This window comes from Lithobates pipiens, unplaced genomic scaffold, assembly GCF_037356315.1.
Source record: "Lithobates pipiens isolate NorthernLeopardFrog02 unplaced genomic scaffold, aLitPip1_a1.2 Scaffold_1, whole genome shotgun sequence".
NCBI lineage: Eukaryota > Metazoa > Chordata > Amphibia > Anura > Ranidae > Lithobates > Lithobates pipiens.
In genome coordinates, this window is record NW_027507685.1 from 44,292,651 (window position 1) to 44,436,829 (window position 144,179).

General features: G+C 42.5%; 2 protein-coding genes, 1 long non-coding RNA gene and 1 pseudogene across 3 annotated transcripts; all 4 read right to left on the reverse strand.

The window, feature by feature from the left end:
• Positions 1–20,634: 20,634 nt before the first annotated feature.
• On the reverse strand, positions 20,635–25,940 carry LOC143993517 (uncharacterized). Its single transcript, XR_013277466.1, has 2 exons — positions 23,400–25,940; positions 20,635–22,967 (listed from the first exon to the last, which is right to left on the reverse strand). It is a non-coding gene; the product is annotated as an uncharacterized LOC143993517 (long non-coding RNA).
• Positions 25,941–25,947: 7 nt separating this feature from the next.
• HTATSF1 (HIV-1 Tat specific factor 1) lies at positions 25,948–82,083 on the reverse strand. Its single transcript, XM_077490424.1, has 9 exons — positions 81,821–82,083; positions 73,742–73,943; positions 65,767–65,814; positions 65,511–65,665; positions 60,611–60,774; positions 55,540–55,636; positions 35,294–35,383; positions 30,623–30,760; positions 25,948–26,984 (listed from the first exon to the last, which is right to left on the reverse strand). The coding sequence occupies exons 1-9, from the start codon at positions 81,968–81,970 to the stop codon at positions 26,631–26,633; spliced, it is 1,398 nt and encodes a 465-aa protein (XP_077346550.1). The 5' UTR covers positions 81,971–82,083; the 3' UTR covers positions 25,948–26,630.
• A 22,545-nt stretch (positions 82,084–104,628) lies between these two features.
• On the reverse strand, positions 104,629–106,565 carry LOC143993794 (small ribosomal subunit protein uS3 pseudogene; annotated as a pseudogene).
• BRS3 (bombesin receptor subtype 3) lies at positions 104,629–134,820 on the reverse strand. Its single transcript, XM_077490426.1, has 3 exons — positions 134,199–134,820; positions 132,218–132,569; positions 104,629–109,962 (listed from the first exon to the last, which is right to left on the reverse strand). Exons 1-3 carry the CDS (start codon positions 134,642–134,644, stop codon positions 109,558–109,560), a joined length of 1,203 nt encoding a protein of 400 aa, XP_077346552.1. The 5' UTR covers positions 134,645–134,820; the 3' UTR covers positions 104,629–109,557.
• Positions 134,821–144,179: the final 9,359 nt, after the last annotated feature.

The following is a 144,179-nucleotide window of genomic DNA, read 5'->3' on the forward strand; positions in this document are numbered from 1 at the left end:
TACCCCAAGATATGGGCCTAGAGGCCGTCTCGGATTCCCTAGAGAGGTTTTCTGATCTCCCCTCAGAACAAATAATCTTCATTATGAAGCTTTTAGACTATGCGGCTACGCATAACTTTTTTTGGTTTGGAGGGGATTTTTTTCGCCAGATTAAAGGGGTCGCAATGGGGGCAAAATATGCCCCTAGTCTGGCGAATTTGTTCATGGCGAAATGGGAGGAGGATGTCGTCTATGCCCGTGTCAGGCCGCAGCTGACCTTTTGGGCCAGGTATATAGACGACATCCTCCTCCTATGGGACGGGAGTGAATCGGATCTCTCCCTGTTTATGAGTGAGCTTAACGCCAACACCAGGGGTATACACCTCACTTATGAAGCCAGTCTTACCAAAATAAATTTTTTAGACCTTACTATTACTATTAAAGGAGAACGTTTTATTACATCAACTTTCTTTAAAACCACCGATAGGAACTCCTTTATACCTACTACTAGTTGCCATCATCCATCTTGGCTCAAATCAGTACCTAGAAGCCAGCTCTTAAGATTGAGACGTAACTGTACAGAACAGGATGTTTTTATACAACAGGCCCGTGTTCTTACTCAGAGGTTCATTGATAAAGGTTATCCATCTGAACCCTTGACATGTCTGATAGATGAGATTAGTCAAGTTGAAAGATCCGATTTACTAAAGGAACGAGAAGGAGGTCGTCAAAACAATTTTCGTTACCCCTTCATCACCAATTATTCCTGCCAACACACTAGGATCAAACATATACTTAAAAAACATTGGCATATACTTAGGAACGACTCGGTATTGGGAACTATTTTGCCTGACAGACCCCAAGTAGTATATAGAGGCGTAACATCTTTGAGGGACAGGGTGGCCCCTAATGTTTTGGACCCACCCACTAATCGTCCACATTTTTTCTCAAACCTTACTGGGTACTATCAATGCAGGAAGTGCACGGTATGTAGCTTAAATGGCTGTCGGTCTAGGAGAAGTACTACCTTTAGATCTACGGTCACATCTAGGTCTTATACCATAGAACCTTTTATCACTTGCTGCTCAGAGGCAGTGGTCTACATGCTGGAGTGCCCTTGTGGCCTCCAGTATGTAGGGCGGACCAAACGTGCTTTACATGTACGTTTGAACGAACATATTGGGAATATCCGTAGAGGATATACCCAGCATTCGGTCTCCAAACACTACCTGTTGGCACACAATAGAGACCCTACCAACACAATCTTCATGGGAATTGACAAGTTCAATCCCCATTGGAGGGGAACCCATTTGGTAAGAAGCATTTCCAAGCTTGAAATGATGTGGATACACAGATTAAAAAGTTACGTCCCTCATGGTCTTAATATTGAAGTAGACGTAAATGCATTTATTGACAATTCTTGAATAATACATGATTGGTTGGAATGATTTATATAGCTTGGGCTTCCTGTGGTTGTTGTTGCTTTTTTAACTGTAAACTTGGTGTGAGTTCCATGAGTCCTCAATGAGGTTTTTTGCCTTTATTAATTTTTCTGTATTTGTGGTCTCACTACTTTTATTATTATTATTATTATTATATTATTATTTTATTATTTCATTGGATACCTTCTGATAAATATACTTTTCAATTGGTATTTGAAAGGAATTTTCTTGTAATTCCTTTCTTTCCTCAACGTATTTTTATGATAATTTTGCATTTTTATTTTATGGTTCTTAAAAAATTCTGGAGGGTTATAATTATGGGTTTGCCTCTGCGTAATGGTAGGGCAAATTTTTACCCTTTTCTCCTTATGCAAAATGGTGGACTGGGTGACAGTATGGGCATTCCAGTCCTCTTTCCCTCACCTAACATGGTGGATTGAGAGGACAACATGGAGCTCAGACCGAGGCTGTTTGTTTATGATTTTGTATATAGGCGGTGCGTCAGAACGCCGTCCCGCATCCCGTGAACACGTCCGTTTGAGACGAAACGCGCGTAGGGAGATAGGCGTTCTGACGTCTCCGCGTTCTACGCCCAACCAGGAAGTGCGGGCGGCACACGAGTCCGGCCGGCTCGTTTTTTATGTGATCGTTTTTTCTTTACGTATGTGAGTGTAAAATTTTTTTAAATTCTACTATATTAAACCAAGTGGTTTTACGCTATGCGAGTGTCTTTGATCTTTTATATATGATCCACGATACCCTCGTTTCCTGACTGGAGGCTTCGTACTGGAGATAGAGACAGCGTGGTGTCAGCAATCTATGACACCGTCGTTCCTCGATTGGAGCCTTCGTATTGGAGCCTTCGTATTGGAGATATAGATGGTGGGATGCCTGTGACGGTTCACCCAGAAACCCCTGTGCTGTTGCCTTATTGATCTCACTAACACTGGGATCTAAAGCTCTGGTAAGCGGCCCCTCTTCTCACTGGTGGAGGATTGTTTTGAATATTTTCTACATACACGCATTTGTGGATATTTTTTTCACCTTAATATCAAGTTTGAAGAATTAATAATAATATTTTTGGACTAAAAGTATTATTTTTTCCTTTATCACATATGAACTCTTTATGGTTTTTGAATATTATTTTTGTTAATATTATTCGTTTAGATTTAGCACACATTATTATTTTTGTTTCAATTTATATTAATTATTGTGGGTGTTTTCTATATTATTTATACTAATTTCATTTCAGATCTAGTATACACTTTATTCACTCTATGATGATATGATAGTACTCATATATACTATTTACTAATCACATTTTTGTTTATTTAATATTGTTTTTTATGCTTACTTTGTATAGGTTATGATTAGGTTTTAGGTGTTTGATTAATTTTTAATTTCTAATTTGTTTTTAGCGCAGCTCATTTTTGTTCACCTATTTAGTTTGATATCGGAGTATTACGATTAGGGTTGCTGCTTATAGGTTGCTTTCTTTTGTTGTTTGAGTAGCGCGGTTTACCCTTTGTACCGTGTTAGTGATTAAATACCACCAAAAGAAAGCTCTATTTGTGTGAAAAAAAGGAAAAACATTTCATATGGGTACAGTGTTGCATGACTGAGTAATTGTCATTCAAAGTGTGAGAGCACCAAAAGCTAAAATCGGTCTGGTTAGGAAGGGGGTTTAAGTGCTTAGTGGTCAAGTGGTTAAAGTTATACTAAAGGATTGTTTTTTTTTATTTTTTTTAAAATAACAAACATGTCATACTTACCTCCACTGTGCAGCTCGTTTTGCACAGAGTGGCCCCAAACATCCATTTCTGGAGTTCCTCTGCGGCTCTTGCAGCTCCTCCACACATTAGATAACCCCCTTAGAGAAGCGACCTCCCAAGGGGGTTACCTTGAGGGCGTGCTCCCGAGTCCAGCATTCGGCGTCGATAGAGGCCGAATGCAGGATTCGGTCCCACCCCCCAGTGTCCGCATCATTGGATTTGATTGACAGCAGCGGGAGCCAATGGCTGCGTGGCTATCAAGCTATCCAATCAAGAGCTGGGAACCCATGGAGAGAGGGACAGCAGGGACGTGCCGATGGAAATTTGGGGCTTCGGTAAGTAAAACCGGGGGCTAGGGGCCAGTGACTGCAAGGTGTTTTTTCACCTTAATGCATAGGATGCATTAAGGTGAAAAAACACAAGCCTTTACAACCCCTTTAAGGCCGTTCTGAAGGCAAAAGGGGGTTCAACCTGGAACTAGCAAGATGTACCTAATAAAATTGCCAGTGAGTGTATGTTCAGCAGTAGAGACAAAAATTGAGCAACAGTTGCCCGTGTAGCTTAGTCCATAGTACACCAATAGGCAGTGAAGGTTTTCATTTGGACAATGTTTGTTCCTCATGTCTGTACTTTGCATGTACTTCATTGTCAGGTGTCTCTGGGTAGAACCAGTTTACTCAAGAATGCAGTTATATCATTTGTTGGTTTGCCCTCAGCGAATTGTCCTTAACAGGGTTGTATGTTTGCACGTCAACATTCACATATTCACATCAAATTAAACTAAAGTAACACAACCCAAACTACATATGTGACTAAATGGACAGGGACTGAAAGATATAGCCGTTCTTGCCAGGAGCGCTGTAACATGATATGTAAATGCTTTTCTGAGAATATTCACTGTAAAACTATGTATTAAACAGAAAATCACACCAAACTCTATATTAAATATGGCAAAGGGCAATGGGCGCATTTTCATGCGTCTGTCTCTCATTATAGAACAGTGCACAGCTGTCAAATTAAAAAGATGGAAATTGTACTTTCAGTACACAGAGGGAAGCTCAAAACCCCCATTGAAGGAAAAATACTACAGACAACATTCAGATCCTACAACATGCAAAAATGTAAACCTTCAAAGAGAGAAGGGGAATTGACATGTTTCTTAAAGTTGCAGGCTCTAAAAGAAGTCATTGCGAGCCACGAAAAGAAAAAAATAAATAAAAAAATAACCATGCAGTCAGTGAAATCTTTATAGTCTAAATGTCCCTTCTGTTAGCTTTTTCCAGGTCTTTGACTCATTGGGTAGTGAAAGCAGGATCAGGATGACACCTCTAAAGCATCGACATTTAGGGCCTGGTACTACCCACGGAGTAATCTATGTTTTCGAAGCACATTTTGCGCAATTAACCACTTAAGGACTGAGCCTCTTTTTGAGATTTGTTGTTTACAAGTAAAAAATTTTTTTTTTTTGCTAGAAAATTACTTAGAACCCCCAAACATTATACATTTTTTTTTAACACCCTAGAGAATAAAATGGCGGTCATTGTAATACTTTCTGTCACACCGTATTTGCGCAGCGGGCTTACAAGCGCATTTTTTGAGAAAAAATACACTTTTTTAAATTAAAAAATAGGACAACAGTAAAGTTAGCCCAATTTTTTTATATATATTGTGAAAGATAATGTTACATTGAGTAAATTGATACCCAACATGTCAGGCTTCAAAATTGCGCCCGCTCGTGGAATGGCGACAAACTTTTACCCTTAAAAATCTCTATAGGTGACGTTTAAAAAATTCTACAGGTTGCATGTTTTTAGTTACAGAGGAGGTCTAGGGCTAGAATTATTGCTCCCACTCTACTACCAATCGCGGTGATAACTCACATGTGTGGTTTGAACACCTTTTTCATATGTGGGCGCTACTCACATATGCGTTCGCTTCTGCACGCAAGCTCGGCGGGAAGCTTTAAAAAAAAAAAAAATTCTTATTTATTTTACACAGTTCTTTAAAAAAAAAAAAAGTGTCACTTTTATTCCTATTACAAGGAATGTAAACATCACTTGTAATAGAAAAAAAAAGCAGGACCTCTTAAATATGAGATCTGGGGTCAAAAAGACCTCAGATCTCATATTTACACTAAAATCCAATAAAAAAAAAGGGCCTTTAAGAGCTATAGGCTGAAGTTACGTTTTGACGTCGCTTCCGACCAGCAATGGTATGGAGACAGGTGGGGGCCATCTTCCCCTCACTCATCTCCATACCCAGCATGGATCAACATCCGATTGCCTCCGGTAATCGGTGGAGGGCACCAGAGCGCGACGGCAGGCGGGCCCCTTTCCCGCCGCCGATAAAAGTGATCTCGCGGCAAATCCACCGCAGAGACCACTTTTATCCGAAACCGGACCGCTGGCCAAAAAAGAGGATACTCTTCAAACTTAGGATGCATATTGGCGTGCGGCGGTCCTGAAGTGGTTAAAATATGCAATTATATGTATTTTTGTGGGTTTTTTTTGTTTTTTTTGTCAATAACAATTTTATTTGGTAATCATCCAGATACATTTCAAGTGAAACGTTTGTTCAGTTTATACAGTAAACTCATACACTTTTTCTTTTTTTTAACATACTCAGTTGTAACCTTTGCTGAGTTCAGAGTTATTCTCAATCTGGTGATTCAGTATTAAACAGCATGTATCTGGTTATTTAGATAATTATTCAAGTAGTTATTAACCAAACAGTGCAATTTGTAACATTAGTTGGAGAGCAAGTGCTCCTAAAAGGGGGGAAGAAGGAAAGAGAAAAGAGTAGAAAAAAAGGGGGGGGGAGTAGACTGGGTGGTGGTCAGCTTGTGCCCGTATACGGATCTCTTTGTTCCTCTCGTAGGTGCCACAGCTCCCAGAGCACATTATATGCCTGCAGGCGGTCCTGCATCCTCGCTGTCATTTTCTCCATTAATTCTATGTCCCTTATTCTAGCATATAAAGCTCCTTCGGGTGAGGGGGGACTACGTTTCCAATTCAACGCCACCAAGCAGTGAGCCGCTGTAAGGAGGTGCCTGACTAATTTCCTTTGTGGGGCTTTCAATGGAGACAGTCCAAGCAGGAAAAACTTAGGAGTAATAGGGACTGTAAAGTAGGTACTCCTGCGCTAAACGGAATGAGTAAAAATATACTGAAGAGGAATAGATATAATATACTGAGAAAAGGTGCTGCACACACCGTAAGGACCAAACTCGTGTCCAAATGTGTGAGTAATCGAAAAGTAAGGGGTGGAAAGTCGAAGTCACGTGTGGTGTGACGTAACGCGTAGGATACCAGAGGCAATCTAGACACCGGAACAGACGCATAGGTACGAGCTCGGCGCTCGTTTTTACAGTGTACAGCTTACATAAAGAAAATGTGAGTTTTTTATTGTTCTATTTAAATAAACGCCAACATTTTTTGCAACATACTGCACCATGGTAGGCCTCTTTTTATCTTTTCTTTAACACATTGAGCATCTACCTGAGTGATTCAAGTTACTGACGCCCAGTGGAAAGACAAGGAAAGGACCCCCCCCCCCCTCCCCCTGGCTTTATTCCATAGGAACGCCTAGGAAAAGACCGATCCGAAGGGATCCATCCCCTTAAATCTTGCTACATGCTGTTTACCTTGCAGCAGTAAGGTAATCATTTATTTCAACCACGGGTGTCAGTGACACTGAAGACCCATTTCTTATCACTTAAAGGCACAGTATCACTGAATGTCAGGATAGCAGCACAAAGTGTTCTTGTGAAACACTTCCACATCTGCACTACTGTTGCACACTGGACCAAGAAACATATGTCCAATATTTGCACTAAGAGACTTGATGCACTCAGTTTACTTAAAGATTTCTATTCATTTATTTATATATTTTTTCTGTGTGTATATATATATATATATATATATATATATATATATATATATATATATATAAATGTTTGCGTATCTCTCCTTGATGAAATAAGTTACTGTATGAATTATTAACTTATTATATATCTTGCACAATTTTGAAATCACATACCACTTATTCACTTATATATTTTTATGCAATTTTTGCACATGTTGGATATACATTTTATATTTATTTTTAAGATTTTGCACATTAGGAATTTTAAGATGAACATCTATGTCCCTCTCTAACGTATTTATTTATTTATGATATTATTTGTGTATATGATATCTACACATTTGCACTTTATTTTGTTAAATCTATTGATGAATGCTCTCTAGTTATAATCACTAGCTAATAATTCCACATATAGAAAAATATATAATCTTGTACAAGGAGCGCAACACCACCCCTTACTTTTCGAGTAATAGGGACTGCCTTCTCCAGGAGACGTGTCAAGAGCTGTTGGACTGAAGTCCAAAAGGGGACTATCAGAGGGCATTCCCAGTAGATGTGGAACAGTGTTCCCCTAGCTCCCATGCATCGCCAGCAACGGTCTGAGGTAGACGGATAGATGTCATGAAGCACATCTGGGGTCATGTACCAAAAGTAAAACATTTTGTAAGTGTTTTCTTTGTAGAGCCTGCAGATCGAGCTCTTGGGCGCCTGGGTCCATATAATTCTCCACTGATCTATGGGTATCTCCTCACCTAAAGCTTTCCCACTTAAGCATGTAGGCATGCTTGCCAATTGTCGCAATAGATCGTCCCTTAAGAATTTTATATATGTCAGAGATCTGACCTTTGAGCTTTGAGCGGAACCTGCAAGGACTAGGTTTTCAAATGGGGTGGGTGAGGAGAATTGCAGGCTAGGCGCAAAGGTTAAAGCGTAGTGGCGGATTTGGAGGTACCCATAGAATGCTTGCTTCGGCAAGTCAAATTTGGTCTATAGTTCTGCGAAGGATTTCAATTTACATGTGCAGGGATCCACCAAACTACCATAGTGAAATAGGTCTCTCGTGGTCCAAGGGGAGGACATCTGGTGGGTCAGGCTATCTGGCATATCGGGGTTACATGCAAAGGAAGTCAGGAGAGAGCTCTCCAAGGTTAGATTGTTTTGTCGCACCAATCTGCGCCACAGCTTTCTGAGCTGTGCCATTGGGCCAAGCAGCCATGTGGGATCTACCTCCATGCTAGCACTCCGTAATAGACTGTTTGGGAGTATTGGGGCCAGCCATAGTTTCTCTATCTCAGTCCACTTATTGTAGGAGTGGAATGTGAACCAGGAGGAGATCGCCCTTAATTGTGCCCCCTGGTGATACCTAATAAGGTTGGGGAATGCCAGTCGCCTGTCCGTCCGGGCTGCTAGCATTACCGAGCGTGGGATCCTGTGTCATTTGTAATTCCAGGTGTACTGTAAACGTTCTGCTTGTAAGTCTTTAATTGGCCATTGGGGACAGGGATAGGTAGGGTTTGGAAAAGGTATAGTAATTTCAGGAGAATTGTCATCTTTACCGATGCCACCCGCCCTAGCAGAGAAATGTGGTGTTTTTGTTGTAGGAGGCCCCTGATATGTTAGAAAAGGGGGGATCGTTTTCCTGGAAGAGGGTAGAGTACCTCGGGGTGATATTAACCCCAAAGTATTTCAGGGCTTTGGTTTTCCAGCTGTAGGGGAAATCAAGTGGTCCACCTCTTCCTCTAGCATGTTTATGGGTAAGGCTTCTGATTTAGAAGTGTTTATTTTATACCCTGAAAAGGCTCCATAGCGTTCAAGTTCCGCATGGAGGACTGGTAGGGAGGTCCTGGGCTGGACTAGTGTGAGTATATAATTCGCAAATAGGGAGATTTTAAATTCCCTGTCCCTAACCGGCATACCCTTAATGTCCGGGTTTCGTCGGATAGTGGCTGCTAGGGGGTTCTACACATGCGAAAGTAGAGGCGAGAGGGGGCGCCCCTGCCTGGTACCATTCCACACTTGGAATGAGGCAGACAGAGCGAAGGGAGTTTTAACTTGGGAGGAGGGGCTCGAGTATAGGTGTTGGATGGCTCTATAGAAGGGACCCCGGAGTCCTATATAGCTAAGTGTGGCAAACATGAAGGGCCAGCCCAGGCGATCAAATTACTTTTCTGTGTCCAGGCTGAGTAACAGGGCCTGCTTGCCCTCCCTGTTCGCCACCTCCACCAGGCCTATTAACTTCCTGGTGTTGTCTCCTGCCTGACATAAGGGTACGAATCCCACCTGGTCTTTATGGATCAGCGAGGGCAGGACCGTGTTTAAATGGACTGAGAGTAGTTTAGTGAAAAATTTTAGGTCCGAATTAAGAAGGGTGATGGGTCTGTAATTGGCGCATAGGGAGGAATCCTTATCAGGTTTGAGGATGACCGTGATGAAGGAGCTCTGCATATCCCTAGGAATCGGGGTGTCATGTAGGAAGGTGTTAAATAGTTTGCACCTATGGGGAGCAGTTGAGGGAGAAATTCTTTGTAGTACTCATAAGGAAATCCATCAGGGCTTGGAGCCTTGTGATTGGGGAGAGCTTTGATGATTTGTTCTAATTCTTCCAGTGTGATTGGTGCGCTTAGGGAGTCCAGATCTGTGGTTTGAAACATCCCGCTGAATTCTAAGTATTGCTGTATGCGCATGGCTAGGTCCGGCGAGGGGGAATTGCTAGGGATGCCGAGATTATTGTAGAGGGTCTGATAGAATTTTGCAAAGGATTGGACTATGTCCTTCGGGTGTGAGACCAGGGTGCCTGTTCCATTCCTTATCTGGTGTGGGGTCGACTTCTGGGTGTTATCCCGTAGTTTCCTGGCTAGTAATGTATGGGCTTTATTGCCTTTGTCATAGAAGATCTGCTTCAGTTTGACTAATGCTTTCTCAACTTGGCCCAAGGGCAGGTCACCTAGTGTAGCCCTGAGGGATGTGATTTTTTTGAGGAGGGCTAAAGTGAGTTTGTTTTGTAGTTGTCTTTCATGCATTCTAAGCTCCTTCTCTGTGTGTATTTTCAGTTCGCACACATTCTTTTTCATGGCCGAGGAGAGGGCCAGGCAACTGCCCCTCATCACCGCGTTATGGGCTTCCCAAAGTATGGGAGTGGAGACCTCCCTTTTGTTGTTTTCTTCCAGGTAATTTTTAGTGTAGCGGTTAGTTTTTGAGGGGAGGTGTTGGAGCAAGAACGTGTTTAACTCCCAAATAAGGCTTGTGGGTATGGATGCCTAATTCTAGGGTAATCAACACCGGGGCATGATCTGACCACGAGATCGGTGGTAGTCACGCGGTCCCTGTCAGGTTCAGGGCGGTGTTATTAACAAAGATGTAGTCTATACGGGAGTGGGTTCGGTGTGGGGCTGAGTAGAAAGTATATTGTCAGTCGCCAGGGTTCAGTGCTCTCCACGCGTCAATAAGGGCATATCGCCTGGTGAGCTGGCGGAACAGCTGTGAATCTCTGAGTGCTCGAGCCGTGGGCGCTCTAGAGCCTGCCCCCTGGCGATCCGAGAGTGCCTTAGTGCATTAGATTAAAGTCCCCTCCCATCAGCAGCACCCCATGTTCCCTTCTAAATAGACGAGTTAAGACTTTATGCAGAAACCCAGTCTGCCTGACATTAGGAATATAGACCGTGCAGAATGTAATCTCCCTGTTCTGCCAAAGGCCCGAAGGATTAAAATGTGCCCCTGGGGGTCACTATAGAGAGATGAGTAAGAGAAAGGGGATCCTTGCTTCATTAGAATGGCCACCCCCGCTCGTTTATGTGGACCTGATGAGAGGTAAATCTGAGTATAGTATCTAGAGGCAAACGTAAAAGAGCCTCCTGTACTCAAGTGGGTCTCCTGGACCATGATAACCTCTGTTCCCGACTGCCTAAACTCCCTCAATGCCAGATGCCTTTTATGGTTAGAGTTCAGGCCGTGAACATTCAGTGAAAATATCTTAGCCATAGGGACCTGGGTGGGGGTATAAATACTCATCTGGTGTAGACTGAGATGTTCAGGACGGCCCTCGCCAGTGATGGTGGGCACCGCATGGGAGGATTTCCGGATGTGTCATTGACGAGCATAGTTAAGCCAGCTGACAACATTCCAAAGGGGGGGGGGGGTTAAGAAAAGTTAGAAAGAAGAGACAAATGGTTAGCAATGTAAAACCAAAGATATACATTAAAATCATCACAATCAGACCTATGCAAGCCTTTCGGCTCAGGTCAGAAAGGCTTCCCGTGAATCTCTCCGACCCAGCCATTACAGGGTGAGCCAGAGAAACCCAAGGGAACCCCAAAGTAAACCTGCAAAAAAATTAGGATGGGGTTTACTTGTAGCAGTTGGAGTAGTCTGGGCTTTTGCAGGGTAATCTAGGACAAGTCCAGGTACAGCTGGATTTGGTGTTCTCCGAGCATTACTTTGCGGGCGAGACGGGTCCGTCTCATAATGTCCTCCTTTAGGGGGAACGATGTAAGCTTGCAAATAATGTCACCGGGTTTAGCATTAGTGCCTTTGGGTTTCAGAGCCCGATGATTTCTGACCATTTCAATGGCGCTGGTGGGGGCTTCCCCGACCAGGTCGTTGAAAAGTGATTGTAACCTGGTCTGGATGTCCTCTGGGCCTTCCGCTTCTGGGACCCCCCGGACGCGAATATTATTTCTGTGTCCCCTGTTATCCAGGTCTTCTACATGACGCTGCATGTCTCTAAGGAGGGAGCGATGTTCCGATCCTTGGAGTTGTGTTCTGTGCACCGCAATTTTGGTTTCTTGGATTTCCTCCTCTGCCATTTCAACTCTATCCGCTAAGTGTTTAAGGCCCGACTGAAGGGTCTGGATCTCTGACCTGCAGGTGGACTTCACGTCCTCTATGAGTTGCTGGAAATCATCTTTGGTCGGCATTGCTTGAAGATAGGTATGCCACTGCGGGGATAGGGGGGGGGATAAAGGTCCTTTCTCTGTGCCTAGGGAATGCTGTCGGGTGGGTATTGGGGTTGTCGGCTGGGTCCCCAAGGGGGATTCGGAGATTGATGGCCGGTGGGGGGGTTCATCCCAGGGCTCATTCCAAGCCAGGCTTTGTGGGGGCTGTGGGGGGTTCCTGCTTGGAGAGTGCGGAGGGTGGGTGTGGACATTGCTCTGGCTGCTTTGGCATATGAGAGAGCTGATACCGCCTGTGGGCCCGGTAAGCAAGGGCCCAGTGTTCTGTGCTGTCCTCGTGCCCCCAGGGAGGGGAGGCCTGAAAGGGGGGTTTCGTTGGGGGTAAAAGTTCCCAGGTGTTCCTGCTCTGTGGGCGGGACCTGGCAGGGAAGGGAAATCCACCATGTCCCCTGTGGAGATCGGGGAGCTGCTGGGTGTTGTCAAGATGCCCGGGTCTGATGTGGTACACAGCAGCTGAGGAAAGACCGCAGAGCACTGGGTGTATGGTGAAGGCCTCTGTGGGAGTCCCAAGATGGTCACCGGGAGTGTCGGTGGTGAGGCCTCAGGTGTGTTTGTGGGCCTAAATTGGGGACTCACCGCTCCTGGGTCCCGGGATGGCTCCCCCTCATCCAGATGGTGCAGGTGCGGGCTATGGGGGTCCCGATGTTGCTCTAATGCCAGGACAGAGTGTGGATGGAGGTCCGTGGCCTGCCCTGTGCCCGTGGCCAGCGCCATCTTGGCCGTTTTGCACGGCGGGGTGTCCGGGTGTGTAAAGTAATCCCGGAGGTCCGAGGACACTTTGGGGGGAGGTTGTGAAGTACCCCGGGGTCTGGAGGAGCGGGTCGCCCTGGAGCCAGCCATTTTGCAGGAGTTTAAGTGCCTCGTCTAGGCTCTGGAGCTGAGGGCTGGTAGAGAGCTCTGAGTCTATGCTGCCATGCAGATGGGGTTCCGGGCACGCCTCCTGTATTTTTGTGTTTTAAGTACATGTTTTTTGTTCGCCTGTTTGCTCTAGGCTGTTTGCTATGGGGGAACTCATGGAGGCTCGCTCCCAAGCCAGGCTGTGTGTGTCTATAGAGACACACACACAGTGAGGCTCGGCCCCTCCCTGCGCCCTCCTTACAGGATTTGACTGACAGCAGCAGCAGCCAATGGCTCCCACTGCTTTCAGTCAAGCCTGTAAATGCAGGAAGAGAGAGAAAAGTAGGGCTGCGGGCGGGGGTAGCGCTGGATCGAGAGTGGTGTCAGGTTTAGGATGGGGAGAGGCACAGTCAAAGTTATTTTTAGCTTAATGCACAGAATGCTTTAAAGTGGTAGTAAACTCCCATACATTAATTTTACCTATAGGTACTGTAAATATCTTCTAAATCATGCACCATTTAGGAGATATTTACTGTACATGCAGCTGGTGACATCACTGGAGCATATGCTGTGAAGGAACGACCACCCGCGCCATTCCTTCAGAGTCCTGTGCCGTAAACAGCAGCTCCCGCATGCATGCATGGGAGTGACGTCATCGCGGCTCCACCCACCCACACAGCCGGAGTCCACAAACCCGTAAGGAAGATGCGTTAAGATGGAAGCCTTGTCAGCCGTGACAGCTCGCCGCTGAAAGGGCTTTGTTCTAAGGTAAATTTCACATAATGTGCTAGTATGTGATGCATACTAGCACATTATAACTTTGCCTTGCAGATTAAAAAAAAATTGCTTGTGGTTTATTACCGTATTAAGGTTAAAAAAAAAACTTCTGCCTTTAAAACCACCTTAAGAAAAGTACATGTAAGTGTGGGAAAAGGAGGGTTTTCAAGGTAGGATAAGACAAAGGAGTAGGTTGTTCGTGCAAATGATTTTAAAGCTCAATTCTACCATGTCAATAGATCTCCTACAACTGAAAGAAAATCAGCTTTTACTGCTAGAGTCAGCTGATCTCTAGTGCTGTCACTCATGGACTCACCCATACAACTATATCTCTGGGCTGATGGAAGCCCAGCAGGTACTTTTTTTCACCACTACTTTTCCTTTTGACTGGTTATTTAAAATAAATAATGCATAAGACATTTAGTACAACAAAATACTTTTCACCTCCTATACGGCCACTATACATAGTTGTCAACATTGTAAAAAAAAATGTATAGGGACACTTTTTTTGCCTGTAGATGGTCATATTATAATTAGGGGGCGGGGCATTAGTTTGCAGGCATGGCATAGTGGGGAAAGAAAAATGCAGCAAGCAAAGTGTGCTGCGGTGAAAAATGGGCACGGTTTAAGCAGAATATTGGGCAGGGCTTAACCACTTGCCGACCAGCCGCCATCATTATACTGCGGCAGGTCGGCACATTCCTGTGAACTGTCGTAACTGCCCTTTAAGTAGGGATAGCAGACGCGCTGCACTGTGGGGGTGCCAATGTGTGTGGCCAGCCATGCGCGATCGCGGCCATGAGAGCCAGAACAGGGACATGTTTGTGTAGACACAAAAATCCTTGTTCTGTGAGGAGAGGAGAGATTGATTGTGTGTTCCTATTAGCTAGGAACAACGATCTGTCATCTCCTCTAGTCAGTCCCATCCCCTACAGTTAGAACACACACGAGGGAACACAGTTAACCCCTTGATCGCCCCCTAGTGTTAACCCCTTCCCTGTCAGTGACATTTACACAGTAATCAGTGCATTTTTATAGCACTGATTGCTATACAATTGTGAATGTTCCCAAAAATGTGTCAAGAGTGTCTGATCTATCCGCCATAATGTCACAGACCCGATAAAAATCGCTTATCAACCGCTACTAGTAAAAAAAAAAAAAAAAAAATGCCATAAATCTGTTCCTATTTTGTAGATGCTATAACTTTTGCGCAAACCAATCAATATACGCTTATTGCAATTTTTATTACCAAACATGTGTAGAAAAATACATATCGCCCTAAACTGAGGGAAAATTGGGGATATTCATTATAGCAAAAAGTACAAAATATTATGTTTTTTTCAAAATTGTCGCTCTTTTTTTGTTTATAGTGCAAAAAAATAAAAACCACAGAGATGATAAAATACTACCAAAAGAAAGCTCTATTTATGGGAAAAAAAGGACGCCCATTTTATATGGTTACAGCATTGCGCGACCACGCAACTGTCTGTTAAAGTAACGCAGCGCAGTGTCCTTACATCAATGTCCCCAGCATCGGAGCCCCTCCTTGAATGAATGAATGAATGAAATACTTGTATAGCGCACAATGTGAACTGAATCGCCTTACATCTGTTGTCCCATTTTTTTTTTATTGGGCACATTTTATAGTAGAAAGTAAAAAATATTGTTTATTTTTTCAAAATTGTCGCACTTTTATGTTAATAGCGCAAAAATTTAAAACCAGAGAGGTAATCAAATACCACCAAAAGAAAGCTCTATTTGTGGGAAAAAAAATCAATTTAATTTGGGTGCAGCCTCGCCACAACCGCGCAATTGTCAGTTAAAGTAACACAGTGCCGTATCGCAAAAAATGGCCTGGTCAGGAAGGGGGTAAAACCTTTCGGGCTGAAGTGGTTAAAGCTGTATTTCAAGTAAAAATTAATGTATAGATGTTTCCTTATAATATACTGCCAGTCTGGTTACAACGAACACCTACCTCTACGCCACACATCTGTGTCATTATAGAAGAAGCTTTCTTTACTTCCCTCTATAAGAAGGTTGTAAACTATGTTCTCTTATTTTTGCACAATAGCAGATTAAAAATTTGAGAATGTTTTTTAAAACAGGAGAAAACTCTTTTATGCTTTCCGTTTTCTGCTGTACAATACAGACCTCACTGGCTTTTCCTGTCTTATCAATGCATTGTGATGTTCCATGGTAACAAGTCCTTCAAACACCTGTCAGCTTTGAGCACAACAGAGATCATTCATATGTAAAGTTTGCAGAGTCAGCTTCTAAAGGTTATACTGGAAGGAAAATCCTCCACGTGTTAACACACGAGCATGCTGTTGAAACCAGAGAATCTATTAGAAGTTATGTTAATACCACATGAATTTGTAAATAGAGCAATGAAATTATATGAGTGATTTTTAAGGAAATTTTTCACATGGACCCAAAGGTTTGTGTCTGTGATCCATGCCAAATTGCTAGTACTTAAAGAGGAGGGCCGGTTTTTTAAAAAAAAAAAAGTCAGCAGCTGCAAACACTGTAGCTGCTGACTGTTAATAAGCACACTTACCTGTCCAGGGCGCCCGCGATGTCGGCCGCCCGAGGCTGACCCGTCCCTCGGGTCCCGGCGCCGCTATTTTGGCTAAGGGAAACAAGCAGTGGAGCCTTACGGCTTCACTGCCCGTTTCCTACTGCGCATGCGCGAGTCGCGCAGCGCTTTGTGAATGGGGCGCGCTGTGTTCTGGGACACACAGTTCCTAGAACACAGTGCGACCCATTACCCAGAAGACGCCGCACGGAGGAGAGAAGATAGAAGGCAGATTAGGATGATGTGCCTAGCAACAGGCATTTCCGGTAAGTTAAAAAAAAAAAAAAAAAAGTTTTCATTTTTTTTTTCTGATTTTTTCAAATTTTTAAATGTCTTTTTTTTTTCAGGGTGGCCCTCCACTTTAAAGGGATATCAAAGGTTCTTAAAAAAAAAACAAAAAACAAAAAAAAACATACATATCATACATACCTGCTCTGTGTAATGGTTTTGCACAGAGCAGCCCTGATCCTCCTCTTCTCGGGTCCACCCATGGCGCTCCTGGAAGTACCACCACCCCCTTGTGTGGGCTCGCTCCCGAGTCCCATCCATAGACACAGACAGCTGGGCTTTGTCCTGCCCCTAGCTCCCTCATCATACAATTTGATTGACAGCAGCAGGAGCCAATAACTACCGCTGCTATGAATCTGCCCAGTGAGGAGGGAGAGAGCCTCTTCTCTCATGCACAGCAGTGGATCAATATTGAGCATAGGTATGTATGGGGGGGAAGGGGGGGGGGGACTTCTTAGACGCAGGTTTTTTACCTTGAGCCCTGGTTCACATTGGTGTGATTGGACATGTCAAATTGCATTGCCAAATCGGTAGCAATTGCTGGCAAAGGCACTGCCCAAATTGGTGCAGCGCTGCATCGTTTCCCAAAAATAGTTTCTGTACTACTTTTCTTGACTTCGGGGTGGAATTTCCATTGACATCTGTGCAGGAACCCCCACAGATGTATCTGAAATTGCTCACGAAGTCAGGACTGACATACGGGAATGAAATCATGCGAGTTCAGCTGAACTTGCAGGATTTCATTCTCGCTGTCAGTGTGAACCTAGGCTAATGCAGAGAATTAATTAAAATAAAAACCTTGAGACTTTAAAACCACTGCAAAACGTATATAAACCCTAATGCTGTGTACAGACGACTGGACTTTCCATCAGAATAAACCGACGGTCTTTCCGACCGAATAGACTTGCCTACACATGATCACAACAAAGTCTGTTCGTTTCAAACATGACGACGTACGATGGAACTAGAAAAGGAAGTTCAATAGCCAGTATCCAATAGCTGCCCTTGCATCGTATTTGGTCCGACGGAATAGCATAAAAACGGTTTTCCCGATAGGAACCGATTCCTTCGGAAAGATTTAAAACATGTTCTATTTCTAGGTCCGTCAGAATTTTTGAAGAAAAAAGTCAGATGAAGCCCACACACGATCGGAATATCTGAAGAAATGATTCCGCCTGACCTTTTCTGCTGGAAAGTCCGGTCGTGTGTACGTGGCATAATATTTAGCTACTCTTATTTGTGTTGGTCAGTTAAATATATCACCAAAAGTGTTTTCCCCCCCCCCCCCCCCCCTCTTTTTAAAAGGCCAAGTTCACCTTTCTTCCTAAATTCCAGCTCCCCTATTTACCAATATAGCATTCATTAATGCGCTTTTTTTGAAAAAATATCAAAGCTTTCCATTAAATCTACAGACCCTTACGTCACTTGTTCTCATCCAAGTTTCCAAACGTATCCAATGCTTCTGCTTTACTTCCTCGTCAGGCTTTAGGTCATGACACAGGAAGAAGTTAAGAAGCTGACCTCATTAGCACAGCACACACCCTGTATCATCCACCCTCCTATCTACCCACTCATTCTCAGCTGCACATTTTTTAAATGAAATGCAATCAATAAGGGATCACTCTTCTTATTAAATACACAATATACAATCAGATTGTATAGTGTATGGTTACCTTTATACACCTAAAATTATGTGTTGCACTTTTAGAGACATTCATTTTTAACGGCATATCAAACACAGAAGCAAATACACATTTTTCTATGTGAAAAAAAAACGGGTGGCAAATGCTGCAGAACGCACAGTAAAAAACATGCAACCCATAATAGGGGATAATCCAGCTCAATTGATATTGAATATGTATAGCTTGCTGAGAGCCCAGACGGTGGCGCAAATCACCGAAAGAGCCAGTTAGGTGGGAGGAGGATATTGGTCCCTTGGAAGGGTCAGACTGGGATGAGGTGTTGGAAAATACTAGGCATGTGTCACTTCGGCTGTCGGCCCGCCTGACTGGTGTATATAGTCCATAAATCATACTTAACCCCAGTAAGAATTGCTAAGTATCACTCCAATTACATCCCAGTGTGCCTCGGGTGTACTAGCCATGCTTGCACATTTTATCACCTTATATCTGGGATCCTCAAACTACGGCCCTCTAGCTGTTGTGAAACTACACATCCCATGAGGCATTGTAAAACTCTGACATTCACAGACATGACGGGAATTGTAGTTCCTAAACAACTGGAGGGCCGTAGTTTGAAGACCCATGCCTTATATGGTCATGTCCTAGGATTCAGGCATATTGGGCACAAATAATTACATTCCTGCACGATCACATGGGCTCACCCCTACAGTTGGACCCAAAAGTTTGTGTGTTGGGCCTACTTCCAGACACCACTATTGATAAATATCTGGCCACATTCAACGCTGTTTAGTGCAAGAAAGCTGGTGGCAAGACACTGGATGCGACCCGCTCCTCCTACAATTCAGGCTTGGATTATCGAAATTAATAATACGCTGCCCTACATAAAAGTGGTCTATAGGCACTGTGGATGACTAAATATAACAAAGTTTGGGACAGGTGGCTGGAAAATTTGGACACGTGTACAGAGTAAACTGCCACCGATAAAATACAAGTAGAGGGCCCAAATGTAGTGAACCTTGATGGAAAATGTGGCCTGAGTCCAGCCACTTCTGTTTAAGAAGGTCTGTGTTTCTAGGAAGAAGATGGCATATGCTCAATGGCACCACATGGGAAGGTGACGTTTTGCGGGGGGGGGGGGGGGGGGGGGTCGTAAACCACGGTGTCAAACTGTAACTGTGATGTTGTGGATGTACTAGTTACCCCTGTTGGCTCCAGAAGTACGTTGTAACTACCTTGTTTGTATCCTTGTACTCTTATTTCGAATAAACTTGTGTTTTAAAAAAAAAAAAAAAAAAAAAAATATTGAATCCTTAAAAAAATAAAAAATAAATAAATAAAAAAAACATGCAACCCACAAAATGCCAAAATGTAATCAACAGGCTGCCTTATACGTGTCTTTTGAAAAAAACGAGCCACAAATCGTGCACTCCCCACTATGCTAGATGTGAATGGGGCCTGAAAGTGTAATTGACAAACACAAGAACAATGAGGCTCCATTCACATCTGTACGTTTCCTTGCATTTCAGAAATGCGCTGCACCAATAATCACATTTAAAAATGCACCAAGCTCCGCTCTTAAAAAAAAAAAAAAAAAAAAAGTTCTGAAGCTTCTATGAGGCGAATACTGTGTGCAAGGCAGTCCATTCAGGTGACTAGGCTGCCCTACTTGTAATGAGTGAAAAAGCTCCAAAACGACTCCCCCCACCACCCCCCTCGCTTTAAAAAAAAAGCATGTGGGAATACGAGTTCATCCATGCAAAGATGCAACGTGGCTTGACCGCAGTGTGTCTCTGTCCACTATTACACTATGAAATCTGATTGTATATTGTGTATTTAGTGAGAAGGGTGATCACTGATTGATTGCATTTCATTTAAAAAATGTGCAGCTGGGAATGGGTGGGTAGGTAGGAGGGTGGATGATGCAGCGTGTGTGCTAATGAGGTCATCTGGTTAACTCCTTCCTCTGTAATGACTTAAAGCCTGACCAGGAAGTAAGGCAGAAGCAATGGATATGTTTGGCAACATGGATGAGGACAAGTAAAGTAAGTGGATGTAGATTTAATAGAAAGATTTGATTTTTTTTTTTTTTAAAGTACATTAATGCTATATTGGTACATAGGGGAGCTAGAATTTAGGAAAAAAAAAAAAAAAGGTGAACTTATCCTTTAAGAAGTGCAAAAAAACAACAATTTTAAACAGAATCCATCTGTCCTGACACTTGTACTGTGAAGTAATTAATTCTTGAGTATAACAAACTCAAAAGTTTAGATTTCAGTCAATTTCTAACAGTTTAGACTTTACCTTTTGGAGTACAATGGAGTCCTGGCAGCCTGCCAAGATTCTGTTATAATAGAAAATAACAGGAAAAAAAAACACCCAAGTTTTTCTGAGTTGTGAACATTGAAGATGACTTTCTCCTAATTCCTATAACCACAGTGGTGAATGTGTGCTTGCTCTCAAATTGTAAAATAGTCTGGGTGTTGGATCACATGAACACAACAAAACCTCTTTTTAAAGTGTAATAGAAACCATCCATTTTATTATTTTTCTTCAGCAAAACAAAATCCCTATACTATGCATCTGTAAAAGTGCCAATTTTAATTCTCATTACACAAAACTTACAATAAATACATGAAGATATCACTCTGTAGGTATTTACAATGTCGGGTTTACTTATTATTCATCAAGATTTCTTACACACTATGGTATTTATAGAATATAAAAATATTTATTCTCTATGAAAACATACATGTTGCAAACACACAATGGATGCAGCAACCAGTGACAACTGTTGTAGATGGATTACCAAATAATGCTGTTTATTGAGTAAAATGGGGAAAGGAGCAAAGCTAATGTGTAAAATTAGGTTACTCATAGCAATGCAGTTACAGTGGAAGTAAAAGGGGTAGGTATGTAAATATTTTTTGATCAGTAACTATTTAACCTTTCCAGGTGCCCCCCCGCGGAGATCAGAGCAATCTTGATAATGCTTGGTTCGTACAGATCTTCTCTTATTTAGGAGCTGGGTGTATAGTATGTTTTTTACAAAGCATTTGCAAAGCTTTTGGCAAGCTTTAGGCAGCTTTGTTGAAGCCTTTAAAGCCTCATTCAGCACTGGTTTAGCAAGGTTAAGTACAGATCATAATAGGAGTGCTGGCTGTCACTTTAAACAAGCTGCTAGTCAGCTTCAGCAGTACTTGAAATGTGTTGAAAATCTATTGAAGCCTGCAAACTGCTCTATTAACCTCCTCCATATAGGAACTAGAGCAAGACTACGCATGCTCAGAAACAAAAGAACACATAGAAAACGATTCAACACATTACATCACTTCTGAAGTTGTGTTCTGTCATACGAGAAATTTATAGTGAGTAACCTCTTCACTTTCGACAGGAGACTAGCATGCAACAAAAATTGGACCCACGGTCGTCCGAAAGTCTGATCGTGTGTACGAGGCTTAAGGCAAACCATACACTGCTTTATTCTCTCTTGTGCTACCACAGGCTGAATGAAAGTAAATCAAATCTATTCCCTCATCCATATGAACTGCTTAGATTGAAGCTTAGATCCTCTACTGGCTGCTTGAATAATTTTATCAGCTGATCATTTTTTACCCGGCTCAGTTGAATTTTAAAAACAAATTTTGTTGAGCCGGGTGATACTTGCAGCGCCACCCATCTCTATGCCCAGCATAAAAAAGGCGCTACAGAAGTTTAAATAACACCCTCCTCATATGAGATACTTCCCAACATTAATTTAATACAGAATAATTGTGAAGGGGTCAAACTGTGAGCTGCAAAAGAACCTATGCTGAAGGTGATAAATAAGGCGTGCAGATATAGAATAGCATTGGTACTACAGAAGTAAATAAAACCAGTCTGTGGCAATCTCTGCCATTGAGCAGAATGCAGTTTGATCCAGAAGTGGCTCGTCCTATGCTTTAGGGTGCATTTCCACTTGCAAATGCACCCTCAAGAACCCCAATGGGGGTGGGGGGTGCCCATGATTAACTGCGAGAGGTAGCCCCATTGAAAGCACTGGGAGGCTGCTGGCTCCTGCAGCTAATTGCACCCACTCACATGTAATCACTCATTCAACGACCACATGCAAGTGGATGCAGACTGCCTGCTGAGGTTCACGCATGTAATCACCGTGTGGGTGCATTAGCAAGTGTGAATGCACCCTAAAGCATAGCCTTGGATGAGGGTAAGCCACTTTTGGATCAAACTGCATTCTGTGCAATGGCAAAAATTCTCACAGACCACTATAATTTCTTGCTGTAGTGTAGAAGGGCTAACTTATCAAAGGAGAGGAGACAGGAGACTGTTCGCTTTGCAAAGTTAATCTTCTGGGTAGTAAATAAAATGAAGTTGTGTACCCTTTCATTACCCAGTTTATGCCCATGACTGGATGTCTAAAGCAGTGTTTCTCACCTCTAGTCCTCAAGGCGTACCAACAGGTCACGTTTTCAGGATTTCCCTTCAGATGAAATGGCTCTGGTAATTACTAAGGCAGTGAAAACTGATCAAATCACCTGTGCAAAATAGTGGAAATCCTGAAAACATGACCTGTTGGTGCACCTTGTGGACTGGAGTTGAGAAACACTGGTCTAAAGTGAACAGTTTCACCTTTTCACTAAGCTCTCGCTTTGCTACATAAACAGTCTATTTCTTTAGTAAAATATCTGCTTTTTTTTTTTTTTACTGCCCTGCTGGTTTTCGCAAAATCTTTTTGCATCTACTTCATCACGGAAAAGATAGGGCAGACATTTTACCCCCTTCAAAAAGGGAAGATATAGGCTATTTTATTCATACATGTAAAAAAGATTAGCTTGATTTAACCACTTAAAGTGGGGTACCCCCTAAAAAAAAAAAATTAAAAGTCAGCAGCTACAAATACTGCAGCTGCTGGCTTTTAATAATCGGACACTTACCTGCCCCAGGGTCCAGCGATGTGAGGGAACGAAGCCCCCCCCCCCCCTCGCTCCCCGCTCCGCTTGCGGCGCCGTCATGCATACTGCGGGCACCCACTGCGCATGCGCGAGCAGCGCAGGGCGCCGTGATACACCGTACAGTCACCTGGGACACATGACAGGTCCCAGGTGAATGTGCGGCGCGAGGGGAAGTGATGTCACCAGCCTGGGCAATGAAGAAGGCAGATTACGAGGGACCCCCTAGCAACCGGTATTTAGAGGTGAGTAAAAATTATTTTTTTTGCCAATTTTTTTTTTTTTACGAATTTTAAGCAGCTTTTAATTTTTTGGTGGCAACACCACTTTAAGCCCCGGACCATTTTGCTGGCCAAAGACCAGAGTACTTTTTGAGATTCGGCATTGCGTTGTTTTAATTGACAATTGCGCGGTCGTGCGACGTGGCTCCCAAACAAAATTGAGAGTTTTTCCCCCACAAATAGCGCTTTCTTTTGGTGGTATTTGATCACCTCTGCAGTTTTTATTTTTTTTGCTCTAAAAACAAAAAAAATAGCGACAATTTTGAGAAAAACAATTTTTTTTGCTTTTTGCTATGATAAATAAAACATTTTTTTCCTCAGTTTAGGCCGATACGTATCCTTCTACATATTTTTGGTTAAAAAAACAAAAAACAAAATTAGCAATAAGCTTTTATCTATTGGTTTGCTCAAAAGTTATAGTGTCTACAAAATAGGGGATAGTTTTATGGCATTTTTTTTTTTTTTACTAGTAATGTCGACGATCAGCGATTTTTATCGTAACTGCGACATTATGGAGGACATGTCGGACAATTTTGGCGCGATTCACATTTATACAGCGATCAGTGAGATTAAAATTGCATTGATTACTGTGTAAATGTGACTGGCAGTGAAGGGGTTAACACTAGGTGGCACTGTAGGGGTTAAGTGTGTCCTGGGGAGTGTTTCTAACTGTAGGGGGGATGGGCTATGTGTGACACATCACTGATCATAGCTCCCGCTCACAGGGAGCTATGATCAGTGACACTGTCACTAGGCAGAACGGGGAGATGCTTGTTTACATTAGCATCTCTCCGTTCTTCCACTCCGTGAGACGATCGCGGGTATTCCCACGGACATAGAGTCCGCATGACCAGACTCGCTGAGCTCCCGGGCCGGCGCACACGTGATGGCACGGCGGCAAATTCAAAGTGTCGTAGAGGTATGCCCATTTGACCAGCCATGCCATTCTGCAGACGTACATCGGCGTGCGCCGGTCGGGAAAGGGTTAAATATGCCTATGAGGGTTTGTAAGGTTTTACAAAACCTTATTTCTATGTATAAAAACTGTAATTATATAACTATATATGGAAATTTATACTTGCCCATTCCACACACAGGCTCCACTTCCTGGTGGGGTTGATTTACTAAAACCAGAGAGTACAAAATCTGGTGCCGCTGTGCATGGTAGCCAATCAGTTTCCAGGTTTTATTGTCAAAGCTCAACTGAACAAACTGAAGTTAGAAGCCTATTGGCTACTATGCACAGCTGCACCAGATTTTGCACTCTCTCGTTTTAGTAAATCAACCAAAATCACTGTGCTTTACTGCCTCTTCTCACAATACAGATCTATGTTGGCTTAAAACAATGTATTCACTTAGAGTCTTATTTCAACAGCTTAGCAGAGGAAAGCGCACACACACCTCTCACCCAACAAGGGCTACCTTTATCAGCTAATATATAGCCCACTGTATTAAATAGTATAAAATGAAAATGCACTATACTTTCCCTTTAAATGTGTTGACTATGCATGGTGGCCATTTGCACACCCACACAGACTCCCTATTGCATAAATGTAATGAGATGGGTAAAAGTTGGCTTCAGCTCCTGTTCTCCACCCATAGAGAACTCCTCAGATGCATTTCCCCCTTATCGGGGCTTAATCATAGAGACAGCTACAATTAAGCCCCAAAAAGAAAAAAATATCTCAGAGGAGTTCTCTACGGATGGAGAATAGGAGTTGAAGCCATCTTATACCATAAATGTAATGAAATGGGTAGAAGATGGCTTCAGCTCCTATTCTCCTTCCGTAGAGAACTCCTGACTTGTTTCTCCCTTTTTGGGGCTTAATTTTAGATGCCTCTATGATTAAGCCCTGAAAAGGGGGAAATGCATCTGAGGAGTTCTCTATGAGTGGAGAACAGGAGCTGAAGCCAACTTTTACCCATCTCATTACATTTATGGAACAGGGAGTGTGTGTGTGTGTGTGTGTGTGTGTGTGTGTGTGTGTGTGTGTGTTCACGCGCAGACGGCCACCATTTTGTTGAAGTCTACTGGATCATGACAAGCCAATTCTGTATGTCTTGCATGATTCTATTCACATGCTGAGCTGACTGACATGTTTGGAGGGGCATTTGAGTGGTACTATGTTCATTGTTTTGGGCTACATAAGTAAAATAAAATGTTTTCAATGTTTTCTGAAAAGCGTGTTGCATTTTCTGAAGTATGATCAGTTCCTCGAACAAAATGAATTTTTATAAAAAACATTTCCCATTCAATCAAAAAGTAAAAACACACATTTGTTTAAAAATTTTGTTATGAAACAAGCTTTTTTGTAGTTTGAATTAAAACATTTTATACATCTTACAGAACTAAAACACATAACACAATGCCTTTAACTGCCAGATCCAGCACTTGATAAAAAACAGTGCTCTCAAAAAAAACGAGTGCTGTAGAAAAATTAGAAAAAAAAAAAAAAAACACTAACAAGCTCAACCAGATTTTTGGGCTTTTGTAAAATACTCAAACTGTACAACTACTTGAGAAACTTGTTGCAAAGTCCTGCAGTTTACATTTACTTTTGTGTTATCGGAAGTTCAGACAAATACCAGAAATGGTTAGCACCATGACCATCAATCTCTTCCTCTCAATTTAATACTTTGAGTCAAAGAACGCCCAAGAACAAGTCTGCAAATTAGGAGCACTGTCATTTTCTGTATTGTACTAGGTCAGTGGTTCAAGTACAATAGCAAAGGGGGTGAAAAAAAAAAAGCCAGAATATATACTGCTACTACGGCAGGCTCACTGTAATCTAAGCACTCCAGACTTATGGAAATTGGTAAAATCAGAGCACAGAACATTTTGCCTCTAATCGGAAGTAAATGGCAAAAAGGGACATGGAATAGGATTGCTTGTCAAACATCACCTCCATTGTTCAATTTTCATTAAAGACTCTGTGGAGATCATCTCTTCCAGTAGAATCCTGACATTTCTCTTAAGAACAAGCATTTTTCACAAGTCTATGTTTTTCTATATAATCAGCAAGGGCTCATGCACATGGACACATTCAGGCATATACTGCAAGAATTCATCATATTTCCCTGCCCAGGATTCACAAGTGTTGGGGTATGGGCTTGTGACCATGACTGTATGCCAACAACTGTGACATTTGAATGCAAAATATGCAATTTTTATTTTTTTTGCAATGTACACCTGATTGTGTTTGTGTGCATGAGCCCTTATCTACACAGTAAATGACTGACAAATACACAGGGTAAGATAAAAAGAATGAATGTTTCCCTACAGATGCCCTTTCTCATCTTCTTCATCACTGCCACCAATGCTGCTGTCTGTAGATGCGGCATCGTCGCCAGCCTGTTCAGCCTCTGCATTTTCTGGCACATGGACACTGTCGTCTGTAGATGTTGCGTCGTCAGCAGCCTGTTCAGCTTCTGCGTTTCCTGGCAGATGGACACTGCTGTCTTTGCCGTGTGTAGGTTCTGATACAATGTCCTGCTTCTTTTCCAATTGTCCATTACTAGCGGGTAATGTTGTGCTGGCATTACTAGCATTCTCAGATTTTTTCAGGTCATCATCAAGAAATTTCTCCCATCCCTTGAGCCTCTCTTCTCTTTCTCGAGATGTCTCTTCAATCTGTAGAAGGAAGCATTCAGTAGATTACTTCAAAACTTTGCTCAGGTGGATAGTAGTACCTGATGATTATTAATGCAGGACCATGGGCAAAGTAAAAATTAAACGTATAGGGCAGTGTGGAAAAAGGCAAGGCACACACAGGAGGTTGCAGGTTTTACTAGATTTAGCCCCATTGGGGGGAAATGCACACTATTCCTAGCTTAGTTCTTTTCAATACGACGCCAAGTGGAAATGATATGGAATTACACATTTTTCCTCACATCTTTGAGAATGGAAGGTTGTGTCCCTTCCCTGTATAGCAAACTAAATTTCGCCTTCCACAATCCATGTATTTATATTACTTACAGCAACATGCTTGCAGGGCATAGGCCGGTGATGATAACTGGGTACAGTCACCTACCCCCATATATAACTACATGTCAGAGGTTGATATTTATAAAGGTTTTATATCCAGATGCTACTACCGTATTTTTCGGACTATAAGGCGCACCGGATTATAAGGCGCACTAGCAACGACCGGCTGATAAAATGGATATTTCCATATATAAGGCGCATCGGACTATAAGGCGCACGGTCGATTTTGTGAGAAAATTTAGGCTTTTACGTGCGCCTTATAGTCCGAAGGTTTACGTCAAGAGACCGGGTGGCTTTTTCCACGAATCTCCATCCCTATTGATCTGTGACTCCATGCGCGCCCATCTGACAGATACTGTTAAAGCCCAAGTGAGTGCTTGCCATCATTCCGGATGCATTAACCAAAGAACTCCAGCGATGTCAACAGGTCATATATAAGGCGCACCGGATTATAAGGCGCACGGTCGTTTTTGTAAGAAAATTTAGGCTTTTACGTGCGCCTTATAGTCCGAAAAATACGGTACATGCTTTTGACTATTTTTCTTAAAGACTTCCCCTTGAGAGGTGAGTGTAGATGGGAGCAGAACGCTGGAGCCTTTGAGGAGGAAAGGTGGGAGAAACGACTACAAGCGGTGCCGTCATGCACCCTAAATGTTACACAGCGACTATCGCAGCTGTATATTCTTCTCAGGGTCCACTATACATAGATATTCAAAATGGAATTGAGAGAGAACCCAACATGTACCAGGTGTGCTAGAGAACATGGAGATTTAATTCACCTCTTGTGTAGATGCCCCAAACTACCCCTTTATTGGAGGAGCGTCTTGGATACTCTGAATAGGGTAATTCAAGCCGTCATTCCTGCTGATCCCAAACCCTGTGTTTTGGGTATCATGGACGATCTTCAGGCAGAAGAGGTCATGAAACAGGCAATAGCAAGGGCCCTCTTTCAGGCACTTAAAATGATTCTTCGACACTGTGAGGCAAATGACCCATCCTTAAGCAAAGGAGTGGATTGCCCAAATGGGTGACACATTATGCTTAGAAAAGTCTTTCAACGTATCTGGTGGGGGGTGAGGCTGGTGATACTGTACTGATAGAATAAGCTTTGAGCATGTTGGATAATGGTATGGTTATATGAATATCTATATATATCGATCTCTCTATCGCCGTTTGTCTGTCCCATATTTTATTTCGCTTTCTGGAGACCCTCCTGTAGCTTCTTTTTTGCATTACCGGTTGACCATGCCAGTAGTTTTGTTATTTGTCCTACTTCCAAGCTAAGCAGAAAGTAGTAACAATTACAGTGGTTGAGGCAAGCCATATGAAACTGGCAGGTGTGCTCAAAACAGTCACCTTGTATTTATATGGCTAAAACTTTTTTTTTTTTTTTTCTGTTGGGAAAAACTGTTGCTCAATTCACAATGGCATTAGAGGGGTATAAAGGGGGGGTGGGGGTGGTTGCCAGGGCTCACAAAGCTTTCTGGTGCAGCAATTTTAACTCGGCATGTTGAGTTTGAAAGGCGGCACTGCTTCTCAGAGTTGCCCATTGAAGTAAAAACGTAGCTAAGGTGGTTGTATTGCAGTAGTAGTTCAGTGTAAAATCTGGTATATAATAAATCCTTGTGGGGGATAAAGATCAGGCATATGGAAGCAAAAGTATTACCCTCTGTGAGTCTGTAAACTGTCTGCCAACCATAGTCTGAAAAGTGATCCATTGCAGATAAACCAAAAGGCAGTACAGTCTATTACCTGTGTGTTAGCTGCTGTAATTAGGCTAATCGCACTCTCAGCTGCAATTGAAGAGACCAGCTCTAGCAGTTATGTAGAGAAGATTATGAATGGCAGGAAAAAAAAGAAGAAAAAAAATGCGATAAAAAAAAAAATTTGCCTTTTTCACAGCAGAGCTGAAGACAAGAGATCCATCATCCTAGGACACTAGTTGAAAACTGAAGCATGCTGGCAGTGGGAGAGGTTATCCTGTGCCAGCCTAAAGTTTTGTTTGCCATTGTGGAATCCTGCTGTAGGCAGCAGTATAATCCAATGTCCCTCACCTGATTAGAAAAAAAAAAAAAAAAAAAAAAATGAAATCTGGAATCCAGTAATGCCACTTCTTGTTGTGGGAGAACACACAGCTATTTGGACTGAATGGTGTCAGCCCTGCTCAGTCTCATTTTCTAAACTACTCAAACACTCCTATTCTCAGATTCCTACAACACAAAGGCTAATCATTATGTAGTCTATGATAAGAGCCAGAAAGGGAAAAGAGCCTCTGTGAAAAAAAACACAGGAAGTATACAGAGTGCTCAGAATAGCTCTGTTTTTACAAGGTCAGCGAGGTTTTTGTGCACTTATTAAACAGAATAAAATACTTCTAAATTCCTATTTAAAGTGCGAGTAAACTCCCATACATGAATTTTACCTATATAGGCAAGGCTACAATAATGGTGACCTATAGGTACTTTAAATATCTTCTAAACATGCACCATTTATGAGATATTTACTGTACATGCAGCCCGTGACAATCACCAGTGTATGCATTCTGAAGAAACAGCCACCCGGGCCGTTCCTTTGGTGTCCTGTGCCGTAAATGGTGGCTCCGGTTTGCATGCGCAGGAGTGACATGAACGCGGCTCCGATCACTTACACAACATGGAAAAAAGACTGGGTGAAATTGGAAGCCCTGTCAGCGGTGAAAGCGTGCCGCTGGAAGGGCTTCATTCTAAGGGAAGTTTCACATAATGTGCTAGTATGCGATGCATACTAGCACGATAACTCTGCCTTGCAGGTAAAAAAAAAAAAAATCTCTGGCGGTTTACTACCGCTTTAGCATGCGAAATGGGGAACAATAAGAGAAGTTCATGGTTGGAGTTTAAATACGCTTTAAATATGTTGTTAAGTCAGAAGTTTTTTTTTTGTATTAATGCATTCTATGCATTAGGATAAAAAGCCTTTTGTGTGCAGCAGCCCCCCCCCAATACTTACCTGGGCCCCATCACTGTCCAGCGATGTCCACGAGTATCTCAGCAGTCTCTCTCCCTCCTGATTGACTGAGACACAGCAGTGGTGCCATAGCCTTCCGCTGCCGTCAAAGTCAGTTAGCCAATCAGGGCACTCGACAGAAAGGAGAGGCCAGCAGCAAAGAAGAGGGACCTGAGAAGAGGAGGATCCAGACTGCTTTGTGCAAATCCACTGCAACAGAGCAGGTAAGTATAACATGTTTGTTATTTTTAAAGAAAAAACAAAAAAACAAGACTTTACAATCACTTTAAGTCCCAGATTACCTGATAATCTGTAACACCATCCCACGTTTCCACAAGGAGCTGCCGACCACCAAACCACCTTCCATTTAATGCCAGTGTGCAGGCATCACCTTCTTCTGCTTCTTTAAATGAGACTGATGCAACTCCATCGGGGTGCCTCTAAAGATAATAAAATAAGCAACTTTGCAATCATAGAGAAATAACTGGCAATGTAAAAATACATTTAAATGAAATATAGAGACCTTATTGAAAGCTAGTTTAAAAGGAAAAGTAAAACATTTGCAAAAGGTCAAAGCAGCCACAGAATGGCAGCAGATTTAACTAGGTTCCCAGTAGTAGACAAAGAGGAGAGGTTTAGAGAGCCAAAAGAGCAGACTTGTGACCCTTTGCCTCATTTATAATTAGGGCACTACTGTCTGCCCTTGTTATGAATTCCCAGACAGGATTTCTGTGACAGCCTGGTTGCAAACAGGATCAGAGGAGAAAAAAAAAACCCACAAACATCTTTAACCCCTGGCCCTCCAGCATTCCCAGTGCATTTTAGGACCTGGGAAAGACCAGTTTCCAAGTTGGCCACACCCTATGTTTGCTGAGCACGGCCATTTTGCTGGTTAGCCGCCGGACCTAGCTGGGCTGTATCCAGCCAGCATCATGTCCAGTCCTGGGGTCACTTCCTGCTTCAGTGATCAGCTGAACCCAGGGAGGACACTGTGGAGGGAGGGACCCCTCCCATTGTTATTGTACACAGATGTTTCCAATTTGTCCTACCCATGGGGAGGGGGCAGGATCCCAGGGACCTGATCACTACACATTTATAAAGGGCAACAAGCCAAGTAAAGCACATGCTTTTTATTTTATTTTCTCTCCCCTCCATTCTCTTCCCTTTCCCCTTTTTTTCAATTGTTTTTATACTGGCTCTGGTCCAACTTTTATAAAGGATTTCTTGAATAAAAAAAATTAAAAATTTTATTATATGTTGTCTGTGAACTACCTCTGGAGATTTAGTTAAAGCCCCCGTTGTTTTGTCTGAATTGGTATATTTATAATTCCCCACCTCTACTATTTGTACTGTTATTTTTGGTGAAAAAAAAAAAAAAGCATTTTTGTACTTTTCTGCACCAATCAGATTGGGTGTTCAGTTTTTCTATCCATTTTGTCATGTGTTTAAGGAATGTTTTAAACACATATACCTCACTTAAAAAAATTTCATCTGGCCATTTATTCAGGCTAGGCTATTGTTGAGGATCTTCTATAAAACAGGAAGAAAGGACAAAATTCCAGAGTCCGATTACTGGCCTTCAGTACCAAACAAATAATTTTTCATGGACTAGACTGACCCGACCTGTCCCACAACTACAGGATTGCGTTGCAGAGGTCTGGAGTAAAACTGGTCAAATGGGACACCCTTGAAGGAGGCTACTATAAAGACATAGGGCTTTCATGCAATAGCAGAGAGTTGGGACGACTCAGACTGGGGAGCTCAAATCTGATATTGCAGAGGTTGAAGTTTCTCCTGTGGGAAAAAACACCCTGGCCAGAGCAGAGTCTATGACCAGACTCAAATACTCTAGACGTGTTGGTTCCAGCAACGATTTTGGAAGGTTCATGATTCAGCAGAATTGCTGAGGTCTGGACAGTCAAAGCCATGAAGTCATACACAGCCTGCACCAACTGTTGCCTTTGCAGGAGGTCATGTAAGCATCCCATAATGAGGATGCAATGAGAGCACAGGAGGGCACAGGAGGGCTGGCACTGGAGTCAGCACCTTGGTGAACACTTGAGATGCAGAGACTAAAGGCTGAAGGGTAGGGCCACAAAATGGAGACATGCAAGTATGTGTACTTAATATCCTTAGATGACAGAAAGTCTTCTTATTGAAGGGAGTTGATGACAGATCTGCTGGATTCACTGCAAAATGTCTCAAATGAAGCGATTCGGAGTTTTAAGACACATAATGGGGCAACTGTCCCCTCCGGGCTTGGGAACAGTAAAAAGAGCCTTGGAATGATTCTGCCACAAGAATTGGGGCAATGACACCTTAAATCTAAAAGACCCGACAGGGCTTGATGAAGAACTGCTAATCTGCGCAGGTCACAGCAAGATTGAATGTGAAAAAACAAAGCAGAGATCAATACTCCACCTTGCAGCCCTTGGACACCACTCCTGCACCTAAGTGTCAGATGTAAGCTGCCCAAATGCCCACAAAAAAGGTAAACAAACATCCTGCCATTTTTGAAAAATGTGAATAAACCTTTATGCTGAAGTTTTGTCTAAGGACTTAGTGGATTTTAAACCCCAGACCTTGTGGGTGGACTGGAATGAAAGCTTGGGGGGGGGGGGGGGGGGCAGCAAGAACAAAGCTCTAGAGAGGGTCTCCGCCATTTTTTTGGTTGTATCTGTAAAGATAGGCGTATCCTCTACCGGGGTGATCAATTAGAGCTGTAACAGTAGCTTTGAATTTGAACAAAATGACAGAAGACTGCAACTTCTCAGAGGAAAGCTTGTCAAGTAAATACTGTGGATTGACTCAGAATTCTCAGAAGGCTCTGAGGCTGATCATTCAGAGGTTGCAGGCAGATCAGATACAGAATCTGTTGAGGAGGGTGCAGGAAAAAGCCTGTGGCTTATTCAGTCAAATCCAGTAAATAACCAGGTGATTTGGGCCATAAAGTCTTGCATGACTGTAGCAGAAATGACATCTGAAAAAGGCAGAGGAACCAACCACACATGACAGAGCCCAGGGAGGCTGCAAAGAGACTCTAGGATCAAAGGGTAAAATGATTCCAGGCTGCCGACACGGACCACATTAGTAGGCATGCTGCAAGAAATATCTAAACCAATATTATGAGTGTGAGCTGGGGGCACTGTCCCCCTGTATCTAGAATGAGACATAATGCGACCACATGGCAGTTAGCAATAGAACACAAAAAACGTGTAGCAGATGAGGGCAGGTGGGCAGAGGTGACCAGACAATGTAGGAGGGCAGCAGGAACAGACCGAAGATCAGGAGTTCCATATGGATCCTTGAAAGCAGGAGATTCATCTTTGACATTGTATAGCGAAAAACAAAGCATGGAGCCCCCATGCATCCATCAGCTGACATAATCACTCATACCGTTTTGAAGGGCAAACCAACAGGAATTGAGTTTGATACTAGCCTAATCCAGCAAGGTCCAGACACAGAACTCCAAAAGGCCAGGATGCAAACAAACAAAAAAAAAAAAGAGAGAAAAAAAGTATTGGAAAAAAAAATATGCAAGTAAAAATTGGGCACTCCTTTTCATTTCTTTCCTTTTACTAGTCTTTTAATCACAATTAAATCAAATTTTGGCTTCACACCTATGCATTGTGGTAAAGTGTGTTCTCCGGTGCATTACAACAATGAATGCTATTACATGGTACTATGTGTTTCTGGTACCATTACTTTACAATGGCTGCACTGCTTGGGTGTGCAATGAAAAATAGCCCATGTTGCATTTTTGATGCAGCACATACCAACACACTGTAACGCATTAAAATACATGTATTTTTAAAGAGAAGAGAGAAAAAAAACAAGCATTGCAATGTGTTTTAACAATGCACTGCATGCCAGCAAGCAAACACTGTACACAATAATGAATGCATGAAGATGGTTACCGAGATCCGCCTCGGGCAACACACTGTGGGGTTGATTTACTAAAGGCAAATCCACTCTGCACTCCAAGGGCACTTGGATGTGCAGTCACTGTAAATCTGAGGGGGAAGATCGGAAATCAGGGGAAGGTCTGCTGATTTTATCATCCAATCATGTAGATGCAAAAATGCTGCTTTATTTTCCTTGCATGTCCCCCTTGGATCTACAGCACCTGCACCTCCAAGAGCACTTGTAGTGCAAAGTGGATTTGCCTTTAGTAAATAAAACCCTATGTGCTTTTGGCCTAGCTACACTTAACAAAACATTAAAGAGTGACTGTTAATGCACTTTAAAGGCTCTGACTTACATTTTTTCTGACACCAATTTTTAGGGCAGCCTTTTTAACATCTGTATGTAAAATAATCTTTATGAGATGACTTTCTATACCAGCTGTTTTTTTGTAATGTGTCAGGTTTCATATCCATAAAAGGTACCCATATGACATAACCATTAAAAGCCTATCTCTAGTCAAGACTTTTTTTTCCCCCTGCTTTGGATTCAGTGGGGGAAGTTAGAACCAAAATAGATTTGGGTAGAGTTAGATTGAGGCCGCGTACACACGGGCTGACTGTTCGCCCAACTTTGTCCGCTGAACAGTGTTTGGGCGGACAGTCCGCTCGTGTGTGGGCTTTCAGCGGACAGTTTCAGCGGACAGTTGGACGGACAAGGTTTTTCGGAATTTCCGAAAAACTGTCCGCTGAAACCTTGTTTGAGCGAACAGTCCACCCGTGTGTAGGCTTGTTCGTCAAACAAAGTTGCGCGCATGCTCAGAAAGGATTTTCACGCCGAAAGCTATAATGCAGTGTATAGGACGTCGTATTTTTCGTCCCGTCGTACGTGCCGTTCACGTCATCGCGCACGGTTTCAGCAAACTGTTCGTCCGTCGTGTGTGGCCATGTCCGTCCATGCTAAGTTTGAGCGGACTGTTTGCCGAAACTATTGGACGGACAAAGTTGGGCGAACAGTCCGCGCGTGTGTACGCGGCCTTAGGGCTCGTAAATTATGTACAAAATTCTTACATCAAATATAAGGACTTTTTTCACTTGTCCAAACTTTTCACATTCTGATCGCAGATCTTCTCGAATTTCATTCAGAACCAGAGGATCCTCCTGCATAAAACAAAATGGGTTAAATATGCATTAATCAAAATAAAAAATTGAATCTGAAAACATTTCCTGCATTCTAAAACCTTTTTTCTAGATGGTAGTTTTGTAAAGCATTCCCACATAACAATGGCAAGTACGTTTTTTTGAGATGTATGAAAATATAAATCCAATTTATGGGAAAAACCTATGTTACTGTATACAATTATATCATTCTTAAAGTGAACCCGTGCCCAGACTATGAACATAAAAGTATTTAGATTTTCCTAAATCTGAAGTTTAGGTATGACTTTTGCATTGGACCATGTATGTATGCATGTATGTATGCATGTATGTACGCATGCATGCATGTGCCATACCTGACAAATCACTGTAGTAGGCCCCAGTACTACAGTGATCATCGCTAGTGTCCATGTCCATGCTTGCCCAGCACAGGCTCCATTCAGAGAGCACTTTGCATTTTCTCAGGGAATGCAAAGCACTCTCAGAAAATGGAGCAGTGCCACCATTCTTTTCCTTGTCTAATCAGAGAAAGCCTTGCATTTAATAAGAAAAATACAAGTCATTCTGGGAATGGCACCCATGCCAAACAAGCATATGACCCCCTGTGTTCATTATGCAACAGGGCAGGCATGGTATCCAGAAGCTAATGGCAATCACTGTAGTGATAGGGTCTACTACAGCAATTTCCGACTTCCATAGGGTTTGGTTTGGTATAGCACTTGCATACTTACATTGGTTCAGGTTGGACCAATGTAAATATGTAAAAAGCAATACCTAAACTTCAGCTTTAAGTAGCAAAAGAGCTTTAAAGTGATAAAAAAGCATTAAAGTGATAAAGTCTTTTTTTTTGGCTAAAAATAACAAAACATGTCATACTTACCTGCTCTGTGCAGTGGTTTTGTATAGAGTAGTCTGGAGGATCCTCTTCTCGGCCCCTCTTTGGCTCAGCTGACCCCTGCCCCTCGCGAGTGCCCCCACAGCAAGCAGCTTGCTATGGGAGGGGCACCTGAGCCACAGCTCAATGCATCCATTCTGAGCCCTGGCTAGGCCCCATCCCCTCTCATTGGCTGACTGACTGATTGGCAGCAGCGAGAGCCAATGGTCCTCCGCGGCTGTCTTAGCCAATGAGGAGGAGAGTCAAATCGCATGCCAAAATTGGCGGCTATTGCTATATAGCCAGCCTTTCTTCTATTTTTAGCTGGTCATCAAGTTCTCTTGTTTTCAATCACAAGGATGAGACAAACCATTTACTACTGGTAAGGGTTGTAATGATCAGCTTTTTTTTTTTGGTAACACTTTTAAACCAAAATGGAAAAAAAAAAAAAAAACAATGTTTTCTGTAATTGCTTATAAACTGTTAGCTGGAGTTTGGCTGCAATTTGTTACTGTATTTAAATCTGCAAGTAGACTGACAATACTTCTATCTGCTGTGCACATTTATCCAGAGAGTGGGCAATCTAATACTGGAGGTGTGTCACTGGGGCCAGATCAACAGGTAATGACAGAGGGAAAAGGCCCAAAAATAGAAAACAAACGCAGCCACCACATCTAAGGATTGGTAAGCTGTAATATATTACATTTTTGATTTTGGGTTTAATACTGCTTTAACCCATGGAAGATGGAGGGTCGAATGTTCTGGCGTATTGTTCAATTAGATATTTTGTGTGTCTAAATCAGCTCTTTAGAATCCAAAAGAGTAAGTTTAATGGAAGGTTGAAGACTTGCAGGGGTGCAAATCCTTGTATATGCCCATCAGCCTTACTGACACTTAAAGCTTCACAGTAATGTGGGCCAGACACATTCCCAAGCATCCGTAGTAATCAATAACATAATAACTGACTGACAGCAGTGAACATAATAGATTAGAATTAAATTAGAAACAATCACACATTGCTTAAAAGGAAGAAACACTCAAATATTTTAACAGTTACTGATCATCTGAAAGAACAAACAGTAGCAGCAGGCTGAGCACTGGAGGTTAAACCAGTCACCCAACCCACATTCCACAGGGTCGTAAAAATATACAGCAATCTGGTCTAACTGGTACCTGCATGTCCAGAAGTTCTATTTATTTGTCATCAAGCAAGGCATTTCTCTTTAATATAAGAGACAGGCAATGCCCCAGTTAATGCAGATTTCCAACGTTAACAGAGATAAATAGCAATGATTTTATGACATCACAATAAAAGCAGAACATTGCTGCTGCCTGCCAGAAAGTACCTGTAATAACGGCAAGTTTTCTTCATAAGACAAGAAAAGTATCTGGTCTTCCTCTAAACAAAGACTACAGTGATTTTTTGGTCCACGCTGAATGGCGACTTTGAAATTGTGCTACTTCACTTGAAGTACAATTTCAAAGCTGCAGGTGAGTGCGATTTCAGGTGCCCAACATCCTTCCAGCTTCATGCTCAAATGTATATGCAAGTCGCACCTGAAATCACAAAAAATAGCACAGGAACCCTTTTCAAATCGGTCCAGCACCACAAAGCTGGAGTCACACATGCTTGAACATTTCCATTGCAGACAATAGGGTTTGACTTGCCATTTGATTAGGAATGGTCAGATTGCATAACAAGTCGCACCAGTGTGAACAGGGGATATGACTTACATTATTAAAAACCTGCATAGAATTATTAGACCTACTGCATAAATAAACCGTGAAGATGACAGATTTGACTTAAAGTGGCGTTCCATCCAAAAATGGAACTTCTGCTTTAAGTGCAGGTCAACCCCTAACATGCCACACTTGGCATGTCATTTTTTTGGAGGAGCAGCGGGTACCCTGCTTTTACAGCACCTCTCTCCCCTCCCTCCCTGCAATCTTCTGGGACATGTCACAGGTCCCAGAAGATTGTCTGGTCATTCACAGCGTGCAGCTCGGCTCACCCATGCACAGTGCGCACCCGGCTGTGAAGCCACAGCAGGGCGCCCACAGAATTCCGGTGCCTCGGAGAGGAGGGGGAAGAGGAGCGGGGCTTCGTACGCCCGCATTGCTGGACCATAAGACAAGTGAGAGTGTCCGATTATTAAAAGTCAGCAGCTACACTTTTCTTTTTCATACATCAGAGTCAGGCTAATATTCATTACCTGCTGGGTTATACTTCATTAGGTGAATGGACACTGGTAGACCAAGGTACTTCAGACAGGAAGCGATCCCCAATATAACTCCTCCCATACAGGGAGTACTTTTTTTTTAACCAGCGTCTGCAAGGTAGATGGCTAGGTTTGTTTGAGCTCTCTGAGCTCCAGGTCTCTAGTCCCACAAACTGTTCCAAAAAAAAAAAAAGAAGAAGGGATTGACTGATCGGATCCATTTGACACAAGCTTTTATGCTAGGAAGACTCAAGATGATGCAAGGTTTTGCCTGTAACATGGCCCCGGGCGCTGGAACCTGCGGAGTGGAAATCGTGGCCACTATAGCGCTAAGCCATTTCCCGCAGGGTGCTGTACAGGTCCAAGGGAGTGGACCCCAAGCATGAAAGCATACCCAGTACATGAAGGGCCAAATGACAGGAACCCGCAGTGAAGGGTGAAGATTGGGCCCTTAGCTTCTATGTGGCCCTGCGCCTGGACGGGTAAGTGAAACCCCTTTATTAATTGTGGGGTGTCCCAGTGATCGTAACAATCAGTCAAGCTAGCTAAAGGCTGGACACCTGTGTGCGGTGACCATACGGGGGAGTTCTGAGCTAGCTGTGGGTCTTTGCAAAGCGTACCTTTTTTGCTTGTGTCTGGCTGTTTACCTGTATGCGCTGTAGCCTTTATCTGGGCGCAAGAAGATTTGCGCCGTACGCGAATAGTCACGCTTGCTCGCCAGAGCCACGCACATGCGTGTGCACACACGCATGGAACGTTCCAGCGCACACCAAGCTTACTTAAGTTGTGCAGGCCAAGCATGTGGTGCTTCCAGAAGGCAGCTGTGGGACACAGTTGTGGGACAAGCTCTGAACAGACACTTGCAGTGGTTCATGTTTCTTTACCCAGGTCACGCGAGTCACCAGGTGTTGGCTTGGCAGGCTAAAGCTGCTTAGCAAAATTGTTGCATAGGCGCTTGGTGAGCCCCATTAAAGGGTCTCCCTTCTAAGGTGTTTTAACTACACCCAAGTACTCTTTGTTTGCGGCATTGAATGTCTTCCAAAAGGAGGAGTGAGACTAACACCATAGGGAAGGGCACACCTATGTCATCAGTAGTTCCTGATGAACCTAGTCGTATCCCTAGTGTTGTATCCCCTGAAAGACCAGAGGCTCCCGGGGCAATATGAGCCACTGTGCCTATCTGGTATTGTTCCTACAGTCAATGCTGCTGCTTCACCCTTTATCACCAAGGATGAACTTTCCTCAGCCTTAGCCCGGTTAGAACACAGGATTGCTGGCACGGTTGCCTCCATCCCGCAGGATGGCAGGATGGCAGGAAGCGTGAGCGATCCTCCTCCCCAGAGTCTCCTAGTCTGGAGCAGGAATGGGTTTAGGGTGGGGAAGAGCTGAAAGAATGCATCCCACTGCATCTGGTGTGAATGGGCCCGACAGGTCATCTGTTTAACCACTTTTCCACTGGGCACTTAAACCCCCTTCCTAACCAGACCAATTTTCAACTTTCGGTGCTCTCACATTTTGAATGACAATTACTCAGTCATGCAACACTGTACCCATATGACATTTTTGTACTTTTTTTTCCCCCCCACAAATTTTTTATTTTTTTTGTGGTATTTGATCACCTCTGGGTTTTTTATCTTTTGTACTGTAACAGAAAAAAAGGCCAATAAATAAATAAAATGCATTTTTCTTTGTTTCTGTTATAAAATTTAGCAAATTGGTAATTTCTCTTCATAAACGTTTGACCAAAATTTATACTGCTGCATATCTTTGGTAAAAAAAATAACCCAAATTGGTGTATATTATTTGGTCTATGTGAAAGTTAGAGGCTACAATCTATGGTGCCAATCATTAAAAATTGATCACACCTGATGCACTGACAACCCATCTCATTTCTAGAGACCCTAACCAGCCAGGAAAGTACAAATACCCCCCAAATGCCCCTTTTTTGGAAAGTGGTCATTCCAAAAGTATTTAGTAAGAGGCATAGTGAGTTTTTTGAAGTTGTAATTTTTTCCCACAATTCTTTGTAAAAATTAATATTTTGTTTTTCTTCACACAAATAGGATTTTTTTTTTAGCTTAACTGTAAAATCCTTTTCTTGAAGTACATCACGGGACACAGATCAGCACAGTAATTACTACGTGGGTTATAGGCCACCTTCAGGTGATGGACACTGGCACACCCATACAGGTAGGGTGAGGACACAGCACCACCTTATCCTTAAGAATGATTAAGTATGGCTCTTTACAAGAAAAAGCTGCCAACTCTGGAACTCTTTTTTGCGGAAGTTACCGTAACCAAGAACACCAATTTCCCTGTCACAAGGATCAAGGGGAGTTGGCGCAAGGGCTCAAAAAAGGCTGACCTTGTAAAGCCGACAAAAGCACACTCAAATCCCACAAGCACAAGGGTGACCTAACTGGCGGATTTATACGCATTACCCCTTGTATAAAGGCCTGGACCAAGAATGTGAAGCAATCGGCCGAGATTTGACCCTTGATAGTACTTCATGACTAACTTAATTTCTACTCCTAATTATAGGAAGGCAAGAACTCATGACATACTTCTGAGGATGCCATCTTTTGTTTTCACACCAAGAAATGTAGGTCTTCCAGACCCTATAGTAAATGGTCCTAGAGGCTGGCTACCTTGCATTAATCAGCGTAGTTACTATGGAACCTGAAAGCCCCCTACACCTTAGAACGTGGGTTTTAATAGCCAAACCGTCACATTTAGCGCTTGTAAGGCAGGATGGAACACTGGCCACTGTAAAAGCAGGTCTGGCCGAGATGGAAGAGACCAAGGGTCCCCTTACTGCCATCTTTAAGATTCCTGCATACCAGGATCGGGAACAGAGGGGCGCCAGACTGAGTGCAGTATAAATCATATATTTAATAAAAACAAGCAGTAACTCACAGGTTAAAATTAGAGGAGTTCAGTATGTGGTGAAAAATCACCAGTCCTGGAGTCTCATAAATGTCTTCCCTTTGCAGCCAGGGGCACTGGTGTTATCTTACAGGGATCCAGAGAATGCCGGGAACCAGGAGGCAGGAAACAAGAAGCAGCTGGTCGTGACTTCACAGGAACAGGAAATGTGATTATTCACAGTGGCAAGGAATGGTAATGCATTTTCGAAGCTACAGCTTCTTCATCAGACCAGAATTGGTTGGCAAACCTGGCAGTCTTATATTACAGAGGAAATAGAAACAGAGAGATCTGATGGGCTGGCTTTTCTTAATTCATTTTTGTTACTCATAAAAATGTATTAGTTTTAAATCTGGAGGTATATTTATACATTTTATATTTATGTATTTAATCAATTAATGATTTGATCGATTTCTGCAAACGTCATAAACTTATCTTCCACTATTAATCAGCAAGCTTTTTTCATATTTACATTCACTTCCGTCTCCAACCATCTACCTCTTTAAATCTGTCTATTTGATTGACGGGCTGGCCAGCCCATCAGATCTCTCCGTTTCTATTTCCTCTGTAATATAAGACTGCCAGGTATGCCAGCCAATCATGGTCTGATGAAGAAGCTGTAGCTTCAAAATGCATTACTATTCCTTGCCACTGTGAATAATCACATTTTCTGTTCCTGTGAAGTCACGACCAGCTTCTTGTTTCCTGCCTCTTGGTTCCCAGCATTTTCTGGATCCCTGTAAGATCACACCAGTGCCCCAGGCTGCAAAAGGGAAGACATTTATGAGACTCCAGGACTAGCGATTTTCACCACATACTGAACTCATCTAATTTAACCTGTGAGTTACTACTTGTTTTTATTAAATATATGATTTATACTGCACTCAGTCTGGCGCCCCTCTGTTCCCATTTTTACACAGAGCTCATCACTTCACTCTAAGGGAGCTGCCTCCAGGTGCTAATCATACAAGATCTCGGATCATTTATGGACATTATGTTTTAAACAAATGTTTTAATATTATGTGTGCTTATTCACACACATTTTTTGTATACCTATATTCCAGTTGCTATATAATTTTATGTTATCACCATATCTAGCGCCGCTGTTCACCCCTGTTTTTACTGCATACCAGGATCTACTGGGCCACACCGGGCCAGTAGAATTACCAGCTTCCATTTCTCCTTGAGCCTGTCTAACAGTCACAGTAGCAGCTGAACTGGAGGGAATGCATAGATCAGTGAGAACTGATCCCAAGGAGTCATTGAAGCATCCAGCCACTAGGCGAGCAGATCCCTTGTCCTTGACACAAAGCTGTCCAACTTATTGTTGAACTTAGATGCTAATAGTTTATGTCCGGGGGTACCCCCTTTCTGGCATATGGCTAGAAAGACACTGGGATGTAAAGACCATTCTCCCGGGAACAACTGTTGGTGGCAAAACTCACCTGCCAATTCACCCCTGGGATAAGATTGCAGATAGGCAAGGAACATGTTCATCTGCCCAAGTCGGAACATGGCTCACCTCCCTCTGGGCTGTGAGTTTTTGGTGCCCCCTTTTTGGTGACTTAAATAGGCCACTGCTGTGGCATAGTTGGACTGTATCCTGACAGGACAATTCCGCAACCTGAATGTCCAGGCTATTAGAGCCAGATGTATTGCTCGAATCGCCAGGATGTTGATGTGCAAGGACTTTGCGGACTCTGACCATTTCCTTTGAACTGTGGTCTCTTTTAGGACTGTTTCCCAGCCCCATAGGCTGTCATCCGTTGTTACCACCTTCAAGGTAACCGGAATGAAGGATTTCCCTTCCTGAAAATCCCTGGTTATCAACCACCAACTGAGACTCAAGCGCACCCTTGGGGCCAGATTCACTGGATAATCCAAGGCTTAGGCCTTCCTGTTCCAAGCAGACAGAATACTGTATTGCACCAGTCTTGAAACTGGACATAGAGACCCACTTTGAACGAAGCCAGCATCTTCCCTAGCAACCTCATGCAAAGGCGAATGGAAGAACCCTTGCTCACTTTGACCACCTGGACCCACTTATAGCATTGATTTTACCTGGGGCAAAAATAATCCTTAATCATGGTAAGGATGATTTCTCTAGGTTGAGAATCCAGCCCAGATGTTCCAGATAACTGACTGTACTGGACACCCTTGGTTTAACCATGCCACCGACAGACGACCTGCTGCTGTAGGTCAAGGTATGCCATTACCGCTATACCCTGGCCTCAGTCTTGCTAGTACTGGGGCCAGAACTTTTGTAAATACCCAGGGAGCAGTGGCTAACCAGAAGGGCAAGGCCACGAACTGAAAGTGGCACTGTTCCACCACAAAAAGCAGAAATTTCTGATAAACTGGGAAAATTGACACATGTAGATAGGCATCTTTGATGCTTACTGATGCTAGAACTTCTCCCCCCGTAGGGTGGATGCGACTGACTCCATGCGATAAGAGCGGATGTTTCGGAAGCGATTCAGATCTTTGAGATTGAAAATGGGTCCGACATATCCAATCTGTTTCGGTACCGTGAAGAGATTTGGATAAAACCACATACCCTGCTTCTTCTGAGGGTTAATATTTAAGTAAACATGTATTAACATGCCTCATTATGCAACCATGAATCTTTAGGCAACCATGCAACTCTGCGTGATCAAACATCCTTGTGCAATCCAGCACCCTTGTGCGATTATGTAAACACCATGCATATCCATCCAAACATGCATTTTATGATCATGTTATGTGATCACTGCTGCTCCCTTGCTTAAGGGCTAGGTGTGGGGAAAGGAGATCTATTGCATTTCTTTCCACTCCAGGAAGAGAATGCGATTAAGCAGCTAACTTCTATGGTAATACAACCAAAGCCGAGGTCAAAACATCTTCAGTAACAAACAGGGGCTGGAGAATTGAAAACAGCTGCAACCAACAATCCCAATGGCTCACCCCGATCTCTCCAGGGAGGAAGGTACTGTGGAGGTATGACGACCTGCTGAGCTATAGTCCAGCAACGAATAGCTGCTATTAATGCTCAGCCTGATGTTGAGTAAATGTGTCCTGGTAACGCCTGTATGCACCAGTTTTACATGACCTTACTGCTCCTGTGTCCATTCAGCCAGCCAATTTCACTACCTATTACACTTGTGTGGCACTGTAGTGGCACTGCAGGCATAAATGTGTCACAGATGAAAACTAATGAGGCATTGATGAGCCGTGGACGGGGGTGGCTGAGCATAGAAGGCATGGCTGGATACCGGTATGGATGGCATGGCTGGATACCGGTATGGATGGCATAAATGGCTGAGGATGGATGGATGAGGCTGGAATGGGCACAGAGCAGCGCTATGGGCACTACAGATCCAGAACAGCACTGCTGCACCTGATCTTTCCCCCTCTCCTCTCACTCTATACCGATCAGTGCAGAGAGGTAAGAGATGAACATGCGCCGGCTTGTTTACAAGTGATCGCTCCGCTCCGTCGTTTGATGGAGCGCAATCACAAGGTAAAAGGCTGCTGTCATAGGCTTATACTATGATCCTGATGCGCCAGGGTCACGCTGAAGGGGGCACACGGGAGCGGGATTCTGGGAGGACGTTATAGTACACCCTCCCAGAGTTATCCAACCGCCCTGCAGCCGTCTTAAAAAAAACGGCCCCTAAATCTAAAGATATGGTCGTTAAAAATATAGTACATATTTTTAACGACCACCTCTCTGAAGTTAGGGGCTTTTTCATATATACAACTTGGTTTATTTGAGAGGGAGGTGCCTATATGACCATCTTTGAAAATTTCCCAATGCTTTTTTATAGTCTTCTCTACTGCTTTATGTTGAATGTTATAATCCGTCACTACAGTATAACCCATTGTCTTGCTAAAGAATGTTAAACCCATGTTCTGGGACATGAAAGGTTGTTATTGATGTGGTAGGTGTCACTGCTGTACAAAAGGTCCCCAAAAACAAAACAAAAGGAATTTACTAATCCCATTAATCAAAGAACATACGTTTCAGATGATGCGACACTAAAGAGGTAGTACAGAGGTAGGCAACCCCCGTCACTGGTTCTGCAAGCGGCACGCAAAGCCTCTTTTGCAGGCACTCGACTCCCTCCCCATCAGCAGAGCAGAGCAGGGAAGTGTCAGTGAGTGAATGCATTCCAATTTCAGAATTCCCCACACCAAGGGAGAGGCACTGTTTACAGGAGGAGGACTGTCACTGGCCACTGCTAAAGCCAATCACAGTCCTGCTAGCCCCGTCCACCATCTGGAGGAAGATGACTCGCTTGGTTGCTACCACCAGTCTCAGAAAGAAGGGATTTCACTGAGAAAAACAAAATCAGGTGACAGTTTGTGGAATTCCTGTTGAGTTTCTGGGAACTTTGTTGAAATCATTCCTGAAGCTTTGCATCACTTACTAGTGAACCCCGGCACTCTGTGTCCCTTTAAGCCACAGCCAGTATTCAGGGCAATGAAAATCACACCCAACTTTTCCTGTGGTGCAGAGCTCCGCACTTTTTCTCAGCTGTAGGAGCCCAATTTATAATCCTGCACTCAGGCTCACTGCTTTCAGAAAGTGCCTCTGACCTGGGCTCATTGCGCATCCATTCCAGGTGTTGTATGTGACATTACATACATCACATAGAAGCACGTGGGCTGGATGTGAGAGGTGGATTAGCAGGATGAGTGTGCCAGGACAGGTAGATGTGCCTCATCTCTGCTTCCTTTCACCACTCTGCATATTACACATGATAGATGAGAAGAGGCTGCAGCGGTGAGACAGATGTGCAGGGAGGTACAGTGGTGGAAAAGATGAGGAGGGGGGGGGGGGTTCAGCAGTGGGACAGAAGAGCAGGGGGGGTTCAGTGTTGGGGCAGAAAAGCAGGGGATAGAGCAGTGGGGCAGATGTGAAAGGAGGTGTATTGGTAGGGCAGATGAGCAGGGGGTACAGAGGTGGGGCAGATGTGCAGAGGGGTTCAGAGGATAAAGGAGGTACATCGGTGGAACACATGAGCGGGGGTTACAGTAGTGGGGCAAAAGAACAGGGGGAACAGATGTACAGGAGGTACAGTGGTGAGGCAGACAAGAAAGGGGGTTACAGTGGTGGAGCAGATAAGCAGATAAGTTCAGTGTTAGGACAGATGACAGGGGGGACGGGGGGGCAGTGATCTGAGGTGTGGAGTTGCAGGAAGTAGGGCTGATCTGAGGCGTGAGAGTGCAGGATGTTAATTCCTCACTACTAAAGTAGTTTACAGTATTTAAACAAAAACATTTTTCGTGATTGAGAGTGTGAAGTTGACTTTTTTTTTTATAAAATCGCCATGCTCAATTTCTTTGAAAACATTTTTCGGCACACTGTGCTCAAAAGGTTGCCTACCCCTGGGGTAGTATATGCCCTAAAAAAATCCATGTGAACTTTTATATTGACAGAACAAAAGGGGATTTAAAAGAACATATCTATGATATAGGCATAAAGGCCATCTTTCCTTACATTTAAAAAAAGTCCACAATAGATACTATAGCTTTCACATAGCACACCTGCAAAAGCATATAATTCATTGGAATTGATATAATATATATATATATATATATATATACACATATATACATATATACACACACATACACACATACATACATACATATACACACACACACACACACACACACATATATATACATACACACACACACACACACACACACACACACACACACATTTTTGCACACGTGATTTTACTGCAATTTGCATTTTTTTTGGGCAGATTAAAAATTTCTGCAAAAACGCATTAACCACTTCCCGACCAGCGCACGACGATGTACGTCGACAGAATGGCACGGGCAGGCATATTGGCGTACATGTACGTCCAATATTCGTTGCCCCCGTGCCATCGGGAGCGCGCCGCCGGCGGCGCGCTCCCGCGCTGGTCGGGACCCCCGTGAGTCCGGTCGCGGGACCCACGGACTTGATCGCCGCGGGCATCCCCGCGATCGTCTCACGGAGCGGCCGAATGGAGGAAATGCTGTATAAACAACATTTTTCTATTCTGCCTAGCAACTAGTGACGCTGATCTCTGCTCCATGTGATTGGAGCAGAGATCAGTGTACACTAAATGAAAGCCCAACCCCCCCACAGTTAGTAACACACCCCTAGGAACACTTAACCCCTACACTGCCACCCACTGGTTAACCCTTTCACTGCCAGTGTCATTTACACAGGAATCACTGCATTTATATAGCAGTGATTACTGTATAAATGACAATGGTCCCAAAAATGTGTCAAAAATGTCCGATGGGTCCCCCACAATGTCGCAGTCACAATAAAAATCGCAGATCGCCGCCATTACTAGTAAAAAAAATAAAAATAATAAAAAATTATTAATAAAAATGCTATAAAACTATCCCTATTTTGTAAACGCTATAACTTTTGCGCAAACCAATCAATAATCGCTTATTGCGATTTTTTTTACCAAAAATATGTAGAAGAATACGTATCGGCCTAAACTGAGGGAAAAAAATGTTTTTTTATATATTTTTGGGGGATATTTATTATTACAAAAAGTAAAAAATAATGCGTTTTTTTCAAAATTATCGCTCTATTTTTGTTTATAGCGCAAAAAATAAAAACCGCAGGGGTGATCAAATACCACCAAAAGAAAGCTCTATTTGTGGGAAAAAAAGGACGTTAATTTTGTTTGGGAGCCACGTCGCACGACCGCGCAATTGTCAGTTAAAGCGACGCAGTGCCGAATCGCAAAAAGTGGTCTGGTCTTTGACCAGCAAATTGGTCCGGTCTGAAAGTGGTTAAATGCTTTTCTGCAGCTTCTCCATTGAAGTATATTGAACCAATAAAAGCACCATTTTGTGTTAAAAGTCCCTGATGCTTTCAGATGTGAACGTGTCCCATAAGAAACCATGTAAATGAACTGTAGTGCATTTCTGCAAAAAGCACCAACAAACACAGATGTGAACCAGGCCTAAGACGTTTAGTAACATAATGGGGTTAAAAAAAGAACTAAAAATTAGCCCTTTATAGTAGAAAAAAAAGCAGATAATCACTATTGTAAGGGGTTAATATTTGTTACTGTAGAACAGCGAAAGTAATATTTACAGTAGCGATTATTTGCTCTTTTTGTACTATAAAGGGCTCATCTTAATTTTTTTTAACCCCGTTATGTTACTGGCCGATTAATCGATTATGAAATTAGTAATAGTTTAATTTCATTATATATATATATATATATATATATATATATATATATATATATATATATATATATATATATATATATATATATATATATATATATATATATATATATATATATATACACATATACACACACACACACACACACACATATATACACACACACACACACACACACACACACATACATATATATATATATATATATACACACACACACACACACACGTTCATAGGATACATTGTTTATTAAATAGATATATTGGTTTGCATATTTTTTTACATATAATGATTCATAGAAATCATTTAAAATTATCGCATGGTGTTAAACCACAATGCAGCAGCACTATTGGAGAAAATATTCAATTTAAGCCCACATACAGATTGAAAACGGGATTGATTGGTCTCATCAATCAGATATAGCACAAACATGGTCTATGGGAGAGGCAGGTAATAACATTTACATAGCACGCCTGCAAAAGCAAAAAAATCAGCTGGGTGCAGTGGATGTAGTATAAAGAGGAGCTAGCGTCTTGTCCGACTTTAGGAATCCCCTGATGAGTCATGGGACCCTGTGATGTAACGAGTCGGGGAGGGGCAGATTTGTTTGGCAAGACGTTTCTGCATCTTTTATGGAGAGTCATCGTTTTTTAGGACATACACTACATAAAATTGGTGCAGCTTTTAAATGAGAGTTCTATGACCATTTTTTAATAAATTGAATATTGTTTAAAATGAAAAACGAAACAAAGCACTATTTGGAGCTCTTTTTCTTTGATATGTATCGAGTCATAATGGAGGCACATCAATAGAGCAACGAGGAGGAAAGCATTATCTGTAAGTCCGGGGTGTCTAAAAAGCTTTATTTGACCAAAGTTAAGTGCGAGGTCACACTGAGGTGAGTGCATTTCTTATGGGGGAGCGATTGCTCGTCTCGCTGCTGCCCCCGCCGCCATCCTCTGTCAGGGAATCGGGAAATGAAGCATTGAGGCTTCACTGCCCGGTTCCCTACTGCGCATGCGCGAGTCATCTCTTCTGGTCCCCCGCTGTGTCCTGGGAACTGTGTGTTTCCCAGAACACAACGAGGGGGGGTGGGGGGTGTCTGCCCGGAAGTGGGTGCAGATACCTGGATTATCCAGGTAACTGCACCCCCCTCCCCCTTAAAGGTGCCGATTGTGGCACCGGAGGGGGGGAGGGATCAGATTAGCCGAACTTCCCCTTTAGGGTGAAGCACTGCTTTAAGAACGGGATTTATATTTTTATAAGAAAATACGTGATTGTATTATATTACTGTTTATTCACGTTATGATGGCACGCATATTGGCACAGGAAAATTTATAGACTAATGCCATGTACATACGACTGGACTTTGACAGCAAAGCTCCGACAGAACAAATCCGGACAATTCGATCGTGTGTGGGCTTCATCTGACCTTTTCTGTCGAAAAATCTGACGGACTTTACAAATAGAACACATTTCAAATCTTTCCGCCGGAACCAGTTCCTATCGAGAAAACCGCTAGTCTGTATGCAGGTCCAACAACGACGCAAGGGCAGCTACTGGCTATTGAACTTCCTTTTTCTAGTCTCGTCGAACGTCATCACATTAAACGATCAGACTTTGGTGTGATCACGTGTAGGCAAGTCTGCTTTAGCGGAACTCCATTGAAAAGTCCATCAGAGTTCATTCCGACAAAGTCCAGTCGTGTGTACGCGGCATAAATGGTTGGATACATTTATTAACACCAGTGCAGCATTGTTTTGAGTTTTATTTGCACATTTATATTGGGAGTGTGTTACTTGCATATATTACACAGATTGCATTCTAGTTGCTCGCAATACCACCCACTATATTTATAATTTTCTTTACTGTGCAGTGCAGAAAAATGCAGCATGCTGTACTTTTTTCTCTGCACCACAATATCATGAACTTTGCTCTTAAGATGACCTGGATTTTGGACTGTCTATGCAGTTGGAGCGCAGTCAAAAATGCAACCCCCACTGCATCTGGTGTGAATGGGCCCGACAGGTCATCTGTTTAAAGTTAACCGTGAATAATGTTTGGCTGGGTTTCTCCTATGGGTCACAGGACTGAAATTCGTTTTGCAATCCTGTGACCCGTTTTCAGCAGCGAGCAGACTGAAGTGCGTTCTTTGTTGACGTCACTGAAATCAGTCCAGGCACCGCGTCATCCTGACTCTGGGAGTCTGGATCCGCCAGGTGCCTGGACCGATAGCCCTCTCAACAAGCCACTGAGACGCTGGGACGGCCGCTCCCCACCCCTCCACAGCTCAGCGCTCTATTGAGCGTGGAGGTGCAGAGCCGGAGAGCTGCTGATTGACAGTCAGCCGCTTCTACTCAGGGAGCCGAGAGAACTGAGGCATCGGCAATGTTCGATTGCTCAGTACTCAGTGCAGAGATGCCAGGGGGTCGATGCTGCATACACCTAGGTAAATATAAAACTGCAATAACCCTAAAACCCATACTTCTTCTTTAACTGCAAAGATGACTGTAAAAAACAGGTGCCCCCAAGGAGCTGCCACAAAATCGCCCCACCATTATGGAAAGCATGACTCCAGCAGAAAATATTCAGCTTCAGCCCATCCCCCACTGCAAGCCAGTGTTCCTGCCTATTACACAGAAGGACCAATAGTAAAGTAAGGGAAGGAGGACAAAGCTCAACTTTTTTTGTGATGGTTGATATTTATGTAATAGATTCGGGGATCGAGGAGCATTTAAGACTCATCTAAAAAGGTAACTTAAAATTTAGAGTGCAATATATTTTTTCATGATAAAAAGCATGTGTGCCAATTTGTTTATAAATGTGTAACGGAGATTGGTATCTTTCAAGACAACACTCTGCAATTTGTCTGCTTTTTCCTCCAGTAGCATGCAGCTATCTTTGAGTGTTGAACTAAGATGCTGGCTAGGAAGACGCAGCCATGTAAATCCTGGTGCCTGGGAAGCTCTTAGCTGTGTTCACAAATATCTTACACAAAACTTAACCTGCTGCTGCCTCTAAGCTTGTGATTTACTACAAAGTTACAATGTTGCAGTTTGTTCACTGGAGGAGAGAAAACTGAGGAAATGTTTTCTGCCTGCAATAGACCCGATGACCTCCAGACAAGCGACTGTGGGTAGGTTGAGATGTTAAGGATTGCTTTTCAAATGATAAAAATATTTAAAAAACATATATACTAATGTTGCATGATATGACATGCCAGAAATGTATATGCAGACTTGAAAATTTACTGAAAGATCTAATTTAATGCAACTCCCTTGTTTCGCTTGAAAAAAATGTGAACAGAACCCCGCAATAGAAAACTGTGAATTCAAAACTCCTCAAAAGGCTTTCATCAAAGTCTAATGTTTTAAAGTCCTGGATGTGTCACATTGCTGCATTCCCACTATGCTGTGGTTCCTTCTGCAAACTTTGACATCTCTACTGAGGTTCGTATTGATGTAGGGATCAGACTAAGGAGCCTCCGGAGGTTGCAGGGCTAGAAGACAGGGGAGTGTGGACTCACTGCCTGCAGATACAGTTGTGCTCATAAGTTTACACACCCTGGCAGAATTTATGATTTCTTGGACATTCTTCAGAGAATATGAATGATAACACAAAAACTTTTTTTCACTCGTGGTTAGTGTTTGGCTGAAGCCATTTATTGTCGACTCTTTCTAAATCATAATGGCAACAGAAACTACACAAATGACCCCGATCAAAAGTTTACATTCCCCAATTCTTAATACTGTGTATTGCCCCCTTTATAATCAATGACAGCTTGATGTCTTTTGTGGTATTTGTGGATGAGGCTCTTTATCTTCTCAGATGGTAAAGCTTCCCATTCCTCTTGGGAAAAAGCCTCCAGTTCCTGTAAATTCTTGGGCTGGACATTTTGTTGAGATCTCCCCAGAAGACTGAGATGGCCACTCCAGAACCTTCACTTTATTCTGCTGTAGCCAATGACAGGTCAACTCGGCCTTGTGTTTTGGATCATTGTCATGTAGGAAAGTCCAAATATGACCCATGCGTAGCTTCCTGGCTGATGAATGCAAATGTTCCTCCAGTTTTTTGTGATAACATACTGCATTCATCTTGCCATCAATTTTGACCAAATTTCCTGTGCCTTTCTAGCTCATACAGCCCCAAAACATCAGCGATCCACCTCTGTGTTTCACAGTAGGAATGGTGTACCTTTCATCATAGGCCTTGTTGACTCCTCTCCAAATGTAGGGTTTATGGTTGTCGCCAAAAAGCTTTGGTCTCATCCAAATGACTGAAGGTCATAATTGATGTGTCACAAGGTTTGAGGTTGGTCTCTGTGCTGTTTGCATATTGTAAGCGAAATACTTTGTGGCATTTGCATAGTAATGGCTTTCTCCTGGGGACTCGACTATACAGCCCATCTTTCTTTAAATGCCTCCTTATTGTGCATCTCGAAACAGCCACCCCACGTTTTCAGAGAGTCCTGTATTTCACCTGAAGTTATTTGTACGTTTTTCTTTGCATCCCGAACAATTTTTTTGGCAGTTGTGGTTGAAATTTTAGTCTACGTGATCGTGGTTTGGTTTCAACAGAACCCCTCATTTTCTACTTCTCGATTAGCGTTTGAACACTGCTGATTGGCAATCTCAATTCCTTAGATATCTTTTTATATCCCTTTCCTGTTTTATACAGTTCAACTACCTTTTCCCAAAGACCTATTGACAATTCTTTTGCTTTCCTCATGACTCAGAATCCAGAAACTTCAGTGTAGCACTGGATGAAAGATGCAAGGGTCTGTCAGGAGTCCAGAAACTCATTGACCTCTTATACACACTAATTGCAAGCAAAAGATCACAGGTGAGGATGGTTACCTTTAAAGTGGTTGTAAACCCTTACAATCCACTTTTTGCTAGACGTAAGTCTATAATAAGGCTTACCTGTAGCTACCCTGGATATCTCCTAAACCTGCACAATTTAAGTGATATCCCCTGTATCTGCATGTGCCGACAGAGCACCGAAGCAATGGAATGTATGTGCCATTTGCTTCAGTGAGTGTGCCATTACTGGCAGCTCCCACGCTCGACTTCGGGAAGAAATGTTGCCGCCTCAGCGGGGGGCTTCAATCTCAAGTGAGTATTACATAATGTGCTAGTATGCTATGCATACTAACTCATTATGCCTTTGTCTTGCAGGTCTTTTTATTTTTTCCCCCATGTGGGTTTATAACCACTTTAATAGCCATTCAAACTCCTTTGTGTCAACTTGTGTGTATGTTATCAGGCCAAAATCACCAGGGTATGTAAACTTTTGATCAGGATCATTTGGGTAGTTTCTGTTGCCATTATGATTTAAAAAGTGTAAACACGGTTGATTGATAATAAATGGCTTCAGCCAAACACTAACCACAAGTAAAAGAAAAGTTTTTGTTTCATCATTCATATTCGCTGAAAAATGGGCAAGAAATCAAATTCTGCCAGGGTGTGTAAACTTATGAGCACAACTGTAAGTTTTCACAGTCTTCTATTGCAAAGAGCAATATTTGAAATTTTTCAGAGGAAGAAACCTGAAATCAGATGGCTATGGTTTCCCTGCACTTTGTAAGTCAGCATGTTATCTGTACTGCATTATGGAAAAAGGCCATTGCTGTGCCCAGGAAAAGACACGAAGTGGTAAGCGCTCACAGAATGCACATCACAAATGCCTAAGCTACAATTAGACATAGACTAAAGTGAAAAAAACTAATTCTCAAATCAAAAAGTAATTTTCATGTTTACGATCTTTTTTACTAGTAGTCCATTTGGCAGCAAATATCTAAGAATTCAGTCTCTAACATTTGACAAAATCCTTTGTTTTGTAAGACTCTGGCTATCTTAAAAAGCAGCAGCAACCTCTACTGGCCAACATTGTGTAAAGCAGTTGTTGGTACTCTACATTCTGTATATTATAAAATACAAACATGGCAATATTTTTTTTTACAAAACAAAAATAGATAATTTAACATCCTTTTTTTCAATGAGAGGATGATAAATATAAAACGCTGAAACCTCTGGGCACAAATAGGCGCTCCTACTGTGTTCTGCTGAAACTGTGTAGAGGTACAAAAAGAAAAGAAGTTGCAGCCCCCTCAGAGATAATGTGAAAATAGGCAGCTAGTATGGAGCAACCAAGGAAGGATGGAAAACATAAGCCCTTCCCTTGGTCCAAGCCTACAGAAAAAGCGATCGTGTTAAAAAGGACCCAAATCAGAGCCCGCCTAGTATGCAATGACAAAAACAGGCAGTTACTGGGTGGCAGGGGTAAAGGAGTGCCTAACGCACATATTTCTGGCAGCAGAGAGAAGTCACTCCCTACCCCTCTGGAAGAGGACAAGTAGCGAATGCTACTACAGTGGATTCTGACATCTCCAGTAGCCATACAGTAATTGCATGATGGCCATAGATCGATCAAAGCTCACCCGGCTCAGCATTAACCAGCTAAATTTCGATCCATGTATGGCCACGGCCATGCCCGTTCATGAGAAGTTGATCTATCAATCCCTTTTCTTGAACGGGCTTATTGGAAAATTTCCACTCAATCAGCTTATGCAGTGCTGATCAGTGTATTCCAACGGCAGGAAGGTCCCGCTGTCAATACAATAACACAGCAGGGGGAATTTCCCAATCTGCCTTAAATGTGTGGATGGGGAAATCAGATCAGTTAAAAAAAATAAAAATAAAGTTAAAAAAGCCATGTATGGCCATCTTAGGGTCTGTTGTGTGACATTATTCTTTGAGCTCTGCTTTCACTCATTTACACATACCTGAAACACCTGTTTTTTTAGATGGCTAAAACCCCATGGACCAAAAGGCATTCAGAAGGTCTAAGTTTACCATTTACAAGATAAGAGCAGATAAGAAAATAATACAAGATAAGAGAAGACAACACCAAAATGTGGTAATAAATCATTTTTGCTCACCTCAAAGTCTTTAGGATGAAACATATTCCTAATAATTATAACTCTTTCATGACGTTTTCTGGATTCATTTTTCTTTTCCGGCCTCCAATCTAGTTGTCTATGTGGGACAGAAAAACAAAAGTGACATTCACAAAAAAGCTAAAGAAACACGCGTTATAGTCAGGTACAATTTCAATATATGATTCATTACTGCCCCCAGTGGCCAAACTGCATTCTATTCCAGAACTGGGGACTCTAAGTTCAGAAGGAGAGGGATGACATGTCCTGGTAGGACAGTTGACTGTTATTGTCAGGTACTCCAATTCAAGTCATGTCTCCAAAGCCTGAAATATAACAAAATATATAATGTTCTACAGTGCTCAGCGGAGTCAAGTGAGCCAAAGAGCAGTATTTAACAGGTTTGCCCACTGTAACCTGATGAAGCAGAAATGTGATTTCTTGCACTAGGTTAATGCATTACTAACACACTAAGGCTTAGTTTACCCTTATGGTTGGGGGAAGAGGGAGGTAGTAAAAACAGGTAAGTGGGCTGCTTGTCATATACCCTCTCAAAAGCAATCCACCGTTCACATAAAAACCAAGGTTTACAAGGTTTTTTATATTTTTGCTGTAATCTAATATTTATCACAGTAAATCTGTGGTAACAAAGCTAGGTGCTGCAGACGGAAGGCAGCAGTGTTCCATCTGCAAGCTAAAAGCTTGATGTTCTTTTTAACGAAGCCTCCAGCTTGCATGTGATCACCATGTCATTGCTGCCATAGGCATCACATGATCAGGAACCATGCCGATTGGTTCCTGATTAATAGTGGGGACCTGAGCTGTAAGCGAGAGCTCAGCTTAACAGCTACCAACTTCACCAATAGACCCCTTTCACACTGGGGTGGTGCGGGCGTTAGCAGTAAATCGCCGCTAGTTTTAGCAGCGCTTTACCACTGTTATAGGGGTGCTTGTCGGACACTAGCAGGGTGCTTGTAACTTCTGCTAGAGGCCGAAAGGGTTAATAGCACCCATGTTGTGGCACTTTGGCAGCGTTGCCCATTCATTGTAATGGGCAGAGCATTTTGGGAGTGGTGTAAACACTGCTTCTGCGCCGCCCCAAAGATGCTGCTTGCAGGGCCTTTTTTCCTTGTCCTGCAAGCGCACCGCCCCAGTGTGAAAGCACTCTGGATTTCACACTGGGGTGGGTTGAGAGGTGCTTTACAGGTGCAATTTTTAGCACAAAAACGTCTGAAAAGCACCCCAGTTTGAAAGGGGTCTAAGTGGTGGCTGGTGGCTTTCAAAGGGAAGGATGATAAACATGCACCGGAGCATGGGACATAGTGCTGGGGACAAGCATTAATTCTGATGGTGGGAGGGGTAGGGTTTTACAAGCTTAAATACATCACATCCTTGGCAATCTCCATTTTGTCATCAACGCACATTTATGATTTTATATGTCTCATGTTTCAAAAATAAGTTAAATTGGTTCTAAAAAGGCAGAAAATGTTTTACCTTAATGCGTGTATTAAGGTAAAGAACCTTCTTTAAGCAGCCACCCACCCAAATATTTAAGCCTGATCTCGATTAAGTGATTTGCGCAAGAGCAGAGGCTTCCTCAGCTCTCTCTCCCCTCATTGGCTCCTGCTGCTGTCAAACATAGCTAGTGGGGAGAGAGCAGGGATAAGCCAGGCTCTGTGTCTTATGGACACAGAGCAGGTCCGGGAGTGAGCATGCATGAGTGCTTTCAGAAAAAGCAGCTTGCTATGGGGGCATTTAGTGGGAAAGTGCCAGTGGGGGACCCCAGAAGAGTAGGATTAAGGCTGCTCTGTGCAAAACGAGAACAGTTTAAAAAAAAAAACACACAACTTGATTTTTGTCTTACCTGTAAAATCGATTTCATTGAGTACATCAAAGGACACAGAGCAGGCTTAATTATTCATGACTACCTGAGTTATGCGCCACCTTCAGATGAAAACTGGCAAATACTACCCCCCTAGGGAAGTCTCATTTTTGTAGCAAGCAATGCCCCTAAAAAATAAAGGGGATGAACCTCTGTGTCCCACGATTTACTCCAAGAAATGGATTTAACAGGAAAGACAAAAATCCAGTTTTCTTTTTCATACATCATGGGACACAGAGCAGGCTTAATTAATCATGACCACCTGGCATGTCCCAAAGGACTGCTCCCAAGGGGAGGGAACAGCCACAGTCGCAAGGCCCAAAGTTATACCATGGCCCTCAAGATACTGCGACCAAATGCAGCATCTCCTGCGGCAGTTACATCTGCCTTTTGAAAATTTGTAAAGGTGTGATTAGACAACCAGGTAACAACCTTACATACCTGTTCCAGCCCCTGGTGTCTCCTTCATGACTGACATATGCCACAACCGTAGTATTGTCGGATTGTAACCTCATGGGAAGATCCAGTAATGGATCTGACCAATGCAGAAGCACAAAGCAAAATAGCCTGTAGCACCAATACATTGATGGGCAACATCCTTTCTTGTGCGAACTACACCCCTTGTACTAAAAGATGATCCCACACACCTTCCCTTTCTGACAGACTTGCATCTGTCGACACTATTTTCCAAAAGATGGGAAGAAATAATTTTCTTGAAGCCAACGTCCATGGCAACATTAACCAATGCAGTGGCCAAAGGACACTGGGACACAAACACATCTGTGAGTCCAAAGACTGAGATCTCCTTTCCCAAGCTGACAGTATTCAGCTGCAGAGGTGTGGAGTGAAACTGAGCAAAAGGCACTTCCCCATTCAAAAATAAAATTCAGGGATACCACATTTTCCTGAGTGAGGTCATCTGCTCTCTCAAGGACACAGATTTTTCTGGGGGAAGAAAAACCCCTGCCTTAACTGTATCCCAGACTAGGCCAAAATATTACAGTCTCTGGGTTGGAAGCAACACTAACTTCTGGCAGTTGAGAATCCAACCAAACCTTTCCAAACCTTTACAGCAATGACTGTTCTCTGAGCAGCAGGTTGTTTTTGTACCCGAGAATGGACACCCCTGAATCCTTAAGAGACCCAAGCCAAGAGCCAGAACCTTTGTAAAAGGCCCATGGGGCAGTCGCCAGACTGAACAGCAGCGCGACAGACTGATAATGGTCTTTTATGAAAGATCTGAGAAATTTCTGATGGAGAAATATTGGGATATGCAGATAGGCATCCTTTAGGTCCATGGATGCTAGAAGTTCTCCTGACTGTAGAATGGCAGCCACTGTTCGCACGGACTCTGTTCGAAAATGCGTCAAACAAAGAAACTTGTTCAGCCCCTTCAAGTCAAGAATTGGACATACACTGCCATCCGGCTTGGGAACCGTGAAAAGATTTGAATAAAATCCTTGAAATTTTTCGCCCTTGGGAACAAGCCCGATTACCACCTACAATTAAAACTGATGAAGAGACTGAAAAAGCAGAGATCTTTTGAGCGAATTTGCCCGCATGCAACACGGAGGCGGGAATTCACAAAATTCCAACTTGTAACTTCTGAGACACCGGCTGATATTTTCCTGAACTGTGCCTCTGCAAATGCCAGCATACTACCCCCCCTCCACAACCAGGGCGCCTCCTTATAAGGAGAAATCAGACTTCGGTTTAGATGGTCCAATTTTGTTTGTGAAATTGGTCCTGCCGCTTTCCCCTAGAGGATGAGCCGCGTGATTGACAAATTCCTGTGCAGATGTAGCTTCTGACGACTGAGCTGTTCGTTGCTGCCCTACGGGTTGGCTACTTACCCTTCTTCCTTAAGGGTACTCTAATTCTGTCCCAAACAAGCGTTCCCTGTGGAATGGAAAGCTTGTCAACAACTGTTTGCAGGGCAATTCCTCAGGCCCCGCTCTTGAGCCAAATTCACACGTGATAAGCAAGAAGCCCCGTGTGTGACATTTGCCAAATAGAATCTTTCAAAACGTCAACTGCAAACAAAGTTTGAGGCAAATCATCACGTGAGCCTGTAGAATCTTTCTTCTTTGACACTGATGGAAAAAATAAAAATGGAGGCTTCCCTGGGGGGGGGGGGGGGGGGGGGTGGAGTTATATAGAGGAGGACTTTCCTGTCTTTGATTGCCAGTGTTAATTCACTTGATGGTGGTGCATAGCCCAGATGTTCATGAATAATTAAGCCTGCTCTGCGTTCTGTGATGTACGAAAAATGAATGATAGTAGAGACTTTTGAATCGCTTTAAATATCCTTTTTGTTAGTCAACTTATTTACCATTATTAAACTTTTGACTACATGCAGAAGCATAGTTGTAATAGTATATTAATTCCTACAAGCAGGAAAACTGCAGGAAAAATGTATTGCACTACCTTGTTCTTAGAAATATGGGCTCAAACATAAATACTGTAAGTAGATTTTTATGGAATCAATGCTAACAGACAGTCAAATCTTCATCAGCAAAGACACCCACCTGGGGGAAACACTTGTTATATGGAAATAGATTTAGGTCCAACAGCTATGTTCTGTAGTCCTTTAGCTAAGTTACACAAGCAGCCAACTAGATTATGAAAAATTTAGGTTGAGAAAATATATATATATATATATATATATATATATATATATATATAAAAACATCACTTTACACGCGTCATCAGACTATTCATTTCTCCATAGCTATGACTGTCAATGCAGAAAAAGTAATGTGCATAGAGTACCTAAAGTAGACAATAAAGGAAGTATAATAGTTTGGGAACTAATACGGTAGTTTAAAAACCTGCCCTGATAGAAATTGTTAGATGCATTGCTGACCAACTTCTGGAAATGCTAATCTAGTAGCTTCAATAATTTCTAAATCAATGGACAAAAAAACCCCCCAAAAAACAAAAAAAAACGCAGATCCCAATTTCTGAATTTAGATTTACTAATCTTGCTGTATGCTTCCTGCAGGTCTGCAATTCAACATTTTGGATTGGAGACCAACATATTTCTGTAGGGTTCTCATTTAGCAATCAGTCATTTTTTGTAATATATTCCCAGGTCCTCTGCAAAGCTCTAAAGCACATATAAAAAGGGTGTACAAGTTAGTGTTGCTATAAGTACCCAAAAGTTGTAACCATACACAAGATTCTGCATACTTTTGCTGCTGTGACAATTTCTTCTTGTAGTCCTTCGCTTTCTTCTTCTTTTTTGATGCATCATATTCCCCTTTGAGCTGGAACTTTGCACTTTCAACATGAAGTCTGTATCCTCTGATTTCATAATCATCAAGGATTTTTAAAGCCAGCGCAACAGATTCTTTCTAAAATGAAAAACACAAGTGTTTTACATCATGACCAGCAAATATACTAAATCATACTGCTAAAATTCAGTTAAGCTAAAGCTGTTTACACAGCAGGCTAAATAGGGAAAGGAACAAAAAAAAGGGCAGTTTCCTTTATACACACACAAATGAGGTGGATGAAGGAACCATCCCTTCCCTAAAAGGGCATGGGTATTCTGACAGCATCACCAGATCAAGAAAAAGTTTCACTTTGACATAAGTCAATCAAGTGATCAACTTCATTTGAGTGGGAATGCCACACTGATCAAAATGCGGCCAGTTCAGTAGGGAACTTCAGTTGGTATATGGCCAGCTTCAATGTAAATGAGCATTTCCTTCTGTTCTCCTACATTCCCAATTTGAAGCAGAACTTAAAGTGGAAGTAAACCCTTCTATAGTTTTCAGTCAAGGAAGCCGCCATCTTGGCCTCTAATAATTCAACTGCCATAATGCTGCACATGTGATCAGTTATGACACCAGCCAATGGATGGTTTGAAAGTTTGGTTGAGAGCACAACCAATGTGAACGTTAGCATTTCCGGCATGCCGGGGATGTAAGTGTGTTTTGAAACTGGGTATACTCCCACTTTAACTAGTGTCCCCCAGAAGAAATGTGAGGTCCATGCTCTCTCGTCACTGTTACTGGCACAGCCATTTATTTTTTCTGGTTCGGAGTCATCTATCTCCAGCCACAAATACTGCAATTGTTGCACATGTGCATGGGAGACATTTTTACCTGGCTTATTCATCTCAGTTATACATGGGCTAATTTGCTAAATACCCAGTTGTGTGCTGATAAAAGTAAATTGCCATTTTCTTTTCACACGATTGGATAATTGAAGTGAATACTGACATAATTTATTCAGTGAAGATTCTCAACTCCTTTTGGTAAATCAGCATCAAAACCTCTTCTGCCATGAGAATCTACTCGCTAGCAATTTTTTTTAAATGTAACTTTTCTTAATAACAAACATGTTATACTTACCTGCTCTGTGCAGTGGTTTTGCACAGAGCTGCCCGGATCCTCCTCTTCTCGGGTCCCACATTGGCGCTCCTCCCTCCTGCTAGGTTCCCTCACAGCAAGCAGCTTGCTCTGGTGGCATCCAAGCAGGTGCGCTCCTGACCCACGGCTGTGTTCATTTACACACAGAGTTGCGGCTCGATCCCACCCCCTCTGTCTGATTGGCTTTTGACTCAGTGTTGTCAATTGAGCCAATCAGGAGTGCGAGTCCCTGGAGAAGCAAGGCTCTAATGGACATCGCTGGATTGAGAGGGGCTCAGGTAAGTATTAGGGGGGACTGCTGTACACAGAAGGTTTTTTAACCTTCATGCATAGACTGCATGAAGGTATAAAACCTTGTGCCTTTACAGCCACTTTAAGCTAGAAGGGTGACACAGAGGAGTGTTGGTGTAACAAGGCAACCATTAACCCTGCAACATCTACCAAAAACTTGAAATATCAGTTTTGACTGGACTAACCCTTTGAAGTGTACTTGTTATATAAATGTAACTGTAACAGAGGTGGCCATTTTATGGGCTAGGCCAATATATCAACGGGATCCACTAACTAGCTTACAAAGAAATAACACAGCTGAAGGTCGAGGCATGTTAGACATAAGTCCTTAACAAGACAACTGTCCACTACTACACACACACACACACACACGACAAGAATATTTAAACGTATATTAGCAATTGTTTTTTTCCAAGGTCAGTATTTTGCATACTACTTGAAAGAGGGCTTAAAGTGAACCTAAACTCAGAAGGTAAAAGAATATTTATAAAACGTGAATGGCGACTAAGCAGTACCCTTTGCACTCAATTTTTCCCTAAATTTCTCCTGAGAAAAAAAAAAAAAAAAAGAAGAAGTAATGTCTGGTATGTAAGGGGGCTTCTGTGTCTTCCAGCCTCATAGCTGTATATAAAAGATCTAAGGCACCACTGTTCTGCTAACTTATTCTTGCCGGAGGCTTTAAAAGAAGAAGCTTGTTACAACCAAGAAAGCTCCCTCCAAAACAGACAGTGCAGAACAAGGCATAACAGGTCAGTAATAAGGGAAGATCAGTTGCAGGAATAATCACAGACAATACTTGTGGCTGGTCGTTTGTCCTCTGCCTGTCTGTTTATGGGCACCACTTCAGTTCTTGTTTAATAGGAATAAATATGGCGGGCTCCATAATAACCACATACACCCCCGACTAAAACCAGAGTTCAAATATTTTTGATCGTCAACCCATTTCTATTACTTCAGTGCTACACAGAGCAATGCAATGTAGATATAATGATTAATACACATTATACACCATCACATTTTATTAATAGCGCTGCTATACTGTCTAGAAGCTTAAATTGGGGATAAGGAACTATTGTCTGAAATACAAAAAGGCATGTTGCCCCTTTTTTTAACCCCTATGCGCTGACAGTACCCAAATATGAATGAATGAATGAATGACTGACTTGTATAGCGCTACCTATACGAACTGAATCGCCTCAGGGCGCTTTCCTTGCCACAGGTGTCCATCTGCAGCTATTTATGTGGTCCTTTAACCTGTAGAGTCCCGACACACCTACAACATTGACATACACATACACATACACATGTTGGCCCTTTGGTGGGTGGGCCTTGACGCCGAGCAGCCGCATACTTGCGCTCATTAGGGAAAATACAGCTATGCCAAAAGTACGCTCCCTGCAGACTCCTGGTACACTTAAAGGCAGCTGATGGAAAGTTCACAATCGCTGCTTGCGATCAGCAACTTTCCAATCATGTGCCCATCATGACAGCCAATCACGGCGGTCAAATGATCTTAAACCCCACCCCCAGCATCCTAAATCCCTTAATGGGCCAACAGACGCTAGCTCCAAAGGGTTAATCTTGGTGTGCTTTGTGCATTTCTTCCAGATCCATGCAGCAATCCAGTACAAAACTTGGCTTCTGTGCAGGAGCTTCTGCAATAAAGACCAGTCACTGCTCCTCTCTCCTTGTGCTTGGTGACTGGTCTTGTATTCTCCTCCTATATTTGTCTGCAGGCAGCCTGTAGTGGATGGGGCCTGCTGGATAGGCCATGTCCATGCCAGTGATGAAGTCACTGCTCCTTTTACAAGGTAATGACTGGTTTGGCAAAGGTATTTTCCGTCACAGCTTTAGGTAATCACCTGGCTGGGCTTTCTGCCTATGCATTTTAGTGTTTGATTGAAGACAGCATTGGCTGTCTTTCATCATTTTTCCTATATCCTCTACAGTCTTCCTTTTCTTCTGAGCAGGTATGCCCTTTTTTTTTCACACTTCATTTGTATCCACTTTTTATCTTGGTGTTGGGCTCCATTCACTATTGTTCAATGATATAATACACATTCCTATATTTATAGTCTACCTCATTTATTCACTTTTACAGCATTGGAGCCCAAATGGTTTTCTTTTTGACCACTTGTTTCCCTTTCTCTGGGGATCATGATGTGCGTCCAGCTTTCCTGCGGGGCCCTTCCTCAGCTCCCGAGATGGGCATTTCTAGCAGCCATCAGTTTTCATGTTCACATAGTCTAGACTTAATTGACATGCAAGTACTTAGTGAGATAAGTTTATTTCTCCCCTCCTTTTACATATATAGTCTCCCTTGTGTTTGGGTGTAACTTTGGATCATATTGTTTATTTATGCTTTTTTGTAGACATTGGAGCACTCGCCCCTGATGTGGTAGGAAACCACGAAACGTGCGTTGGGACAATTTTGATGCACCATTTTCTTATACTGTGTACTCATATTGCTATTTCATGTTTTTTAATGAATAAAACATGTCTTGTTACATTGACTAGCCATGCCAGATCTACATCATTTTGAGTCCCAAACCCTCTTTTTCTTGCAGTGTGTTTCCTGTTTTGTCCTGTATACCAGAATAATGTTTCACTTTCAAACCTCTTTAAAGGGTTAGTTCACCTTTTAAAAAAAACAAACCAAAAAAAAAAACAAAAAAAAAAAAACAACTGCTTATGCAGATAAGGGGTGTTCATAGATAAAAGCAAACTGTTAGGCCCTTTCACACACGTGGACCGTTCAAGTCCACCTGTCAGTTTTGTAGGCGGACCTGAGCGGACGCTCCATACAGTTCTATGAAGCAACGAAAGTCAGCGGCGATATGTGTGCTGACATCTGATTGGCTCCGCTCCAATCCACTGAATTCAGACGGATGGAAACTCTATTTTCCACCAGTCTGGTGGATCGGATGAAATCGGACAAGCGGTTCCGTTTTCATTCAATCCCCCATATCGAAGAGCGGGGGATCTGACAGGTCCGTCCCTGCACAGTGAGCAGAGATCAACAGAGCAATCCCTGCTGAGCAAACAGAATCTGTCAAAAATGGACATTATGTGTGAAAGACCCCTAAAGCTCTGGCTAAAGTTAAATAATGTCCTTGCTGTATGTGTAGTACATTTACATACTTCTCAAAGCCTGACTGGAATATTCCTACAATGTTACTAAAGACAGTGTTAAGTGAGGCCTAGTTGTTATTGCTCACCCCAACCTTCAAGGGAGTGGACTTTTTCTCTCATTCAAACCCCCTCACATGCGCGCCCCCCCGACACAGTATCTGTATACATGGGAGCATTCAATAAAAACAGAAGGGCTGGTTGGGAATGAGGGTAACCCCTAGTGAAGTAGTTATATCTTAACACAGCCCTTGCAGCAACCTCTAAAAGGCTTATAGTTACCCAAAACTAACCTTGAGATAGCAACACAAGCCATCACCTTTCAGGTTCCCATCCTTGTCTTTGTACAGTTTTACTTTAAAGTCCTCGGTCTGCAGATCCCGCATAATGATTCCACACTTTGACATGGTTTCGATAAATTCATCATAGGTCAGATCCAAAGGAAGCCCTGCCAAGAGAACATATAAAAACAATGATAAGTTTATGCCTGAAAAAAAAAAAAAGTGGTAAACGGCAGACTGCTTTAAACAAAATGTCCTTTGCACTAACCTGAAACATATACATTGGTGTTTCTTCCATCGTCCACGTTGAACCAGCCTGTTAAAAACACAACAAAGATATTAGCTGTTCAGCACAAAAATTGTTTAACAAATCAACTTTTTTTTTTTTTTTGTTTTTTGTTTTTATATTTAGGTTAGCTTTATTGAAAGTGTAAGGCCCCATTAACACTGGGGCAGTGCGGGCGTCGGCGGTAAAGCGGCGCTATTTTTAGCACCGCTTTACTCTCGTTTTAGTGGCTGAAAAAGGTTAAACAAACGAAAGTAGACTCTGCACTGCCGCACTCTTGAGAAAAAAAAAAAAAAAAAACGCCTTTCTTTATTTAACATAAAATCACATCAAAAAAACATACAAACACAGCAGACAAAAAGGCTGACGTTTCGCACTGGCAGTAGTGCTTACTCATAGCTCGAAAAAGGGTTAAAACCACCCACAAAGCACCGCTGGCTGCACTGCCCCATTGATTTCAATGGGTAGGAGGGGTGAATACACTGCTCCAAAGATGCTGCTAGCAGGACTTTTTTACTGTCCTGCTAGCGCACCGCTCCAGTGTGAAAGCCAGATTGCTTTCACACTAGAGTGAAAGGGGCCGGTTTTTTTCAGGCGCTATAAAGACGCTATTTTTAGCGCTGTAGAGCTTGAGAAACACCTCAATGTGAAAGGGGCCTAAAGCATGGTCCCTGACCAGGAAATGTGCATAACCACAGAAGGATGAAAACCCTCCCTGGAGCATGCAGCTTCAAAGTCATGGCAGCTCCTGTATTTCTGTACTGACAGTTGTCTTAACAGCTTCAGTTAACACCTAAATTGTTAAAGCCTAACTCTAAACCTACCCGCAGCCACTTTCTAAAAAAAAGTACCAGTTACTTACCGGTAACTGTCTTTCTGGGAAATCTTCCAGGACGGCACACCTGAGAGATGAGAGGCTCCTCCCTACAGGAAACACAATCAATCGACAGCTGTTTTAAGTCCCCACCCTTCCCCTTGATCCTCAGTTTGTAGAGAAGTAACTCCTGAACCAGGTTCACAAGGGAAATCATTCCTCATAGGTACTCACCTTCTAGTGTTCTAGAATTTTCCCTCCTCCAACGGGCGGGAAGTAGGCCTGCCGTCCTGGAAGATTTCCCAGAAAGACAGTTACCGGTAAGTAACTGGTACTTTTCTCAAGTCATCTTCCAGGACGGCACACCTGAGAGGATAAACAAGTACCTCAGGCCTACCTTAGGGTGGGGCCACTGCAAGACCCTCTTGGCGAACCTTGGCTCTGTAGTGAGCTTTACCTCCACTCCATACGCTCATATGCTTGATGAAGGCATCTTAGCTGGATCATGCGGCTGATCTGCAGGTCTGCTCCACAGATGTTCCTGCCTTTTCCGCTTCAGATGCAGTATCTAGGTGAAATGGGCTCTTAAAAATGGAATCAGAAAACATGTTAAACTTGTAGGTTAGCAATGTTGCCTATCTCACACATCTAACAACCATGGCCTATTATGCCTGTAGGTGCTACTTAGAACCACTAAAAAGATAAATAAGAGACCTGTGTAAGACAAGGACACTACATTAATCAATAAGAGGGCCTGTCTTAACACTATCCTGTTGAGGGAAATAAAACTGCTTCCTTTTTATCTTTATGTCAGCAAAAGACTAAAGGGAAGCCTACTTAAGGGAAATAGATTAACAGAAGCTTGAACCCTGGGTTTAAGGCACGCCCAATCTATGTCCTTACTTACGCCTGAGAGCCTTCTTCAGGAGATTAAAGTCCCTAGCAGGAGTAGACTACCCATATTGCTATGTCTAGTTTTGCTAAAAGGGCAAAATGAAGGCCATGCACCGAGCCGAAACCTATTCGATCGGGTATACATCTTTATACTTCATCCTCAGGCCCTAATACTCCTCTGAACAGAACTCTCCAAGTTCTTACTAAACAGGGCGATTCATTATCCCCTTCCTCCAGTGTCCCATAACCCTACAGGGCTTCAACCCTAGGAAATGGTTCTGGCATCCCTGAATGCAAGTGGTCAAGGTTTTCTGACATGTGACAGCTGCAGCCCGAACTCCTGGCCCCTCCATGGAAAAGAAGGCTGAAATACAAAAAGGTGATACATGCATTATTAATATCACAAATAAAATGATCATAGATTGTGGGCACGGCACAATAGATTTAGACAGAAAGGACACAAGCATAGACAACAATGTTGTGTGCCTGAGTGTGACTAGCTAAACCAATATATCAAATATGGGAAGAGACCCAAATCTGAACCTCAACGTAGACAAACAGTCCTCATAGTCTGGTTTTCTGATGTGCTGCCAAGACGTAAAAACATTAAGAATCAAGCAAACCCTAAATGCTGCGTATTTCTTTAGTGCAGCTAGCTAGGTCATAACTGATATATAAATACGGAAAGGACAGGAACCCCCTTTACTGTTGTGCTTTACCTATGTACAGCAAAACAAGGCTATAAAGACAGAAAGACCCAAACTTCTGTTGTGTATTTCTGACAAACCACCACAGCTATAAGATTAATATGAACACCAACTCCCGTGTTGTGCATTTTTGCTATGCCACAGGGAAAAATATGGAACACAAGACAATCCTTTCTGTCATGCACTTCTGTAGTGTAGTTCAGATAGAACCAACACTGAGAAAGGACACAAGCAACCTGCAGCATTGTGTTTTTCTGAAACAGAAAGCACCAACAAGCTTCAATCTTGAGTATTTCTGCTGTGCAACAACATAAAAGCAGACACTGAGGAAAAAGACAGACAGCCTTTACAGCTGCAATCTTTCTGGTCTGCTGCAAAATAAAACAATAACGTCATGATGAGTATTCCTGCTGTGTAGCAAAACCTCAATCAGAAGGGACAGATAAGTTTAGGGTTCCCACACCCGTGCGACCCAACCTGCGACTTGGGACTGCAAGACGCATGAGAAGTCATATACTATGGCTTCCAATGGGTACCATTTGTGTCTGTGCGACACCAGCAGTCCCTGATTCCTGGATCCACAGACCTCAAGATTACACAGGTCGCAGGGAAAAAAAAAAAACAAATAGCAATTTTCAGGTCGAACAAGTAAGGGGTCCCCAATGCTGTGACTCCCTGGAGGATTGCAGCCAACAAACCCCTGCTGTGTATCCCTAAGATGCAGAAAGGTAGATCCATGAGAAACACTGCTCACTGCTGTGCCTGATATACAAACGATAAGGCAGTAAATATAGGACATACAGGACACAAACATTCAATCTTTGTGTATGTCTGATGTGTAGTAATATACCAATACTGAGCAGAGAGGCCACCATCCTCAATGTGTCTCTCAGCTGAGCAGCAAAAACAAAATCAGAAAAAGACAAGCAATCTTCACTGCTGTGTCCTTTCTGATAGGCAGCCAATAAGGCAGTATATGCAAGACATAAAAGGACAGACAACCTTCAATCTTGTATATGTCTGATGTGCAACAATATAACAATTCTGAATAGAGATAGCACATCCATATTGAAGCGATTTGGCCTTGCGACTCAACATGTCAAATCGCATGGCTAAAATCAGCACAACACCACTTTGTGGTGCTACACGGATTACCAAAGGCAGTATATGTACTACACCTGGCAGGGGTTCAATTTGTATTTCTACTAAGTAGCCCAACAAATTCGAACCATCAATTTTCACTGCTGCCTTTCTGATAAGGCAGTAATACAGGACACAAAACCTCACAGACCTTAATGCTGTATAAATCTGATGTGCAACAATAAAAAACACTATGAATAGAGATAGCACATCCATATTGAAATGATTTGTCATGCGACTCAACATGTCAAATCGCATGTTTAAACTCGGCAGCCATTGCTGTTAATAGCACTGTCTGAATCAGCACAGCGCCACGCAAATCAGGACCATCAGACTTCACTGCTGCCTTTCTGATAAGTAACCAACAAGGCAGTAAAACAGGACACAAAGCCCCACAGACAGACCTCAATCTTGTGTATGTCTGATGTGCAGCAATATAACCATTATGAGCAGAGATGTCACCAGACTCAATGATGTGCATTTCTGCTGTGCAACACAAAACCAGAAAGTACAGACCACCTTCACTGTTGTATTCTTCTGATCTGTAGCCAAACAAAGCAGTACCTTTAGTATATAAAGGACAGAAAACAAGCTTCAGTGCAGTGCATTTCTGATGTACAGCAATATAGTCCTTATTAAGCAGAGATGTCACAAATCTCAATGTGTATTTCTGCTGTGCCACAAAAACATCCCAGCAAGGACAAACCTTCACTACTGAGGTCTACTGGTGTGCAGCCAATGAGGAGTCATGGTCTATCCCTTTATGAAATAACCAACAGGCAATTTATTTCATAGGCATAGCCTGGGCTGTAGATACTAAACCTTCACCACCAGAGAAGGAACAGATCCTAAAATGGTTGGACACCCTACTATTAGTAGTAGTTGTTGTCCTACCTTACCTCCATAGACTGAGCAAACGCTAGCCAGCACATATCCAGGTGGTGCTGATTAGCAACTAAAGTCTCAATGAGCCCAGCCCTAGAGACCAATTTAAGACCTCTCTAGAAGAGGTGGTTACCAGTTTAGCCTGGGAGGTAAATAGCTATTTGCAGGCTTCAAGCAATCAATTATGTAGCTCTTGCATAGGTTTGCACAGAAAATCCTCAATTAAAAGGATGTAGGGAGCGATCTATGGTGAATCGCCTTTAGATCTGCCACTGAGTGGATTGTAGCCCAAACCAATAAAAAAAGTTTCTTCTTACCTCCTACACTATAATATAAACACAGTGTAAAGGTGGAGTGGGAGGTTGGAGCTTATGAAAGTTAACTATAGCAGGCAACCCCCAAAAGGAGGATCTGTGACAAGGGAACCCCTACTGTGCCACACAGTAGCTTGGTCTCTGCCCATCCTTGAATGTTAGGTCAGCTTTTAAACATTGTGAAGCAACTTCAGATTCCTAGCAGCTGGGCTAATAGGGCCGGTAACCTAGTGCACCTGCTGACCAGGGGAGCTTCTGAATCCACCAACCACTGCCCAATTAATAACCTGTTCAGTGGTATACCTGGCCTGTAAGTAACTTTGTATCTACCAGGTCCCCTCTGTACGCTATATTCATCCCTACTAAATGTACCACAACTGGGCATGTAGGGAGAGGCTGGCAACCTACTGCTGCGATAACCACAGTGTCTCTGCTGTAAGAGGGAGCTGTGGCTGGTGGTTTTAGCAGTGGCGTCTGCGCTATTTGTATCCCGACCCCAAGTTCTGCACTGCACCAGTCAGTATATACACGGGGAAGGGGGAGCAATGGCCTACCTACCTCTTTCTCATCTGAGGTGGTTTAGGCACACTCGTTCCTCTGCACCACCTGTCCACCATACAGCTTCTCTGATGTAAGAGGGGCTGCGGCTGGTGTTTTTAGCAGAAGCTTAAGGGCTATTTGAATCCAGACCCCAGGTGAGATCTCAAATGCCCAGGAACCCTCTGGCTGGAATTGGGGATTTTGCAGCTAATTTCCCACGGCAAAAGGAAAGTAAAGTACTCACCGTTGTCGTCTTCCTCTTTTTGCCACAGCCAGCGGGCTTGCTTTTCCATCCTTATGGTCCACACGCAAGGAGGATAGCCGCCAAAGTGCTCCCCCCCCCCCCAACTGCTGTCCCCATAGGGAGGTGCTAGGTTAGGCTGTGTCCTGCACTGTACCAGTCAGTCAGTCTATATACATGGGGGGGGTGGGCAATGCCTTCCATTCCTCATTCCCATCTTCATATCTGAGGTGGTTAAGGCAGACATCCACCGTAGTAAACTGGTGCCTCCTCGCTCTAGAGAAAGGAGGATGTGGGCGCCTGCTCCTACTGACTCTCAGCCTTCCCTCCTGGGTAAGAACGCCGCTGCCATTTTCCCGAAGTTTGAAAATGACGCGGGTGCTTGTTGCCACGCCCTCTCCGGCAGCCCACGCGAGCTACCGGGGACCCAGGAGTCGGGGACAAGATCCCCCTGGAAAGAACCGATGGCCAGCACCCCCGTCTGAACAGCCACCTGTACAGGTAAGGAGGGGGAGACAGGATAATGGCCCCTGAAGTTCTGGGTACACCACTGTACCCAGGGTCCTTCAGCTCTCAGGGGGGCTCTTCCAATTTCTGCTGCCCGCCCTGAGGAAAAGATAGGGGAACCCCCCAGGAAGGACAAGAATATCCTACCAGACCCAGAGGCTTCCCAGGCTTGTGGTCCGGCTCCCAGGGGGAGACCACCAGCCCCAGGCTTCGGGTCATTTGGAAAAAAACAAACAGTTTCGCTGTGTAGGGAGAAACACAATCAAAAACTGAGGATCAAGGGGAAGGGTGGGGACTTAAAACAGCTGTCGATTGATTGTGTTTCCTGTAGGGAGGAGCCTCTCATCTCTCAGGTGTGCCGTCCTGGAAGATGACTTGAGAAAAATCTATCGAGCTATATGAAGGAAAACAAAAAAAATATATCACTATACTTACCTACTCTGCAGCCTCTAAGCTTCAGTGTGTGGGAGTGTAAAGGAGAGGTAGCCGATAATGGAAGCCCAATTAACATTATGGGAGTTCACCCAAGTATGTCACTTCCCAAGTATTTCCCTGCCGTTGTCTGTTTTCTCCAACACACACACACACACACACACACACACACACTATCTGCCACCGGGGACCAGGCAGGATCGGCTTCAGAAAACGTATGTGTAACTATTCCTTATTTACAGGGCTAGATAGATTTTGGTTTCAGTTTTAGAATGAGGCTGCAAGCAGGTTGAGCATTAATTCGGATTTGGGTGAACTTCTACTAAATTTCTGAACTGCATACGAGTCACGACCATTACAAATGGTAACAAGTTCCCTGCTGCAACTGAAAAAAATAAATGAAAAAATGAAGGAGATTAAGAGGGGACTCCCTAAAATGTATGCTGGGGGGGGGGGGTAGCAAATAACAGCCATAGTGGGTAGAAAGATAGCAAGAAACTTTAGCAGGGAGATCTCACCTTTGTAGTCTGAAAGCTCATTCACACCACTTGCAGTGTGGTAAAATGTGCAATTTGCACCTTACATGAGTTGATGAACTATGGTGGCATTCATGTCACCTCAATGCACGTGACCGAATGGGCAATACAATACAGCACAATGCCCTATACGGTGTACTGCAAAAAAATAATAAAACGTAGCCTTCCCCATTTCTTTGTGCATTAAGATGCATTCATTTTAGGTGAGCTGCTGAAAGACACAAAAACACATATATACATACATATACATATATATATATATATATATATATAGTAGCGTACTGTATTGTAATGTGAATGGTCCTAAGAGGTATGCATTTCCAGCTGGAGACTCAGTCCACTAAACACCACCTATAACTACATCAGTCTGATCCTGAATAAAAATGAACAGTATCAATTTACCTGTACTGCGTACTTTTACTGTGAGAAGAAAATGATATGTACCTTAGAAAAAAAAATATTTCAGCAAGAGTGCAACGAAGGCAGGCTTGGGTTGTTAACTGGATTATGTGCAGTGTCTAGCTGAGTGAAAAAAAGATCAGACAAAACCACACTCACACCATGGAGGACATAGGAGCAGATTGGAAATTTTTCTGGCATCAGTGGAAGTAAACATCACCATTTTTATTTGGTATTATTGGGAGAAATGGTGCCCCATTGCTGATGTCAGTTGGCAGAATAGTGTCTTGTATTATTGGGCAGAATAGCGTCCCAAGTGCGGTAATGGTGAAGAAGGAAGCCTGGCCTCTCAGGACCGCACCTAAGAGCTCCCAACTCCACACTAGGTGTTCCCTTGCTGGAGGAAACACAAAAACGAGCTGTGGGGAGAAGCCTTCTTTTAAAGTTCGTGGAAGTGGTATTTCCTGTTGGCAAGCGGGAGGAGCCACTCTCTCATGTGCTGTCCAGAAAGATGTTTAGGGAAATATTTTTTTGCATTGTACACTTACCTGGGTCTGCTTTTCTTTTCTCTCCCTTCACTTTTGGTTCTGTTGGTTCTGGTTGAGGTTTAGATTCTTGCTTTGCTTTTTTAGTTTTCACTTCCTTGGAAGCTGGAGCAGCTTGTGAAGATTCGGAAGGAGTAGAACCCTCTTTATTATCTTCTGAAAACCCATAGTTTGCTTGATACATTGCCAAGAAGTCTTCAGTTATCTATTAAAATTGAATACAATAAAAGTTTACATTTGAGCGTAAAAAAAAAAACTATACACAATACAAAATCCAGAGATTGATCATTTTTATTTTACTCTTCCTCCCAAAAAAGGAATGTGCATCCTTTGCTTGAACAGGGTAAATTGGAAAAAGGGAAAACATTATTTTAAATGTTCTTCTTCCTCTTCCTGCTAAGGAAAGATGACAAGGAGCAATAAGATAGCACAATGCAATAGGGCCGAAACAACTAATCGATTAATCGACAACTCATCGACTATGAAATTAATCGCCCACTAATATAATGGGGTTAAAAAAACTAAAATTAGCCCTTTATAGTACAAAAAGAGCAAATTGCTACTGTAAATATTACTTTACTTAATTTACTTTCACTGTCCCATAGTAAAAAATGAACCCCTTACAGCAGGGGTTGACAAATTTGCTTGGAATCTAGGAGCCAGCTAAAAAAGTTAGGAGCCAGGTCCGTGATGGGGATCTGGACCTGTCCCTGGCCTGACATGGAGACGAGTGAGGGGAAGACGGCGCCTCCAGCCCCCACCTGTCTCCAAGTCATTGCCCATAGCTCTGGACATTTTATTTTTTTATTTTTTTCAAATGACAAATTTTTTTTAAATTGCATTTTAGTGTAAATATGAGATGTGAGGTCTCTCTGACCCCAGATCTCATACAAGAGGACCTGTCATGCTTTTTTCTATTACAAGGGATTTTTACATTCCTTGTAATAGGAATAAAAGTGACACTTTTTTTATTTTTATTTTTATTTTTTTAAAGAACATTGAAAAAAATAAAAATAAAAGTTAAAATAAGAAAAAAAAAATATTTTAAACGCGCCCTGTCCCGCCAAGCTTGCGTGCAGAAGCGAACGCATATATGAAAGCGGTGTTCAAACCACACATGTGAGGTATCGCTGCGATTGGTAGAGTGAGAGCCATAATTCTAGCCCCAGACCTTCTCTGTAACTTAAAAAGTGCAACCTGTAGAATTTTTTAAGCGTCGCCTATGGAGATTTTTAAGGGTAAAAGTTTGTCGCCATTCCATGAGCGGGCGCAATTTTGAAGTATGTCATGTTGGGTATCGATTTACTCGACGTAACATTATTTTTCACAATATAAAAAAAAAATTGGGCTAACTTTACTGTTGTCTTATTTTTTTTGGTATTAAATACATTTTCCCCAAAAAAGTGCGCTTGTAAGTCCTCTGTGCAAATACAGTGTGACAGACAGTATTGCAACAACCACCATTTTATTCTCTAGGGTGTTAGAATAAAATATATATATATATATATAATGTTTAGGGGGTTCTGAGTAAAGGGAAGGAGATGGAGCTTCCCCTGCCTGCCAGCCTATTAGCATTGCTGGTTGTAATTCCAACGGCCACTACAAGAGGGCGCCAGATTCCAGAAGGAACCATAGGATCGTAGAAGGCCTCAAAGCCGGGGGCTCAATTACCGGCCACCGCCAGCGCGGCCCGACGCGATCACGCCGGGGGGGACCCCGGTGACAGGATACCCCCAGCTGTGATGCCCCAGGTGCCAGGCTGCTATTTCTAGTCGCAAATGCGACCTGGTGCCCGGGTTTTGTCGAGCCCTGCCTTACAGTAGTGATTATTTGCTCTTTTTAAAAAAATTTTTTTAACCCCATTATGTTACTAAACATCTCAGGCCTGGTCACACCTCTGTTTTTTGGTTCTTTTTGCAGAAACGCTCTACAGTTCATTTTACATGGTTTTCTATGGGACAATAATGCGTCTTTGCGGCAATTTGTGTTTTTTAATCTGCCCAACAACAAATTGGCCCATAAAAATGTAAAAATGCAAATGGCAGCAAAAATTTTTTTTAATGTTAATTTTTTAAAGGTTAGTAACCGATTAATCGAAATAATAATCGGCCAACTAATCGATTATGAAAATAATCGTTAGTTGCAGCCCTACAATGCAATGATGTGCACAGTAACCAGGGCTTTTTTTCCCCCTCAAAGAATAGGTGCAGGAACTCTCCCTTCAATCACTTCTGGTGTCCACCCCCTACCCACCTCCGAGCACCATTCCTTGGTTCCACCGCCTACCCACCTTCCCAGTAGGAGAATACAGAACCAAGTATCATTTTGTGGTGATAAGTCACTTGTATGCATTTTTTTTATTAAAAAGAAAAAGCAGTAAAGTAGATCCCCTGCAGCCAGCAGCAATAGACTCCCCTAGCAACAACAGATTTCCCAGCAGCCAGCCCAGCAACAATAGATCCCTCTCAGCAATAATTGACCCCTCCAGCAACAAAATCCCAACCAGCAACAAACTATCACGCAAAAATAGATGCCTTCTAGCAACAATAGATCCCCCACCAGCAAACAATAACAGACCTCCCCAGCAACAATAGAAAATAAATCTCCTCCGGGAACAATAGAACCCCCAGCAGCCATCAATGAACCCCAGAACCCATTGCCATTACATACAATCGGTGCTGCGTTCCCACTTGGAAAAAAAGCCCAGACAGTAACCCATACCAGAATCTACTATGCTAGCAGGCTGAAAGCTAACTGGATCCTAAGGGTTACTGCCTTTCTGGACCCTTTCCTGAACGAATGATTACTATGGTGAAGTTACATCACAAAATGGAAGGGGGGTAATTAATTCTAGAAGGGGAGTACAGAAAATTCACAAAAATATGAGTAGAAGTGTCTATAAGCCTTAACATTACCAACACTTAAAGTATTTGAATTGCAGTCTATAGTTCTTTTCACACAGACTGCACAATAGATTACATTTAAATTGAACTGAATCTTAAATCGTATGTAAAGTAAAAACTTTGTATATTAGGTTTAGGTGGAAAAGTGAAGGGTTACAATCCTCTCTGTTTATTCTTTGCTGTGCGTGTCCCACTGGGGAGAAGTCCCTTCACTTCCTGTCTCAAAGATGCAACAGGAAAAGGGAGAAACTGCCTTAAAAGTGAAAAGAATTACACTAGCACCTAACGCACTAAAATGGGTCACCAAACTTACTAAACAAAGGGCCTGTTTTTTGTCCTTCAGACTTTAGGGGGGCGGACTGTGACCAGTGGGAGTGGAAATTTTTCTGGCATCAGTGAAAGTAAACATCGCCATTGTTATTCAGTATTATTGGGAGAAATGGTGCCCCATTGCTGATGTCAGTTGGCAGAATAGTGTCTTGTATCATTGGGCAGAATAGTGTCCCAAGTGCCACATAAATGCAAGCAAAGGGCCGCAGTTTGGAGACCACTGTACTAAAAGCAAATAAGATTCCCAGCTCAACTCACCAGCCAGTCTGCAAACAAATTATCCTATCTAACAATGTGAATTAAAAACAGGGGTTTAGATGGCACAGATTTGCAAATACATGCGTAAGCTGCAGAACTGCTCCAGGGCACCCCATTATTATCTGCAGTCCTAATTCCTGTTTTTAATGCAAACCGTTAGATGAGATAATTTTGTTGGTTGCAGACTGGCTGGTGATTTGAGCTGGGAATTTTCTTTGGTTTTGTTTTGCACGTGTTGCTCTTCCATGTGCTCCATGCTGTGAAGGCTAGATGGGGACAGTGACCAGTTGTTTGTTAGTGATGTAATATTGGTGAAGGGACACACTGGACACCTTTGTTGCTATTGTGCTTTGTGTCCAGTGTGCCCCTGTGCCTCTGTGCCTCTAAGGAGGGGTGGGCTACCTCCAGGCCCACCTGTCCTCTATCCATTAGAATGCATGTGCTTCTACTATGGAGGCTCTCATAAAGTTACAAGAGTTAGGACTGCAGACAATACTGTGTGTCTTAGAGCAGTTCTGCAGCTTATGCATATATTTGCAAATGTGTGCCAACTAAACCCCTGTTTTTAATGCAAACTGTTAGACAGGATAATTTGGTTGGTTGCAGACTGGCTGGTGAATCGAGCTGGGAATTTTCTTCAGTTTTGTTTTCCATGTGTTGCCCTTCCATGTGCTCCTTGCTGTGAAGACCAGTCATCAATGGGGGCAATGGCCAGTTGTTTGTTACTGCACTTTAAGAACGCACCTGGTACATCACCACAACACAACACTGAATCTGCAGTGTAACACACAGTATATACTTGGCCTAAAAGGGATTTTTACTTTACACAGAGCACCACATTAAGACTTTTGAACTTATGCATACTAAAATATATTTGACTTTGTCAATTATTATTAAAGCTGGGTTTCTATATTTCTCCCACTGGAGAAAAATAAAGCATACTCTCCAAAATAAAACTTCTGATTTAGCCGGGTTTACAGGAATAAGAGCAGGTCTGATCGAATATATAACTATGACCCGTCAAATGACTGAGGCACACAGCTGTAAAAAATGACTGCAACAGACCTCAACAGCAACCCAGCCTGACCTGTTCTGTATGACCAATCTGCAGCCAAGGAAATGTAATACAGGGGATAAGGCGAGCAGCTAACCAGATCCAACTATTTCATTCCTGGAACTCTAGTGTACAAAGGCATGAGCTAAGCACCTTTGCCATTTCACCATCATGTGAGGAAGCAAAATATGTCCATTCATGCCACCCGCCAACAAAGATCCAGACACTGTTTTACAGAAATATAAATAAGTCAATAACAGTCCATTTAAAAGATGATATTCTGCCTTTCTGAAAGTTGTTTGCTCAACTTCTATTGAAGGGGAATTTTAAAACTTTTTCCTTGCTTTAGTCAATCAGCTGCAACCACTGATCAGTGTGGTCTGTGAATGGCAGGTACCTCTGTCAGGAAACAGTATGCCAGTAGAGATTGACAGCACTGAAAGCTGAAAATTGGACTGAACAGGAAGGGAGTGAAAGTGCCTGGTATTGAAGTGGTTAAAGTTGTGGTGCCAGGAGTTCAACTTTAAAGGCCAAGTTCACCTTTTGGGAAAAAAATAATAACTGCACATGTTATGACCGAACCGGTCCCCGAACCTTCCCGGTCCCCGCACCTTCCCGATCCCTGCTGTGACAGCTAGCGGGGGATCTTCTCCCTCCCTGCTAGCTGTCACAATTTAAAAAACCCATGGGTGAGCAGGGCTCCGTCCACATCATTGATTGACAGGGTTCTGTGCATGGAAAAACTACAAGATCTGGCAGCCTTTGTGCCTGTCACCTTGTAGTTTCCATCGAACTACCGCAATGCTGTGGAGAACTGTGGAAGTTCATTCATGCTTCCTGTCAGATTGTATCTGCTTACCCGTACAGGCAAGCAGATACAGTGGCAGATCTGCTGGACACATGTATGGCACCAGTGCAATTCTTTACAGCAGGGATATGCAATTAGCGGACCTCCAGCTGTTGCAGAACTACAAGTCCCATAAGACATAGCAAGACTCTGATAGCCACAAGCCTGACACCCAGAGGCAGAGGCATGGTGGGACTTGTAGTTTTGCGACAGCTGGAGGTCCGCTAATTGCATATTCCAGCTTCACAGTTTCAAATAAATGCACTTTTTTTTTTAACTGAAAAAATAAAGTGCATTTATTATTTTTCTCCAAAAAGTGAACTTATCCTTTATGAATAAGTGTACTTTCATATAGGGCTGCAACTAACGATTATTTTAATAATCGATTAGTTGGCCGATTATTGTTTAGATTAATAACCTTAAAAAAAAATGGTGTATAATTTAGTTAATATGTAACGTTTTAAAAAAGGCAATTTATTCTTAAATATCTCTATATTCAGTGGTAAAAATAACAAACTATATGGTTAGGGAGAAAAATATCTAATCCACTCTGAGAATAACAGACAGAAGAGATATACTGTATATATTAGAGGGGATATATACTCTATATACTATTAGAGGAGACATACTGTATATACTATTGAAGATATACTGTATATACTATAAGAGGCTATATACACAATTAGAGGAGAGATATACTGTATATACTATTAGCCCTTGTACATGCGGTCGGAGATTCCGACGGAATGTGTCCGATCGGAGCTTTTGTCGGATATTCCGACTGTGTGTGGTCTGCATTGGACTGTTTCCGTCAGAATAAATTTTCCAACTTGCCGGAAATATTTTCCGACAAACTGCTCCGATGGGACATACTCCGATCATGTGTAGAGAATTCCGATCGGACAAAGTGCCACGCATGCTCAGATGAAATTCCTACATCGAAGCTATTGGCTACTAGCCTGAACGTAGTCCCATCGTAACGAAATTACGTCATCACGTTCTGAAAGATCGGATTTTCCGACAACTTTGTCCGACCATGTGTATGCAACAGTTTCTGACAAGATCCATTGGACAAAATCCGACGGATTTGGTTGTCGGAATCTCCGACCGTGTGTACAAGGGCTTAGAGGGGATATAAACTGTATATACCATTCGAGGAGAGATATACTGTATATACCATTCGAGGAGAGATATACTGTATATACCATTCGAGGAGAGATATACTGTATATACCATTCGAGGAGAGATATACTGTATATACCATTAGAGAATATATAGTGTATATACTATTAGAGGAAATATATACTGTATATACTATTAGAGGATATATACTGCATATAGTATTAGATGAGAGATATACTATTAAATGGTCAATCTGGTAAATATCATCAGACTCATTAACTTTAACCCCCTTTTGTTACTGGCCGATTGATCGATTATGAAAATAGTAAATCGATTAATTTCATAATCGATTAGTTGAGGATTAATCGATTAGTTGTTTCAGCCCTACTTTCATACAAAGTGCACTTATTCTTTTTGGCCCCTCTTCTGACCCGACAGATCCCAGCCTCCTCCTCTACAGATGTATACTTAGGTTGGGTTCACACCTATGCAAATTGCATGCGACTTACACCACATCCAGTTCGCAGAACATTTTAAAATGATTTGTTTGAATCAGTCTGATTCACATCGGTGCGTTGCATTGGCACTCTGCATTGACCAAAAAAGTGTGCGTTTTCTAGGCATTGCGGTGCAAATTACAGCCACATAATCTTCTACGGGAACCATTTGCAGATGCGTCCCCTTCTGATTTCTGAATTCTCTCCCGCTCCTCACTACATCTCCCCTCTCCCTGCTGCAACTATAACGGAGATGAAGCGATGAACAGCTGCCTTCTCTCTTCGCACAGAGAATGGAGCTGGAATTCGCACCAGACTTGTGTGAACCCGACCTAAATGAGGTCTGACAGGCCCAGTCTATGGGCCTCTTTCGAGCCCTATCTGTACAGCAGGGCCCTATAGAAGTCTATAGGACTTCTCTCCCTGAGTCAATGGCATTTACGCATTACTGCTAGGGTTGCCACCACATACCTTTGAACCCAAACACCTTAATTACACCAGATAAGGCACAGAGTGAGTTTTACTACCAACTTAATCAGCCACAGAACCTGTGTAATTAAGATGTATTTGGGTTTAAAGGGATGAGGTGGCAACCCTAATTACAGTCCAATGGATTTCTATGAGGCCATGTGCGGAGGCCGGAGACAAGCGGAGACGTCTATGGGTATGTGACGCCCAGGCAGGATGTAAACAATCCCCGGAGGCTGGGTTTGTCAGAGCGAGGCAAGTATTGCATTTATAGAGGAAGAGGTGGGGTAGTTTAGTGGAGGGCAAGGGGGCACAAAGGATAAAACGCACTTAAAGCGCACTTTTCCTTCAAAGCCAAACTTCAGGAAAATTTAAAATTGCGCCCCCAATCACCGCAGTCATGTGATCGGGCAGACCTTCCCACCCCCGTTAGGGGGAAGTAAGGCTGGGTGGGAAGGGGTTAAAGCATAACCAAAGGCAAAACGTTCAGAAGCGGGTGAGCTCCAGTGTTATTGTCCTGGCAGGATCTTCACCGGGACTAATGAAGAGTGCTGAGCGCCCACATAGAGTGCACGGACCTCCAGCTACACATGAAGCTCTCACCTTAGGGAACCAGGCTTTCTTGTCATGGTCCCATTCATACTCAGTGCCATCACTGGGGTCCGTAAAGGTATACGGATCGTTACCGGTCTCCCGGTTCCCATACAACTCCTGAAGCCGCAGCTGCTCGTAGAAGGCTTCATTGCTATCCATGTTCTTCGTATCACCTAAAGGAACACTCCAAGTCACACAACACCAGCTTCACACTGCCCCTCTCCCCGCACAGGGCACGGATAGACTCTGCGCGTGCGCACCACGCAAATTCCCCCGTACGTAATCGGTGTGCGCGGACCTACTGGACCGTAGTGCGCATGTGTTGTGTTTTCCTACGTTCTCGAACACTCCTTGTGACCAACAAAGGCGCCTGAAAAATTTAATACAGTTTAGCAGGGCGGCCATTTTGTTGTAGACTAAATGGGTTTACTGCTAACTTGTAGTGCGAAATCGAAGTTTGGAAATATTACTAAAGTGCAAGTAGACAGAACTGTCTGGGAAAGAGTTAATTGGAAGACATAATTTGCTATTTGAAGAATAAAGCCTATTTTATAAGAAATCCATAGCTCCCAACTGTCCTTGATTTGGAGCAATGTCCCTCTGTCCCTCTTTCCTCCTAATTTTGGTCTGATCTTTATAGCTGTATATAAAATGCCATTTTTATCTTTAAAAAGTGTTTCCCAGTGCTGAACCTTTCATCCAATTTCTTAATTGCTTCTTTTGTAAAATTTAAAAGCCAATATAAAGTAATAGTAGTGGTTAAATAAAGCCCTTGTGGATTTATTGAAACTTTTTTGGGGGTTATTCTCCTTTAAGGGGGTGTGGCAAGGGGTGTGTCCTATGCCTACATACAGTTTGCTAGCAGGTGTCCTTCTCCAATCTCAAAATGTTGGGAGGTATGCATAGTTGCCAACTGTCCCGAATTTCCCGGGATTAGGACATTTGTCCCAAATTAATTTTGTCCCGGGAAATGTCCAGGGAGATTCGGCTTGTCCCGGGAAATTGAATTTCCTGTTTTTTTGCCGCCGGCCGCTAGAGGTCCGCCATTTTTAAGAAGCATTTTTAAGAAGCTCATCTTCAATAGAGAACCTGTGGCACCGCCCACCCCCGCTGCCAGTGTGTGTGAAGAGCAGTGGGCGGCGCCACAGTTCAAAGTCAGTGTGGCAACGACGGCTGCCGCTTGGACGCCAGGAGATGTAATGTCCTGTCGGGGGAGTCCGTGCAGTGAGTATGTGGGGGCCAGTCTGTGGATGCGGGGGCCAGTCTGCGGATGCGGGGGCCAGTCAGTCTGGATGTCAGAGGGGCACCAGATGTAAGGAGGGGCTCCGCTGATGGACACAGATGTGAGGAAGGTACCTCTGATGGGGCACCTGATGTAAGGACAGACTCCGCTTGCGACACCTGATGGCATCTGGAGGCAGGCAACGTGGCTAGTGACGCGCTCAGGGCTCCCACTGATTCTGCATTATGGTGAGTTGAATGATTTCATTTCATATTACAATGTAATAATAGAATAATATAATAATGTAATAATGTAATAATAGAAATAATGCGCTTCAATCATCCTGACACCATAACAATCATGGCGCCGGGATGATTGAAGCGCTAACACCAGGTATTTGGAGTATCTTTATCTGCTGATTGTCAGACTCTGGCAAACACATATTGCTATTGTGGTGTAGGATCGGGGGGCTGCTGTCTCTCCTTTCCCTCTCCCTCCTTTCCCTCTCCCCCCCCCGAATCTCAGACTCTAACCACACCCCTTCGAGCCACGCCCCATGGAAGCCACACCCACCATTTTACGTAAACCACGCCCATATTTTGCCACATTTTTCACCTTTTTATATGCCACACCTATAACTGCATGCCCCGCCCCCTAATTATAATACAACTCCGCCTACTGCCAAAAAAGTGTCCCAGATTTATTTTTTACAATGTTGGCAACTATGGGTATGGGATGTCTACCATTAAAACCCGTAGACACCAATTTTCCCTACAGATAAGTCTATAATAAGGCTTACCAGTAGGTACCTGAAATATCTCCTCAAACTGCACAGTTTAAGAGATATTTACCATACATGTTTGCGCCAATGCCATTGGCGCATGCTCTCTGAAGAAAGGGCATGCAATTCTAGCCAATCACAGAGCCAGAGTCCACGGCCCCAGAAGCAGAAGGGGTGAAGAAGGACGTGTCCACCAGTGGGGACCTCTGGGACATATCGGGCTTCATTTGCAGGTAAGTGCAACATAATGGGTACATAATGGGCTAGTATGTGATGCATACTAGCCCATTATGCTTTTACTTTGCAGGGGGATGAAGAGGAAGTAAAACCCATTATGGTTTACTCCTCTTTAACCACTTCAGCCCCGGAAGATTTGGCTGCTCAATGACCAGGCCATTTTTTACGATACGGCACTGCGTCCCTTTAACTGACAATTGTGCGGTTGTGCGACGTTGTACCCAAACAAAGAGGACATCCTTTTTTCCCACAATTAGAGCTTTCTTTTGGTGGTATTTTATCATCTCTGCGGTTCTTATTTTTTGCGTTATAAACAAAAAAAGAGCGAAAATTTAAAAAAAACACAAATATTTTGTACTTTTTACTAGAATAAATATCCCCAATTTTTTTTTTTAAAAAAAGGAAATTTTTTCCTCAGTTTCGGCCGATATGTATTCTTCTACATACTTTTGGTAATAAAAATCACAATAAGCATTTACAATCAGGTGTGCGTGATTGTGCCTTATTATAGGCTTACCTGTAGGTAAAAATCACACAGTGGACTTTACTACCGCTTTAAATGAGCCTCAGTAAAATAACAGTGCAACTTCTCTTTATTTAATTATTTTTGTTCAATCCAAGTTTTATGTTTATTTAGGGGATTTCAAATGTAGAAAAGAGGAGTAGTAGTTACATAAGGTACTTTACGTGGAACTTATTTCTGCTTTGTAAACATAAGCATGGAGTTCTTGGTTGTAAGAGCACTGGTTCGGAATTGTTATATCACTTTATCTCCCAGGGTGCAATACAAATCTCAGGTGAGCATGTATAATGGTTTTCGGGAAGGCATCTACCAGGTATAGGCAAAGATTTTCTTTAGGAGCTTTCTTGTCCATGTTCAAGTAGAGATCGTATGTAGGACATGCAAGCAAGAATAGGGACATGGTAAAGGAAAGGCAAAAGATATGGGGCAGAACATAGTTTTAGGAGAAAGGGTTAATGTGGAGTATGAGAGAAAAGATACAGGAGTAGTGAGGAAGGGGGCCTCTTTGCTGCCATTGCCATGCTTGGATCTGAGAAGCATGGATTTAGGTGGATGATAATCAGTGATAGAATTCTTGTGAATTCTGGAGGGCAGTCAAAGCAACCCAGATCCGAGTATATAAATACTGCTTGTCATTGTCCTGAGCTAGACAGTGCTCTATATTGGAAATGCTGTCTAATTCAGTGACCCACCCTGAAAGTGTGGGTGGTTGGAGTGAGCACCAGTGGCTTGGGATCAAAGTTAGTGCAGAAGTGAGGAAATGTCGGGGGATATCTCATTTAATAGAGCTTGATAACACAGAAAGTCGAACAACATGAGGAAGATTCAACTCAACTTTATTTTGAAGGCGTTATCTAAGTGGTTGTGTGACTGGCCAAGTTTTTCATATAGTGCTCTAACACTCCTTCACAACTTGACATATGAATGAGCACAAATGTGTTGCATAGAGAGGTATAATGACTTACTGTACTGTAATGCAGTAGCGTGTGTGAACAAGCTCTTCATTATAAGGAAAATTCTCTTAATGAAGGATTTTTGCGAGAAGCAAATACCAAATGTGTAATGACTCTTGCATGGGGTCAAGTGTGGATTTAGATACGTAGTGATGACTCCCAAAGGGGCTGCTGGATATGAAATACCTTACCTTACCTTACAAATTCTTACCTGTTCAGAGGTTTGTAGGAAAAATAGGGTGGGACTTTGAATGAAGCATAGCTGCAAGGTAGGTATGTAAGGACATATCTGAAATTCATTGGCTAGGTATAGGATTTGAGGGTAAACGATAATAACATGGGTAACAATAATATGAATTGATTATATTTCATATATGTGTATACATAAGTACATATTATAACAAGGTTTACAATGATAATCAACATCACAAAAAAATGCATGATTAAAAAAGACAGAAATAATCTTGAATGGATTGAAGCATGAGACATTATAAATAAAGTCAGGGAGAATTTCAGACACATGCTTGTAAATGGTAGCATAAAAGTGCTCTACGCATTTCGTGGAGTTCATCCACTCATCAGGAGCAGTTCCAAGGTTAAAATTATCTACAAAGAGATAAGTGAATGCATGAAGACATGCATGGCACTGTAACTTCGTTTCACTTGTTCCTGTACAGATATAATTATACACTTACTTATCCTATTCCTCTACAGAGGTTCTTTGGAAAAACTTTTTATATATGGTTATTCTGGTATTACAGGGCCCTAGATGTGTCACTCCCAATCAGCTGTGGTGCTCTGTGGTCATTGAGATTTTTGCCTCAGCTCCGGTGGAGATTTGTTTTTCACAGCGCCTCTATTTGTCAACAGTTTCTTTCCTAAGAAATAATCTTATTGTAAGTAAGAGTGTTTGAGGGAGCTGAGTCTCCCTCCCTCTCTCTGTTCCTTTGCCCTTTGTGCTGATTTTGTCTGATCTTCATGCATTCACTTATCTCTTTGTAGATAATTTTAACCTTGGAACTGCTCCTGATGAGTGGATGAACTCCACGAAACGCGTAGAGCGCTTTTATGCTATGATAAGATTGGAAATTAATGGATTATAGTTCTACTTAAGTTTTGTTTAATTTTTTTCATTTCTCTCTCTGCATTCTATGTGTACGTGTCAAAATATGTTGCAAGGTTGTAGTTTGTGGTTTTCTGTTAAACGACTGACCATCGCTTGATGTATGTTGAAATTAACTGCTTGTTACCTTATATGGAAACTTTGCTAAAACCTATACTTTTGTAACCACCCTATATAAGTTAATAAAAAAGAGGAAGAAGCTGAGCACGGGACATTTGAAGCTCAAAGCTGGCATACGGAGCATGGTCTTTCTGTGTCTCATTCTTTAAAGAGCTAAAATTTGGCACAGCAATATAAACTAGAAAGCAATTAAGTTTGAAATTGCAATTAACAGCTGGCGCCCGAACAGGGACCCGGCCAATGAAACTACAAGAGGTGGACGAACGGGACCGACGGAACAATCGGATCAGGCATTCTGGGAACCACAGACCAAAACCTGCGCAGGTAAGAAAAAGCTTTATTTTTCTTATATTCTGTGCTCCCCTGATTTGTGCCTATCCGTTCTGTCAGTTACTGTCCTCCTGGTGCAGAGCATCAGCCTCTGTAGTGGCGGGTCTTCAATTACTGTATATTTGGTTTATATTGCTGGAATTATTTGTTGTTTGTTGTCTGTCTGTCTTGTTGAGAAAGTGAATGAGCCTTGTCAAGGATGGTATGAGTTGGAAGGGGATTGCCGAACTAAGCAACGGAATGCGCCCTTTCGGGGGGGTCTGACGCTTATGCTTAACCTCACATCTAATTCATAAACCATAGGCGGGTTGAGAGTATAAGCCCTGTCTGCTCCATAAAGCAGGGATAAGAGTGCACGAGAGGGATCCCAGATACAAAGGGGAATAAGGTCTCCACAAGCCCGGAGATCTAGAGGGGATACCTGGCCACTTAAAGGAATGCTTGTATATGTTGTAGCCGTCAGTCTGGTTATAATATTTGTCAGTTGGCTAGCATATAAGGTAATTCGATTTCAGAAATCTCATCCAGGAGAGGTTTTTAGTATTTTTTGGCACCCTAGGAGGAAAGTAACGAGGTGCTTTTTGTAACTTTTTGAATTATATATATATCGGTACATTAAGTGTCCCACACGCTACCTAGGCACAGACTGCCAAAATGGGCCAGCTGAATACAAAGCCCCGACAGGGAACTGTGGCACACTATACTGTGCAACAGATAGTTAAAAACATCTATGGTAAAGATGGAGCGAGGGATTTGAAAAATGTCCTCCGTAAATTCAAAGTGAAAGGAGCAGCGGGTTTAGACCCAGAAGTATGGGATGAAATAAGAAAGGACAGACAGGGAGAGGTGTTAGAGAAACAATGGACGTATCAGATTGAATGCTTAATTAAGGTCTCAAATCGAGCACAGGATGAAGGGTGGAAATATAATCCAGAGTGTGACGGATGGGATATGAAAGACCGACGAATGAAACTGGTTGAGCCTAAAGTTAACCCCAAACCATCCACCCCACCCCCATATGCTGACATAGAGCGTAAGACACACAAGATACATCCTGTACTTGAGGGGAGAGGATGGGTTTGTCAGGTCTGTGGAGCACAGAACCCAGAATGGGCAATAGAATGTGTGCATTGTGGGGCACAAAAACCTCACCCAGAAACGGTAGCTCCTGTACGAACTGACACGCGTATAGTGCAAGTGAATAACCCAGATTTTGGACCAGCCAACCCAAATGCCCCACCAACTGTCACCCGTAGAATGCAGATAAGGACTTGGGCGCCTTGGTCAGCAGACACCCTTATGGCATTAATACAGAGCGCCCCAGACCCAGTAGCAAAACCAGCTGCTTTCTGCAGATTTGTAACCCAATTAATGAATACGCATGAAGCGGCCTAGCAGGACGGAGAGGACTTATGTAGACATAAAATGACTTTGACATTATTCAACCAATTTATGAATGAGATAGGTCCACATCGGCCGGCAGGACAGACTGATGCGGATGGTAACCTGTTGGGAGGGCATGTGAGACACATAGACTCAAGGGCCCCTTTTATTGCTAGATTAGAAGCTTTCTGTCAGGCAAAACAACAGGAGAGGGGGTCCATATCACCCATGAAACAAATGCCAGGACAAACTGTTTCAGAATTTTACTTGTCTATGGAAAGTATGATGGCAGATGAGGGATTGGATTTGGCTCTGCCAGTCACGATCCGAGCCTTCAATAGACAGTTACATTGTATATCACAGGGTACAAGACATCTCACTGAGGAGAGGGTTCAAGTGATAAAGGGAATGTTACCCCCACGGAATTTCAAACAATTGTGTATGTTTTTAGGTATTGTGTCATATTGTAGACAATGGATACCACACGCTAGCTCTTTGATGCAGCCATTATACGATTGTTTGAAAATCGTGCCATATATGCTTACGGAAGTAGCTTATGAGTCGTTTGTCACTCTAAAAAAGTTATTGATTTCTGCACCGGCTATCGGTATACCAGATTACACCAAGACATTCCATCTATACATTGCTGAGATCACTGGACACGCCACAGGTGTTTTGACACAGTCACATATAAAACAAAGACCCGTTGCCTACTTCTCAGCAGCACTAGATCCTGTGTCCAGAGGTTCGCCGTCCTGTGTACGGGCGGTAGCTGCAGTGTCAATTATCATAGATAAGTCATCAGAAATTGTTCTAGACAATCCGGTTGTAGTGCATACCACACACGACATACATGCAATCTTGTCTCAGATACAGCCTAAACACATATCCATGGCCCGACAACTAAGGCTCCAGTGTACTCTACTCTTACCTCCGAACGTCACTTTTCAGCGCTGTACAACTTTGAATCTAGCTACCTTTCTGCCTCTTCAGTCATCAGATTTGGCAAGGGGGAATAATGGAGGAGCTAGAACCAATAAGGAAGGTAATGAGGAAACTGACACTCTTTTGTTTCAAGAGATAGATGAACATGATTGTTTTCAACTCATGGAACAAGAGACAATGGGGTTCCCACATGTCACAGATATACCAATTCTGAATGCTGAACACACTTTGTACATAGATGGTAGCAGGTTTGCTGATGATAAGGGAAAATATCACACGGGATATGCTGTAGTTACAGATACACAGATTATTGAGGCTAAGCCCCTACCTGCACACATGTCGGCACAAGAAGCGGAACTCACGGCCCTAGAAAAAGCCCTAGAATACTTAGAAGGACGAGAAGGGAATATTTACACTGACTCTGCCTATGCTTATGGTGTTGCACATGATTATGGTCACATATGGAAAGCTAGAGGTTATCTAACAGCAGCAGGTACACCTGTAAAACATGGAGAGGGAATCAAGAAAGTCCTGAGTAATCTCCAAAAGGTTAAACGAGTGGCCATTATGAAGATAGCGGCACACACGAGCGCAAAAACAATTGAGGCAAAAGGAAATGCATTTGCAGATTTAACTGCAAAACAAGCAGCTCTAGGGGAAGTAAGTCCTGAGACCTTAGCAACGGTAAAGGTGAGTATCCCAGAACCGACATGGCAGCAGCTGAGTAAACTACAGGAGCAAGCAGGAGAGAGCGAGAAAGATAGATGGGTAAAAATGGGAGCAGCACCAGGCCTTGACAATATATGGAGGGAAGGAGGCAGAATATGCCTACCTGCCTCTCTGTATCCAGCAATGGCGGCGGCGGTTCACCTACCCACCCATGTCAGTTCCAATTCCATGTATAGGATTGTGAACCAAGGATGGCTCGCTCCTGGATTCAGTAGTACTGCGAGAAACTACTGTGTAGCCTGCCAAATCTGTCTTCTGAATAATCCAGGACAGAGAGTAAAAACTCCACAGAAACACCAGGTTCGGGCCCAGTATCCCTTTCAGAGACTGCAAATTGACTATATCCAAATGCCTAAGAGCGGCCCATTTGAATTTTGTCTCGTGTGCATCGACCTATTTTCAGGCTGGCCCGAAAGTTATCCAGTGAAGTCAGCCACAGCGAAAGCCACAGCGAAGAAACTGATCACTGAGTTAATACCTAGGTTTGGTCTCCCGGAAACTATTGAGTCAGATCGAGGTACACATTTCACAGGAGAAATTATGCAGAATGTAATGGCTATGTTAGGGGTTCAACAAAGTTTCCACACCCCTTACCACCCACAGAGTTCAGGATCAGTAGAAAGAGTAAATGGGACAATAAAGTTAAAAATACAAAAAGCTATGCAGGAGTTAAATAAACCATGGCCTGAATGCCTACCCTTAGCTTTGTTCTCCATAAGGTATACTCCAACGGGAAAAACAGGGTTATCCCCATATGAAATACTTTTTGGGAATGCACCCAGACTAGGTTTATACTTTCCACAGAGTATGCAATTGCAATGTGATAGTTTGACTGCATATGTGATACAATTACAACAGCATCTAACTAAGATCCACAAAAGTGTGTATTCTTCTCTTCCAGACCCTAACTCAATAGCAGGTACTCATTCGCTGAGCCCCGGAGATTGGGTCTATGTAAAGAAACATACCAGAAAAGCTTTAGAGCCACGGTTTGAAGGACCATATCAAGTACTGCTGACCACTCTCACATCGGTCAAGTTGGAGGGTAAAGCAGCCTGGATCCACGCATCACACTGCAAAAAGAGTCCTGAATCGAGAGAAACAGAATGACGATCTTTCTAACTATGATAATAGTGCTTGAGTGTTTTCAAACGTTTGTTTACACATGGACTCCCGGTATCAATGTAACAGTACATGAAAACAGTACTGATCTTAGATGGATATATCAAGATAAGAGTATAACGCAATATCCTTACTATGAATGGTATACTGTAGGAAATTTCACAGTGTCAGGACAGGAGGGTCCTTTTTACATGATGCAGAATGTGGATTCACCAGTAGTGTGGATAAAAGCAAAGTCACAAGCACAAGTAAACATAACTTTCCATTGGAGGGACAATTTAACATGGCCCTTTAATAGCACACCACATAAATGTGGAGGGAAGTATTTGACAAAACACGAATGTTACTTTTTACCCCAGATTCCCAAATCTACAGGAACCAACAGAGGGGAAAGGGTCCCAGACCAGTAAGTGGAAGTGAACAATTCAATCTAACAGGTCCTATTAGTACAAATCAATCTGCAACTTATATTTGTGCAGCATGGTATTTTGTACCAATAAGGAAATCAGGTAAAAAAATAGGAGGATATATACAATGGCAACATTATGGTTTCGATATAAAGATAGAGGACACTCTACCTACCATCTTTGAATCCTCTGTATTAACTCCTATTCCTAAAACTTGCATAAATGTTTCGGTATCACAACAGAAAACAAAAATCAAATTTAATGTAACTTTTCCCCAGCTACCAGAGTGTAGGTATCGACGAGAATGGTATGATACAGTTTTGGGAGCTGCAGGAACTGGAATGGGAGTAATGAATGGGATACAGATGGAAATGATACAAAATAAGTGGAAACGTGCAGGAAGTCACATAGCTGATAGTTTAATAATCACAAGCAAATGGTTACCTACAACATTTGAAACACAAATTAGCCAGGTACAGTTAACTAAATATCTCAATATTATGGTTAATCACACAGTACTAGCTAGTTTGGAGTTGTGGAAAGCAAATCAGAAGTTCATAAATATTACTCAATGTGCTTTCTCTACACTATCTTATCACATTCAAATTAATAGAGCTCGAGATGAGCTACGATTGGGGAATTATCACACTTGGATGACCTATTTCAAGGGTTTAAATTTAGAAAATACATGGTTTGAAGTACCAGGAAAAGAAGTTGAATGTGAAGAAAGATGGTGTGCTGGAAGATTTGATGTTTATAAAGTAGAAGGGATTGAGGTAATGTGTAAGTTAATAGTAATGCCACTCCTGATAGGGAAGGATCTACCTGAATTTTGGTATCCTGAGATCTATGGACATTATGTAGATACACAAAACATGACTCATGATCTAAGTCTATGTACTAAAACTAATAAGGGAATAGTTTGTGGAAGAAGTTCTCCAGTCTATGAACCTTGCTTATTGAAACATCAATCTAATATATGTAAGTTTCAGAGACTACCAGTAAGTGTAGGAAACAGATTTATGGAGATAGGACCACAACATATTTGTTTAATTACAAATGATCAGGAAACTATGGAAAGTTTAAATAAAACAGCTCCTTATTCAGGATGTGTAAAGAATGTTAAAATGCTTAAATGGCAGAATGAAACTTTCCTTTTTGAACCAGATGCACATAGAATATTCAATCAAGAATGGACGGTAGATAATCTTACTGATACTACACCTTTCATAATATCATTAGAGCCCTTACAACAAATCTTAAGAGAGTCCGAAATACTTAGAAAACACATAGAGACACAGGAACATACCCTTCAAAATAATCTAATATCTGCAGTTATAGATAAAGGAAAATTAATACATTTATCCTCACAGATAAGAGCTGAAACTACCCACCATTGGTACAATGTTTTCAGTGGATGGTCACCCACAGCTACGGGTATTTTCAATTGGATGCTCAATCCGATGCTTATTCTAATTTTAGCTTTTGTATTGCTTACCATAATAAACTGTTGCTTATATAGGAAGATTAAGGCCCGAACAGATAGAATGGAAAGAGAAAGATATTAAGGAACTCTAATGATAAAAAGGGTATTTTGACATCACCCCTTTTCTATTCTCTTTGCTTATAAGATGCTGGTATGGATTTGAGGGATGAGGGTAAATAGAGAAGACTTATCCTCCTCTGACAACCCGCGGTCAGGGATAGTACTCTTTGAAGTATCGGCTGTTCACTTTTTTGCAAGGACCCAGAATGGTGAAGGGTATGATGTCAAAGGGGGAAAATGATAAGATTGGAAATTAATGGATTATAGTTCTACTTAAGTTTTGTTTAATTTTCTTTCATTTCTCTCTCTGCATTCTATGTGTACGTGTCAAAATATGTTGCAAGGTTGTAGTTTGTGGTTTTCTGTTAAACGACTGACCATCGCGTGATGTATGTTGAAATTAACTGCTTGTTACCTTATATGGAAACTTTGCTAAAACCTATACTTTTGTAACCACCCTATATAAGTTAATAAAAAAGAGGAAGAAGCTGAGCACGGGACATTTGAAGCTCAAAGCTGGCATACGGAGCATGGTCTTTCTGTGTCTCATTCTTTAAAGAGCTAAAATTTGGCACAGCAATATAAACTAGAAAGCAATTAAGTTTGAAATTGCAATTAACAGCTACCATTTGCAAGCATGTGTCTGAAATTCTCCCTGACTTTATTTATAATGTCTCATGCTTCAATCCATTCAAGATTATTTCTGTCTTTTTTAATCATGCAATTTTTTGTGATGTTGATTATCATTGTAAACCTTGTTATAATATGTACTTATGTATACACATATATGAAATATAATCAATTCATATTATTGTTACCCATGTTATTATCATTTACCCTCAAATCCTATACCTAGCCAATGAATTTCAGATATGTCCTTACATACCTACCTTGCAGCTATGCTTCATTCAAAGTCCCACCCTATTTTTCCTACAATACTTGATTAGGGATGGAGGTAGATGAATTTATACATTCTTTGCCTCATATAAAGTCCCCTTTCCCCCTCTTTATGTCTAGATATTAGGGATGGAAGCATAATACTGCGGTAGCATTCAATTATTACCTTTAGTATTTCTGACTGCATTTGTGATCGGGTCAGCATCCTGGGCTTTTTATTGTATACATTATATACTTTTTTCTGTTTTGGCTGCTGATGTACATCTCTAGTTCCGGAGCTGTGATGCGCCCTGGGGCCCTCTCTCTTCCCTCCGCCCTTTTGGACGCAGCGTCGGGGGCGGGTCCTCCATCGCATCGACGCCACGCCCCGTGCGCCGTGCACATGATGTCACTTGTTGACGCCATGCGGCGGGTTGCCGAGTGTCCATCTGCGTTCATTAGGAGGTGGTTTGGAAGCCGGCTGCCGAAGGCTATCAGCTATTCGGACGCTGACACCGCCACCCCCTAGATCTCGCAGCGTGACGTAGGTGGTCTCTGCGGCTATACCGTACCACTAGTTGACACGCGCCGGTTGAACTATGTTCCTCACTATCTTAATGTATCCTGTTTGACACTCACTCACCTCAGTTATGGTAATTATAGATTTTTTGGATTATTTTTTGCTTTTCACTGTTCACACTATATATCTTTTTATTCATCATTCACACCAATTATATCCAACCTACTTGGCTTAGCTATATGCCTCCTTTCATCTTAATGATTTTACTCACTGGCTTCACTACCTCTTGGCACTGTAACTTCGTTTCACTTGTTCCTGTACAGATATAATTATACACTTACTTATTCTATTCCTCTACAGAGGTTCTTTGGAAAAACTTTTTATATATGGTTATTCTGGGATTACAGGGCCCTAGATGTGTCACTCCCAATCAACTGTGGTGCTCTGTGGTCATTGAGATTTTTGCCTCAGCTCCGGTGGAGATTTGTTTTTCACAGCGCCTCTATTTGTCAACAGTTTCTTTCCTAAGAAATAATCTTATTGTAAGTAAGAGTGTTTGAGGGAGCTGAGTCTCCCTCCCTCTCTCTGTTCCTTTGCCCTTTGTGCTGATTTTGTCTGATCTTCATGCATTCACTTATCTCTTTGTCGATAATTTTAACCTTGGAACTGCTCCTGATGAGTGGATGAACTCCACGAAACGCGTAGAGCACTTTTATGCTACCATTTGCAAGCATGTGTCTGAAATTCTCCCTGACTTTATTTATAATGTCTCATGCTTCAATCCATTCAAGATTATTTCTGTCTTTTTTAATCATGCATTTTTTTGTGATGTTGATTACCATTGTAAACCTTGTTATAATATGTACTTATGTATACACATATATGAAATATAATCAATTCATATTATTGTTACCCATGTTATTATCGTTTACCCTCAAATCCTATACCTAGCCAATGAATTTCAGATATGTCCTTACATACCTACCTTGCAGCTATGCTTCATTCAAAGTCCCACCCTATTTTTCCTACAATACTTGATTAGGGATGGAGGTAGATGAATTTATACATTCTTTGCCTCATATAAAGTCCCAATTTCCCCTTTCCCCCTCTGTTCAGAGGTTTCCCGCCCTTTTTCCAGTCCCAGGCGTTTCTAGTCCCAGACGTACACTGACGTACACTGACAAACCTAGGCTCCAGTCTAGAGGCTGTTTGTTGCAGGTTCAGACAAAAATTTAGGGAGGAGGGTTAAGGGTGCAGGATACCAAGGCACATGACTCTTGGAGGACAGCTTCCTAAAAAATCTTATCCCAGCAGTATTAGTAGTAGGCCCTTTAGCAACAGCCTCAAAAATATACTGTTGGAGAGGGGACAGACAGGCAAATCTGTGACTTTATGAGAGCAATCTCATCCTCAATGAGTACTTCCATACCTGGAGGTAAAGGTGAAATTGTCCCACCCCCTCCAGCCGAGCTTCCACAGGCAAGTCTCTTCAAGTCCCCCAACATCCTGTATAGCACCTCTGAGGCCTAGTAACAGTATCTTCTCTGAAACATATATGCTTCCTCCCACGGGTGAGGCCCAGAGGAGAGGCTGATTAGACCCTCCTAAATATTTATCTTCTCCCCAGCCCCACCTTCTGGTTCAGCCTCCCAGGGATTGGCTAGGGTCCAACAAACATTCATAACCCCATTGATTGATCCTCCTACACTATTGATGGAATATTATTCCAGCAGCAGACAGGAGTAATCTCCCACCAAGTTTAGGGAAAAACCTGAGCAGACCTAAAAAAATACATTGCAGCTCAGCAGGCTACAGTAAAGTCATATGTAGCCACCCTGCTCTAAACAGGAGAGTCTATTTAAATCTAGTGGGCTAAGCTGCAGTCAGCTTAGCTGAATTGATGGTTCAGCTTCTTCAAATTTCTCCTGTGCCCTGGTTACTGTATGTGTCCTTCTGTTGCCACTAGGTGGAACTGCCCTGGAACTAACCTGGCCAACCAGTAGGCATTCCCTTGTCACTTGCACATGCAGGGGAAGGATATAAATATTAAAGGAGTGCCCTTGGGAAGTCAGACTGTTCTCCCCTGGGCCTCCTGCCTAGGAGAAGGAGGTGTCTTATTGCTAAAACATTTTAGGCCTGCTGCCTGAAGTGGACGCCTTGAGGGGCCAGGAGAAGCTTGGATGTGGAGTTTGGACCTCACTGTAAGGTCTTCTACCCAGGGTGCCGGTGTTCTGCCTAATAGAGTCCGGCCATCGATATGTGTCCGTTCCGTACTGCGCATGCGCAGTACGGAGCAGACGAAGCTTCGGAAAATCTCCGAAGCTGAACGGCGCCTGCGCCGTGAGTGGAGGAGGTAGCCCCCACTATCCAAGCGGACATAGGGTTTAGAATTTTAGAGGGCCCCTCGCGGGCGAGCTTCGCTCGCCACGCTTCGGGCTTGGCCTCGCTGCGCTCGGCTCTTTTTTATTTTAACTCTATGTCCACTTGGATAGTGGGGATAGAACCTGGACTCACGGCGCAGGCGCCGTTCGTCCTCGGCAATTTTCGGAATCTGTGCTCCTGTGTACTGCGCATGCGCAGTACGCAGAGGACAGCATCTGATGGAGGACCCTAATTGACAAGACACCGGCAGCTGATCTAACAAGTGCTTTACAGTCAGTAACCACCATTGCAGCATGCCAGGACAGCTTCAAGGTTTTCTATATGTAAAGACTGGGAGTACTTTCAACCCTTTTTGTGGAATCTGCTAGTCTGCTACTTCATGGGTGCACTATGCCCTAGCCCTCTCTCCCTTGCGTGTGGCAAATAAACTCCTTTTTATTTTTCACCCTTAAATGACTGGCACCCATCTGTTCACATTCCACTGTTGCGTAGATGAGGCGTAATCTACACCTTGAGGTGAAATGACAGCTTATTCTGCCTCTGGGAGTACCACCATGCCTCCTGGAGATCAGGGGTTGCTACATATATTGCTAAATTTGGCCAGCCTAGGGCAGGGGTGCTGCATATATTTGTTTTACAGACTGAAGTCATTGCACATTATTGCAATGGAATTGCAGTCCTCTGGCAGACTGTATGTACTATCTAATTTTAATAATAATTTTACAGCCTTTAATAGCAGTAGAAAAATACAAGGAATGAGATGAGTCATAGACTATTCATTTTTCTAAAATAAAAAAGATCCCTGCCTCTAACTGAAATATACCTTTTTTGTAACCATCTGCAATTCAACATATGGGGTTTTGAAAAAGCATCGGCCTCCCACAGAAAAAAATTATAAGCTCCAGTGTTTTAGGCCCTGTTCCACAACAAATGTTCCAAGTGTGCATATTAACAAAATGTCAGATTTGTGATAAATTGTATGTAAAGCCAAACTTTTTTTTTTATTTGTGTTGCGTAGGAAAGAGTTGAAACCCTACATCATATTTTTTTTCTCCTGTGTCCTATTAGGGAGATTTCCCTTCACTTCCTCTCCTGCATGCTAAACAGGAAGAAAGAGTAATCTTAGCCCTTGTACACACGGTCGGACACCCTGACAACCAAATCCGTTGGATTTTGTCCGACGGATTTTGTCCGAAACTGTTGCATACACACGGTCGGACAAAGTTGTCAGAAAATCCGATTGTACATAACGTGATGACGTTATTTCGTTACGACGGGACTACGTTCAGGCTATTCATGCTTCTGAGCATGCGTGGCACTTTGTCCGTCGGAGTAGGCTACACATGATCGGAGTATGTCCGATCGGAACATGTTGTCGGAAAATTTTATAGACAAGTTGGAAAACTTGGTCCGTCGGATATTCCAACTGAAACAGTCCGATGGAGACCACACACAGTCGAATTATCCGACAATACAGTCCGATCATTGGAATCTCCGACCGTGTGTACAAGGGCTTAGATGATGTGATTTTTTGATGGCCATAGATGATGTGATTTTCATTCCTGCAACCATGGGTTGCAAGAAAGAAAATCACTCAATCCCTCCACAGTCCGTGTTGAACTGGTCGATATTCGAACCATCCATGGCTGGCTTTCGATAGTTGTCACTACAAGTGCATAGTTGCCGACTGTCACGAATTTGCCGGGATAGTCATTTTTTTTAAATGCTGTCCTAATATGTTTTAGAAATCAGAACTGCACATGGAAAGTCAGCTCAGGCAGTTTCTGTGTCACTTCTAGGGTTGCCACCTTTTCTTCAAGTCAAACCCGAACACTTTAGGGCAACGCAGCAATATTTTTAATAGTATAAACTATACATATATTTTGCTATTAAATAACATTTCTAATCATATGAAGTTAATAACAAGATTCCCCCTTTGCATCAAAGTCGACAGAGTTCCCCTTTTACATCTGAATTCGCAATGTTCCCTTTCACTGTAAGGGGAGACTCTGTAGACTCTGATGTAAGGGAGAACTCTAGGGACTCTAACATAAGGGATGCTCTGGGAACTCTGATTTAAGGGGGAACACTGAGAAATCAGATGTACGGAGAGGACTCTGATGTAAGGGTAACACTGCAACCTCTGGTGTAAAGGGGAACTCTGATGTAAGGGGTTCTCTGACAACCCTGAATTACCTTTTACTCACTCAGAGGCAGGAGAGAGGAGGGAGACTTCAGTCACAGACAGGGATGGATGGTGAGCTCACTCACCTCTTGGCAGTCAGCACCTCTAATCCAGATGTATCTGGAAGCCATAGTCCAGTCTGAATAATGTGTCTGGGTTTCAGGCAGCCTGAAACCTGGATGCGTGATTCTGAACTGGAGCTGTCCAGGTGAATCCCGGACAGGTGGCAACCCTAGTCATTTCCCGTGGCTGCAAAACTGAACTCTGCACACATTCGGGGCATTGTGGCACAGGTGCCTGCACAACATGACAGTACTGTCACATAGGTGAGAGGATTGATTTGTTTGACACAGTGATGATGTGGGGCAGGGTGCTGCCCACATGATGAGCACAGATTGGGGATGAATCTCCTCCCCCTGCAGCTTTAGATGCTCTCATTGAGGACTCCAACTGCTTGAATATCCTGGAGGCAGAGCCCGCCTCCTTCATGGTTTGTCCTGTAATTTGAGTTGGTGAGAGGGGTGTGGCTGGCCTCAGAGATCACACTCAGACCACCTTCCTCATGTGCCTGTTGTCATCAGTAGGAAGCTAGCCTCATGCTGAGTGATTAGCCGCTCCCTTTTAGGGGACCGTCACAACCAAGCTACTAACACTGGCGTGGTAACAAGAAGGTATCTGTTTTTTTCTTTTTTTTTAAAAGATATTTTTATTGCAATTTTTAACAAACAGAACAACAACACAAAGTACAGAATGCTCCTATTCTAGCATATAACGGAAAGGGGATTGTGCATCATACAGACATTATACCAGACATCCCAACCTGCAAAAACGAATTTTAGGGAGGTGGCAAGCTCATTTCAGGGAGTTCACGCTCCGTGCCAACAACCCCCCCTTTAATAAAATAATACTTTAAAGATAATTAATAATATAATGCAATAATAAAATAATACTTTAAAAGATAATGTTGTGTCACAATCACCAACAATGCACCCTCACTGTGCCCATTTGCAGCCTCATCACTGCCAACAATGCAGCCTCACTGTGCCAAACTACACCCTCACTGTGCTCATCTGCAGCCTCATCAGTGCCAACAATGCAGCCTCACTGTGCCCACCTGCAGCCTTACTGTTCCAACAATGCAGCCTCACTGCGCCCATCTGTATCCTCATCAGTGCCCATCTGCAGCCTCGCCAGTACCTTGATTCCACACAGCGGGTGTCTTCCTCTGTGTCATGCAGCTGCAGTCTTCCTCATCCATGATAGACGGTCAACACTGATACAATCCTGGAAAATGTAATCCGCGTTCCGTCTATTATGGATGAGGACGGGGCTTTGTTACAGTGGATGTCCGCCGAACAGTTAAGGCTGCAGCTGCATGACGCAGCGGAAGACACCCACTGTTTGTGATTACTCCAGGCTGAGTGGCAGTGCAGGCTCAGCCGGGAGATTGTGCCACACTCACGGGTGTCCGTGAGCCCACCATCAAATGCGGAAGTATCCCGTGAGTCGTGGGAGACTTGAGATGTCTGTTATACTAGGCAGTGCAACATATGTCTGATATGGGTAGCAATCATGGAAGGAAGGTACTACAGTACCAAACATCTTAAACATAGTAAAGTTCAGGGTAGTAGTATTAATACAAAATTCACAGTGTAATCTTCATTTATAGCAGTATAGGGGAGAGGGTCTGCGGACTAACTAGCCACTTGCTCCATATTTTGTGGAACGTTTCATTCCTCTTTCGAATATCAAAAGTAAGCTTATATAGAGGCAGCGAATCACCAACAAGTTTTAACCAAACTTCGGGGTCATTGATCCCTTCCATGTCAGTAGCAGGGACTTCCGTACATAGAAATAGAGGATACGAAGCAGTCTCTTGGCCTGAGAAGGAACAGTGAGGTTGCCAAGGATGCCCAGAAGACAATTTTTGGGCTGACTATATTTGGGAGACCCAGTGCTGAAGAGATGAAGGAGCCTATATTCACCCAAAAGTTTTGTACTATGGGACACGTCCAAAAGCAGTGGATAAAATCAGCAGTTTGGCCACATCCCCTGAAACATTCAGCAGAGGGGGATATGCCCATTTTGTGCATTCTAGCAGAGGTGAGGTGTGAATGATGAAAGATTTTAAGATGAATTACCCTGTCCTTGGCGGAGATAACAGAGGTTTTAAATGTGTCACAGAATTCAGACCAGTCTTCTTCTGTAATAGAGGCCCATTTCTCTTGAGCTCTCGGAAATCTAGGGGTCGTGAGGGCCGTGCAGGTTTTGTCTGGTCTGGGAATGTCAGGAGTTTTTCTAAGTCTGGTGTCTTAAGAGGATTTTCTAGGTAACCAAACTGTGCTCGTACAGCATGTCTGTATTGATAAAGGGATTTGAATCCCTGAGGGGTGTATATGTGGCATCGATACTTAATTCCCTTGGACATCCAACTCATGGGGTCAGGCAGGGAGTATAACTCCTTAAGAGGGGGGGTTAAACCACAGTGGACTATTGGGAGAGGCCAGCCAGGAGTCTGTTGAAAGCTTTGCAATCACAGGTTGGAACAGGGAAAGAGAGGTACTTATAACTGACATGCCTGGTCTAGGTGGTGTGCATCCTCTATAGACAATGTTGTGGAGTGTTTCATATGAGAAGACTATAGCTCCCTCAGTAGTGGTATGGGCATTATTAGAGTTGGGATGAAGCCAGTCATGAATATTAGCCAGCTGGGATGCCAGATAGTAAATGTAGTAGTTAGGAAATGCCAATTCTGCCAGATGTGATGGAGGGCATAGTGTTTCTAGTTCAACTCTAGGCGGTTGTCCGTTCCAGAGGAATGCATTGCAGATAGAGTCAATACTTAATAATAATGGATTTGGGAATTTTGCAAGGGGAATTGGCCATGACATATAGTAGTTTTAGGTAGGTAATTCATCTTAAGAATCTTGGCTCTTCCCATGATATACAAGGGCAAATCTTTCCACTGTTTGGTTTGTATTTGTAGTATTTGTAGTTGGAGCAGTAAGGGGCATAGATTATTGGTTACATAAAGGGATAATGGTAGTTGAATTGTGGCCCCTAGTACAGTATCTGAAGGAGGTGGCGACTTGCAGTCTAGAGTCTGATTGGATCACCGGTATAGCAGCTTGGTCTAGAGGAAACAATGTTGATTTATCCCAGTTCACTGGGAATCCAGAATAGTCACCAAATGTGTTAATTTCAGCTAAGAGGTTGGTGAGGGAGTTATGGCGATCTGCTAGGTAGACCAGGGTATCATCAGCATGTAGGGAGATTCGCTCCTCTATACTGTTTATGGGAAAGCCTTTAATGGAGAGCTATGGATCCAAACCGCAATGGGCCCCATAGCCAAAGCAAATAGGAGGGGTGATAGGGGCATCCCTGTCTGGTTCCCACTGCTAATTGGGAAGGTCTTAGCGAAATGAGAAATAATCCTTATCCGGGCTAGTGGTAAAGTATAGAGGAGACATATCCATGCTATAAGTCGGAGGCCAAATCCATATAGCTGTAATACGCAAAATAGATAGGGCCATTCTACACTGTCAAAGGCTTGTGTCTAGTGACACAATTACATGGGTAGGTGACCAGTCATGTGGGTAGGTCAGGTTGTGAAATAGTATTCATCTGGTTGAGTGGCCTTGTATAATGCCCCCCTGGTCACTCCCAATCATTTTCGCAACATCCTTATTCAATTGAATAGATGAAGCAAACGCATTGACATACAGGGGCTCACTACCGCTAAATTTTGCTTTTCTCCAATTTGCACCGTGCATTTTCTCACTGTGCACGGTTTTAATTCTCATTGTGTTATGTTTCTTTTGTATAGATAAAATATATATCATTTAATTGCACTATCTATCTATCTATTATTGTCCAGTGTTGCCTTTAAAGTCTGACCTAGGGCTTTTGCAACGGTTTTTCTTCCTTATATTCATTATTCACGGATGTAACCCTAGAAGTGTTATTGCTTTAATTAATAACAGGGTGGTTACTAGGTGCCTATAAACTCTTAGAAACCAAGTAGAATTTTGGTGTATACCTAACTAATCTTAATATACCTAACTAATCTTAAAACTGCTCCTACTGCTGTATATGCAATGTATTTACCTATTTTAAGGCCACTTCAGTTCAGTTCTGTGATACAGTTCCCTGTGTCAGCCAGTGATGCTCCAGGGGAGAGGAAGGAGCACCCACAACAGATAGAGGGACATGGGAGCCTATGGGTGACATCACCACTCCCTGTCATCCCCAGTCGTTGTTGGAACAGTCTTTCCTCTCCCCTGCAGCCACTGCTCACTAACACAGAGGATCACATGAACAGACCAGAGTGACCTGAGAATAGGTAAGTATATAAATATTTCTTCCACAGGGTAGTTAGTATAAGTGTTAGAGGGAGGGTAGGAGCAGTTTTAAGATTAGTTAGTGAAAGCCCAGAATTCTGCTTAAAATCTGATTTAGGGTTTGGAAACGTATGGGATTGAGTTAATCATATGCCTCTTGGAGAACCACGCCCATTTTAAATTAATTCCCCCGGCCCTAATTCTCTGATTACAAAGGCTTGCTAGATGCACAGCAAAAAAAAATAAGTACCCGTGCAATTTTTTTTTTAAATGTTGGCAACTATGCACGTGTCCCTATAGGAAGATTTCTTTCAGTCACAGTAACAAAGGTTACTAGGGCAAATTACATGAATCTCTCCTCCTGAGACACAGACAGCATTAACAAAAACTTCCCCCCAACTCAATTCAAAATTAAAATCAAAGAAAAAAGTTTGGCTTTAGAAACATGTTATTTTATAGTTTTTATGTGGGGTCCCATAAAAGTGGTGATCTGACTTTTTGACAGCCCTGAAGAAATATACTAAATAAAGCATGGAAGCCTGGGGCTTGTACAGTATATGTAAAGTATATATAAAGTATAGTACAGTATATATAAAGCGCTGCGTAAATTGCTGGCGCTATATAAATCCTGAATAATAATAATAATATATGTCTATTCCCGGTTATAACTTTTTGTGTAAACTATAAACTTAGTCTATATGTCAAAACTGTCCTTTTACCCCTTTTTTAATTGAAAAGCAAATTTAAACCAATGAGAGTGTCTTCTGCTTGAAATAGTAGTTAAAATATGTGGTCTGTACCCAAGACAGATACATTCTTATGTTTACAAGCTTTATTTTGCTTAACACATTCAGCATATACCACAAGATGGTTTATCTACATTTTAGCTTTGACTTGGGTATTACATCTGTGGACCTTAGATAACAAAGTAGTTTGTGGAGGCTTTACTGAAAAATAGCATTTTCTTTGCTCAGTAAAAAAAAACAAAAAAAATAGCAAAGATGCTTTCGTTTGATATTTTCCTATTTATTTCTATTTTGTTAAAATATTATAACATAAAACAAAACAAAAAAAGCGACAAGGCAGACTTAAATATTTAATACATATTAGCTTTTATTTTTTATGATTCCAAAATACTCACCATGATTAATCACAAAAAATAATTCTCATAGGCTATAACTTATACTGATATAAACCAGACACTGTGGTTGAAAAAAAAGGGCAATATCTGCACGCATGAACATAGTGATATTGATAATTCTTTTAAAGCAAAGGTGATAATATTTGTGTCCTTTTTTGCCCAATTGTGTCCTTTATTAGAATATCTTAATGGTAGTGCAACACTAACAACTACATTTCATATTTACATGACACAGTTTTTGCTTTTGTGATATGTGTTTTGTTAAAAACCTGTGTTTTCATCTATTTATTCATTTATTAGGCTGGATTCACACCTATGCATTTTTAGTGCTTTTTGCATTTTGCAGATTTGCACTACAGTCCATATAACATGGTTTCCTATGGAACACGTTCTGTAGTGCAAATCTGCAAAATGCAAAAAGCACAAAAAATGCATAGGTGTGAATCCAGCCTTATATAGATAATAATACACCACTTGGAAGAAGATTCTTATGTGTCCAGTTATACTTTTTTTTCATATGTGCTTTCAATGAAGAATCTCAGTGAAGGGCTGCAGTAAAACAATTTGAAAAAATATATTTTTGTTGATTTTACTGAAATTTGCATAGTGGAAGAAGAAAAAAATCTTTAAATAAATGCCTACAATGCATTGCACTTTCAGGTATCAGAAATATATGCACATCCAGTACTAGTATTGCTTCTTCTGATCTTCCAATGTTCACCTCAATGTGCAATGCAGCGGAGGGGGTATGGACACAGTGTATCGGCTCCCACAGACACTGCAGTATGTTGGAAAGCCCACTTGTTCACATTAAGCAATCTAATGCTGGCCATACATGGTTAGAAAATCGTTAGAAAAAAAACGGTTGGATTTAGAAAGATCTGTCGAAAATGCATGCGATAACGCCATCTTTGTATTCATAAATGTCACCTAATTATCTACATATTATTGATAACAATATAAACGGTACATTTTTTGATGCTCGCTTACACTATCCAGGTTTTTTTTTTTTTTTTCATTTTTATGGTGTTTTTTTATTTGAAAGAGTTTTAGCTGGTATCCAAAAGCATCTCATCCTGGCCTTCACCATCCCATTATGCAGTGGGTACAGCTGGGGGCATGACGGGGGGCTGGGCTGCATCAGGCTTGGTTCCTTTCTGCTCAGAGATGGGAGTTGTTGGCAGGATCTCATCTTTAGGCTCCACAATGCTGACAGGGTCAGGCACAGGCTTTGTGGGGCCAATCTTGCCACTGGGGTCCCAAGGAAGCATGATCTTCACCTTGATACCCAGCACACCTTGTCTGAGGAGGACGTGACGTACAGCTGTGTCCACGTAGTAGTTAATTGGGTCTCCACTGTGGATGATCAGGCCATCCACAAACTTCATGGACTTGGCTCTCTGACCTCTCAGTTTGCCAGACACGACCACTTCACATCCCTTGGCCCCTCTCTCCATGATGAAACGCAAGACACCATAGCAGGCTCTTCCCACAGCCAGTCCTCCCAGGAGCTTGTAATGCAGGGATTCAGCCTGAGCGATGGCACACAGACCCCTTGTGGCAACTTTCTCTGCATATAGCTCCACACTACCCTCAGGAAAACCAAACCTCTTCTGGACTACGGCAGTCAGCTCATGGATACAGTGCCCCTTCTCACCAAGGACATTCTGGGTAGCCAGAATGATGATCTCAGTCCTGGTTGGGGTGACTCAGACCTCCACACCGGATTAGCCATCTTCAGCCAACTCGCGGGTCAGAAACTCGTTCAGTTCAGCCTTGAAGATGCCATCGGTGATAAACTTCCTCTTCTTTGAGATTTGTACTGCCATCCTGTGCCGCACTGCTGGAAGGAAAAGCACACTATCCAGGTTACATTTTAGCACACACATTCACTGTAGATTTTTTAACTGTTTTCGATCTATTCTACTACTGTTTAGACAATCGATCATTTAGGCTAAAACAAATCCGACATGACGTTTTTTGTTTTTTTTTCCATGAATCTTAATCAAAATTAGCCCACTAATGTTTCGAAAGTCTAACGATCGAGAGTATTGAATGTTTTTTCTAATGATTTTCTAACCACGTATGGACAGCATAACTCTATACCAGGGTAGGCAACCTGGGGCCCTCCAGCTGTTGTGGAACTACATTTCCCATGAGGCATTGCAAGGCTGGCAGTTCCAATTACTAACTAACAGAGGCACTTGTAGTTCTGCAACAGCTGGAGTGCCCCAGGTTGCCTACCCCTTCTCTATACCAATCTACACTGAGCATCTGAGGCTGAATGGAGCAAAACATGAATGCACACTAATTGCTTCCATTTGGGGCATGTGTGAATAATAAGTTTAGCTAGCTGTACAAAGTAATCTGAATGACCAGACCCCTAAACAATACTCTCTATACTTGGCATGCACATCTACTATTCCATGCATTTTGGGCAATCTATGCATTATTGGTTATAATAAAACAATGGGTGGGGGTAGCAGGCTTTTGTTATACTTCCCAATTGAGAGGAAAATAACACTGAATGAAAAAATGCTAGACTGTGCAGTTGCTGGAGATGCCAACATTGAACTGCCATTGCATAATTATATTCTTATCTGCCCTGTCAAGTCAAGTGTGTTCTATGTACTGTATGTGTGCATGTAAACTTTATGATCTCCCCCCTTTCATCATTTAAGAATGGGCCTGTCTATTATGCTTCTACTCTACTGTATAAAAATCCTGTATTGCACAAGCAGACATTTTTCTGCTAATTTATATGCTTGTGTGCATGTGAGTATGGGGAGTTCCAGACTAAGTGGAAGTAAAAAATGTAAGTGGAATAAAAAATGAATCAGGATACAACTTAGCCCTGGTTCCCACCAGTGTGGCTTTTGAAATCGTGCTACTTGAGCACAATTTCAAAGCTGCAGATCAGTGCGATTCGGACCTCCAATTTCATTGAGGCTTGCAACTTAATTTAACAGAAATCAATGCAAGTTGCAATGAAATCGCAAAAATGTATTGCAGGAATCTTTTTCAAAGTCGCTATGGCTTGAGTCGCAACGATTTGAACAATTCCATTGGCAGCAATGAGGTGCAACTTTTCATGTGATTTTTGAGCTGAAAAATCGCAAAGGTGTGAGCCAGGGCTGAATCAATAGAGGGGAAATGCAGTTTAAAGTAAAAAACAGACAGTTCTAGACTGCCAGCAGCCTATCTGGCATTATCTTGACTATCACACATGTGCCCACAGTTCCAAAAGAGTATAATGGCTCTCCTGTTTATATAGGGAGTGCAAGGTAGTGGTATATTATTTTATAACTTTAAGCTGCATTTATTCCTTAAGATAAATATGAAAGTGACATTAAAGTAGATGTAAACCCGAAAAAAATATTTTTTAATTAAGGCTTGCACATTGAACAGTATAGGATTTAATGTCATCTGTGCCCATACTTGTCACGAAGAGTTAATCCAGCTCTGAGCAGTCCTATTATCTTTTTTTCAGTGAGATAAAAACTGACACAGAGAAATAGGAGTCTGTTTCTCCCCCTCACTGTGAGTGACAGGTGATTTACATATCTCATGCAAGAGCCTAAGAGAGACACTTCAGATCCTCTCCTCTTTTCTTCTCGAGCTCTCCCAGGATTGGCTGCTCTACACCTCGCATGATTGGGCATACTGAAGTCATATTGTGACTTTTTTGGGTTTTGACTGGATGTTAGTGATCATAGCAGAAGTTCAGTGTAAGAAATACACAGGAGAAAATGCATGTTGAGTGAGTGAGGGGAGTGTAGAGGTGGGCGGGGAGTCTACTGACATCACGACTCCACCAACCGAGCTCTGGACAACAGACCCACACACAGAATCTGCAGTTTTTCAGGTCTCATAACAGACAGAAGGGAGACATTTAACAGGCAAGGATGCATGCAGGATGGCATGTATATCCTTATAGATAACCACTATGGCAGTAGTTTAGAAAGGATGACATTGGGTTTGCATCCACTCTAAAACTAACTTTCTAAAATTAAATTGTCCTCTTAAATATTCCAAAGCTTACTGCACTATTTTCCTTGAGTGACCAATGTACAGTAAATGAATATTACCGGACTACATGTAAACGTGAACTTCAGAGCTTGCATGTACTGTAGGAAAACAAAGACTTGCAATGGTACACAATGTTTGTGGAAATAATACTTCTGAAGTTTCAGCTTCCATGACTGTCCAAAGTTTACAAATTCCAGTCAACATCTTGTCCAGTGCTGCTTATGTGAAGTCTTCAGGATTATTGGAGCTGTGCAGACAGTATTCCCGGATGTGATACCAAAACCCTATAAGCATTGGACATAACTAACATGCTGTTGCCTTCCAGAAATTCTCACTCTCATGCCCTGGCTAAAGAAATTTCCACAACTTATGTCATGGCTTCTCCATCCTATGACCATCTCCAGCTATGGAGTTGATTTACTAAAGGTAAATAGGCTGTCTACTTTGCAAGGGCAGTTGCACTTTGCAAGGAAATTTGCTACAGAGCTTAGTGAATGAGGTGACGCTCTGCTGACATCTATCATCCAATCATGTGCAAGCAAAAATGCTTGGAACTAAGCTCTGGAGCAAATGAGAATGTTATGCTGCTTTGGCCATTTCTATGTTTTGGCACTTGCCGTAGTTTCTCAGCATTGTGGCTGTTTCTTTAGACTGATTTTTTATGGACAAGCTGCGGCAAAAAAAAACAAAAAACCTACAAAATAAACACTAGTTTCCATGAACAGGAATGACATTGCAGTTGCAATTACCTTCAATTTATATCACAGTTTGCAACCACTGACTCCCCAGTTCCTACATTACCAGAACACATTTATAGTCTTTTTTTGTCAGTTCTTTCATTTTCTAACATAACTAAACACTGTCACTTTCTCGCTTCATGTCATAGGCTCCCAATAAGCCAATGCTTATTTCAGACACCTGCATGTTTCCTTTAATGGCTGTAATTGCAGTAGTGCTGCTGTGAGTTGGGCTAGGTTGGGTCGGTGGTGAATGTCTCTTGCAGCAGTATACCTGCTTTTTGAAGTGCTGTCTAAAGCTTCTGCTGAGCCAGTAAAGAGCAAAGGGGTTCACACAGGAATTGCTAAATGCCAGTATACGGGCAAAAATGGTGGCAGAGAGGTGGAGCACAGAGGAATTCACTGCTGTGTCGTAGGTGAATGACCGATACAAGTAAAGGATGTGGTTAGGCAGCCAGCAGAAAGCAAACAGAGCAACCAACACGAGTACTGTTTTTGCGACTCTTTTTCGGGATTCAATCTAAAAAGAAGAAGGAAATAATACATTAATTTCAATGATGAAGCAATCCTAGGGTACTGGAAGTGATGTTTATGTACACTATATTGTCAAAAGTATTGGGACGCCTGCCTTTACACGCACATGAAGTTTTACAGACATCCCAGTATTTTTTTTTTTTTTTTTTTTATATAATCTTTATTTTATTTTGTCAGAAGAAAAACATAGTGCAACACAACAGTTACATGTAATGAAAAGGGGGATGACATTAGGGGGAACTCCGGGTGACATGCAGTACAAAGGTCTCAAAAAAAACATATAGTAAGAACGCCTCATATGACATCATCAATTTGTTCCCCCATTATGGGGGGGTTCGCGATGCAGGGATCTTTATTGCTACACAAAGTTATGCTCTATTTGTGAAGTATAGCACTTCACCTGTTACAACTCGCATGACCCGAAGTAGCTGGTGGGAGAGGGGGAGGGGGAAAGGATGGGCACATCAGAGGTTAATCGCTTAGTGTAGCGGTAGTAGGTTTGGGTCATCAGCCGGTATCTGAATCTTTGAGACAGTGGAACAGTTTGGTCTCGGCCTATTCAATCACATATGACCTGTTGGGCTGCTTGCGTTTGGGTGGCTACAGACTCTGTCTGAGTTATGGAAGATGTATGATGTATCCATGTGGCCCAAATAGCATAAAATTTATCGTACCTGTCCTTGCATTTTGCATCCACTCCTCTGTCGCCATTATAGAATTTAGTAAACGTACCCATTCGGAGTGACCTGGGACCTGGGTCGACTTCCAGTGTATAGGGATTAGCTGATGGACGGCGTTCAGGAGGTGTGGGAAAATTGATTTACTGTAGATACGTAGAGGAGTGGATGGCACATGCAACAGGAACTCCATAGGGGAGTCTGGCAGGTCCACATCTGTAATGGTTTTTATCTGCAGCCTAATATCTTGGCAGAAAGGCCGCAGCAACGGGCACTCCCACCAAATATGTAGGAAGGTGCCTCGGAGCCCACAGCCTCTCCAGCATATAGCCAAGGCTGTAGGGCAGTGATGGCGAACCTTGGCACCCCAGATGTTTTAGAACTACATTTCCCATGATGCTCATGCACTCTGCAGTGTAGTGGAGCATCATGGGAAATGTAGTTCCAAAACATCTGGGGTGCCAAGGTTCGCCATCACTGCTGTAGGGTATATCCTAGCTAAAGTTGTTGGAACTCTGTACCATCTTGTCAGTAGCTTAAAGCTATTTTCTTGCATTTTAGTATCTACTGAGCTCTTGTGAGTCAACCGATCTAAATGGTCCAGTTGGACCTCTGTAAATGTATGCTGCAGGTCTCTCTCCCACTCTCGAATTTGCGTTGGCTTATTTCGGGACTCAGCACACTGCCACATTTCATAAAGTACTGAAATAGAATGAGGGATGGGATCAACGGATTTGCACAGCTTTTTAAACGGGGTCATAGAGGAGGGAGGTCTGACACGGTGTGGCAGACTTCTGATAAAGTGTTGTAGTTGTCTATAGAGCCACTTGTCCTTTGGGAAGCGCCCAAATTGGGAGCGTAGCTAGTCCAAAGAGACTAGGCCTTGTTCGTGTATGAACCTCCCACATCGTGTCTTTCCGTCCCTTGCCCACATACTGAAATAGGGAAGATGTTCCCCCGGAGTAAACCAGGGGAAGCCCCCAAGAGGTGGGAGTGGGGATACCGGTTGCGACAATTGCTCCTGCATATCCAGTTTGTCCCATAACCTCAGCACGTGGACAGAGATCGGAGACACAAAGTCCGAGAGGTCTCGACATTCCCAGCGAGCCATGGGGCATGCGACAAGTTACGGCCCGCTAGGAACTTTTCAAGGGGTACAGACATCCCAGTCTTAGTCCGTAGGGTTCAATTTTGAGTTGGCCCACCCTTTGCAGCTATAACAGCTTCAACTCTTCTGGGAAGGCTGACCACAAGGTTCAGGAGTGTGTCTAAGGGAATGTTTGACCATTCTTCCAAAAGTGCATTTTTGAGGTCAGGCACTTATGTTCAACGAGAAGGCCTGGCTCGCAGTCTCCGCTCTAATTCATCCCAAAGGTGTTCTATACGGGTTGAGGTCAGGACTCTGTGCAGGCCAGTCAATTTCCTCCACCCCAAACTCACATATCTTTATGGACCTTGCTTTGTGCACTGGTGCACAGACATGTTAGAACATGGAAGGGGCTGTCCCACAAAGTTATGGGCATGAAATTGTTCAAAATATCTTGGTATGCTGATGCCTTCCCTGGAACTAAGGAGCCATCTGTAAGTGTTCTTTTTTGATACCGCACTTTAACAATATTGTACACTACTAAACATTATTGTCATTACTAAGTACCTATTTATCTATTGTTTTATTTTAGAGACATAGTTTCTTCTTGCTAAACACCCCTGAAGAAGGAGAAAACGTAGTACTCTGAAACACGTCGGGTGAAAGAAGTTACTAACTGTACTATATTACAAGATGTATGACGGTGTATACATTTTAGACGTGTTAAAACATAACATGTTTTTATATATCTTTTCTATATATTTTTCTAAAAAAATATTTTCTTGAAATCATAAAAATACTCTACTAAAATCTATGAAAAATTATCGTGCCTTAAAAGTCCACCACATAGGGGATTTCTTCTTTTTTTTCACCCTCTACATATAGGTAGGTGCTAGTAAGGTTATTTTACTAGGGTTTATTCAGCACAGGCAAATTTAGGCAGGCCTATGCTGCACGCTAAGCCTGTCTGTTTTGATCTGGGGGCTGAGAGTGGTCAGAGTAGCAGTGGCTGTGACCACCTGCACTTCAGTTCTGAGCCTCCCCTGCTTCCAGAGAGAAGGTTCTGTAAGATGGGCGGGGCCTGGAACTGGAGTGGCAGACAGCTTGTGTGTGAGCCCTGACCAATCCTCAATCAGTATTGGCAGGGGGCAGGCCTCATATATAAGCTGAGGTGATATGCCACGGGGGGGGGGGGGGGGGGGGGGAGAAGTCGGCTGAGTGAAGTGAGGAATGGACTGCGAGTGGAGTGGAGTATTGAATGAGGAGTCCTTGGAAGCAATAGTCTGCGGGAGGAGAGCAACAGTCTGCATGGAGATGCAGGAGTATATTTACATTTAATGTTCATGCACATCTAATCTTCTGGCTCTAACATTGTGCTTTTGTGCTTAGATTATAAATATGATGGCAATGATAAATCCTATGGGCATCCCATATTCCAATCCCTATCCAAACTGTACCCCCCCCAATAAAACAACAAAAAACAAAACTCGCAAGAGACTGTTCATTGTCTCTGACATAAAAAGTTACAATGACCGCCATTTTATTCCTTAGGGTCTCTTCTAAAAAAAAAAAAAAAAATATATATATATATATATATATATATATATATATATATATATATATATACTGTAAATATATATATATATATATATATATATATATATATATACTGTATATATAAATATATATAAAAAACAGGCCTTCTGTGGGGGGGGGGGGGGGTTATCGGGGAGTTGTTACAGGAGCAGGAACATGTTACATGTTCCACCCTAAAAACAGTTGAACGTATACTTTAAGGCCGCGTACACACGGGCGGACTGTCCGCCCAACTAGGTTCGTCAAACAGTTTGACAAACAGTCCGTTCAAAATTAGCATGAACGGACTTGACCACACACGACGAACGAACAGTCCGCTGAAAACTTGCGCGATGACGTGAACGGCACGTACGACGGGACGAGAAATTCGACGTCCAATACACTGCAATGCAACCTTCGCCATGTAAATTCTTTCTGAGCATGCGCGAGACTTAGTTTGTCGAACAAGCCTACACACGAGCGGACTGTCCGCTCAAACCAAGTTTCAGCGGACAGTCTTACGGAAATTCCGAAAAACTTTGTTCGTCAGACTGTCCGCTGAAACTGTCTGCTGAAGCCCACACACGAGCGGACTGTCCGCTGAAACACTGTTCAGCGGACAAAGTTGGGCGAACAGTCCGCCCGTGTGTACGCGGCCTTAGACATTTATTGGTACATTTATATACTATGGCTACCCACCAAACATTTTAGGAAAAGGGTGGCAGCACCTCAGATCATTCTTTGACAGTCTACTTGTGTAAGTTGAATACCCAGTTAAGCGTCTGGTTCATGTGGAAGGATCATTATATTTATACAGTCAGTGGTATATCCTCCATGTGTGCAATGTATGCAGGGAACATGGGCCCCGAGGAGATGAGGCCCACTGTGCACCGACTCACATATTGTTCACAGCCAAGATGACATCCTGTCACATGCAGCTGCAGCTTAAAGGAGATCCACATATGGCCTGGATCCTCACATTCCAGGCATAGTGGCTGCCACACTGGATCCTTCTCCTCCCCACCACTTGATTGGGCAGGAGAGAAGGAGGGGACAGGAAGCTGCAATATTTTTTGGGGTATCAGCAGCCAACTGCCTTCATGAACCAGGGCTTGAGAAATAGAGCAGCCCCAGAGCCAAGGAATGGACTCCAGATTAGCCACCAACTGCTGTGGGACCCTGAATGTAAAGACATTGTCAGTGTGAGGGCGATGATAAGGGGCAAATAGGACTCGTGGGGGATTATGGAGCCTGTGTGTGCACCTCCACTTGAACCACAGTATGTACTGTCTGTCCCCTACCATTGCCTGTTCCCTCTGTACTGACTGTCCCCACCATCAACTGATTCCTTCTGTACTGCTTGCCTCCACTATCAACTGCCCCCCTTTGTACTGCCTGTCCCCACCATCAACTACCCCACTTTGTATTTCCCCACATGGGCATTTTCTCCTTCTGGGGACACCAAAAACACAGGGGCATTTTTTCCTTCAGATGGAACCACAGACACAGGGTTATTTATTCTTTCCAGAGACACCACCGACGTAGGGACAGTTTTATCATTCGGTGACATCACCTTCGCTGACCCTTTTTCCTTTTTTGTGACACCACTGATGCAGGGGCATTTATTTCTTCCCCACTGTTAGCAGTATTTTGTGGGTATGAGGTCTGCAGCATATATATGACAGTGTATACATGGAAAAGGCTCAGATTGTATCTATTCATCCCCCTTTAACCACTTCCTGACCGCCGCACGACGATGTACGTCGACAGAATGGCACGGGCAGGCATATTGGCGTACCTGTACGTCCCTGCCTTCCCGCGGGTGGGGGGCCCGATCGGGCCCCCCCCCGGTGCCTGCGGCGGTCGGTAATCGTTCGGGAGCGATCCGGGATGAGGGGGCGGCCATTCATTCATGGCCACCCCCTCGCGATCGCTCCCGACGAATGAAAATGCTCGGTGACATCACTTCCTCTCCTGTATTGTAAACACAGGCAGAGGAAGTGATGTAATCTCTCCTCGTGTCGGTCTTTTTCGTTCCGGCACCGAGGAGAGAGGATCGGTGAGTTGCACCCAACACTACACTTACAGTAGAACACGCCAGGCACACTTTTCACCCCCCCGATCACCTCCAATCACCCCCCAATCACCCCTGCCCCCCCCAGTCACAGTGACACCAATTGCATTTTTTTTTATTTTTTTTTGCATTGGTGTCATTTGTGACTGTAATAACTGTTAGGGCAGTTAGGGTTAGCCCCCTTTAGCTCTAGGGTGCCCCCCTAACCCCCCCAATAAAGGTTTAACCCCGTGATCACCCCCCGTCGCCAGTGTCACTAATAAGCGATCGTTTTTCTGATCGCTGTATTAGTGTCACAGGTGACGCTAGTTAGGCAGGTAAGTATTTAGGTTCGCCGCAGCTTTTTATAGCGTCAGGGACCCCCATATACTACCGCATAGCCCCCTGATTGCCCCCCAGTTAACCCTTTCACCAGTGATCACCATATAACTGTTACAGGTGACGCTGGTTGGTTAGTTATTTTTTTTTTGTTTCAGGGCACCCGCCATTTATTACCTAATAAAGGTTTAACCCCCTGATCACCCGGCGGGTGATATAAGTTTGAGGGTCAGATAAGGTCTGCGTCGCCCCAGCGTCAGGTTAGTGCCAGTACCGCTAACACCCACGCGCAAAGCATACACCTCCCTTAGTAATATAGTATCTGATCAGATCTATATTAGCGTTGCCAGCATTTTAGGTTTCCCAAAACGCATTGTTAGCGGGATCAGCCCAGATACCTGCTAGCACCTGCGTTTAGCCCCTCCGCCAAGCCCAGCCCAGCCCACCCAAGTGCAGTATTGATCGATCACTGTCACTTACAAAACACAACACACATAACTGCAGCGTTCGCAGAGTCAGGCTTGATCCCTGCGATCGCTAACAGTTTTTTTTGTAGCGTTTTGAAACAGTCGCTGACAGGCTAGGTGCTTTTTTACCTGTGAGTCTCACTAGTGTACCCCTAAATTTAGAGCCCAAAATGGCAAAGCGAAGGTACACTAGTGAAGAGGCCTACACGTTTCTGAGCATGACAGATAGTGAAGAGGACGTCACTCATCTGTCAGATTCAGGCTCAGAATATGATCCTGTAGAGGACAGTGGCTCCATGACAGATAGCTCTGACGACGGAGATGAGGCCCCTGTTAAGGACAGGTGTGCCCAATCCCGAATGTATTCTGTTGTTCAGGTGCAGAAACCGCAGGTCACTCGTATGGAGCAGAGACGTACTAGAGCCGCTCATCCTTCTGGTGAACTGGCAAGCACCAGCGGCCTAGTACACCCTGGACCTACATCCAGCACTGCAGTAACACGTGGTGACGTGGCGAGTCCCATAAGTGCAGTTCAAGCTGGCGAGGTGGCAAGCACAAGTAGTGTCCCGCTGCCACCAAGAAGAAGACAAAGACAGGCCCGTCGTACCTATAGTGCCCTTCCTGCAGAATTCGCCAATCCTATTTGGGTGCCCACATCTTCTGCAGAACCCGTACTTCCCCCATTCACTGGCCAACCTGGCATTAACGTGGAAACAGTTGATTTTACGACACTTGACTTTTACTCACTGTTTTTCACCGAAGATCTCTATAGATCTATTGTGGACCAAACCAATTTGTACGCTGGTCAACACATCGCCACTATTCCCCAGTCCGCCCTTGCCAAACAATGGAAACCAGTTACGGTTTCCGAATTTAAAATCTTCCTGGGCCTCTCCCTCAACATGGGCATAACCAAAAAGAGTGAGTTGCGGTCATATTGGTCCACTGACCCAATTCACCATATGTGCGTGTTCTCTGCTTCCATGTCCAGGGCACGATACGAGATGATTTTGCGGTTCATGCACTTCAGCGACAATGAACTCTGTCGTCCTCGTGGAGACCCTGAATACGATCGGCTCTACAAAATTCGGCCCCTCATAAACCACTTCAACCAACGTTTTGCAGACTTGTTTACTCCCGATCAAGTTGTCTGCGTTGATGAGTCCCTGATTAAGTTTTCTGGTCGCTTGTCATTCAAACAATACGTCCCCAACAAGCGTTCCAGATACGGGGTCAAGATGTATAAGCTCTGTGACAGGGCCACAGGCTATACACGTAGTTTCATGGTTTATGAGGGTAAAGATAGTCACGTAGAGCCGGAGAACTGCCCTGACTACATAGGAAGCGCTGGCAAGATAGTGTGGGACATGGTGTCACCCTTATTCGGAAAGGGGTACCACTTGTACGTGGACAATTATTACACAAGCGTGCCACTGTTTAGTCACTTGTTTGATCAGCAGATTGGAGCATATGGCACCGTGTGACCTAATCGCCGGGGCTTTCCCCAGCGGCTTGTAGAGTCCCGTCTTAGGCTGGGGGAGAGAGCCTGCTTGTGCAGTAATAATTTGCTCGCTATGAAGTGGAGGGATAATAAGAATGTTTTCGTTCTTACCTCCCTTCATGCAGACACGACGGTCCAAATTCCTACGGCGACTGGTATTGTGGAGAAACCCCTCTGTGTCCACAAATATAACCTTAACATGGGAGGGGTGGACCTCAATGACCAGTTGTTGGCGCCGTATCTAGTTGCCCGTAAGGCCAGACGCTGGTACAAAAAAGTGTCTGTTTATTTATTCCAATTGGCTATACTGAATGCTTATGTACTACACAAAGCTTCAGGACGGACTGGATCCTTCCTTAAATTCCAGGAGGATATCGTCAGAGCCCTTCTGTATCCAGACGGTGCTCCACCTCACCTTCCCCTACCAGATGCAGTAAGCCGGCTGCATGAGAGGCATTATTCTTATGTCATCCCGAGTACCCCTACCCAACGAGCCCCCCAAAGAAAATGTCGTGTCTGCAGAAAGCGCGGATATAGGCGTGACACCCGTCATTATTGTCCCCGCTGTCCTGACAATCCTGGTCTTTGCATTGGTGAATGTTTTGAACGCTACCATTCACTAGTTGAGTATTAGCGTAGGGTACAGCATTGCACAGGCTAGGCACACGTTCACAGGGTCTCCCAAGATGCCATCGCATTTTGAGAGACCCAAACCGCTGAAACCGTTACAACAGAAGTGTTAAAGTTACATAAAAAAGTGTTTAAAAAAAAAAAAAAAGTAAAAAAAACAAAAAAAATATAAAATAAAAAAACAAAAAATAGTTGTCGTTTTATTGTTCTCTCTCTCTCTATTCTCTCTCTATTGTTCTGCTCCTTTGTACTGTATTCTATTCTGCAATGTTTTATTGTTAACCATTTTTTGTTTTCAGGTACGCCATTCAGCTATAGCGTGGATTTATTTATCTTGACAGCAACAGCGTTTGCTCCCACGATACGTAAAGCCACGACTCCAGCGCTGTCGGAGGTGATTTCACCACCACAGTTAAAAAAGAGCATATATGCCGAAGCATGGGGGCATAAGGGGTGGAGGAGCGATCTGCTTCTACCTTTTGCGGGAGGATGCCCCCATGCTTCGGCATATATATATTTTAGGCACAGATTGTGTTAAATGTGTTATTTTTTGCTATTTTTTTTTTTTTGTATTTGCTTTGCAGGTATGGTACGTCTTACTGTTATACTGTAATGTTACTTTGTTTTATTGTTAACCATCATTTGCTTAGCAGGTACGCCATTCAGTTGCAGCGCGGATTTATTTATCTTGACAGCAACAGCGTTTGCTCCCATGATACATAAAGCCGCGACTCCAGCACTGTCGGGGGTGATTTCACCACCACAGTTAAAAAAGAGCATATATGCCGAAGCATGGGGGCATAAGGGGTGGAGGAGCGATCTGCTCCTACCTTTTGCGGGAGGATGCCCCCATGCTTCGGCATATATAAATGGTGCATGTATGCCCACCATTAAAAGTGGGTGGATGAAGGGTGGTATCTAATGGTGGGCATACCCACCGATCAATATTTTTTTTTCGTTCAGCACACAGGCTGCATAAAAAAAAAATTACAATATATGCCCAACCAGTTCCAGCAACATACTGGTATGTTGCGGGACTTTGAGTCCTTTTACCAGAATGATGCCTGCAGGTTTAGGTATCATCTTGGTATCATTCTTTTCAGCCAGCGGTCGACTTTTATGTAAAAGCAATCCTAGCGGCTAATTAGCCTCTAGACTACTTTTACAAGCAGTGGGAGGGAATGTCCCCCCCCGCACCATCTTCCATGGTTTTCTCAGGCTCTCCTGTCCCAACAGGGAACCTGAGAATGCAGCCGGTGGTTCCGCCAGCTGACCATAGAGCTGATCAGAGACCAGAATGGCTCCAATCATCTCTATGGCCTAAGACACCGGAAGCTACGAGCATTTCATGACTTAGATTTTGCGGGATGTAAACAGCGCCATTGGGAAATTGGGAAAGCATTTTATCACACCGATCTTGGTGTGGTCAGATGCTTTGAGGACAGAGGAGAGATCTAGGGTCTGATAGACCCTAATTTTTTTTAAAAAGAGTACCTGTCACTACCTATTGCAATCATAGGGGATATTTACATTCCCTGAGATAACAATAAAAATCATAAAAAAATATATATAAATGAAAGGAACAGTTTAAAAATAAAATAAAAAAGCAAAATAAATAATAAAAAATAAATAAATAAAAAAAAAACACCCCTGTCCCCCCCTGCTAAGGCGCAACGTCGAACGCAAGCGTTGGTCTGGTGTCATATGTAAACAGCAATTGCACCATGCATGTGAGGTATCACCACGAAGGTCAGATCGAGGGTACTAATTTTAGCAGTAGACCTCCTCCGTAAATCTAAAGTGGTCACCTGTAAAGGCATTTAAAGGCTTTTAAAAATGTACGTAGTTTGTCGCCGCTGCACGTTTCTGCGCAATTTTAAAGCATGTCATGTTTGGTATCCATGTACTCGGCCTAAGATCATATTTTTTATTTCATCAAACATTTGGGCAATATAGTGATTTTTAGTGCATTAAAATAAAAAAAAGTGTGTTTTTTCCCCAAAAAATTTGTTTGAAAAATCGCTGCGCAAATACCGTGTGAAAAAAAAAAATGAAACACCCACCATTTTAATCGGTAGGGCTTTTGCTTTAAAAAAACACTTCATGTTTGGGGGTTCAAAGTAATTTTCTTGCAAAAAAAAATATTTTTTCATGTAAACAAAAAGTGTCAGAAAGGGCTTTTTCTTCAAGTGGTTAGAAGAGTGGGTGATGTGTGACATAAGCTTCTAAATGTTGTGCATAAAATGCCAGGACAGTTCAAAACCTCCCCAAATGACTCCATTTTAGAAAGTAGACACCCCAAGCTATTTGCTGAGAGGCATGTCGAGTCCATGGAATATTTTATATTTTGACAAAAGTTGTGGAAAAAATACATTATTATTATTATTTTTATTTTTTTTGCACAAAGTTGTTATTAAATGATATATTGCTCAAACATGCCATGGTTATATGTAAAATTACACCCCAAAATACATTCTGTTGCTTCTCCTGAGTACGGGGATACCACAAGTGTGAGACCTTTTGGGAGCCTAACCGCGTACGGTACCCCAAAATCCAAGCACCACCTTCAGGATTTCTAAGGGTGTAAATTTTTGATTTCATTCCTCACTGCCTATCACAGTTTCGGAGGCCATGGAATGCCCAGATAGCACAAAATCCCCCCAAGTGACCCCATTTTGGAAAGGAGACACCCCAAGCTATTTGCCAAGAGGTATGGTTAGTATTTTGCAGACCTTCATTTTTGTCACAAAGTTTTGAAAATTGAAAAAAAGAAAAAAAATATACATTATTTTTTTTTTCTTCATTTTCAAAAACAAATGAGAGCTGCAAAATACTCACCATGCCTCTCGGCAAATAGCTTGGGGTATCTACTTTCCAAAATGGGGTCATTTTGGGGGGTTTTGTGCTATTTTGGCATTTTATGGCCTTCAAAACTGTGATAGGTAGTGAGGTGTGAAATCAAAAATTTACACCCTTAGAAATCCTGAAGGCGGTTCTTGGTTTTCGGGGCCCCGTACGCGACTAGGCTCCCAAAAACATGTGGTATCCCCGTACTCAGGAGAAGCAGCAGAATTTATTTTGGGGTGTCATTTCACATATGCCCATGGCATGTGTGAGCAATATATCATTTAGTGACAACTTTGTGAAAAAAAAATAAAAAAAAATAAAAGTTTTTAATTTTCCCGCAACTTGTGGCAAAATATAAAATATTCCATGGACTCAACATGCCTCTCAGCAAATAGCTTGGGGTGTCTACTTTCTAAAATGGGGTCATTTGTGGGGGTTTTGTGCCATCTTGGCATTTTATGGCCTTCAAAACTGTAATAGGTAGTGAGGCGTGAAATCAAAAATGTACGCCCTTAGAAAGCCTGAAGGCGGTTCTTGGCTTTCGGGGCCCCGTACGCAGCTAGGCTCCCAAAAAATCCCACACATGTGGTATCCCCGTACTCAGGAGAAGCAGCAGAATTTATTTTGGGGTGTCATTTCACATATGCCCATGGCATGCGTGAGCAATATATCATTTAGTGACAACTTTGTTAAAAAAAAAATAAAAATAAAAAAGTTTGTAATTTTCCCGCAACTTGCGGCAAAATATAAAATATTCCATGGACTCAACATGCCTCTCAGCTAATAGCTTGGGGTGTCTACTTTCTAAAATGGGGTCATTTGTGGGGGTTTTGTGCCATCTTGGCATTTTATGGCCTTCAAAACTGTGATAGGTAGTGAGGAGTAAAATGACATATGTATGCCCTTAGAAATCCTGAAGGCGGTGCTTGGCTTTCGGGGCCCCGTACGCGGCTAGGCTTCCAAAAAGTCGACCACATGTGGTATCCCCGTACTCAGGAGAAGCAGCAGAATGTATTTTGGGGTACAATTCCACATATAACCATGGCATGTGTGAGCAATATATCATTTAGTGACAACTTTGTGTAAAAAAAAAAAAAAAATTTTTTTGTCATTATTCAATCGCTTGCGGCAAAAAAATAAAATATTCAATGGGCTCAACATGCCTCTTATCAATTTCCTTAGGGTGTCTACTTTCCAAAATGGGGTCATTTGGGGGGGTTTTGTACTGCCCTGCCATTTTAGCACCTCAAGAAATGAGATAGGCAGTCATAAACTAAAAGCTGCGTAAATTCCAGAAAATGTACCTTAGTTTGTAGATGTGACAACTTTTGCGCAAACCAATAAATATACAGTTACTGACTTTTTTTTTACCAAAGACATGTGGCTGAATACATTTTGGCCTAAATGTATGACTAAAATTGAGTTTATTGGATTTTTCTAATAACAAAAAGTAGAAAATATCATTTTTTTCAAAATTTGCGGTCTTTTTACGTTTATATCGCAAAAAATAAAAATCGCAGAGTCAGTCAAATACCTTTAAAAGAAAGCTCTATTTTTGGGAAGAAAAGGACGCAAATTTCGTTTGGGTACAACATTGCATGACCGCGCAATTACCAGTTAAAGCAGCGCAGTGCCAAAGTGTAAAAAGACCTCTGGTCATTCACCAGCAAAATGGTCCGGTCTGAAAGTGGTTAAACCACTCCCACTGTTACTCAATACTCATAATTTGTTGTGACATGCTACGTGAGGCACACAAAACTTGTTTCTGCTTTTACCTTTATGGGCAGATTACCTTTATAGGTATTGTATTGCTGACATATTAATACTGTTTAAATATTGATTAAAATTAACCTAGTCACAGTAAGGGCCGGTTCACACTGCAGGCGCGGCGAGGCGTCTCCGACTTGCCTCGCCGCGACCTGCGGCGACCTCAGCGGCGACTTGCAGAGGACTTCTGTATAGAAGTCAATGCAAGTCGCCCCCGAAGTCGCCCAGAAGTAGTACAGGAACCTTTTTTCTGAGTCGGAGCGACTCGAGTCGCTCCTCTCAGAACGGTTCCATTGTACAGAACGGGGGCGACTTGCGGGAGCGAGGCGAGGCGAGTCGTGTCGCCTCGCATCGCCCGCTGTGTGAACCGGCCCTAAGGGGCAGAGGGCAAACTCATGATCTTGCATGCATGTCCACTGCACTCAGAAAATGCTCCTGAATACAGTGTTTACCTAAGTAGTTGCCCAAATAGCTTTAAGGCCCCTTTCACAATGGGGCAGGAGCGGCGTCGGCGGTAAAACTGCGCTGTTTTTAGCGCTGATTTGCTGTCGTTTTAGCGGCACTATTCGGCCGATATCGGAGCTGTTTTAAGCCTGCTAGCAGGCAAAAAGGGGTTAAAACTGGCCGCAAAGCGACGCTGCAGCAGCGCTATGCCAGCGCTATGCCAGCGGTATAGCCGTGCTGCCCCATTGATTTCAATGGGAAGGAGCGGTGAAGGAGCGGTGTATTCACCGCTCCAAAGATGCTGCTAGCAGGACTTTTTTTTACCATCCTGCCAGCACACTGCTCCAGTTTGAAAGCCCTTGGGACTTTCACATTGGAGAGACAGCAGAGGCTGTTTCAGGGCACTTTGCAGGTGCTATTTTTAGCGCTGTAGCACCTGCAAAGCTCCCCAGTGTGAAAAGGGCCTTATGGTTAATTGGCCCAAGCGCTCAGCCTGGAATTGCCCTTGTGATCTTCTTTATTTATAAGTAAAGTTACTGTTGCCCAAAACATGACCCAGTGGCTTTATACAACCCACCAGAGTTCAGTATGCAGCTCCCTCTACTGCAGACCTGGTGGGCTTTATGTTGGGATCACCACTTATTAGAGGGTAACACTTCAGGCCCACTATATTTACCACGTTAGTTACCACTGTAAATTTCTCTGTTTTAAATAAAATCAGTTTCAGGCAGAAATACCAGTAAACATAGTACCATAGGTACACGTCTGGGCTACTGGTGGACTATAATTGCTTAATTCCCAATGTCCTCATTCCTTATTCTGAAGGTAATAGCCCAGTTTAGTAGAGTTTAGAACAGTAAAAGGTCAACCAGCTTTCAACTGTATTTAAAGGATAACTAAAGGTTTGTGTTTAAAAAAGCACAGAGGGGTCCCGATCCTCCTCTTCTGGGATCCCTCAACGGTGCTCCTGGCTCCTCCTGTTCTCAAGTTCTCCGTTAGAGAGCCTTTTTCCCTCGGGGCACTCGTGTGGGTGCACTCCAGTGTCCCGCTGCTGCCTTTTATTGACACAGACAGCAGGACTCGGCCCCGCTCCCCCAGAACCCGCATCATTAGATTTGATTGACAGCAGCGGGAGACAATGGCTGCACTGCTATCAATCTATCCAATCAGGACCCGAGACACCGGCTATAACTGGTGTGCTCATCACTGTCGCTGGAAAGACTGGGTTCAGCTAAGTAAAATAGGGGCTCTGGGGGGCTGCTGCAGCACAGGAGGTTTTTAAACTTAATGCATAGAATGCATTAAGGTGATAAACCACAAGCGTTTATAACCCCTTTAAAGTGTTCCTATGCCTTGATTATAGACAATGAATGATTTACATATTCTTAAGAAGCTTTATGGTCACAGCATACATTTTCATTTTATAACATCAGCATTGTAAGAACAATACAAACAATAGTTAATACCGACAATCCAATATAAGCTTACTTGAAAAATCTCCTTTCATGTTGTAAGTTCTGCCTGTCTACTGACTATCTCTTTCCACAACTTTTTGGATTCCCTGCATGCTTTGCAGCTTTTCCTCTTTTATTTACTTTCAATTTCTGAGGACTACATATCCCATGGTACCTTGCTGCCTGCAAGCTGTAATTCCGCTACTGACTCCACATTCATAGCATTCATAGCGGAAGTGACACCAAAACACAGCACTGTCCATACATGTAAAAGTCCACCACAGGGTACCACTACACCCAGCAATTCAGAAGCTCAAGTGAACTGAATAATCCCATACAGTATATATGATATACTGTATACAATGACAATACTTTTTTTTTTAACAGAATACAATGACAATATTTAAATAATTGTATCTAATACGGCATATGATAATCATCTTCTACAAATACATGAAAATATGAACAGCTCCCCCTTCTGGTCACAAATATGGACTACACCGCACTCCGGATCAACCATAGCTTGACCAACATACATATTGTTAACAAATGTCAAAAACAAAAAACAAACATAGAAAATTAAAAATGAGAATTACAAAACAATATAAAAATATATAAATGATTGCATAATGACGATAATGAGGGTATGACCCATAAATCAACTGTTAATGGCCCATTCAACATTTAGTCCCCATGGATTAAACGTTTTTGGGGTCAAAAATTCAACGGGTCTGCTGGCAAGAAATTTGTCTCTTTAAACTACTACATCACCAATGTGGAATGTACTACTCTAGCTAGATAAACTGTAAACAGGAGGAATCTTTATTAATCCTTAACCTACTAGAAAAGCTTAGAGAGGCTATGCCCCCTAAAGGCCTTTCTAATATTGGCGAGATGCTCACCAATCCTCGTATTCAGTGCCCATGTGGTTCTGCCCATATATTGCAGGCCACACAGGCATCAATAAGGTTAACTACCCCTGTAGTACAATAGGTTATGAAGTCCTGTATGGGATATTCCCAAGATGTAACTCTGTTGGTGAATGATGCAGTACGGACAGCATTAGAATTCTTACACACATTACACCTTTTACATGAGTAAAAGCCAGCTAAATTACCAAACATTTTACCTTGGGAGGTGTTTCAGCCAGATTGGGTGCAATCATGCCCCTAAGGGTAGGTGCTTTTCTAAAAATAACATTCTGCTTACCCGCAAGGGCAGGGCCTAAAATCCTATCCACATTCAGAATGTGCCAGTGCTTTCTTAGTATTTTATTCACCAGGTGTTCAGTGTTGATATTGAGTGTGCAAAAGTCTTAAGAAATGCCAATTAATGTTTATTAGAATCCCCAGCCATTCTAACCTTAGGAGTCAAAAGAAGATTTCCTTCCAAGGCCGACAACCCTTTAGGAGAAATTTCTGCTCTAGGATACCCTGATGACAACCCTTTAGGAGAAATTTCTCCTTTAAAATGCCTGTTTGAATCAAAAAACCCTACTTTCTTGAACAATTTTTTCTGGAATGTTGAAATTGAATTTTAGGAATGGCTCGCAACCAAGTAGGGTGATGACAAACCCCTATTGGTATAAAACCATTCCAATCTGTGGTTTCAAGGAATGTGTTTTAGTCGGAAGTCCTTTAAAAATAATCAAATCCAGGAAATTGATTGATGTAGCACTCCATTCATATGTAAATATAATACCCCAGGTATTGGAATTTAGATGCATCATAAATGCATGAAGAGAATGCACACCCCCCCACCATAGGAAAGAGGCGTCATCAATGCAAAAATATTGAATTCCTATCATCCCTTGCATAAATGGTCTCCTTTTTCTAACAGCGCTTTAAATAGGCAGGGAGAAAATGTATCCCCCATAGCCATGCCCATGCTCTGTAAGTAATAATTACCTCCATAATAAAAGTAATTATGTTCTATGGCGAATTGCTATAACTCAAGAACAAACTTTTTTGTATAAAAGGCACCAACATATTAAGACAATAAGAATTAAGAAATAACTCGCTGCCTCATACCACCTATGATGGAGGATGATGGTATAAAGTCAAGAGACGTCTGCAGTGACAAGCAGCACAGTCCCTTCGATCGGCAATTGGGACAACTCATTAATAATCTGCATGGTATCTTTAAGAAAATTCAGAAGTTATTGATTGCAAGAAAAAGTTTTTGGAAATTGGAAAAAAATTGCCAATACATGATGTGACAGAATCAATGCCACTCACGATTGGTCTTCCAGGTTTTTTTTCAAGATTCCTATGTACTTTTGGTAAACAATACACTATGGGTATCCTAGGTGCCAGCAGTATCAAATATGCTTTCTCTTTTTTTGTCAATCACCCCAGCCTTAATACCTGCTTGAATTAATTTATCCAATTGCTTTTTAAATACATTAGCTAGATCCCTTTGATACCATAGGTCTGTCTATCAGATAAAAGATTATCATTGTCTTCCAGGTAGTCATGCTTTTTAGGCTCCATACACACTAACTCCTAGAAGCTATTAGCATTTTTTTTTGCTCCTAGAAGCTAAATAGTGTTATCCTATGTGTCCATGCACACTACTTTAAGCTATTAGCATTAACAGAGTTTTTTGAAGCACTTTTCCAGTAGAAAAAAAAAAAAACACTGAAAACAACGCTCCTAAATATTTTTTACTGCTTCTAAATGATCCTAATAGCTTTTTTTTTTAGCTTTTTTTTTCTTTATGTACTGCAAAAAATGCTAATAAAATGCTAATGCTCCTAAAAGTTCTATGCACACTAGCATTTTTCATAAGCTCAAAAAAAGCTAGAAAAAATGCTGGATGAAAAATTCTGATAATAGCATTTGTGTCAGCTTTTAGTAGCTTTTTAGTAGCTTTTAGAAGCAAGTATTTTTTGCAGTACATGAAGAAACAAATAAAACTAAAAAAAAAAAGTTGTTAATAGCATTTAGAAGCAGGTAGGAGCATTTAGGAGTGGTTAGGAGCATTCAGTGGTTTTTTTTTTTTGTTTTTGTTTTTTGCTGGAAAAATGCCCCAAAAAAACTCTACTAAAAATGTTTTTATTTTCTGCTCTTAGACACTGAGGCTCATAAAATGTTAATAGGCTAAAGTAGTGTGCGTGGACACATAGAATAACACTATTTAGCTTCTAGGAGCAGAAAAATAGCAGCTTCTGGGAGCTTAAAAAAAACACTAGTCTGTATGTATATGAAGCCTAAAAGCTACTAAAATGCTACTAGAAGCTGTCACATCAGCATTTTTCATCCAGCGTTTTTTTTGAAGCCTTAAGCAAGACTATCCCCCCGCCCTTATCAGAAGGTTGTATGACCAGGTCTTTCCGGGTACACAGGGACCGCACTCCCTCCTGCAAGTTTTTTTTGGGGCGGGGGGTGCTTCTTCTTGCCTCCCCTGCATCCTCTCATTTTCTTCCTTTTGAAGTTGTTGGGTCCTTACTCATATTAACTAAATGTATGTTGGTTAAGCTATAATTGATTCGGAGTGCGATGTAGTTCATATGTGTGACCAGAAGGGGGAGCTGTCCATAGTTGCATGTATTTGTAGAAGATGATTATCATATGTTGTATTAGGCAAAAATAATTGAAATCATTTAAATATTGACATTTTATATATCTTATATATATGTTATTATTAAGTTCAATTGAGCTTTTTGCATTGCTGGGTGTAGTAGTAGCCTGTGGTTGACTCCCTTTTACACGTGTGGACAGGGCTGTGTTCTGTAGACCCTTCCGCTATAAAAGTTGTGCTATAGACATCCCAGGTTAGTCTCCATTCCCACAGGATGCCTGTTACAGGGAAACGCGTTGGATGGAGTCGCATCTGTGACGTTATCACTATGAGGCTTCTCCTTCTCAGTGCTTTTGTATGAGATTTAAGCTGGATGGGATTTAGCAAATTTAGTGAGCAACACTTATGTACCATTCGTGGGGACACCACTGCTGCAAACGTCTTGTGGGGTCACATATCCTCTTGGAGGTCCGATGTTCAGAGCATCAGCTCTCTTCTCTAGTAGAGCGGGTCTGATCTCTATAATTTGAGATCAATGTTGTCTGGTAAGTGGCTTGAGTGTCTGTGGGGATAGCACCTTTGAGCATGGCAGGACTAATTTGTGTCCAGCGCCGAGCACGTTTAGTCACTAGGAAAATATTTCTGTGGCTTTGGACTATTCACAATATATATATATATATATATATATATATATATATAATGTAACTTTTTTATATTTATTTATATGGTAAATTATAGGGTGTCACACTTTGGTTTGCTACAGTATATTCATATGTATATTATTTAAAGGGATAAGTGCACCTTCACTTGAATCAATCTAATCATATATATTTATGGGATAGGTGCACACACATATCTATCCTGTATGAGTTCCTCATGCTCCCAATATGCAAACTTCCCTATATGACCCAATGGGAACAGGACTTAAGCCCCACCTTTGACATTGAGGAATGCCAGGCAATAGCATATGATCTAGCAAAAGCATCTCTTAACACTGCTCTAGTGGAGTCTAAAACACTATTGCGGTGGTATATGGTTCTGGTGAGAGTGGCCAAGATATATCCACAGGCCTCTCTGTGTTGTAGGTGTTTTGGCCAATCAGGGACTATGTTCCATGTATGGTGGTAATGCCCCAAACTTACAAGGTTTTGGATCCAAACCTTCACCTTAATAAGCACCGTAACGGATGTTAATGTCTCCAGGACCCCTAAAATAGCCCCGTTCCAAAAACTTGACATAAAAACATCTAAATATAAATAAAAATTGATAGCTTACATGATTCTGGCAGCCTGAATTGCCATAGTTAAATGCTGAAATCAACCTTTTTATATCTTTTAAATATGTCGAGCATAAACTGAACTGGATAATGATCAATGATAAATTATCATCTATTCTCACCAATACGCAATCAAAATTTGATAAAATGTGGCAGCCATGGATTCGCTATCTAGATTTGGGTGTAGTATGCTCCAGAGATTCCCTCAATGACCTTCACTATCTTTCTCTCCAGCAACAATCTCTTCTACTATTATCTGTACCTTTCTTGTGGTCACTTGGTACATATACAATGTTGCATACATTTTTTTTTTACTTTTAATTCAGTCATTTGTTCATGTTTCCATCTATTAAATCTCCTGCCCTTGTTGTTTTAACTTTGGATAGTAAAACATTTTTTTTCTGCCAGTAAATACCTTATACAGACCACTTCCAATTTCTTGTCTGGAAAAAAAAAACTAGGCTTATGACATCATGCACAGCTCTGTCTCTCTCTCACTCTCGTGAGAGTTTGCCAGGAGGGGGGGATGAGTCATAAGAGGGTCAATAAGAGCTGCAGAGCTGGAGGTGTGCCTCTGTGTAAATCCAGGAATGGAATAGACAGCAGCTTCAGCTGCCCACAGTTGAAATGGCTGCATCCGGACTCAGTGGAGGGAGATTTCTGCAGCATATTTGGCAAGTACAGAAGCACAGTACAGAAGCAAGTATATTTGGCAAGTACAGAAGCACAGTATAAAATAATATGCAAAGTGGTTGGAAAGAAACGTCAGAATGGCAAAGATGTTTTTATTACAAATTATGTGAGCAGACTGCAGTTCCTCTTTACCTACCTTTACCCCTTTAACTACCCATCTATCCTCGGGTGTGCACCCCTAGAGGGTTTACACTCATGATTTATTTTATTTTTAATTTTTTTTCATATTGATGCTATGTGTCTTTATTGTACTCAAATTCAAAGTGCCTACTCTGTTATTTTGTTATCTTTCCATTAATAAGGAAATCTGTTACTTGAAGCCTTAATAAAAAAAAAGACTGAAATATAAAATGTATGAGCGCATATCTTACAAGCACTCTGAATCTGTAAGAACATATGTCACTATTGATTCAGATACAAGCCATGTGTTGCCCAAAATTCATTTTGAGTCTCTATCCATATGTTACTCATATATGCATCTTGGATTTTACTGCATGCCCGTGGGAAAAAGTACTTCCACTGAATTTGTCAGGTACTTATCATTAAAGATATTGCTATTATTTGACTGACTTGAAGAATAATTCTACCTTTCTCAACCAAGGGCTGTGTTGTTGCTCAAAATCTAATATGCAGTTTAGAGCAAGAGCCTTTGTAATGTCCCACAGGCCTAAAACATAGAGCTTAATGACTATCCTGCCAAAAACAAATATTTCAGTGATAGGTGATTATGGTGGTTAGAAACAATTGCCTGCTTTTCATTGTTGTGTTTATCTGCAGTATAAGCTCTTTCCAGAATCCCCCACATACTACTCTGGAGTCTCGCTCCACCTACTAATGAAAAAAGGGACATTTTTACTGCCTTCTCAGTAATATATCACGTGTGAGTATAAGGCCTTGTTCACAGAGGCATACTACATTGTACACCTGTATGAAGGCCATGTTTGCCAGAACAAAGATGCACAGGTGCTCAGTGTATCCCCATGCAGGCAGTCCAATTCATGTCAATCAGCTGCACGGACACAGCTACTGCTCACAATTTGACAGCTGCAGGAGTGAGAGTGCTTGGCCTTGCACACAGACAGGGTGCATTTGGGACCATGCACCTGTACCCGCACCCGCAAGGATGCCAAATTGGTAGCAGCAGCTGTCTGTGCAGCTGCTGTGTTCCAGTTGACACAAACAGGACTGCAGGCACAGTGTTGTACAGAACACCTGTGTCCCCCCGTGTGGGCAAAACACAGACCCTACATGGGTGTACACTGTAGTATGCCCAAGTGAACGAGACTTGCAACCTGGTGGTAAAAAATGAAAATGGGCCTTTGGGACAATAAAGTGTATATACTCTGAAGACAAACAGAGTCATTGACTATGCAGAATTACAAATGCTTCGGAAGCTAAAACAGTACATATGCTGTAGAGCGGGGATATGTAATTAGCGGACCTCCAGCTGTTGCAAAACTACAAGTCCCATCATGCCTCTGTCTCTGGGTGTCATGCTTGTGGCTGTCAGGATCTTGCTATGCCTCATGGGATTTGTAGTTCTGCAACAGCTGGAGGTCCGCTAATTGCATATCCCTGCTGTAGAGGTATTTGCGTGTTTAGCTGTCTTTTCTGGACTGCTGTTTTGATGTCTTTTTATTATACAGTATATTACAAAGAATACAGCATGCAAGGGTAACATTATCTTTTAGCACTGTAATGGTGAAATAACTGTGTAAAATTGGAGAATTTGATTGGATTACACTGGTAGAATTTTTGGGAACTAGTAGTCAGCATGTGCGTCAACTTGCAAATACCAACTCATTACTAAAGTATTACTTGTAGCTGGACTGGGTACTACCTGAAGTAAGAATGCCTTCCTCCAGTTGAACACCTCTCCCACTTTAGGAAATACTTCAATGTAACAAACCTGCTTGCGGGCATGAGTGTGCTCCTCAGCTGGCATGTTGAATGTGCTCTTGTACAGTGTTTTAGCGATAAGGAAATAGTAGGCAGAAATGATTGATAGTGGTACGATGTAAAACACCAGGAAGCACATCAGGGAATGAGCCTCTTGTAGTATTTTTTCAGAGACGGGATAAGGAGCACAGGCTTGAAAGGATGAGTTTTTGTCTGGGCTGCTGAATTCATACAGATCTGAGAATACCGCTTCTGGAGTCGCCAGTAACATAGAAATGATCCAGACACAAGCAGCTTTACCACATGTCTTCAATACCGCATCTGACGTTTGCAGCTCCAAAGGTTTTACTATAGCTCTGTATCTGTGTGAAATATTAACATGCAGTAATTAATGATCTGAAAAAGGCTTACTGCATCAGTTGTGCAATTTTGTTAAATAGCACAGTTACTATTTCATCATACAATGGTAATTAAGCCTTTTTAAATATTTAGCTGAAAATATTTAGTGTTTGGAGAGTACAAACAGAAAAAAAAGGCAGCATTTAATTGGAAAAATAAAGAAATCACTTACCAGCCAATGACGCCTAATAATTAAATACATCACAAATGTCTTATCAGTTTGCTTTTATACATAGTTAACTGTTTTACACATTTACTGAAATGTATTCTATTTAATCTAATACAAGCAATAGCAGAAAATGCAGACACATTACATTTTGCGTTAGTTATTAAAGCTTTTTTTTTTTTTTTTAATACATTTTATAGCCAAGTGCTAACAGAAATTAGTAGATATTATCAATATTTTAACATCCCAGCAGTTTTGCCTTTTGAGAATACATGCTTTCATCAAAAGCCTGCTCATGCAAACATAAGAATTTAACACCTTCCTTATCATGTCAGACATATACATTTCTTTTGCTCACATACAAATTACAACTTTTTATTGTAGTAAAATATTACATTCACTGAATGGCACATACATTAGCACAGTTGTAACTATGAAATCTTGAATATAATTTTAATTTGCAATAAGTATTGTTATAAATGGCACACTTGCTGTATAATGTTTGTATATTGTGTGTGTCTATCTATCTATCTATCTATCTATCTATCTATCTATCTATCTATCTATCTATCTATCTATCTATCTATCTATATAGATATCTATATATATATATAGATAGATATATTGTTTATATGTTTGTTCTCCTTGTTCTTGTAGAATTTAGAGTCTCTTGGCACTTCATTTTTTAACAATAATATGCCTGCTAGCGTGTAATTTAATGATGCATAATAAAAAAAAAACACCCAAGTGTATAACTATCCATTGAATACAAATCTATCACATGTGAGGCAAGACCATGATTTTGTAAAGCAAGCAAAAATGCATCATACTTCCTAAATTCATGTTTTATTGCTGAGCATTTAGTAGTGGAAAATAAGCAGTTTTTTTACATCTTCAGAAAGCTAAATAGAAGCTGAATAGAGGTCTCATCACTGTGTGTAGATGCAGCAAATAAATATTTACCATGGATGTGCCCTGTGAAATTTTTGCTATATAAGATTAATTCTGAAACATTGAAGCTATTCACTGTAGTAGTGGACTGCAGCATATGCAAATACTTTTGCGTTTTGTCCCTTCACGGTACCCATAAACATTAAATGATCAATTTGGACATTTCTATATTAGAACATACTCCTGATTCTCAGGGTAATAGCCAATCAGCTGTTGGATTTCTTGCCTGAAAAAGCCTGCATCACTACATTGCCCATTTTATGGACAGCCTTGGAATGAAGAAAAGAACAAGATAAGGATATTTTAGGCAATATTTGTTGGGTCAAACATTATTTATTTTAGCAGTATATGAGTAATGGAAATATAATAATAAAATAAATCATGAATCCAATTTAGTAAAATAAAATCAATAAGATCTGTATTATTACCACTCTCACAGATATCAGTAAGATAGAGAATTTAAAAAATAACCTACCTGTCAGCACTAAGGACAGTTAGTGTAAATACAGATACACCGACAGATGTGAGTTGTATGAAAGAGATCACTTTGCAGCCAACTCTTCCAAAAAGCCACGTGTCCACCATGTACCTAGAGGCGTCCACTGGAACACATGTCAGCAGAAGAAGCAAATCTCCAAAAGCAAGGCTGGTGATGAAAATATTCGGAACGGTTTGCATTGACTTAATCTTGAAAAATACTTTGATAAGTATTGTGTTCCCTAGGAGACCGACTGAAATGATAAGAGCATATGTGACAGAAATAGTTGCCAGGATTTCCAAACCAGGGGACAAGTCGACATTCTCTTCTCCGTAGAAAAGGGCACTGTCGTTCCAGGATCGGAAAGAGACAGTGCCATTGGTGACAGATGACGGTGTCTGGTTAAATGATGGAAAATTTGCAGGCATATTGTTTTCCATCATGAGAGTAAGTCTTTTTTCCTCTTAAAAGTACCTCCCGTGTAATGTGAATTTGATAAGATGCATCATTACAGTAAGTAATGGAAATAGTTCTAAAGTCAGAGTTTCACTTGATGCATTTAAATCCTCACGCGCTCCCCCTGAATGGAGAACTGTTTTCAGTACCCATCAGTCTTGCAGAGTGCTTAGATCCTTTCTTACAATTCAGCACTGAGAAGTGTGGGAGGTGCTGCAAATTAATACTGAATTTCCACATAGGAATCCTGGGAAATGGGTCTTCCACATATTACTGACAGTTAAATTGTTTTTCTTTTTCTATTAGTGGTTATATAAATTTTAAGTATATTTATACAGAATCACTTCATTTTGTAAATTTTTCCTCCTGTCTTTTAAACAGATATAAATAACTTGCCATAAAAGCTAATATGCAGGGTTTTGTTAAATTATTCATATGTTTCGTGCTTTATTTAACCATACTAGTTATACTGTGTGGAAAAGATGTAGGTCAACAATCTGAGAAACAGAATAAAAGGATGTGAAATGGACTTACTGTACAGAACAGAATTTTACCAACTGATGTAAGAACAAAAGTCAGACTGGATGCTTCCAGGTCAAGATTAATGAAAAGGCCACATATGTTGTGGTTTAGGGCTCGGTTCACACTGGGGCAGCTTCAAAGTTTGCCCAACTCTGAAGCCACCCCGCACAGTGTCTTTGGCGTGGCTTGCAAAGGACTCCTTTAATAGAAGTCAATGCAAGATGCTCTAAAGTCGTTCCCAAGTAGTGCAGGAACCTTTTTCTAAGTCGGGCCGACGTTAGTTGCTCCGATTAGAATGGTTCCATTGCACTGAATGGAGAGTGACTTGTCAGACAAGTTACCTGACAAGTCGCATCAGTGTGAACCGACACTAAGACCGCATGGATTCTGCCCCTTTTTTTACTATATTTAATTTCTTTTGACTTTTAAACAGGTAATGTTTATTGAACATTATTGCAGAGATTACAATCACAGTGGCATACACCGAACATTCGAAAGGCGTTGCGTCATAACCATAACAGTAGATAAAAGACATTTTTCCATTACAGTAGCGATTATGTATCACAGTCAAGGAAAGTCCAAACATTGACATGTTATTTACTGTAACAGTACATCAAATTCCCTCATCACACGTGGCAGCCTCCTGCAGCCATTTATCCCATATTCTATGATATTTAGCTGGGCAACCCCTATTTTTATATAAGAATTTTTTGTATGGGAGCGTAAGATTAACTTCCCGTTTCCAGTCCTCAACCCGGGGTGGAAGGGGCCTCATCCACTGTCTAGCTATCACTTTTCGAACAGAAAACAAGGTTTCCTGCAGGAAAGTGCCAGTAGTTTTATCTACTATATTTAATTTCTAATCTGCACTCTAGAGCAGTGTTTCTCAACTTCAGTCCTCAAGGTGCTCCAACAGGTCATGTTTGCAGGATTTCCATCAGATGAAACAGCTGTGGTAATTATTAAGGCAGTGAAACTGATCAAATCAACTGTGCAAAATAATGGAGAGCCTGAAAACATGACCTGTTGGGGTGCCTTGAGGACTGGAGTTTAGAAACACTGCTCTAGAGTATAGCAAAATACATTAGGCTCACATTAAAAAACTACTACAACAGGATAAGTATAATTTTAGTCTAATAAGATTTTAAAATTAGAGTCAAAACAAAAATATTTAACCTTGTGTTAAAGCTGTGTAAAGTCGATGCGCGTGCCCGGTGGCCGGGATGTCCGCTGGGCACCCGCAATTGCCCGGTAACACAGCAGGACCGTGGATCTGTGTGTGTATTCCAGAGGATGCTAGGACTGTGACATCATAATGGGCAGGGACATCATCCGGTGATGTCCCTATATAAGTCGCTGCACGCCGCGTCCCTGCCATTGTGACCGGAGACGGCGACGAGGCAACATCTCCAGAAGAGAAGAAGAGAAGAACAGAAGACGGCGACAGTGACAGCGGCGACAGAAAACTAGAGCTAGAAGAAGGCGCGGTGGCCCGGCAAGAAGAACCGAAGAGGGGGACAAGACCCCCGAACAGGGGGGACAAGACCTCGGAAGTCAGAAGAAGAGGGCGGCTGCGGCAAAGAAGAAAGCCAGGCTCCTCACTAGTGAAAGAGCTAGCAAAAGAGCAGAAGATAGCGGAGGAGTCCGGCGAGAAGACCCCTGAAGACGGAAGAAGACCCCCGGAGCTGTGCAATAAACTATTTTAACCCTTGTGTGTTGTGTTTTTTTTTTTACTTTTTTTCCACAGGTGAATGGGTAGGGGTACATTGTACCCCATACTCATTCACATAGGGTGGGGGGCCGGGATCCGGGGGCCCCCTTATTAAAGAGGGCTCATGGATTCCGATAAGCCCCCCGCCCGTAGACCCTGACAACCAACGGCCAGGGTTGTCGGGAAGAGGCCCTTGTCTTCATCAACATGGGGACAAGGTGCTTTGGGGTTGGGGGGGCCGTGCTTCCCCCCCTTCCCCAAGGCACCCCCCCATGTTGAGGGCACATGGCCTGGTACGGCTCGGGGGGGGGCGCTCACTCGTTGCCACCCCCTTTCCTGCCCAGCCGGGTAGCGTGCTCGGATAAGGGTCTGATATGGACCTGGGGGGGACCCCCACGCCGATTTTGTCGGCGTAGGGATTCCCCTTTAAGTCCATACTAGGTGAAGGGCCAGCGACGCCTCCTTTGCTGGCCCCGGCTACCTGGAGACACGCTCAAAAGGAGCAGACTTTTCTCCGGGCGGGAAAAGTCCGTTCATTTCAAAAGTATTGTGGACTGGCACACACATGGCCGTACTGTCCGCTGAAATGCGAGTCCGGCAGACAGATTGGGGTGCAAAAATACTTTCTTAGTCTGCCGGACTTTTGGGTAAAAAAAGTCAGCGGGAGCCTACACACAGGCGGATTGTCCGGCGGACTTAAGTCCGCCGGACTTTTCCACCAGATTGTTTGATCGTGTGTATGAGGCATAAGATGTCATCAGGTCCAACATGTGTGATCCTATTGGCTTGACAAAGAACTAGGCCCTGACGACAAAGTTTTCTTGTATAAAGCTTGTTGGGCAGTACTGAATAATGTCACATGCTGGGATGAAAGTGTCTGATGTGGTAAAATAGATCACACCACAGTTTAAAGAGGAAGTAAACCCTGATGGGTTTACTTCCTCTTTTTTTCCCTGCAAAGGTAAAGCATAATGGACTACTATGCATCGCATAGTAGCTCATTATGTGTCACTTACCTGACACAGGAGCCAGCGAAGTCGCCGCTGATCCCTGTAGTCCGCCGCGTCCATCTTGCTGGTGGCGTCTCGCAGCTCCGACCAATGACAGCGGCGAAGCCGCGATGACGTCACTCCCGCGCATGCGCACGGGAGTCGCGCCTCGCAGCTCCGCCGCTGTCATACGGCGAGGCCGCGATGACGTCACTCCCGCGCATGCGCACGGGAGTCGACAAATTTGGCAAATCCATTCTTGGACTTGCCGCATTTAGTGCGCATGCGCGCCGCTGTCTACGGCGCATGCGCCGTAGACAGCGGTGCCCATTTTCGGGCAAATATCTCCTAAACCATATAGGTTTAGGAGATATTACTTGGACCTACAGGTAAGCCTTAATCTAGGCTTACCTGTAGGTCAAAGTTGTTTAGAAGGGTTTACTTCCATTTTAAACAGTAAGGGGTTGGTGTATAAAAAATTAGCTCTGTGAATGTCAGTTTTTATTTGTTGCCTTTCGCTGTGTAATATTCTCTAATTTGTATGAAAATTCTTAGGAAAACATGTATGAAAATTCACAGAACATCCAAATGTTGTTTGATATTTCAAAATTTTCTTTGCTTTTAACATTCGATTTTGGAATGAATAGACTTTACTAAAACAAAAACCCTCGATTGCGGCCACTTTACTCGAGCTTTGCAGGTAGTACAGAGTGGCCAGGATGACCAGCTTTCCCTTCATGCTGATGCCTGTTATTGGCCACCCAGCACAAAGTCCTCAGACAAAGTCTTTCAACTTCAGCCAGACCTGAACCTGGTTAGAGCTTCTACCTTTCCTGGCCCCTCTGGGTGGGTCCATCCATCAGTTTTATATCAGGCCTTCAACTTCTCTATTTTATGCAGGTGGAAGATTTTGCAACTGTGCCATTTTCTTCGGTCACTCCCAGATCATGCCTGTTTTCGCAGACAACCCACTTCATTTGAAGATCTCTATCTGGGAGATGAAAATCTCTCTCCTACTCTTATGATGTTTTACTGGCAGTTATATCTCAGCATGACCCTCCGTATCTGAGTAAATGGGAAAGAGATTTTAACATTATGTTCTCGGAGGACCAAAAGAACCGGATTCTCTTCTCATTGCTCACAAGTCTTTCCTTTGTAACAAATACCAGGAGATCACATTTAAAATCTTGTTGCGCTGGTACCAGACTCCATCTGTACTAGCGTCAATATTCCCGGACGCAACCCGTTATGCTGGCGATTTGGTACTGACACGCTAATCCACATCTTCTGGGACTGTCTAAAGCTGCGCCCTTTCTGGCAACAGGTCCTGCATTTTGTATACAAACTTACTCCTCAACTTGATTTCAAACAGTGCTCCTTAACTTGACTCCAACCAATGTCCAGGAGGAAATATCGTAAATCCCTGCTGAAACATCTTCTCAATGCAGCCAGGGCATGCATCCCCAGCATGTGGAAATACACAATCTCCACCTACTGTGGCAGAATGGTTTGCAAGGGTGAACAATATTCAACAGATGGAACAAATGACCTCTGCCCTTGGGGACAACATGGAGGAACACAACACACGCTGGCTATACTGGGATGGTTGAACAACATCTAACAGAGGAGTGGATGGAGTTTTTCAGTCAATGTGAGCAAAAAATGCTAGGGATTATTATACATAGGTGTCAGGTCACCTTTAGGCGAGGTGACAGATGCACACCGTATGGATCTGGAGTGCACCGCAAGGTTGTGGACCCTATGGCTGACTGCTGCAGACGGGGGACAGATCCCACTGGGGTTAGAGCATAAGATTCCCTGGGGCACGGAGTCTAAGAGCCAGCAGGTGTTCACCAGCGCCTCTTGTGGGGAGGATGGACTTGGCTGCAACTGGCTCCAGGTCGCGACCCCCAGGGTCCCCCAGCTCACACCCACAGTAGGCAACAGGAGGATAGGCATGGTGAGGGACAAAGCCAAGGTCGGGGCCACAAGCAGACAAGAATAGTCGGGACATGGTCAGAATCACAGGCAAACAGGGATAGTCAAAGACACGCCAAAGTCGGTAACGGAAAACAGTAGAAGAGCACACGGCAGGAAACAGGAAGCTAACACACAAAGGAATACACAATGGTTGATCAGCACTGATGGCCTGCAGTGAAAAGGTTAATATAGGGCTCCCTGATAGGCCTGGGGTGGAGCCATGCTTAGAGGAGAGGTTATAAAAACCACCAGGTGGAAGTGGCTGGCCTCTTAGTCTGAACACATGAGGGGAGGTAAGCAAACACAGGAAGATCACCGCATAACCATGACAATAGGAGAAAATGTAAATTGAAAAATATTGAACAAAAAATTGCTGAATTAAAGGGGTTCAGATCCCAGACAACAAATACATACACTCCCCAATGGCAACCAAAACCTTCCATTATGGGAAGCGTTAATTCACCTCACTATCCTATCCTTACTTATAACAGGTATGAAACTCTACAGAATGCGTAATACCAATCACTCGACTCCTACAGAGGCCCACCAGCCTATTCAAGGCCTTGGTGAGGCAGAGGTAGGGAAAGAGGCAAAGGTAAAAAAACACAAATATAACTACACAAGGGACCCACAGTGTGTATGTGTGTGTGTGTGTGTGTGTGTGTGGGGGGGGGGGGGGGTGGAGGGAATGGAGAGAACCATGCAACCCTTACTCCAATACCTTCAATCCACTGCCCCAGTGGGAACACACAGGTGCACCACACAACCCAAACAGGGGTGCAGAGGGGAAAAAAATCACGTAAAAAGGAAAAGAGGAAAATAGGAGAAGGTGTATTTAACCTAAGCAACACATATTATTTGACCAGGATTTATATGTATTAGAACAAGGACTTAAATGTGCACCAACAAAAAATCTAGATAGGTTTGAAGCATTTGCTAACCTACTATTGGGTATAACAAAACATTTTGCAGCAAAAAATGTTACTACCACAGCAGCACAACCATCTAAATACACACATAGTGGACTTCATAATAAATCAACTTTTAACCCAAAAACATCTGTGCAACAATTTATAGATGTATTTAAAAAGATGGTTGAAACAGACATAAGGGAAATCCCAATACAGAAAGATTTCAAAGATAAACAAATTTGGGAAGGAATTAGAGCCATTGAACAAAGGAAGAACATTGTTATTCACGCGGAGGATAAAGCAGCGGGTATTGTTATCCTAAATAAGGTAGACTATGATATAGAAATGGAACGTATCCTCAGTGATGAAAGTACTTATAAACAGATCACAAGTAACCCCACTAGAGATTTGAAAATACAGTTAGAGGATCTAGTCAATAGAGCAGGGGATAATAACATTCTTAATAAAAGAGAAAAAAGATATTTAGTTCCAGATGCTATCATTATACCAGTACTTTATCAAGTGCCAAAAATACATAGGAATGCAGAGAAACCACTGGGTAGGCCAATCCTGAGTGCTATAAATTATCTGTTTTCAAGGCTGGGAGAATACACTGATGTCTTCCTCCAGACTCTAGGGGGAAAAAAGTCCATCTTATTTAAAAGATAGTAAAGATGTCATTAAACCTCTACAGAATAGAAGAATAAATGACAATAGCATATTGGTTACAGTGGACGTCGAGTCACTGTATAACAACATTCAACAGCAGGATGCCATCAATGCAGTGACATGAGCATTGAATAAACTACACCAATTTAAAATACAAGCAAAAACAATTCATTCTTCAAGGCCTAAATCTTGTCTTGACTAAGGGTTTCATTTGGTATGGGGGACAATATTACAACCAAATAAAAGGTGTTTCAATGGGGGCTTAATATGGCCCCAGTGTTGCTAACAACTTCCTTAAAGCGGGAGTCCGCCGGGAGCTCCGCCGTTTTTTTTTTTTTTAAAAGCCAGCAGCTACAAATACTGCAGCTGCTGACTCTTAAAATAAGGACACTTACCCGCCCAGTGCGCCCGCGATGTCGGCACCCGAAGCCGATCTCTCAATCATCTCTCGGGTGCTGCCACCGCCATCTGGGGTATGGGAATCAGGAAGTGGAGCCTTTCGGCTTCATTTCCCGGTTCCCTACTGCACATGCTCGAGTCGCGCTGCGCAATAAGGAAGGTTTACGTAATATATGGTAATACCTGACCAGACCTGCAGGTACAGTGCCTTGCAAAAATATTTACCCCCCCTTGGCATTATTCGTGTTTTGTTGTCTCACAACCTGGAATTAACATGGATTGTTTGAGGATTTGCAGCATTTAATTCACAGAACATGCCCAAAACTTTGAAGATTTTTTTTTTTTATTGTGAAGTAAACAAAAAATTAGGACAAAATAACAGAAACAGAAATTTGCGCTTGTGAACAGCAATCTTTAAGTCTGACCACAGATTTTCTATTGGATTGAGGCCTGGGCTTTGACTATTTACATGTTTCCCCTTAAACCACTCAAGTGTTGCTTTAGCAGTGTATTTGGGGTCATTGTCCCGCTGGAAGGTGAACCTCCGTCCTAGCCTCAAATCACACACAGAGTAGTACAGGTTTTGCTCAAGAATATCCCTGTATTTATCACCATCCATCTTTCCCTCAACTCTGACCAGTTTCCCCATCCTGACTTCTGAAAAACATCCCCACAGCATGATGCTGCCACCACCATGTTTTACTGTGGTGTTCTTTGTGTGATGTGATGTGTTGGGTTTGCGCCAGACATAACATTTTCTTTAATGGCCAAAGAAAATGTTATGTCTCATTAGACCAGAGCACCTTCCTCCATACATTTTGGGAGTCTCCCACATGCCTTTTCGCAAACTCAAAACGTACCATTTTGTTTTTAGCTGAAAATAATGGCTTTCTTCTGGACACTCTGCCATAAAGCCCAACTCTATGGAGCGTACGGCTTATTGTTGTCCTATGTACAGATACTCCAGTCTCTGCTGTGGAACTCTGCAGCTCCTCCAGGGTTATTGCTGGAATTCCTTTAGTGACAGTAGTGATATTTTTGTTTCTAGAAGACTTATGGGGAATTGGTAAACAATCGTAGTGTAATTCGTATTCTACTGATTCAGGAGAAATCTCCATGCAAGGAGAGATGAGACATCTAGTAATTCTTTGAGGTCATGTAGTGGAGCTGTATTTCTTTCAATTTCAATCCATAGCGGGGTATTGTCATCTGTAAATCAGTATTTAATTTGATCAAGTCTAGTTGACCACATCTAGTCATAAATATCTACCAACCCTGCTCCTCCGATTTTCTTGTGTGGGATCAAATTTTTTGGCGAACACCTAGCGTTCTTATTTCCCCACAAGAACTTTCACATCAATGTGGATATGGATTTGAGGAAGTGATTTGGGAGAGTGCTCTAAATATATATAGAATTTGTGGTAAAATAGTAATTTTGTATGCTGCTAGTCTCCCCATCCAAGATAGTTCTTTTTTTGCCAAGTTCCCTGTCTGAGCCTCCAGCTTGGTCAGTAGGAGTTTAAAGTTTGTGTTCGCTAGATCTTTTGTGGATGCAGTTAGAGTTATACCTAAATAAGGTATGCCTTTGTCATTCCAGCTGTAGGGAAGAGAGTTTTGCAGTTTGATTTTGTCATTTTGAGATGTTCCTAGGTTCAGGACCAGAGATTTGGTGAAGTTGACCTTATAATAGGATACCTCTCCAAATCTTTGCAGAATTGCATGGGCTGATTGAAGTGATTTAAGTGGGTTGGATAACAGAGAATGACATCATCTGCAAATTGATTACGTGATGTTATGACCCAAACTGGAAGCCCGAGACATTGGCATGGGTTCTAATGGACTCTGCCAGGGGTTCTATCACGAGGTTGATACCAAATGGAGAAGACAGCATGCCCGTAGTAAATACTTGTGCAGATGGGTCATCGCTTTCAGAATGTGACCAGAGATCCCAAATTTGGTTAATACTTCTGACATATATCTCCAGTGTATCCTATCATACGCCTTCTCTGCATCCATGGATAGTAGCAGAGAAGGCGTTTTGGTTCTTTCAGCATGGTGTATTATATTTTTAATACACCTGGTAGCATCCAAAGTTTGTCTCCTACTCACAAAGCCCATCTGGTCGCGTTGGATTAGAAAGGATATATATTCTGCTAATATTTTGCGTTTAATAGCGACATGGGTCTGAAATTGCTTGGTGTTGTTGGGTCTTTCCCGGGTTTTGGTAATGTGATTATGTATGCTTTTAGCTTTTCTGAGGGGAATGATGCCTCGGTAGCTGCCAGTTGAAAAAATTTTTGCATGTGTGGAGCTAAGATGTTTTTGAAAATTTTGAAATATT

Coding starts and splice junctions, on each gene's coding strand:
- HTATSF1 (XM_077490424.1), bottom strand. CDS start 81,970: ATGGATAGCAATGAAGCCTTCTACGAGCAGCTGCGGCTTCAGGAGTTG. Junction 73,944..81,820: donor AGAAAGCCTGGTTCCCTAAG/GTGAGAGCTTCA, acceptor CAATTTTAATAG/ATAACTGAAGACTTCTTGGC. Junction 26,985..30,622: donor ATGGTGTTACAGATTATCAG/GTAATCTGGGAC, acceptor TTCCTTCTACAG/ATTGAAGAGACATCTCGAGA.
- BRS3 (XM_077490426.1), bottom strand. CDS start 134,644: ATGATGGAAAACAATATGCCTGCAAATTTTCCATCATTTAACCAGACA. Junction 132,570..134,198: donor ACTGTCCTTAGTGCTGACAG/GTAGGTTATTTT, acceptor TATTTCACACAG/ATACAGAGCTATAGTAAAAC. Junction 109,963..132,217: donor ACACTCATGCCCGCAAGCAG/GTTTGTTACATT, acceptor TCTTCTTTTTAG/ATTGAATCCCGAAAAAGAGT.